General features: G+C 37.1%; 15 protein-coding genes, 1 long non-coding RNA gene and 1 pseudogene across 17 annotated transcripts; 7 read left to right on the top strand and 10 right to left on the bottom strand.

Annotated features, from left to right (window-relative positions):
• Window positions 1–11954: 11954 nt before the first annotated feature.
• Window positions 11955–14502, bottom strand: LOC149384533 (PHD finger-containing protein 6-like). The gene is made up of 9 exons (XM_089628053.1): window positions 14494–14502; window positions 14131–14222; window positions 13688–14043; window positions 13441–13554; window positions 13093–13363; window positions 12780–13001; window positions 12584–12702; window positions 12435–12500; window positions 11955–12364 (listed from the first exon to the last, which is right to left on the bottom strand). Exons 1-9 carry the CDS (start codon window positions 14500–14502, stop codon window positions 12342–12344), a joined length of 1272 nt encoding a protein of 423 aa, XP_089484179.1. The 3' UTR covers window positions 11955–12341.
• A 1935-nt stretch (window positions 14503–16437) lies between these two features.
• Window positions 16438–20904, top strand: LOC149384532 (cellulose synthase-like protein H1). Its single transcript, XM_089628052.1, has 6 exons — window positions 16438–17049; window positions 17450–17548; window positions 18079–18192; window positions 18290–18499; window positions 19094–19729; window positions 20368–20904. The coding sequence occupies exons 1-6, from the start codon at window positions 16438–16440 to the stop codon at window positions 20902–20904; spliced, it is 2208 nt and encodes a 735-aa protein (XP_089484178.1).
• A 769-nt stretch (window positions 20905–21673) lies between these two features.
• LOC149384531 (cellulose synthase-like protein H1) lies at window positions 21674–25720 on the top strand. Its single transcript, XM_089628084.1, has 8 exons — window positions 21674–22292; window positions 22423–22512; window positions 22626–22739; window positions 23047–23256; window positions 23488–23602; window positions 23702–23880; window positions 24299–24640; window positions 25107–25720. Exons 1-8 carry the CDS (start codon window positions 21714–21716, stop codon window positions 25650–25652), a joined length of 2175 nt encoding a protein of 724 aa, XP_089484210.1. The 5' UTR covers window positions 21674–21713; the 3' UTR covers window positions 25653–25720.
• Window positions 25721–28395: 2675 nt separating this feature from the next.
• Window positions 28396–31177, bottom strand: LOC149384530 (uncharacterized). Of its 2 annotated transcripts, none has more exons than XM_089629349.1 (3): window positions 30700–31177; window positions 30464–30554; window positions 28396–29097 (listed from the first exon to the last, which is right to left on the bottom strand). In XM_089629349.1, the coding sequence occupies exons 1-3, from the start codon at window positions 31013–31015 to the stop codon at window positions 28851–28853; spliced, it is 654 nt and encodes a 217-aa protein (XP_089485475.1). In that variant the 5' UTR covers window positions 31016–31177; the 3' UTR covers window positions 28396–28850. The 2 variants fall into 2 exon arrangements, with proteins under 2 accessions (XP_089485475.1, XP_089485474.1); XM_089629348.1 differs by having other exon boundaries at window positions 28396–29094; window positions 30458–30554; window positions 30700–31173.
• A 2920-nt stretch (window positions 31178–34097) lies between these two features.
• LOC149384529 (U5 small nuclear ribonucleoprotein helicase) lies at window positions 34098–49532 on the top strand. The gene is made up of 49 exons (XM_089628060.1): window positions 34098–34279; window positions 34365–34408; window positions 34492–34639; window positions 34703–35111; window positions 35202–35267; window positions 35351–35455; window positions 35521–35808; window positions 35927–36043; window positions 36136–36195; window positions 36458–36529; window positions 36750–36866; window positions 36954–37115; window positions 37375–37440; window positions 37547–37699; window positions 37807–37890; window positions 38529–38603; window positions 38692–38823; window positions 38901–38966; window positions 39373–39438; window positions 39556–39678; window positions 40279–40428; window positions 40832–41044; window positions 41215–41370; window positions 41484–41708; window positions 41794–41895; window positions 41994–42074; window positions 42195–42275; window positions 42494–42697; window positions 42761–42877; window positions 43004–43126; window positions 43322–43411; window positions 43489–43614; window positions 43727–43789; window positions 44478–44566; window positions 44908–44998; window positions 45480–45629; window positions 45705–45896; window positions 45983–46048; window positions 46132–46287; window positions 46409–46552; window positions 46736–46803; window positions 46877–47042; window positions 47120–47182; window positions 47297–47392; window positions 47510–47677; window positions 47905–48075; window positions 48386–48535; window positions 48620–48751; window positions 49287–49532. The coding sequence occupies exons 1-49, from the start codon at window positions 34167–34169 to the stop codon at window positions 49365–49367; spliced, it is 6180 nt and encodes a 2059-aa protein (XP_089484186.1). The 5' UTR covers window positions 34098–34166; the 3' UTR covers window positions 49368–49532.
• Window positions 49533–50851: 1319 nt separating this feature from the next.
• TT7 (Cytochrome P450 superfamily protein) lies at window positions 50852–53024 on the bottom strand. The gene is made up of 2 exons (XM_089628632.1): window positions 52136–53024; window positions 50852–51590 (listed from the first exon to the last, which is right to left on the bottom strand). The coding sequence occupies exons 1-2, from the start codon at window positions 52929–52931 to the stop codon at window positions 50863–50865; spliced, it is 1524 nt and encodes a 507-aa protein (XP_089484758.1). The 5' UTR covers window positions 52932–53024; the 3' UTR covers window positions 50852–50862.
• A 2737-nt stretch (window positions 53025–55761) lies between these two features.
• Window positions 55762–60475, bottom strand: HSP101 (heat shock protein 101). The gene is made up of 4 exons (XM_089628631.1): window positions 60208–60475; window positions 58873–60069; window positions 57412–58219; window positions 55762–56859 (listed from the first exon to the last, which is right to left on the bottom strand). The coding sequence occupies exons 2-4, from the start codon at window positions 60029–60031 to the stop codon at window positions 56070–56072; spliced, it is 2757 nt and encodes a 918-aa protein (XP_089484757.1). The 5' UTR covers window positions 60032–60069; window positions 60208–60475; the 3' UTR covers window positions 55762–56069.
• A 976-nt stretch (window positions 60476–61451) lies between these two features.
• On the bottom strand, window positions 61452–65839 carry ACX4 (acyl-CoA oxidase 4). The gene is made up of 12 exons (XM_089628634.1): window positions 65663–65839; window positions 65013–65090; window positions 64796–64902; window positions 64525–64726; window positions 64347–64420; window positions 64205–64264; window positions 64035–64144; window positions 63515–63674; window positions 62689–62765; window positions 62436–62607; window positions 62242–62334; window positions 61452–61874 (listed from the first exon to the last, which is right to left on the bottom strand). Exons 1-12 carry the CDS (start codon window positions 65688–65690, stop codon window positions 61743–61745), a joined length of 1293 nt encoding a protein of 430 aa, XP_089484760.1. The 5' UTR covers window positions 65691–65839; the 3' UTR covers window positions 61452–61742.
• Window positions 65840–69973: 4134 nt separating this feature from the next.
• LOC149384525 (disease resistance protein RPM1-like) lies at window positions 69974–73472 on the bottom strand. The gene is made up of 3 exons (XM_089628299.1): window positions 70530–73472; window positions 70411–70447; window positions 69974–70115 (listed from the first exon to the last, which is right to left on the bottom strand). The coding sequence occupies exon 1, from the start codon at window positions 73312–73314 to the stop codon at window positions 70531–70533; it is 2784 nt and encodes a 927-aa protein (XP_089484425.1). The 5' UTR covers window positions 73315–73472; the 3' UTR covers window positions 69974–70115; window positions 70411–70447; window position 70530.
• A 1728-nt stretch (window positions 73473–75200) lies between these two features.
• Window positions 75201–75723, bottom strand: LOC149384524 (uncharacterized). Its single transcript, XM_089628051.1, has 3 exons — window positions 75670–75723; window positions 75363–75605; window positions 75201–75288 (listed from the first exon to the last, which is right to left on the bottom strand). Exons 1-3 carry the CDS (start codon window positions 75672–75674, stop codon window positions 75201–75203), a joined length of 336 nt encoding a protein of 111 aa, XP_089484177.1. The 5' UTR covers window positions 75675–75723.
• Window positions 75724–80910: 5187 nt separating this feature from the next.
• On the top strand, window positions 80911–81529 carry LOC149384523 (uncharacterized; annotated as a pseudogene).
• A 5241-nt stretch (window positions 81530–86770) lies between these two features.
• On the bottom strand, window positions 86771–87354 carry LOC149384522 (uncharacterized). Its single transcript, XR_016301598.1, has 3 exons — window positions 87242–87354; window positions 87070–87168; window positions 86771–86917 (listed from the first exon to the last, which is right to left on the bottom strand). It is a non-coding gene; the product is annotated as an uncharacterized LOC149384522 (long non-coding RNA).
• A 12685-nt stretch (window positions 87355–100039) lies between these two features.
• On the top strand, window positions 100040–102071 carry LOC149384521 (uncharacterized). The gene is made up of 2 exons (XM_089629413.1): window positions 100040–100482; window positions 101194–102071. The coding sequence occupies exons 1-2, from the start codon at window positions 100054–100056 to the stop codon at window positions 101983–101985; spliced, it is 1221 nt and encodes a 406-aa protein (XP_089485539.1). The 5' UTR covers window positions 100040–100053; the 3' UTR covers window positions 101986–102071.
• A 2333-nt stretch (window positions 102072–104404) lies between these two features.
• VIP4 (leo1-like family protein) lies at window positions 104405–107847 on the bottom strand. Its single transcript, XM_089628834.1, has 9 exons — window positions 107415–107847; window positions 106783–107097; window positions 106522–106698; window positions 106290–106421; window positions 105714–105893; window positions 105488–105619; window positions 105182–105286; window positions 104822–105094; window positions 104405–104735 (listed from the first exon to the last, which is right to left on the bottom strand). The coding sequence occupies exons 1-9, from the start codon at window positions 107697–107699 to the stop codon at window positions 104601–104603; spliced, it is 1734 nt and encodes a 577-aa protein (XP_089484960.1). The 5' UTR covers window positions 107700–107847; the 3' UTR covers window positions 104405–104600.
• A 2457-nt stretch (window positions 107848–110304) lies between these two features.
• On the top strand, window positions 110305–119550 carry LOC149384519 (dentin sialophosphoprotein-like protein). Its single transcript, XM_089629497.1, has 10 exons — window positions 110305–110452; window positions 111823–111917; window positions 112021–112270; window positions 112409–115041; window positions 115169–115314; window positions 115631–117574; window positions 117719–117767; window positions 117874–118100; window positions 118248–118349; window positions 118443–119550. The coding sequence occupies exons 3-10, from the start codon at window positions 112078–112080 to the stop codon at window positions 118675–118677; spliced, it is 5529 nt and encodes a 1842-aa protein (XP_089485623.1). The 5' UTR covers window positions 110305–110452; window positions 111823–111917; window positions 112021–112077; the 3' UTR covers window positions 118678–119550.
• Window positions 119551–121572: 2022 nt separating this feature from the next.
• On the bottom strand, window positions 121573–123683 carry LOC149384518 (uncharacterized). Its single transcript, XM_089629223.1, has 8 exons — window positions 123489–123683; window positions 123343–123427; window positions 123231–123272; window positions 122984–123152; window positions 122806–122858; window positions 122517–122738; window positions 122086–122132; window positions 121573–121926 (listed from the first exon to the last, which is right to left on the bottom strand). Exons 1-8 carry the CDS (start codon window positions 123656–123658, stop codon window positions 121872–121874), a joined length of 843 nt encoding a protein of 280 aa, XP_089485349.1. The 5' UTR covers window positions 123659–123683; the 3' UTR covers window positions 121573–121871.
• Window positions 123684–125774: 2091 nt separating this feature from the next.
• Window positions 125775–126492, top strand: LOC149384517 (asterix-like protein). Its single transcript, XM_089629224.1, has 3 exons — window positions 125775–125992; window positions 126073–126173; window positions 126255–126492. The coding sequence occupies exons 1-3, from the start codon at window positions 125852–125854 to the stop codon at window positions 126322–126324; spliced, it is 312 nt and encodes a 103-aa protein (XP_089485350.1). The 5' UTR covers window positions 125775–125851; the 3' UTR covers window positions 126325–126492.
• Window positions 126493–127364: the final 872 nt, after the last annotated feature.

Raw genomic sequence — 127364 nt, 5'->3', positions numbered from 1 at the left:
GTATACGATAGTTCACTTATTATTAAGATTGTGCATTGATGTATTGTTATCGTACATATACTTATTGTTCAGCTATTAATTATGTTACATCATATTACTATCTCACCCCTCAAATATGAACTACAAAGGCTTGATCCCTTTCTCTCTCCTAAAAAGAAGAGAAAAGGGTATGTAGGCAGCTCAATTATGAGTGCAGCCATACTTTTTACTTTCAGATTCATGGAAGCACTAAAAAGATTTTTTCTTGGAGATAGAGATGATGATTGTGCTCCTCTTCATTTCAGGTAAAAAGATTGAGAAATTCCATTTATTTCATTTTTCTTGCTCTGGTTATTCTGTGTAACTAAAATGTGTCTGGATTCTACAAACAGGGCGTGCAGTGTAGGATGGAGCTTTTCATGCAATCGGCGACTTTAGATGTTTTTTCATCCTCTCTCTTATGGTGAGTAATAAGCCATCTCAAAATGTTCAAATTTCTCATTTTTTTTAATAAAAAATTATCTTAATGCATCATCTTTTGCCTCTCCAGATTTAAAGAGAGAAAGTGAGAGATCTCTGGTTTTAGCCTGTGAGAGTCAGCCTATGTCCTATAGTGCGTGATTATCAATCCTAATCCTATAAGAGTCTTTAAATCCTTCTTAGTTCTGATTTACTGTCTTCTTTTTTAAAGGTATGGAGGATAAGGCATATGGATCTCAGCTGTCAGCTATTGATGAAGTCATTTTCATCACTAACACGGTAAGAACTACTCAGTTGATTACTTCCCTTTCAAACTTATTGATAAATAGATCAAATCCAAGTGATGGCAGATTATTGACGGTTGTCTTTTTAATAGATATTTTTTTTTATGGGTTATTCTCCTATTCTCATTGTTGTACTCGTGTTATGCCCCAATTCTTTATTCAGTAAGGACAATTTGCCAGCACGAGACGCTCGATCCTCAACTCCTTCGTCGAGCTCTTTGCTTTTACAGTGAGTTCAATCGTACTCTTTTTAGTCTTCATGATAGCAATAGTGCATGAGTTTTAGCCATAAAAGCTCTGATTTCCTTTTCTCAGGTACTTACGGTGCTGGCCGTGGCTGGAGTTTATCTGACCGAGGTGATGTTCAAGAAAGCTCTAATGTGGCGATGAGCCAACCGAGGACCATTGAAGAAGGTACTCTAATTTCTCTGTCCCTAACGCCGCTTCACAAGTAGTCTAGGATTCTCAACTTTGACCTCCTTAGTTAAATTCCTAGATTAATTACAAAAGGGAAAACAACTTTCATATTAATTCTGGTTTTTTTTTTATATATATATATAAATGATTGGTTATTCTCCCCTTAGCTCTTTTGACTGGCTCCAAATTATTTTTTTTAAAAGTGCCGGCCGGCCCCAAATATTTGGTTGTCAGTCAAAAGTTGGGGGAGCATAAGCATCTATAATTTCAAATAAAACTATATATGTATTATTTTTTTTTTTTGCTAAAAATTTATGTATTGTTATATTGCCTAACATAATTTCTACCGAAGAATTTAATTTGTGAGATTGCAGTTGAGGGTATTTATTAAGATCGTATACTGTTTATTGTTTCGGTAATAGAATTCTAACAGATTTTACTTGTTTCTTCTTGTCGATATATGAACTACAAGGGCTTGATCCCTCTCTCTCTCCTAAAAAGAGAGAGAAAGGGTATGTAGGCAGCTCAGTCTTGACTTGAGTGCAGCCACCCAATTTCATTCTTTACTTGCAGACACAAAAGACGGACTACATGGCATAGAAGCGCCACGCGTACCTGTTGTGGTAAAGATTAAGGTAATATTCAGAGCTTAGGTTATACGGCAATGACACACAATAAGTAGTTTTCTTACATACATTTTGCATTCAGATCTGTGACATGGTGATTGTTGCTCGGCCTTTGAATCTTACCCAAGTCATTCCAGATTTCTCTTTGAAGATCGTTTTGACTTCTCAACTTCTAACTCCGGTAAGGCAGACCTAATCGCTACTCTTTTTATTCAGTTTTTTTGTTTTAAATTCCGATTTTTTTTCAGTTTCGTTTTCAAAACAATTTCCCCAAATTTTGGTTACTCGTTCAAATGGTTTTTCTTAGGTATACAGTTTTTTTTTTTTTTTGTGGAATCTGATTCCCATTTCACTATGTATTTTAAGGCTGCCAGGACAACGTGGAACCAGTATTTGGAAAAAAAATAAAAAAAATATGGCTTAAAATTGATTTCTTAATTCAAGTGCTTGTTATTTTTCTTATTTTTACTATTTTCTCACCGCTGATACCAATTCTCCTGGTTTGACGAGGTGCATGGAGTGAAAACTTGACTATGCCAACCACCTAAAAGAAACAGCAGATCCAGAAGGTATGCTTATTTCCACCTAAACTGTTTGTTTATCTTTCCATAATACATCTTCATAAACAATCGTTTTTTTTTTCTGACCACTAATATAAAAACGAACCCGTCACTGCCCTGTTTTGCATGTCTCTGATCGACACACTAAGAAGACAAAGACGAAGAATTGTTTGCTTCTTCAACATGATCTTTTTCGGGTACATATTTTCCAGCCAAGCTTTTTATTTTCCATGAACAATCGTCTATGCATAATCTTAATACGAACTATCATATTTTCACCTTCGATCTCCTAGTTAGATACTTTCATGGATTACTAAAGGGATTAAACTTTCATTTATTTTCAAGATCTATTATTTTTTACATATACAAAAAAAATTATTGATTAACCTCTCCCATACTGTTGTTGCTGGTTCTGAAAAATTTGTTCATAGGATATATTTTTTTTTTTTGGGTAGAGGGGTTTAGGTTGTTGGGCCGGCCGAGTGTTTAGGCGTCTATTTTTCAGAATCTATCAAAGCTTTTGGGGGATGTTAATCAATATCTATTTCTTAAAAAAAAAAAAAAAAAAACTTCTAAAACTATATGTATTATAATTTTTTGGCTTAGAATTACATATATGCATTCCTTTATGTACTTTCTGTGAAAAAAGCTGATTAGGAACCTAGGTGCAGGTATACGGTTGTTCACTTATTATTAAGATTGTGCATTGATGTATTGTTACCGTACCAAAACTTATTGTTCAGCTATTATTTATTTGTCATCATATTACTATCTCACCCCTCAAATATGAACTACAATGGCTTGATCCCTTTCTCTCTCCTAAAAAGAAGAGAAAAGGGTATGTAGGCAGCTCAATTATGAGTGCAGCCATACTTTTTTACTTTCAGATTTATGGAAGCACTAAAAAGATTGTTTCTTGGAGATAGAGATGATGATTGTTCTCCTCTTCATTTCAGGTAAAAAGATTGAGAAGTTCCTTTTATTTCGTTTTTCTTGCTCTCTGCTTATTATGTGTAGCTAAAATGTGTCTGGATTCTACAAACAGGGTGTGTATCGTAGGATGAACAAGAGGTCGTCAAGTTTTGAGTCCAAAAGCAACGCATCCAACACTAGCTCCTTGATAATATTTTCATGCCCGCACTAATACTTGTTAATTTATTTTCTCAGTCTCAGGTCCGTTATGGTGTCGGGATGGAATTGCTTCATATAATATCAAGGTGATATCAAGGTAAATTATTAGATTCTTTGTTGCTTTCTATCATGATCACATGTAGCAAATTATTTTCTACATGTATTGCTTTATTTGTGCTCTGATTACGTGCATATTTACCTCTAGCAAATAAGCTCTTCTCTCTTCCCGGGGGAGAGATTGAGCTTGGTATTATTAGTCTACTAACAATAACAATAGAATGTCTGAGGGATTAGTTGGGATAAATATTAGTATAGAATTAGAATACAAGCCAGATAACGGTTGTATAATCTGCAGTTCCTGACGAAGCCGATCCCACATCCAGCTAAAGTAGAAGCAAGAGGACTCCTCGGAGAAACGTAGTCATAGTTCATGATGATTTGATGTTTTTTTTTTCTATTTGCTTTTGTGAGTCGATTTTTGGGGGAACCGAGGTTTTAGTTGGTTGGGTGTTTCGCAGGAGATTGCTGAGGTGGAAGAACAGCTGAAGCGCCGATTGCAAATCTACGGCATTGCGTACCTCGTACGAAGGCCCACTTGCCCGAAGCGCCACGCATACCTGGTGTGGTAGAGATTAAGGTAATATTCAGAGCTTAGGTTATACAGTGATGACACACAATAAGTGGTTTTCTTACATACATTTTGCATTTAGATCTGTGACATGGTGATTGTTGCTTGGTCTTTGAATCTTACCCAAGTCGTTCCAGATCTCTCTTTAAAGATTGTTTTGACTGCTGAACTTTTAAATCCGGTAAGGCAAACCTAATCACCACTCTTTTTATCTAGTTTTTTGTTTTAAATTCCTATTTTTTTCAGTTTCGTTTTCAAAACAATCTCCCCAAATTTTGGTTACTTGTTGAAATGGTTGTTCTTAGGTATAAAGTTTTTTCGTCACTGCCCTGTTTTGCATTTGTCCCCCTCCGTTTTTCTGATCGACCCACTAAGAAGATGAAGACGAAGAAGATTGTTGGCTTCTTCAACATAATTTTTTTCGGGTACTTTTCCAGCCAAGCTTTTTATTTTCCATGAACAATCGTCTATGCATAATCTTAATACGAACTATAATATTTTCACCTTCGATCTCCTAGTTAGACACTTTCATGGATTACTAAAGGGATTAAACTTTCTTTTATTTTCAAGATCTATTATTTTTTACATATACAAAAAAATTATTGATTAACCACTCCCATACTGTTTTTGCTGGTTCTGAAAAATTTGTCCGTAGGATTTTTTTTTTTTTGGGTAGAGGGGTTTAGGTTGTTGGGCCGGCCGAGTGTTTAGGCGTCTATTTTTCAGAATCTATCAAAGCTTTTGGGGGATGTTAATCAATATCTATTTCTTAAAAAAAAAAACTTTTAAAACTATATGTATTATATTTTTTTGGCTTAGAATTCCATATATGCATTCCTTTATGTACTTTCTGTGAAAAATGCTGATTAGGAGCTTAGGTGCAGGTATACGGTAGTTCACTTATTATTAAGATTGTGCATTGACGTATTGTTACCGTACATATGCTTAGTGTTCAGCTATTAATTATGTTACATCATATTACTATCTCACCCCTCAAATATGAACTACAAAGGCTTGATCCCTTTCTCTCTCCTAAAAAGAAGAGAAAAGGGTATGTAGGCAGCTCAATTATGAGTGCAGCCATACTTTTTTACTTTCAGATTCATGGAATTACTAAAAGGATTTTTTCTTGGAGATAGAGATGATGATTGTGCTTTTCATTTCAGGTAAACAGATTGAGAAATTCCATTTATTTCATTTTTCTTGCTCTCTGGTTATTCTGTGTAACTAAAATGTGTCCGGATTCTACAAACATGGCGTGCAGTGTAGGATGGAGCTTTTCATGCAATCGGCAACTTTAAATGTTTTTTCATCTTCTCTCTTATGGTGAGTAATAAGCCATCTCAATCTACAAAATGTTCAAATTTCTCATTTTTTTTAATAAAAAATTAACGTAATGCATCATTTTTTTTATGGGTTATTCTCCTATTCTGATTGTTGTACTCGTGTTATGCCCCAATTCTTTATTCAGGAAGGACAATTTGCCAGCATGAGACGCTTGATCCTCAACTCCTTCGTCGAGCTCTTTGCTTTTACAGTGAGTTCAATCGTACTCTTTTTAGTCTTCATGATAGCAATAGTGCATGGGTTTTAGCCATAAAAACTATTTATTCTGATTTCCTTGTCTCAGGTACTTATGGTGCTGGCCGTGGCTGGAGTTTATCTGACCGAGGTGACGTTCAAGAAAGTTCTGATGTGGCGATGAGCCAACCGAGGACCATTGAAGAAGGTACTCTAATTTCTCTGTCTCTAACGCCGCTTCACAAGTAGTCTAGGATTCTCAACTTTGACCTCCTTAGTTAAATTCCTTCATTAATTACAAAAGGGAAAACACATTTCATATTGTTTCTGGTTTCTTTTTTTTTTTTTGTATATGTATATATAACAAAATGATTGGTTATTCTCCCCTTAGCTCTTTTGACTGGCTCCAATTTTTTATTTTTTAAAAAAAGTGCCGGCCGGCCCCAAATATTTGGTCTCAGTCAAAAGTTGGGGGAGCATAAGCATCTATAATTTTCAAAATAAAACTATATATGTATTTTTTTTTTTTTTTGCTAGAAATTTATGTGTTGTTATATTGCCTAACATAATTTCTACCGAAGAATTTAATTTTTGAGATTGCGGTTGACGGTATTGATTAAAATCGTATACTGTTTATTGTTTCGGTAGTAGCATTCTAACAGATTTTACTTGTTTTTTCTTGTCGATATATGAACTACAAGGGCTTGATCCCTCTTTCTCTCCTAAAAAGAGAGAGAAAGGGTATGTAGGCAGCTCAGTCTTGACTTGAGTGCAGCCACCCAATTTCATTCTTTACTTGCAGACACAAAAGACGGACTACATGGCATAGAAGCTCCGTCTGCCATTGCAGAGACAAGCTTCTACGATTGCAAACACTTAACTCACAATGCTTGAAAAACAAGGTACCAAAAAAAGCTCCCATCTAGGTTTTGTTTGTTGATTATTTTGTCGAAATGAAATATTGTTTGCTTAGGTGATTCGGAACCCGGCCTTTGATGTTCAGGGATACGGTTTGAAGCCGACAAGGAATGGGCTTAATCAGACGAAGAAGATTGTTTGCTTCGTCAACATGATCTCTTTCAGGTACATCTTTTTCATCCATTTATGATTTTTTGTTTCCATGAACAATCGTCTATGCATAATCTTAATACGAACTATCATATTTTCACCTTCGATCTCCTAGTTAGACACTTTCATGGATTACTAAAGGGATTAAACTTTCTTTTATTTTCAAGATCTATTATTTTTTACATATACAAAAAAATTATTGATTAACCTCTCCCATACTGTTTTGGCTGGTTCTGAAAAATTTGTCTAGGATTTTTTTTTTTATTTTGGGTAGAGGGGTTTAGGTTGTTGGGCCGGCCGAGTGTTTAGGCGTCTATTTTTCAGAGTCCGTCAAAGCTTTTGGGGGATGTTAATCAATATCTATTTCTTAAAAAAAAAAAAAAATTCTAAAACTATATGTATTATATTTTTTTGGCTTAGAATTACATATATGCATTCCTTTATGTACTTTCTGTGAAAAAAGCTGATTAGGAACCTAGGTGCAGGTATACGATAGTTCACTTATTATTAAGATTGTGCATTGACGTATTGTTACCGTACATATACTTATTGTTCAGCTATTAATTATGTTACATCATATTACTATCTCACCCCTCAAATATGAACTACAAAGGCTTGATCCCTTTCTCTCTCCTAAAAGGAAGAGAAAAGGGTATGTAGGCAGCTCAATTATGAGTGCAGCCATACTTTTTTACTTTCATATTTATGGAAGCACTAAAAAGATTGTTTCTTGGAGATAGAGATGATGATTGTGCTCCTCTTTATTTCAGGTAAAAAGATTGAGAAATTCCTTTTATTTCGTTTTTCTTGCTCTCTGCTTATTATATGTAACCAAAATGTGCAACCTTTTTTTTTTTTTTTTTGCAGGCACCATCTCATGATCTTGTAGGTACTTAGGAATAGGATACAAGTAGCAGTAGAAATAGGAAAGAAATTAGAATAACCAAACGGTTTGTGCAAAGTATGTCTAATTTGTTTTTCTTTCTTTCTTTTCTCTTTTCTTGTAGGTCACCCAAATGTTTTTACTCTGAACTACTTAATGGCTTGATCCCGGAAAGGGTAAGTAGGCAGCTGAGTAAAATGTTGATTCTGAGTGCAGCCATAATCCAAGCTTTTCCTTAACTTGCAGCTTACACATTGTCTATGGTGATTTGGTGAAACATATGTCCCGACTACTTATATTTTATATTATATCTCCAATTAACTTGTTTTGTATGAACAAGCACTAATGGACATTCAGTTTCGGTACAGATTGGAGGCTGGTTTGCTGAGAAAGAAATCTTGCTTTGAGGGTGATTACAACTTTTTTTTTTAGATTGTGCATTTTTTTTGTATTTAAATTTAGGTTGCGTCTGATTTCTAACAATTACTTTTTCTGTGTCTCTTCATGTCTAAGAAAAAAAGATCTAAACTTCTACATGATCTTTTTCAGGTACATCAGACGTAACCGGGTCATCAGACGAAGAAGACTTTGCTTCTTCAACATGATCGTTTTCGGGTACATCTTTTTCAGCCAAGCTGCTTTTTTTTTTTTTTTTTTTTTTTTTTTTCATTAACAATCTTCTATGCATAATCTTAATACGAACTATCATATTTTCACCTTCGATTTCCTAGTTAGATACTTTCATGGATTACTAAAGGGATTAAACTTTCTTTTATTTTCAAGGTCTATTATTTTTTAAATATACAAAAAATTATTGATTAACCTCTCCCATACTGTTTTGGCTGGTTCTGAAAAATTTGTCTAGGATTTTTTTTTTTTTTTTTTGGGTAGAGGGGTTTAGGTTGTTGGGCCGGCCGAGTGTTTAGGCGTCTATTTTTCAGAATCTGTCAAAGCTTTTGGGGGATGTTAATCAATATCTATTTTTTTTTTTTTTAAACCTTCTAAAACTATATGTATTATATTTTTATGGCTTAAAATTACATATATGCATTCCTTTATGTACTTTCTGTGAAAAATGCTGATTAGGAGCCTAGGTGCAGGTATACGATAGTTCACTTATTATTAAGATTGTGCATTGATGTATTGTTACCGTACCAAAACTTATTGTTCAGCTATTATTTATTTGTCATCATATTACTATCTCACCCCTCAAATATGAACTACAAAGGCTTGATCCCTTTCTCTCTCCTAAAAAGAAGAGAAAAGGGTATGTAGGCAGCTCAATTATGAGTGCAGCCATATTTTTTTACTTTCAGATTCATGGAAGCACTAAAAAGATTTTTTCTTGGAGATAGAGATGATGATTGTTCTCCTCTTCATTTCAGGTAAAAAGATTGAGAAATTCCATTTATTTCATTTTTCTTGCTCTCTGGTTATTCCATTTTATAAACTGTGTCGCATTTATTTTATTTTTATTTTTTTGCAGGTCACCCAAATGTTTTTACTCTGAACTACTTAGTGGCTTGATCAATTGGTGTATCAATTGTTTATTTGTCTGTTTTCATAATTTTGTTAGAATAGAAAATTATAAGTAAATGCGTTATTCATGTAAATTATTCGTTTTTTTTTCTTTTTTTGCTCTGAATGTAAATTAGTCATTTGTTTCCGAATATTATGGGATCTATATATTTTGGATTCCTTTCAGCGAGACAACGTTCTGAGCAACAAAACTTGAGCGAGGCGAAATCAGACCTTTTTTTAATTTACTATTCATTATTTAATTAAAAGAAAAGTAGGGAGACGATAAATAATCAGAAATGCTACAGTTTTCATTCTTCGTTTTTTTTTTCCCTTAGAAATGTTACAATTTTAGTGTAATGTATATTTGAGTTTTGACTGAGCTGCCTACTTACCCTTTCCGGGATTTTAAACAAAAGTCTGGTCACTTTATTTTAATATAAAAGCCACCACAACTTTGGTTAACACACAAAACCAGTTGTAGTAAAAATGACCATAGGGTTCTTTCTAACCAATAAATTGTTTATTTAGGTAGGTAGATAATTTTTCTTAGATTTTTGTAGCTATTGTGATTTTACTTTGTGTATCTAAATATAGAGTCTTAAGTCTTGTATTCTCTGCTTAGCCCGAGGGGTTTGAAGCTTTTTAGTCCATTTTTGAGCTTGTGTATCAAGGCCTTGGTGTCTCGGTTTTGCTTTGCTGGTGGGCTCGCGTGGTAGATAGGCCTACGATCCTGGGCTTTGCATTTTCGTTTCATCTTTTTGTTTTTTTTTTTTTTTTTTTTTTTTACTTTTTAGAGAGATTTAGAAGAATGAGAGAGTTTGAGAGTGATTTGTGAAAAAAGATGTGAGAAATAATGGTGTATTTATAGATAAAAAAAATGAGGGGGTTAAAACACAATTTTTTTTTAATTTTTGGGGGTCCAACGTTCAAAAAAGGGTAATTTTTGGGCTCCAACGATCAAAAAATTTGAGTCATTAGATCTCCAACGGTCAACAATCTAATAGCTCGATTAAAAAAAAAAATTCAACCGTTGGAATAAAGAGAAGAGGGAGAAGAAAACACTTTTTTGACTTCTCTTCTCTTTATTGCAAGGAGAATATAATTTTATTTCCTCATTTAAGGAGACAAGAAATTTCTCTTCCCTAAAAGTAAAGAGATGGAAAGAGAATTCCCCATTAATTCTATTCTCCTTGTCCACGTTTACCTTGGTCCGAGACTTCGTCCACGGAAAAAAGTCCAACGTATTGGATACAATTGAGCCAAACCCATCACAAAAAGAGAAATTACCGCAATTTGTTGACATGTATAAATTAACAAATGACAACACTGAAAAAATTTATTGATTGGTAGAGATAAATGTCAACAATCGACATGAATGGTTGACATAGATGACATGAATTGTTGACATATTTATCATCAAATAATATAATTTGTTGATATTATTTTCATCAAATCCACACCGTTTTCAGTTGTTTGTCAAGTCAACAAATCTTTAACGCCAAACTCGAAGATGAAAACCATTTCAAAGAGTAAAACAAAAACGCAACCCAACTAGGAATGACAACGGGTACGGGTTTTAGCGGGTACACCAATACCGGTACCCGTACCCGCCTATTAAAATACCCGTTAACCCGTACCCGTTAACCTGGTCTTCCCAACAGGGCGGGTAACGGGTGCCAAAATTGAGCACCCGTTAACCCGTTTAAAAAAAATAAAAAAAATAATTATTAATAAGAATCAAAACAACAACCTACTCATTATGATGTAATCTAATGTTTTCTTAAAAAAAATATCTAGTTTTTTTCCTTAAAAATAATTAACGGGCGGGTTAACGGGGCGGGCGGGTTTAACATTTTCGTTACCCGACCCGTACCCGCTAAAATACTAACGGGAATAAGTCAATTTTTAACACCAAATACTTTTTATAAAAAAAAACCACATAACAGATTTTGTTGAATTTGGTGTAACATTATTAGTCAGACACATTATTTATTATGTTGAGAGGTCACAAAGTTCTAAATAGAGAATTAAGAAATTTAAAAAAAAAAAACATGAAGAAAAAAAAAACCCACTCATAAAATCAATAACGGTTGTAATTCATCTCGCACATATACGAAACTGGTGAGCACTCCAACCCATATCAAAAAAGGTTTCAATACTTTAAAATTACTGCTAAAAAATTAGGAGCACACGGCTTCTTTCCGAAAAGTTGAGAGCTGATTCCAGCGGAAATCGTCGGAGAGATTCTATTTGCTCAGATCGAGGGTGATTAGCTTCAGGAGACTCCAGAGAGAGAGAGAGAGGGAGGAATATCGATCGAGATCGCGATGAGCTCTGAGATGACGACTGAGAGCTATTTATAAAAAAAAAAAAAAAAAAAAAAAAAATAAAAGTTTGACCGAGGCTATTTTCGATAAATTAAAAGTTACTTGGGAAAACTATTAGAGAATGAAGAGTTGAATTATATTTTTAATATTTTATATAGTTAGATTATAATTTTAATTGAGGATAGTCGTGCTATTTCAGATTGTTTATTCTTATTTTAATGTGAACAAGTTATTTAAGTTGTAATTTCGTTATAAGCTATTTAGGCGCATTGGATTTCACAAAGAAAAGTTTAATATGAAAGGATCAAGAGACTACAAAATCAAAAATTTATCATTATTTTGTTCAGAAAAAAAATAGTAAAATGACATAAGTGTCGCTTGTATAATAATTCACTATATATTTTTTTATAAAGAAAAATAATGTGGTACTACGTGAGAATTAAAAAAAAAATTATATAAATATTGTCGAAACTCGAAATTATCACACAACAGTTGTAGGCAAAAACGATGGTACTATTTGTCATGCATCATCATCAGTATTTGTGATTAATACACTTAAGTCCATAATTTAGTGCCTTAAAAAAATCCATAATTTGTAGGCAACATATTAATTAATATATAATGTGCTAATGACGATGATTGTAAATAAAATCCGGCTTAAATTGATACTAGAAGTCTCGAACACGTGTGGAACACGAGGCTTAGCATGGTATAATAGTAATGAGAAATAGCCTATACTGATCTAATTTTGCTAATACTTAATAACTAAACATATTGTTATAATAACATAACTATATATCCAACGTCTCGATACTTTCAAGTTTCAACCCACATCTCTTCTTCTATATCCTTTCCTTAGCGACTATAATATATATAGTTAGTAGTTCTGATCAGATGTTACCAAACTCATTGTGGCTCAGTTCTCAATCTCTCCAGTTCCTGCTAAAACACCAACATGTAGTTATAATAATGGAGGACATGAGAGGAGTGACAATGTGATGAATATTACCTGGACTGGACACAATCTGTTTGCCTTTACTTGCCTTCTTTACAAGTCCCCACAAGAAGTTGTTCACTGAAATCAAAACCACAACAATCACACAGTGACTGTGAAGATAGTGACAGAGAAAAAAAAAAAAAAAAAAAAAAAAAACTCACTCTCTCTGTCCGCTTTGAGCTGCTTGGACGTGAAGATAGTCAGCTCGTATTCGTCCACGCCACACGCCACGACCGACTCTTCGATCTCCATCCGCTCGAACAGCTTGTCGTATCTCGATCTACAACCCGATCGATCAAACACATATCTCACTCACGAAACGATTGCGAAATTCACAAGTGGGAAAACGAGACGTACGTGTCGGAGGCGTTATCGGACGGGAAGAAGTACAGCCCGACGTGGTCGAGGCACAGGTCACCCAAACACTTGGCCCGAGGAATCATCTTCACTTGCAGAATCGGAGGAAGTTTTTGCAAGACTCGATACACTTGGCGATGGACTTGGGTCGGAGTCTGAGCCTGGAAGCTCTCGATGATGATCTCCGATCGAGAACTAGAGTCGACAACGCTTATACCACCCCTGAAAGAGAAAGAAGCTATGATAACATTGAGTATCCGAAAAAAGAGCCAAAAAAGAAACGAGCACGCGAGCGAAGAGACAAGTTACAGACTTCCAAGTTCCGTCCGAAGAAGGAAGATATGCGCCGTAAAAACTGTGCAAATCTTCTAACCGTGCACCCAAACGATCATCTGATGAAATTTCATTTGGGAGAGCTGTATTATCACCCGGAGTGACATTAAGTGGTATCTGTGGGCTCGAAGCTTTGACCTTCTGACTCGACGTGTCAACTGTTTTATCACTCGGAGTCGGAATGACGTGGAATGGCAAGTCACTCGATGCTTTGTTGACATTCTGACTCGATGTGCCAAGCGTTTCGTTCCCTGAGAATGAGATGATCACAAACACAGAAGCAATGCTAAGTGCAGAGAAGTCTGTGTCACCTAATCAATTGGACCACCTGAACGAATAGGAACGGGCGAGACATTAGCCTCGGAAAATCTTGGAGCATTGTAGATCTCCGTTATAGCCTTCTCGCGAACAGGCGATCTTGCAGAGCGCAATGACGTTGGCGCTGAAGTAGAGATCAATTCAGAGACTCGTATAGCATGTAATCAATTACATTGCACATCTAAATACAAATCAGAATTCCGGTTTTATTGGTTTGCAAATCGTTTTTCGTTTTCGTTTTCCAACGCAGTTTTTACCTTTAGCGAAACTCGGGGTTGGGAAAGCGTGTCTAGACAGAGAAGCAGTTGGTTTTCGCAGCCGGTCGGGGAAGAAGATCTTATTGCTGAAACTCGAGTGCCTGTATCTCTTGGGAGACGCTGACGTGGCGCTCCCCGAGGCGAGCCTTATGACCTCATCGTGGCCGATGAACTTCACTTTTCGGGTCGGCTTGAGATGTTTCCGAGGAGTGAAGTGGCGCTGGAACGACGGCACAGCCTTGTCTTCCTTCGCACCAGACTCCGCCGAAGCAATCATCGCTTCGTTTTCAGACACGCACGATTCGCAAATCCAATGATCCGCCGGCAATTCTGGCCGGAGAACCTTCATACAGTAACTGCATTTTAAAAAACATTCATTAACAGCTATATGTTTGTAGTGAAAAAAAAAAGCGAGAAGGCCGAGAGTTTGCGAGATTCCGTACACGTGCTCGTTTGATTCCAAGCACCGAGAGCAAGTTGCGATCAGATATTCGGATTCTGCACCCCCATAGCCACATACTTGACATACCTTTTTCTGAAATTTAAAAAAAAAAAAAGAATAAAGAAAAAAAAAAAAGAGAGAGTGAAAAAGCCAGTATGGCCCAGAAGTTGTGATACACATGCCAAATGAACCACCTTTTGAGTCTCTCAGTGTCCCAAAATCACTCTCACTGCTTCTATCACAAGTGATTTCAATATATTTGTGCTATGCTTGGTATTTATGACAATGGGTCACATATAATTAATTTATTACATTGCTGACAATATACAGCCATCCCAATGTTGATACCTTGGGACATACATACCATAGCCATATTTTATAATAATCAGTTATTTCGTTCTCTTTCTCAGGTCCCAACACAAGAAAACGAATCGAGATTACAGAACAACAGTTAATATATTACAATACAGACAAAAAGGCGAGTATTATACTCGGACAAAAACCCATTTTTGCAAGACGACTAAGAGATAGCACATTTCATCTACACAAACGAATAATGACGATACGCGAAGCTCAAGAAAAGAAAAGAAAAAAACTGAATGAGAAAGAAAAGGACAAAATGGGAGGCTCACCGCGTTAGTGTTGTTGGTCTCCATTGAAAGAGAAGAGTGTGGAGTTGTGTGTGACTGTATCGAATCGAGAGAACTGTCCTCTCTGAGCTGTGGTAGTTTTTTTTTTTTTTTTTTGAGCTAGTGGTTTCTTCTTTCTGCTATGCACATCATTTGTTTTACACGCAATGAAAAAGTATGGATAGCCGTGGTATTCATTCGGCAACAACTAGGAAGTCGGAAAATGTATTTTTTTTTTTTTTTGGGAGTGGCTGAAGAGTGGAATAGCTTTTCCGTTAGGGAATTTTATTTTGTAGTTTGTACACCTCGTAATGCGAGTAGCAAAAATTTTGTTTTTTTTTTTTTTTTTTTAGATAATAGTAATAATTGATATGAATGAACTCTTTTTTTTCATCAATGAATGAAATTGTTATTTACCCACTTTTTTATGAATTTTTATCATATTTTGTTCACAAAAATATCCCTCCAAATTAATATATATCATTGTAAACATTTTTTTTTATCATTCTCATATCTCTCTCGATTATCAGTCCTCATTCCTCCAACGAACTCCGACAACCGCAGAAGAATACCCATGGAATCAGTTATTTTATTTTTATTCTAAATTCTATCATTGAAGAACATATATAATTTAATCAATATTCAAAGGACAATATCAACTCTCTTTGGAGTAGGCAGCAAATAATCGTGGGCATTAGAAGCTATTGGAGTTCTTCGTTAAAGTATCTTCCTGTTGCTTACTGGAACGGAAATTTCTGTTAGCTTATTGGTAGAATTCTTAATTTAAAGGAAGCAAAATTTCTGTTAAGCTTATTAGAATTCCGTGCTTTTGATAGCTTCCGATTATATGATTAAAAAAAATTAAAAAAAAAATTTATTAAGTGGCAAATAATAACAGTCCTTAGATGTTTGATTATCAACCGTTCAGAATTTTTTTAATTAAATTTGAGGCCCAGATCTCCGAATTTGATATCATATTTGGACTCCTTGAAGACCCTCGTGAAGTTGTGATGCATTAATATTGATCGTACGTGTTAGATCAAAGTCGACCGATCGAATTTAGGTGTTCATGAACATTTAAGGATTGGCAAATTGTGAGAAAAAAAAGGTCCAAGATCGCTTATGTTAAATTTGAGTTTGGTACAACATTTTTTCGTCGAGTAATCAATATTAATTGAGATATTAAGTTAAAAAGTATAAATTTTGGTATAAAAAAACGTATAAATAATTATAATTTTGATATTAAGTATAACAATATGAGTAATTTAAATGAAGTATTGCTCAATTTTCACTTAGGAGCGAAGTTTTACCACCGGCTTAAACCACTAGGGCCTAGGCCATCCATTTAAGTGGTTGTAAATTTCTGATTTAAGGAAAAGAACTCTCCGAGACCCATTTTTACCCATTTTGGTAACAACTCGGTCTTCACGACTCCTCTACCTACTCCCATATACCAAATTAATGCACAAAGCTTAAATTTTATCCTGAGTCAAGTCAAACATTTCAGTATAAATGCGCAACAATAAAGTATTTTTAAAATGGTAAAAGTCATGTTACGTGGACCAGTAAAATTTTCAATTTTCCAGTTCAGTATAGCTAGCCAGGGCTATAAAAAGACAAAGACCAAGAAGCTTTTTTTTTTCAAGCATTATCGTAGAGCATATCATATGTCAAGCCAAATGGGAGAGGCATCAAAAATAATAGTAGAGTCTTCGAGTGTGTTGTGTGAGAAAGTCCCCATAAAAAACAAATGGAAGAAAGCGATATTGCTGACAGAGTTAGGGCTGTTCGTGTGCGTGCTGGTCCACCGCGTGGCTAGCCTGGACGAGCAAGGGTTGGTCGGGCTAGTCGCGTTGGCGTGCGAGTCAGTGTTCGCCGTGGAAGTCATGTTCTCGGTCTCAACCTGGTGGACCCCAGTGGACTCCAAAACCGACCCGGGAAAGCTGTTGGAGATGCACGGCAAGAAGGGCTTGTTGGAGCTGCCACGTGTCGACATGTTCGTGACCACGGCGGACGCGGCGGCCGAGCCGGCGATCATGACGGTGAACACCGTGCTGTCTCTGATGGCGGTGGAATATCCGGAGGCTCACAAGCTCGCGTGCTACGTCTCCGACGACGGTCACTCTCCGCTGCTTCTTCACGCGCTCGCCGACGCGTCCTCTTTCGCTCGCCTTTGGGTTCCCTTTTGCAAGAAATACGGGGTTCAGCTCCGAGCGCCTTTCAGGTACTTTGCCTCCGATCACACCGACGTCTCGTCGCCGGAGTTCCGTCGCCACTGGGCGGAAATGAAGGTACGTATGTAATGCATATCATAAATTCATAATATATATAACAGCACCAATATGTATGTATGTATATATATTAATAAAAAAATTGGTTACGTAAGCCACCTAAACTATATGAATTGTAAATTAGTCAACCTTTGGTAAATAATTTGTAAATAGCCAACTTGCATACGTGGCAAGCAATTAACTACCTAAAATATATGTTTGGTTGCTATAAATAAGGCTTTTATTAATTTGTTAATAAGTTTTCTTGACTATTTATAAGAAATTAACCAAAGTTGGGCTATATCTCAATCCACTATATCCGTGTGGCTATATAACTTAATAACCCTATATTAATATATATATATATATATATATATATATATATATAGATATATACACTAAAGTTTTAAATTGGACGTAGGGTGAATATGAAGCGTTGGCACAGCGTATTAAAGATGCGTCGAAAGGAGACTTATTTGTCGCCAATACAGAAAAAGGAAATCACCCCGCCATTGTTAAGGTTTTTATTGTTATTTTTTCTTACGTACCCACAACTCATATTCCCATTTTTTTTTTATTACAACTGGGTCTACACGACTTTATTATAGCCTATTATTATTTGATCAATACACACAGGTTACGTTCATTTATGTGTTGTCGTAATTTTCTCTCTCTTTCAAGTCATATGTATAGTAAATAAATACGAGCAATAGAATAACTAAGAACGGTGAAATCAATTTGTTGTGACGTTAACTAGTAAAGTCGATCTCTGTGACCCTTTAATATTCCGCTTAAATTTAAGAAAGATAAAAATAAAAATAAAGGGAGTAAAATCTTCACCCAATCTAAAGTTTGTTCTATAATGCTCAATATTATGAAGTTTAGATTTCATTTTATAGATAAAATTATGCATATTTGATTTAATGCTAGATCCACTTACAAGCTAGGTCTCCAACGTCATAAAAAATTATTCAAAGCTAGCCCTTTTTGCATATACTGTATATGGCATATAACATATGTATATTGACGTATGGCATTATTTGGATTAAGGTGATATCGGAGAACAAAGGAGATCCAGAAGGGTTGCCTCAACTAATTTACGTGTGCAGAGAAAAGCGTCCGAATCATCCGCATCACTATAAAGCCGGAGCTATGAATGTTTTGGTGATTAATTATTACTATATCATTACTAAGAATAATTTTGGATAATTAATTAGCAAGCTTATTAACTGCTTATACAATTAATGATGATGCGATGCAGACTCGAGTATCGGGGTTGATTACAAACGCGCCGTATATGCTTAACGTGGATTGCGACATGTATGTCAACAATCCGACGATCGTTCTTCAAGCCATGTGTGCCTTCATTGGCCTCAAGCCTCAAGACTCCGCTTTCGTCCAATTCCCTCAGACTTTTTATGATGCTCTTCAAGACGACCCTTTTGCAAACCAAATGAGTACCGCTTTTGACGTGAGTACTATTATTATTATACCACATCATCAATCAATTAATTATTTTTTTGTTAAAAAAAAGTGAAGAATTATGACATAGAATATTTTGATTGGAATGTGTAGAATAGATGGAGATATGGATTTATTATAGACCGTATAAATATATTGAATAATGAAAACGACATAGATTTATGTGATCACGTTATTTCAAACCAAATCAGAGCATAAGAAGGAAGGAAAAGAAAAGCTTTACAAAAAATCAAAAAAAGCGAACACCATTTCACAAATTATTTTTACTAGAGAAACTTCAAATTTCCAAAGCTCAAGTCATCCTTATTTTCAGGAGTTAACAAAATCCCCTCTAAAAAATATTTATTAAAAAACAACAAGATATTGATATTCAATAATCAGTATATTAAAAAGAAACAAGAAAAAAGAATTAAAACAAATCAACCATAAGGTCAATACATATTATAATCCAATCATTATCTCTCTCATATCCTATGCATGTAATATACTGTAAGTACTGTATCAATGTACAGTGAATAATACTGAAAGCATGCATGGGCTTACGTAATTGATTTACGTGCATGCAAAAATTAATAACAAACAGATGGCTGGTCATGGCATGGCCGGGATTCAAGGGCCACCGTACGGCGGCACAGGCTGTTTCCACCGGCGAAAGCGAATCTACGGCTTCTCGATAGATCGCAACAACAACAACAAGGACACAACTCGGGGCATGAATCTCAGGAAATCTTTGGGAGATTGCGACGAGCTCGTGGACTCGGCGGTGAACATCGATCTCGGGACTCCTCGGCCGAGCGGTGATGACTCGGCGGTGTTGGAACGCGTGGCGAGCTGCGACTACGAGCGCGGGACCGCTTGGGGGAAGCAAGTGGGCTGGGGTTACGAGTCTCTCGTCGAGGACTTGCTCACGGGCATCAGGATCCAGTCGAAGGGATGGAGCTCCGTCGGTCTCATGCCCGACCCGCCCGGGTTCATGGGGATGGTGCCGGGTAGCGGGCCCGCGACCCTGGTCCAGCGCAAGAGGTGGACCACCGGGCTGCTCCAGATTCTTTTGAGCCCGAACAGCCCGATTCTCGCCTCGCTCCGCGGGAACCTCCGCTTCAGGCAGTCCCTCGCCTACACGTCGCTCATGATTTGGGGGATCCGACCCATTTTTTACATATCCTACGCTGTTTTGCCTGCCTACTCTATCATCGCCAACACATCTTTCTTACCCAAGGTAACACAATATGAATCCAAATCCTGTGTCCTATTTTTTTTTTTTTTTTTTTGTCTCTCTTTATACTCTTCCAATAAAAATACAAAAAATTAAAAAAATAACCAACTTAAACGTTTGATATTGCTAAATAACCAATGTTTGATAAATATTAGGTGACGTGACTTAATATATGGCAGTGACTATTTACTTAATATTTACGTTTGTAAATATATAAAATTGGTTATTTTCCTAATATTTAGTAAACCTTGACTATTTAGCGATTCTCAATGTTTAAGTTAGTTATTTTGCTAAATTACCCATAAAAATAAGGGTACATTAAATATATAAATTTTTTGGAGTTTTGATTTGCCACATTTAGCCGATTTTTCTACATCCGTAAATTGACTAAAATACCCTATCAAAATGTTGACTATATACAATACGTTAGCTATTTATCTAAAAATTACAAAACATTGACTAATTAGAAATTACTCTAGTTTTAATTGAATAGTTTGCTAATTATTTGTACAAATAAAATAGACTAGTCATCAATTTTATTCAAGGAAAATAAAAAAAATGATTGAATATTCTCATCATGAACGTACAATTTCTTGTATTATCGTTAGTAATTAATTATTGGCATGTACATATAATGGCAGGTTAACCAAGCGGCTATGCTACTATTTGGGGGTATATTCATGACCCATCACTTGCATGCCATCCACTCTTATCTCTCCATAAACCAATCCATCCACACCTGGTGGAACAATCATAAAATGACTCTCATATTCTCCACCACGTCCGATTTGTACGGAGGTTTGAGCTTCGTGCTCGAGCGTCTCGGGATCTCCGACATCTCTTTTGACCTCACGAGCAAGAACCAATCGGATTCCACCGACGACGTCAACGCCGCAGCCGACGCGGGGCGGTTCACGTTCGACGAATCGCCCATGTTCGTGCCCGCCACGACGGTTTTGCTGCTCAACATGTTCGCCTTGGCATTGGCGTTGTTTAAGCATCGAAGCCCCGAGATCGGAGAGCTTTTTTCGAGCGTTTGGGTGGTGCTATGCTTTTGGCCGTTCGTCAGAGGGCTGTTTGGGAAGGGAAAGTACGGAATTCCATCGTCCACCTTATTCAAATCTGCTGCCTTTGCGTATGTTTTTGTGACTTCATGTGCACGACCTTTGTTCGTTTAATATCTTGATGTCAACAAAAAACATTAGAGAGAATCATGTTTTGGAATAATAAGAATTCGAATAATGCATAAGAATATAATTGATACCAACTTTTGTTGAGTCTCTATATTAGTCCAGAGGTTGAATATGTTATCAAGATTAATGAAGGGTGTTTTGGGTATTTGATCATCGTTAATTTATGATAATGATTATTTTACAAAATTAACAAAATCTTGATTATTCAACAAAATTTAAATTTGATATTGGCTAGTTAGCCATGGCTTACAAACTTATACATTTAACTGAATTCGGTTGAAAGTCAAATTCATCTTTTTTAGTCAGTTTAATAATGACTAACGGCTAATTTACAGTAAGAAACCAAATGTTAGCTAGTACGCAATATTTACTTAGCTTAGTACCAAATAAAAATAAAATTCAAATAAATTAAAACTATATATCCTTTATAGACTAGAATACATAAGTCCTGGATAAGTTAAAAGGCCACACTGCCCAAATTATTAATAACCATTGCAAAAACTTTTATTTTGTTAATGCTTTCAAAAGTAGTGATAATTTTGCAACCACGCGGCTTCTAGAGCTTTGAAAGTCGGTTTATGGCAACTCTCTCTAGAGAGACACTAGTCACAAAGAAGACCATCCATCCACGACACGGATAAGATATACAAATGTGTCAAAATTGTGTCCAGTAATAATCCATATATACATATATATATATACACATATATATATATATACATATATATATATGTATATATAGGTAACGTCCAAGTTTATAATCGAGTACAAGGCTCTTGGCGAGCCCTAGAGCAATGAAGCCTGATTGTTCTATTTTGTGTGAAAAAATAAGAATAAACAACAGATTTGAAAACCTGATACAACTCATAAACTTGCTCTTGATTTTGTACGTGGTGGCTTATCGGGTGCGTACTCTCTCCGACCCCGAGCACGGCTTGCCATGGCTTCTCGCCTTGCTCTGCGAGTCCTGGTTCGCGTTCGAGCAAGCCCTCTGGATTTCCACCACGTGGAAGCCGGTGGAATTCGAAACACATCCGGAGAGGCTTTCGGAGAGCCGCGGGGACGAGTTTCCGGCGGTGGATATGATGGTGACGACGGCGGATCCGGATTTGGAGCCGGCGATTATGACGGTGAACACGGTTCTGTCTCTCATGGCCGTGGAATATCCGGCGGATAAGATCGCTTGTTACGTCTCCGACGACGCCGGTTCTTCTTTCCTTCTCCGCGCTCTCGTCGAGGCCTCCGAGTTCGCTCGCCTTTGGATTCCGTTCTGTAAGAAGTACGGCGTTCGAGTCCGAGCGCCTTTCAAGTATTTTGGATCCGATCGCTGCTCTGACGACAACGTGCCGTCTCGGCACTGGAAAGACATGAAGGTGATAAGAATTATTTTTGTTGTTAAGTAAGTACATGTGATGATCTTCATTAATTAGTTCCTAACAGTTTTGTTTTACAAGTAATTATTAAGAAGTGAAATCGGTGGTTTTTGGAATTTTTTGCGTACAGGATGAATATGAGAGGCTTTGTGTGAGAGTTGAAGAAGCAGCCAAGGGAGTCGTGGATACGGATAAAATACAACACCCAAGCATGGTCAAGGTTTGTATGTATATGATTCGTACATATTTATTTATTTGCATTATATACGTGGGGCTCTTCTGATCAAAGTTGATATTTATTTTTTTTGTAATGTGATGAATTAATGAATGAAGGTGATATTGGAGAACAAAGGAGACCCAAAAGGGTTGCCCCATCTAATTTACGTGTGCAGAGAGAAGCGTCCAAATTATCCGCACCACAACAAAGCCGGAGCTATGAATGTTTTGGTAATTATTATCGGGTCCATTAGAAAATTTATCAGTTTAAACGTTTGACATTGTTAAATAACCAATATGTGGTAAATCTTAGGTAAATAGTCAATTTCATACGCAAATTTTAAGTAAATAAGCATTTTTATATATCAAACGTTGACTATTTATGTAAGATTTACGTCTGAAAGTAGCTAATTACCTAAAATTTACTAAACGTTGGTTATTTAGCAATATCAAATATTAAAATTGACTATTTTCTGTTATTATTAATTAATCACCTAGTAGTAATTATTTTGGCTAATTAACAGTAATATGGATGCAGGCTCGAGTATCGGGGTTGATGACGAACGCGCCGTATATGCTTAACGTGGATTGCGACATGTTTGCCAACAATCCGACGATCGTTCTTCAGGCCATGTGTGCCTTCGTTGGCCTCAAACCTCAAGACTGCGCTTTCGTCCAGTTCCCTCAAGTCTTCTACAACATTCTCAAAGACGATCCTTTCGGCACCCAAATGACCGTTGGTAACGAAGTGAGTGTTGTTATTATCGTTTCGTAAATTTTATATAAATAGTCATAAAAATGACGTGACATTCCTGGTTTGCCCATTTCATTGAAATAAAAAAAAAAAGTGGGGTATTTAAGTCAATTTACACGCGTAAATACATGGACGTAACTATTTACTTAAGATTTACGAAACGTTGGCTATATAACAATGTTAAACTGTAAATATGGATATATAACTTATGAACCCAAAAAACAGATTGTTGGACGTGGGATGGCTGGGATCCAAGGACCACTGTACGCAGGGACAGGCTGTTTTCATAGACGCAAACTCATTTACGGTTTCTCTCTTGACGATGATATTCACCCCCAACGTATGCCATTAATTACTTTAATACTCATCATCATTTTATTTCATTTCATTATTAGCTGAATACTATTAATTAGTTCCTACATAAATTAAAATTAAGCAGTGGAAGAGTTGAAAGAATTGTTTGGAACTTCGGTGGAATTCGTGGGATCAGTTGGTGAAGTTGTACGTGATGGACTGGTCCACCGTATTCAGCCACGTCCTCTTTCAATCCCCGCCGTCGAAGCCGCCACCGAGATTGCCCGTTGCGATTACGAGCTTGGAACCGCTTGGGGTAAAAAGGTAATTCTGTTCTTCAACTTAATTTTTTTTTTATTAAACCCTTAGCTAGTAAAGTAAACATGCATTATGAGATGAGTAAAGAGTTCGACGACTCCACAAAATGTGGTTAGACAGAATCCCATTCTATCGTCCAACCTTTGCTCAATTAATGATCAGCCTAAAATCACTTTCACACATTTGTTCATTAATTAGCACTTCAATTCAAATGTGGTTCAAATAGAATCCCATTCTATCCCAAACTCTGCTCAATTGATGATCATATATCCGAAATATCATCATTAATTAACTAAATTATTAGCTCTCCATTTCCATGTTACGTATTAAAAAAAAATCTCATTCTATCCCAAACTCTGCTCAATTGATGATCATATACCCGAAATATCACACTTTCATTGATTAATTTTTTTTTTTTTTTCAGGTTGGGTGGGGATACGGGTCGTTGACCGAAGACGTGTTGACTGGGATAAGGATTCATTCCAAAGGCTGGAGATCCGTTTCGCTGATGCCCGACCCGCCCGGGTTCCTCGGGTTAGCGGCCACTAGCGGGCCCACCAACTTTGTCCAAAGGAAGAGATGGGCCGCCGGAATGCTCCAGATCTTGGTGGGACCCGCCAACCCGATGCTGCTCGGTGGAATCCAGCTCAGGCAATCCCTGGCTTACACGTGGATCCTCTTGTGGGGCCCACGCTCCATCCCAGAACTCTGTTACACTCTTCTACCTCCCTTCGCTCTCATCACCGCCTCACCATTCCTACCCAAGGTTCTATGCTATTTTTTTTTTTTTTACCATTTCAAAGTAAATTCATCATAAACATTTTTACAAGTTTTTTTAAACCTCTATTAGAAACTAATTTAATAGGAAAATAACAAAGAGAGCTAAATTTCAACGGTTATATATAGAATGTTGACATCGTTGATAAGAATATTAGTACTTATGCATAAGGTACATTAGGTAGATAAAATATCACCACCGTATATAAGTTTACATAGAGGGGTCAAACAAATTATTTACACTTGACTATTTAGTATCTAACTAATTTTAAACAATTTTTTCCATATTTTATATGAGTTTCAATTGACTATATTTAGTTACAAGCGGGTTGAAATACACTTAAAAATCTTTTAGAGTTAAAAATACGATTAAAGTCGTGTGACTTTCTAAAAAGAGTTGCCAATCTAAACATGTGTCTTAGAGAAATGACACATAATAAATAACATTTGTGCAGGCTCATGAACCAGCTATGGCGATATATGCTGCCCAATTTTTGATTCACCACCTATACTCTCTCTACTTATATCTCAAGTGTGGCCTATCAGTCCGATCCTGGTGGAACAATCTCAGAATGGGCAAGATAGCCACTTCATCATGTAACTTGTTCGGATCACTAAGCTTCGTGTTTCAACTCGTGGGTATTTCCGACATTTCCTTCGACGTCACGCAAAAGGACCAATCGGAGTGCTCTGTAGAAGACAGTGCAAGCGCTGGAAGGTTTACTTTCAACGAATCTCCCATGTTCGTTCCCGGAACCACGCTCTTGTTGCTTCACTTGACGGCCTTGGCGATGACCGTATTATCGTTTGGGCGTAGGAACATGATCGTCATGGAAGGAGAGGTGTTATCGAGCGTTTTTGTGGTTTTATGTTTTTGGCCGTTTCTGAAAGGGTTGTTTGGAAAAGGGAAATATGGAATTCCCACCTCAACAATAGCCAAGTCTCTTGCGTTTACGTTTCTCATTCTGCCATTATGCAAACACGCCCAGCTAGCCCTTTAATTTACTCATATACTGATGTTGTGTTGAGTCACTTCATGTGGCCATTCTTGTGTTCCAACATATTGGGAATAAAATAATATTCGGGAAGAACGTACTACCATCAAAATAGAATGATAACCCAATAAACCTTATATGGTGAATATCATATGTAGCCAATGTCATAAACATCAAGACTCAAGAGATAAGAATATTGATGTATATGCATGCAAGGTTAGATCACCATATGTATTATGTAGAAGGGTTTTACGGACTTTCTAACCCTGCATGATATTTTTATTTTCAGACTTTAAGACAATGCATGAGCCATAAGCCATGTTGTACTCGACTATACAGATTTTATCATGACAAATGAAAATTGGGAGAAAATGTGAGAGAATGAATAAGAATTCTCCATAGTGTTTTAAAGCCAAAACATTTTTTTTTTATAATAATATCCAAAACAAAATTTGACGTGAGCATAATCAAATTTTTGGATTTTTTTTTCTCTTACGCCCGTGTTAATCATTTTGTAGGATTATTATTGTCAGTACATTGTCACTTTTAATTAGTTTTAGATTTCGTCATACAATTTTCCTTCTTTATCTCAAAATTGTCACTATTAATTGAGTTCGTGAACATGACATATAAGAGTGACTTATAAGTTAACTAAATGAACTATATCCAAAAAAACATGCGTAATATTTTTTTTTTTAAGAACTAGCATATCATGCTTTACCATCAAATAATGTAATCAATAATTAATGAAATGGATCCATAGACATAAAACATGTTGCAGTCTAAAATTATATAATTCAACTAGATCGATATCATCATATGATATAAAACTACTAAAATGTGTTCCTTTTCTTAATAGATTAGAAAATACAGTTTGATGTCTTTTCAAAACTACGCTTACAAATATTACAAAATTTTCTATAGTATGTCGTATGATTAAGTATAAGTGTTGTTTTTATGTGATCTTAACTCTAAATATATAATCTTGATTATCAATCATTGATATGTGGTACCCACACTCTCTAACTAATATTGGTCATATTATATACATAATTGTATTGTCTCACTCATAAACTAAACAAAATGAAATTTTTAACGTCCTCATCTCATTTAAGATCGTATGAGATTTAGATGCAGACTCGCAAACCCATTATGTAATTTGATCGATGGGTTCTACTATGTTTTCAAATTTTAAAGCCCAAAACAGATAAAAAAAAAAAAAAACAGGGAATTAGGAATACTAGTAAAATTGAAGACTTTTTCCAACATCAACCAAAACATAATTAGGACGGATATATTAGTGGGCCCCGTAGATGTAATTTAACAAATCTATAATTTATTGAGATAGATGTCAAATTATTGATTTATTGACATACATATTAACAAATTATGGGTATGTTGACATACATGGATCCATTAATATATACAATTATCTTGAATATGCTTTTTGTTGATTTTGAGAAAACTCTTCAATTTTACTAATATCCCTATCCAAATCCCAAAATAATATCCAAAAATTCATATTCTTATTTGTCAAAACAATGAAATTCAAAATATTTTAAAAAAGCTACCATTTTTCGATCAACAAAGGCAAAGGTAATAAGGCCATCATATACCAAATGTGCATTTACCAAATGTGCACCTCCAGCTGATATTATCAGGCAACATCTCTCCTTCCTTGCTCCATCTTAAACATCTTACTCACTTGAACTTGAGCTACCATAACAACTTTGACGAGGGAATCCGGATTCCGAGCTTCCTTGGTTCTCTTGTGAGTTTAACACACCTTGGTCTAGATGGACCATTTGTGGGAATGATTCCGCCCCAACTAGGAAATCTTTCCAATTTGCATCATCTTCTCATTGGATGTGATGATGATGGCTCCTTATATGCCAACAATCTTGACTGGCTTTCTGGCCTTTCATCTCTAGAGAATTTAGTGATGAGCCAAGTTAACCTCAGTCAAGCCTCCAATAGTTTGCTGCAATAAACAAGATGTCTTCACTCTCAGTCTTAGTGTGTTCGAATGTGCATTTACATATCTTGAATGTGCATTTTTAATCACGAAGAGAAATTATATGTAGAAGGTCTTCCACGAATCATTCTGACGAAACATGAAACTTGTCAAATATATAGTTCTGTACGCACAGCAGTTAAAATGTCTCAATATATCCTGGAGAATATTGCAAGACATCTTGCCGAACAAACTTGCATTAAAAAAGAAACCAACAACACACGTAACGACAAGGCCTACATTTTCACTTCTTCTAAAAAAGTGTAATGAATTTTAATTTTATTTTCTAAGTCCTAAGTATTTTAATTTTTTTTAAGGCCTATTTTTTCCCCCCTAAGACCTAGATATATATTGACCCGCCCATGTAAATGAGACAATAATCTCCACAATTATTGCTAAGGTGTATGCTATATGGCCTTTAATTCCGATCAGATCCGTGGGTCAATTTGAATCCATTACATAGGCCAGAGATGATAGATTATCACGTTTATTGTTATGACATGTCCGTTAAAAGTCTTGTATCAGGTGAAAAGCACAAATAAAATACAATAGAATAGATTCTCATTTGTTATCTCAGATTTTCCTTAATTTCCTGTTTCCAACATATTTCCTCTCAAGTGATAATAGTGACATAAGACTACTAAAACACAATTTACCGTTCATGTTAACATGCTTCACTGGCATTCATCCATACTCATACAAAAGAAATAGATAATCCATAAATAAATTAATAGATAAAAAGAAAGATAAATAATTGAATATTTAATAGAGAAAGCAACGTTTCGAATAAGGGAGATACTCTGAGGAGAACATAACATGAAAGGCCAACTACGACCGTGGTCCCTAGCTCGCTGATCATTAGTGTCTCAATATATTACCTTTCGGCCTTAACACACATCCACACACAATATATTACTAATAATTATATTTATGCTCCTCCAAAACAGACATAAATCTCTCCAACTTAATAGATGACGTAGAAACTAGCTAAGTACTAGATCGATGTACAAAAAAGAAAAGGCTGAGATTGGAGTTGGAGTAAGATGCATAACTACTAGTACACGGCTACCATGAAAAACATCCATAAGGAAAAAAAAAAGAAAAAAAAAAAGAGAGGTCCCAACTCCCAAGTCCAAAAATAAAAAAGGATAAAAAAAGAAGAGATGATTAACTAATTAATAAATAAAGCTTTAAGCCCCCCCAAGAGAATAAGATGAGAGTAGGAGGACCATAATGAAAATAGGGAAAAGGAGGGTTGGGGTGGCGACGGTGGCGGCGCTATCGTCCATGTTGGGGCCGGTGGGACCCATGCCGCCGAGGATGCCGGAGTTGGGGGTGGTGGTGCTGTACGGGTTAGTCGAAGTCGTCGACGTGGACCCCGGCATTGTTCCGGTGCTGCTCGACACAGGCACTGTTCCCGTGGTGCTCCCACCGCTGTTGCACGAAACAACATTTGCATGATTAATAATATGTAATAATAATGTAAAGAAGAAAGCTGTATATCCAGCTAGATCCCAACTTCTTAGTACTCTACTAGATCAATCTTTAGATTCTTACACCCCCACCACCACGTGAGTCCCTAGTACATGTCTTCTTTCTTGTATCATACATAACATTATTACTCTTCGTTCATACTCATACAGGGAAAAGAAAACGGGAAAAAAAAAAAAAAAAAAAAAAACGAATAGTGTCATCTATTTTCTCATTTCATCACCACCACAAGGTTGGTCATGAGTCATAAATTAATAATGTATGTACGGGACTGGTAGTGGAACACTGGAACAATGCTCGAGCTAGATTGGTCGATAATAAATCTCAAAAATCGCATATTTCGAGGGAGGAAAATATATGGTCTGGTCGAGTCAGTCTGTCACGCGCCACAATGCGGACAATTATCGATGGCCACACCACCACTACTTTTTTTTTTCTTTTTGACTATTTTCACTCTCACAGTCATTCACAAAATTACAACACTTCACACATTTTCCCACTCTTTATGTCTTTGATTCAAAAATCACGCTCAAAAGTATCTTCTATGATTCTATCTAATAAGCTGCTAAAAACAAAAAGAAAAGGGCACAGGTTTTTTGAAAAACCTTATTTATCCTTTTCAGCTGCTACATGTTCACCTCAATCTCTCAACTTGAAAGTCTCGCAGTTTCTCGAGTTTTAACTTTTAACTGTTTATTTATATTATATGAGTTTCTTCTCTATTAAAAAGAATTGGATCCCAAGGAGAGTATTTAATAGAATCTTTCAAGCTAGCCTATAAGCAAGGGAGGGACATCATTATGCAAATACAAAATTGGTCAAAAAGACCACATTCATTCCACATTGGACAAAAAGCAACCGCATATTCATATTAAATTTTAAAACAAAAAGCTCAAATCTTTTACTTTGTTATCATTTTATTAAAAGTATACATATAAAAAAAAAACGAACTTTATATCAAATATCAACTATCTAGACTAATCTAGTTTCTGTGGAACTCAAAACAAAACAAACACACACACACAGTCACAGACTCACAGCCAGCTAGCTATAGAGCCTTACTTGCAGCAGTTAATACGTAACTTAATACAGGACCCTTTAACGACAGTGTACTATTCAAAACAATAATCACACAAAATTCAAAAAAAAAAAAAAAAAAAACACCGAGAGAGACAGACACACACACACACAAAAAAAAAAAAAAACAGGCGACAGTAGCGCATTAAAGACAGCTTTACAAGTTGCAAGTCGGAAGAGACCAAAAAGACCAAAAAGCCCTTATGGTGATAGACAGTAGTAGAGTTACCTGGTGGTGGAGGAGCTTGAGCTAGAGCCGGAGCCGGAGCCGGAGGTGGAGGTGGAGGTGGAGCCAGATGAAGGATAAGGACAAGTTGAAGAAGAGCCTATAAACAAAACAAAACAAAACAAAACAAAAAGAAAAGAAAAAAGAGTGTGAATATCATATATATATATATATATATATATATATATATATATATATATATTGTCAATGATAAAAAAAAGAAAGAAGTTGGGGTGGCGTAGTACTGGGGTTAGATCCGGTGAGGGTGGCGGCGCCGGCGAAGTCGCAGGAGCCAGTGGCCTGGGACTTGCGCTGGAAGTAGGAGTTGACGGCGTAGGAGCAGTGGGCGAGGACGGTGTTGGGGGCGAAGCACGACCCGGACGTGTGGAGAGGGTTGCAGTCCGCCCCGGCGCCGCACGCGTAGTCCAGCGTCTTCTGCAGCACGTCCTGCCCCAGGTTGCTCTTGCACACGCACCACGCCCCCTCCACGCCTGATCTGCTCACCATCGCCCACGTCAGCACGCTTGCCAAACCTATTATTACAACATTACCACCACCCATTCTTTGAATTTGAACTTGAAGAGACCACTGAGAGAAAGAGAGAGAGAGAAAAATGAGTGTGTGTGTGTGTTTCTTCTTTCTTGTGTCTATGCCTTCTATGCTTTTTCTGCTTTTACAGGATACGTAATTTTTTTTAAATGATAAATGAAATACCACTCCTGTCGTGTCTACCGTCCGATTGAAATCCCTTTTGTTTCTTCTGTCGCTGTCTCTGTTTTTTTCTTTCCTTTTTTATATAATAAAAAAAAAATAGTCAATTAAATCGTTTAAAAATAACATGATATTTTCTGATTTGTTCTTTCGTTAAAAAAAAAAAAAAAAAAAAGAGGAGTATTTACGTAATGTGAATGTGGTTATTCGACTAGGATTTATGAAAAAGTGTGAATGGATATTTTCTATTTTGTACCGTTTATGTTCCACTATTCATTTCCCTTTTCAAGGAAAAAAGAAACATGACTCTGTTACTTTCTTGGGAATCACTAACCAACCGAGCCAAGCGCGTGCTTTCGCTAACACTATAACCTAAACTATATATTTCACAATGACAAAACAACTAAAATGTTTTAATCCTAAAAATAAAGTTTAATCAGATTACGACAAAAAAAAAAAAAAAAAAAACCGAAATACTAAGAAGCTTATTGGTACTCTCATAAATTGTAACAATTTTTTATATTTTTTTATAAACATATTGAAAAATATTATCAAATTATACATATATAAAATGGATAAAGGGATGATGTAGACTTGGATTATAGGAAGAATGAAAAACAGTGTCTTAGTTTATTACAAAATTATTACAAAGATCGATTTTTACTTTCATTTTAAACTGATTATTACAAAATTATGCATGCATATACAAAGGGTTTTAGCTTCCCGAAACAAAACGAGAAACAAGTCATATATTAGAAGAATGAGAAGAAGGCTAAATAAAAACGGAAACAAATAACATACAAATTGGTAAAGCAAATAATGAAAATAAAGAAGCAAATAATTGGAAATAGATGGCTGAAATTCGCAAAGATCGGATGCAATCGTCGATATCGAAAATTTGTCAAATAGCCGAAAATTGTCGATTTCAGGCCCTAAACGATGGAATTTCGCTAAAATTCCGAGAGCTTAAGGCACAACCATCGATCCTTTTTGTTTGGCCGTTTCCCTTCGAAAAATGATAAGATTTGTCGTTTTCTGTTATGTTGGTCCTGCTGGTGCATAAATGGAAAGATGTCTTTGCATCGCATCAGTGCCACTTACTAAATAAAGTTCAACCAATATAAAATACATACGTCAAAGAAAAAAACGAAATTAATATCAAGTTTATTATAGTTTTTTTTTATAAACCTATTGCAAATATTAAAAAATACATATTTAAAATTAATAAACAACGTGTTAGATTTAATTAATTACAAATATTATAAGAAATCTAGTGATAAGATTCAATAAAAATATTAAAATAAAAAGATATCCCTAAGCTTTGCTCATCAAATTTTTAAACGTATCAGTGTCTGCCAATAATTTTTAAATTCTTGCATTAGTCCTCCTTCCCTTCAAATTTTAAAAATAAGATCGTCATTCAAGTTTCAATTTGAGGGTAAAATATAGTAAACAAATTATAAAATCCAAAAAAAATTCAAAGATATCTTTAATTTTAGAAGATAAATTACGATAACTTCTGATTATTTCCAATGATTTTCAATAACCTTTCAATATATATCATTGTAATTAATCGAAATGAATTTGAATTGCAAAAATCAATGACTCCTTTTGTAGTTGTTGCATAAAATAGTCGTTGTTTACTTAATTCGAATTATTTATGATTAATTCCAATTTTTTTATAACTTTTGATAAATTCCGATAAAAGTAAATATTTTTTTCAATGGAGTTTAAAACGAAAAAAATATGACTTTGATGTGCATAAACGGAACAAAGAACGACAATGAAGAAAACTCATGGCAACCAAGGTACAACTATGCTTTCTACTCGGCGAAGAGATCCTCAATTTTCTCTTCATCCCGCACTTCATTCAGGGTCGGGTCGACGAAATCATCATAATCATCGTGAGTCATGATATTATGAATGACATCGTGTAATCCGCCAATGTCTCGCTCGATTTCTACTGCTGCATTTTCAACGACGATGTCATGTCATGGTTCGCCATATTGATACCACTTAGTGTAGTACGGAGTAAATCCCTTGGATAAAGAGATGCACTCGAACAACTCCAATCGGTTGGGTAATTGTGTTGTTGCATTGATAATGACACTTGGCTTCGCCATCACTATTGAGTTGGAAACATGTCCCACGGATAAACTCATTCACGCCACTATGATACTGAAGACTCATTCGATCATTCGCAATAATTCAATCTTTACTTGAATTTGACATAGCGGTGAATGTTAGAAAATAAAATATTAGGAAGTGTTCTCATGAATAAAGAACTTTGGAAAAGATATATGTGAACGAGACAGAGAATTAATATTGAGAGATATATAGGACCTTATTTTTGAATTTTGATGTTGGAGACATGATGATATAAGAGAAAACTAGAGTTGCGATTGGAAAATATGAAAATTAACTTGAAATTCTACCGAAATTTTTATCGGGATACATTGTCGATATTTTGAACCTATAGAGAGAGATTATAATATTCTATATTGACCTTATGATTTCATTTCAATTGATTGATTTTTTTTAAAATAAATTTTTTTAGAGGGGATTTTGTTAACTCCTGAAAAGAAGGATGACTTGAGAGATCAAAATTCAAACACCAGTCTTGGAAATTCAAAGTTTCTTTAGTAAAAATAAATTGTTGAATGGTGTTCACTTTTTTTCTTTTTTTGAGAAGTTTTTCTTTTTTCCTTCCTTCTTATGCTCTTTTTTTGTAAAATAATGTTTTTTTTTTTAATATCGTTTCGTAAATTTTTAATAAGATTGAGAGAGTTTATTGGAACTGTGAGATATTTCTTTAATTTCCTCATGTTAATATGGAGATAAAAAGTGAAAAACGACAAGGGCCTAAATTTCGGACTTATCAACTTAACTGGGCCTATTAAGCCCAGTAGTTGTGAATAAGGAGAAGGGAAAGCGAGAGAGAAGATGTTAATGCTGTTTTATTGGAAACGAAGAGTCATTTCTTGCTTACAGCGATTGAGGAATGTCGGTTCAGGTGGTTCCGCGGCTGAGCAGCTCTCTCCGACGGCCTTTGGACGCCGACGAAGCCTATCTGCGCCGCAAGATCTTCCTTCAAAGTGTCAAACAACCTCGCGAGTACTGTTTCTCTGATTCTTGAATTTTCTTTCCGAACCTTCAATTCGATCCTCTAATTGCTCAATTTTGATACCTGCATACATAGCTCGTCGGAACTCGCGACGCTGATAGTTCATGGCTGGGAACAAGGTCCGTAATACGATTGCGCATGTAAATACGAACACAGTATATCTGTTATGCGAGCATATTCATTTGATCAAAACATCTCGCAGCCTCATCGCAAGTGCGACAGGCTTACAAGCAGTTCATCGGAGCAGTCACGGAGTTGATCGAGACCGAAGTGCCTCCGGAGGAGTTCCGCCACGTGGCGGTCTCTGTCTATCGCTTCTTGAGCGAACCTTCTCAACCTCCAAATGAAAAGTAGGTAAAAATGCGTTGTGTGATCGTTTCAAAATCGGCGTTTGATGATTGAATGCAATGCAGTCAGAAGAAGAGGGAGGAACTGCAGAGAGTTCTGGGGCGTGCGGTCTCGGATTCCAATCTCCGGAAAGTTGTGTCTGCCGTTCAGGCACTTTCGGCGCTTCAGACCGGTCAGGTGTGTATCGAGGCCTCCGAAGATGTTGCCGAGTTCGGGGCCGACCTCGATTTTCGAGCGCCCCGGCGGTTCGTGGTGGACTCTTCTTTGGAAGACGTGTTGGGCGGCGAGGAGATCGTAGCATCGTCGTCATCGTCGACGTGGACCCCACAAACCGACGGAGGTCGGAAATTCGATTTGAGTTGGCTGAGGGGAGAGTGTGACCAAGTTGTTCGAGGAAATGCTTCACAGCTTTCCCGCGATGAATTGGCGCTCGCCATTTGTCAGGTTCTTGCCTCCGATAAGCCCGGAGAGGAGGTATGTGATTGTACCTTTTCTTGTTGCAGAATTACTCTGACCACTCTCAGCTCAAACTTTTTTTTTGTTTTGTTTCCTTTTCTTCCGAAGATTGCCGGTGATTTGTTGGATCTTGTCGGCGACGGTGCGTTTGAGACTGTGCAGGATCTTATATCGGTAAGAGATTTCATTTGTAATTTTGCTTCTCTGAGATTAAGGGAGATTGGTTACTAACGTTCAAAGTTCCATTATATCTACAGCACAGGAAGGAACTGGTGGAGTGTGTTAATCATGGTTTGTCAATCATGAAGTCCGACAAAACCTCATCGACCGTTCAATCACGTATGCCCAGTTACGGCACTCAAGTAAGATTGCCCGTTTCTTTCTTATTGACTTGGACCAGCAAAGCTAACACCTGCTTCTGATTCAGGTGACTGTACAGACAGAATCTGAGAAAAAAATCGATAAACTCCGCCGGAAGGAAGAAAAGCGAGTCAGGCGAGGAGAATATGGAGCCGAGGGTGTCTTGTCTTCTGTCAATTTTGCTTCTTTGCTTCAGGCAAGCGAGAAGAAGGCTATTTTTGACGATATCATTGGGTCGGGTGATAGTATAATCACCGGTCTTCCGAAAGGAACTATCAGGACGACGAACAAAGGATACGAGGAGGTCAAAATTCCTCCAACACCGACAGCAGAAATGAAGCCTGGTGAAAAGCTCGTACGTGGATACGTGTTTGTGACTTGCGTTCAAATATTGTCAGGCCATCGTATGCCTTGTGTTAATGTATTTGATAAACATTTATTACACTACTCCTTTTGTTGAATTTTCCTGTTAGATCGAGATAACAGAGCTGGATGATATTGCTCAAGCTGCTTTTCGTGGCTACAAATCTCTGAATCGCATTCAGAGTCGAATATTTCAAACTGTCTACTACACAAATGAGAATATTCTGGTGAGTAACCTTGTTCATAAGCACATTCAACGGTGAAAAGTTTTCTTCGTCTTCAACATGCAACCGTTTTCTCTCCTTTTGTTTATCAACAGGTTTGTGCACCCACGGGAGCTGGAAAAACAAATATAGCTATGATATCTATTCTTCATGAGGTGTGCCACGAGTATGCTGGTTTTTTTTTAATTTTTTTTTAAATTTTATTTTAATAAGCAATTGTTGACATGGAACATAATAGAGATGTTTTTGAAATGTGAAAACTGTTTTTAGAAAAGAGAAAATTATTATTATTTTAAAGAACGGGAAACAATGACAAGCAGTATTTTTTGTGCGCAAATTTTTGTTGATATTCATTGTTGAAAACCTCAACATTATATGTTACTTTTAAATCCGATGGTGAGTTAATGAGTCTTGCAGATTGGGCAGCATTTCAGAGATGGTTACTTGCACAAAGACGAGTTTAAGATAGTTTACGTTGCTCCGATGAAGGTAAAGCCCATTCACAAGCTGTATATTTCTTCTATTTGTTTGAAGTACAAGAACGAAATCAATGAAATATATATATATAGAAAAGAAAACAAAGTTCTTATTTTGTCTTTTATCTCTGCAATATATCATGATTTGTTTTTTAAGAACTGTGTGAAATATTAATGGAGTAATAAGTCATAAACCTCTTATTTTATTTTATTTATTTTATTTGTATTTTCAGGCTTTAGCAGCAGAGGTTACCTCAACATTTAGCCATCGGTTATCTCCACTGAACATGATTGTGAAGGAACTTACTGGGGACATGCAACTCTCTAGGAGTGAACTTGAAGAAACCCAGGTTGTTGTCATCCAAAATGCACATGCTTAGTTACTTGTACAGCGAGATACATTCATGAGCTAATGACTTTATGATAATGTTATATAGATGATAGTTACAACACCAGAGAAATGGGATGTCATAACTCGCAAAAGCAGTGACATGGCATTGTCAATGCTGGTGAAACTATTAATTATTGATGAAGTGCACCTATTGAATGATGATAGAGGTCCCGTCATAGAAGCGCTTGTTGCTCGGACTTTACGCCAGGTTACCAATCACTAGAATTATAACGTGTTTGTGAATTTGTTTGCTATTTTATTTTTATTTTTTAGGGCAAAGGTCGGTATCTTCTTTAGCTACCCTAGCTTTTGGCATCAATAGGGTTCTCAAATACCTTTATTTATTTTTTGTTGTTGCTGAAATTTCTCAAGTGTTTCGTTCTACTGCGTTTTGCTCTATTTTCAACTCACGTTTAATTGAACTTGGCCGGTTACTCATATGTCAAGCTTGTTTTTGCAATTAACAGGTGGAATCGACACAGTCGATGATAAGAATTGTGGGACTTTCGGCTACTCTTCCCAATTATTTGGAGGTTTACCATTTGCACAATTAATCTATAATCTCTTATTCCCGAGCCTCCGTATGCTAAATATCATAAAGGAAGTACGTTTTAATTGTTACATTATCTATTCACCTAGGTCGCACAATTTCTGAGAGTGAATCCAGACGCTGGCTTATTCTATTTCGATTCTAGCTACCGTCCCGTGCCTCTTGCTCAACAGTATATCGGAGTCACGGAGCAGAACTTTGCACTCCGGAATGATTTAATGAATGATATCTGTTATAGGAAGGTGCTTTATACTTTAGCAGCTGTTTGTGCATTTATACGCTAAAACACATTTTGTGCATTTATACATTAAAGCAGATTTTTGTATATTATATTGGTATCCCTTGCCAGGTTGTTGATTCGCTGAAGCGTGGCCATCAAGCAATGGTATTTGTAAATTCCCGGAAGGACACTGTTAAAACGGCAGAAAAGCTGGTATTCCCTGCTGTATATCTTATAACTTTACAGTCATGCTTTGAATTTTGAGTATGTTGTCCATATACTTGTTAAGACTTAAGATAAGTAACATTCTTTTTCAGCAGTAAGCTACTAGTCCCCTCTTCTTCGATTGTGTGCTGTATCATTTTTTAATTACTAAATAATCTGAAAGAAGAGACAAATTTATTAATAACTGAAGTAAATTATACAAGAAGCAAAGGATATTGATCTGTTCATTACACTTAGACTTAGTGTCTGTAATAGAATCACATGCTGATGCAGCCAGCTTGAACATTTCTAAAACTATTGTAGAAATTCTGCAACGAATGTTTATCAAAACATAAAAAAAAGCTCCAATACAAATCACTCACAGAATCTGTTTAGTGTTAAAGCTATGTAAATCGGAAACTACAGTAACTGAAAACACCTGCGAAGATCAGAACTTCAACAGGAATTAGATTTAATTCGTGCTCATCGTATTTATTCTCAAAATATATGGAAGCTCTTTGACGAGTAACTGAGTTATTAGCGTTTTTTGCCTGCAAATAGCCATATATGCTCTTTGACGAGTGATAAATACTATAATTTATGAAGGATTGTTCTCACCTATATATTTCTTGTACCTATGTTGACAGGTTGAACTTGCTCAGAGGTCAGAGGATCTGGAGCTTTTTAACAATGATACACATCCACAGTGTCCTCTAGCAAAGGCAAGGAAGTGAAATTGTGTAGGCAGTCATTGAATTCCTTTTGCTATTCTCCTCATATGTTGTTCATTTATTGTTCAATGCATTTCAGAGGGAGGTTATCAAGTCCAGAAACAAGGATGTTGTTGAGCTTTTTTCACACGCAGTTGGTGTTCATCATGCTGGTATGTTACGAGCTGATAGAGGTTTAACTGAGCGTCTTTTTTCTGATGGACTCTTGAAGGTAGAGCTATTTCATTTTTCCTTTTGACCATTTTACTCTTTATTTTCTGATAGAAGTATTATAACACAATGTTATAGGTACTTGTTTGTACAGCAACTTTAGCATGGGGTGTAAATCTTCCTGCTCACACTGTTGTGATTAAGGTTGGTGCTATAATTTGGGAATCTCATATGTATATATTGATTACTTTCTATTTTTTCAGTTTAGCATTTTTAAGTTCGTTGTATTATAGAAAGTTATTGACGCATATAGTCTTTGAAGAAACGAAATACTATATCAATAATAAAAAGTTTTGGAAAAGTTCCCAAAGCAAAGAAATAAGAATACTGTTGATTGGTGATGGGCCTGTTCACTTCCCTGTATTTTAGCCGTATCAATAAAAGGTCGCTGTTTTTATTTTTATTTTTTTTATTAAATTGGACACTGGACCAGTCCATGACAAGGTCTAAAAAGAGAAAGCGTGTATTTGATCCAGTTAGGAAGGTTGAACTCTTGGAGGTATTGCATTCAAAGTTATTTAGTTTAACATAACATCGTTTTCTGCTTCAGGGGACCCAATTATATGATCCAAAGGCTGGTGGATGGAAAGATCTTGGTATGCTTGATGTTATGCAGGTGAGGCAAACAAATATGAAAGGCTTAAAGATACACATCATAGTTATATTTTGGTTCGCTTAAAGATACACATCATAGTTATATTTTGGTTCTATGTTCACATTGGCTTTTTGTTAGATTTTTGGACGGGCAGGGAGACCTCAATTCGATACAAGTGGAGAAGGTATCATCATCACATCTCACAACAAACTTGCACATTATTTGCGATTACTGACATCTCAGCTTCCAATTGAAAGTCAGGTAGTTTTTCTGAATAAATATTTATCATTTCTTAATACCGAGAATCAGATAAATGAAAAGATATGCATTTAAGATAGTTTCCCTAAAAAGTAATATGCATTTAAGATGTAGAACATAAATTTTTTTAATTTAGAATTAGAACATCAAATATATTGTTTCTGCTCTCATGGGAGTTAGTTGAAACTTCCTACTATGAGTAAAACCAAAGGGTTTGTTGTATGCTGAAGTTTTAAAAGGAAATATATGAATGCTTGTACATTGTTCGCTTGCATTGTATTTATGTACATAGAATTCTTTAGTGTGGGCCAAGAATGTGTGTGCACTTATGCTGCTGCATAATTTTTTCTTCGAGTTTAACTTGATATACTTTTTTTTTTTTTTTTTTTTTTTTTTTTCTGGCTGCGCCGTGATTTTTAATAATTTAAGTCCCGCTGTTTCTTTAAAAACAAAAAAAAAACTTGATATACTTTGGGTTTTTCTTAATGCAGTAGAAAGTGATAATTTTCCTGTCACATTTAATTAAATTTGTTTATTTTCAGGTTTGAAGGATCCTGCCCCTTATTACTTCTTACATTAAAAGTTTCTAATTTTTATCTGCAGTTTATTAGCTCCTTAAAAGACAATTTAAACGCGGAGGTTGCTTTGGGTACTGTGACTAATGTCAAAGAAGCTTGTGCATGGCTTGGATACACATACCTTTTCATAAGGATGAGGATAAATCCTTTATCCTACGGTATTGCATGGGATGAGGTATTGTATACTGGCTTGTATAGCACAATCTTGAATGTGGTCTAGCTTCTGAAATATCCTCGATTTTTTTGGGATAGAAGTTTATGTTAAAAGGGAGACAATTCGCGTGTTGAGAAGTTCTGGGAGGCAGTAAGGCATGCAATATCTACACGGGAGTGGTTTTTTGAAAAAAATCTCTTTTATTTCTGAATGAGTACAAGTCAATTGGTATAAACAAAATAAGCTAGATCAAGTTAGGAAATAAGCTAGATTAAGTTAGGGTTTAAACTAACCAGATAAATTGAGAACTAGCTAATCAAATAATAATTATAGACAATTGAACATTGATGATAACTATTTATATGCTGCTGCTGCTTGTTAAGGCAACCTTGAAAATATTTTTTTTGCGTATTCCTCTTGGCAGGTCATGGCGGATCCTGCCCTAAGTTTGAAGCAAAGAGCTCTTGTCACTGACGCTGCACGTGCATTGGATAAAGCAAAGATGATGCGGTTTGATGAGAAAAGTGGCAACTTTTATTGCACAGAGCTAGGTCGCATCGCAAGTCACTTTTATATCCAGTACACTAGTGTTGAAACTTACAATGAAATGCTGAAACGACATATGAGTGACAGCGAGGTTGGTTTGATCATTGTTGGCATTATTACCACAATGCTTTCTAAACCTATTAATTGTCCTTACTTCTATTATTTTCTGAACTTAATTACTGCCGTGCTTTGGTGCTGTATATCGTTTCTTCTCGAGTCCCTCGTTTTACAACTTTGTAACAAGTTATCTTGATTCTTTAGGTAATTAACATGGTCGCACACTCGTCTGAATTCGAGAATATTGTGCTTCGCGACGAGGAACAAAATGAACTGGAGAATTTGGCTCGTACATCGTGTCCCTTAGAGATCAAGGGTGGTCCTTCACACAAATATGGAAAAATTTCCATTCTCATTCAGGTTACTCATACTCGGCAATTAAAACTTTGCTCCAAGGCTTTTGGAATCTAGATGATTATGTAACCAAGTCTATGTACTCTTTTTCATTGAGATTATGGTTATGGGACTTGCAGCTCTATATATCTCGTGGAACAATTGATACATTTTCATTGGTGTCTGATGCTGCGTACATCAGTGCCAGCTTGGCTCGTATCATGCGGGCCCTGTTTGAAATTTGTTTGCGAAAAGGCTGGTGTGAGATGACAATGTTCATGCTGGAATACTGCAAAGCTGTGGATCGCCAAATTTGGCCACATCAGCATCCCCTCAGACAGTTCGACAGAGATATTTCTGCTGATGTTTGTTCTGCATATTTCTCTACAATTTTATTGGCCATAGACTTGAGTTAAGCGGTTTCTGAGTGCTTCTTCTTCATTTGTCCAGTTGCTGAGGAAGCTTGAAGAACGAGGAGTTGACTTAAATCATTTGCAGGACATGGAGGAAAAAGATATTGGAGCATTGGTTCGCTATGCTGCCGGAGGAAGGGTAATTTTCCAAAATCAAGGTTCTTAAAGTTTAGTAGTCTGATGGACTTGCGATTTTGATGATTATTAACAACGAGTTCTACTTTGGCATAATGAAAGGTGATTAAGCAACATTTGGGTTATTTTCCTTGGATCCAGTTGGAAGCAACTGTAAGTCCAATCACGAGAACTGTTTTGAAGGTAAGGATTCGCGCTTTCTGCCATTATAGTCATTTAACACATGTAAATGTATGCACTACTGGTACTAAGTTCTTCTTGTTATTTATTATTTACTGTATGATAACAGCTCTTAGCTTACAGGTGGATTTGCATATAACACCAGAGTTCACATGGAAAGATCGCTTTCATGGTACTTCACAGCGTTGGTGGATTCTAGTTGAGGTTGATTATTGAATGTCATTCTCATTCAGAGATAGATCTATATTTAATTTAAATTGAATTGATCAATTTTCTCCATTTCTTTTAAATGTAAATATATATGTATATATTTTGTTCTTTTGCTATCTGCTACTTTCCCTCAATATAGTGTTCTCTTCTTATGAAGTAAATTGTGAATAATTTGATCGATAATAAGGCGAATTTGTATTTTACATGAGCAGGATTCGGAGAATGACCACATCTACCACTCTGAACTTTTTACCTTGACAAAGAGGATGTCCAAAGCAGAACCACAGAAGCTCTCTTTTACTGTACCAATTTTTGAACCACATCCACCACAATATTATATTCGTGCTGTTTCCGATTCTTGGTTGCAGTCTGAAGCTTTCTACACCGTGTCCTTCCATAATCTTGAACTTCCAGAGGTAGTAATGCATGTCTTTTGTCTTCCTATGGAAATTATTCTCCTAAAAAAAATGTTTTTGCAGGTTTCTACTTCCCATACAGAGCTTCTAGATTTAAAGCCTCTTCCGGTGACTGCTCTAGGCAACAGTACCTATGAAGCCTTGTACAGATTTTCTCATTTTAATCCAATTCAAACGCAGGTTGAGATCTGTAAAATTCTTTATAAATTTGTTTTTTTAGATCACAGCAAAGCCGGAAAAGAGAATTCTTTATAGTTTTACAGTTGTAGTAAATTGCGTACTAACAAATTCAGATCCCCCCTGCAGGCGTTTCATGTTCTGTACCACACTGACAATAGCGTTCTTCTAGGAGCTCCTACCGGAAGTGGTAAAACTATATCTGCTGAGCTTGCTATGCTTCGCCTATTCAACACTCAACCTGATATGAAGGTATATACAATAGCTTTTATAGCGAGGTATGCATCAAAGGGCTGGCCGTTGATTGTTATGATTTGCTAATCCCAGTCCCGTGTACGCGGACTGTTCCACTGAAAATAACTTATTAATTGACTCAACCATATGTAATAAATTTTACTATCACAAGGTTCAGATGCTTCATCTAATTATGCGGTACACTTAATACAGGTCATTTACATTGCACCGCTTAAGGCTATTGTACGTGAAAGAATGAATGATTGGAGAAAAGGACTAGTCCCTAAACTTGGAAAACAGATGGTCAGTATCCTATCTATTAGCCAGAATTAGATGTTTGCGCATTTAGTAGTGACAAAAGAATGAAATAATTTTCCCAGGTTGAAATGACGGGAGACTTTACCCCCGATATGATGGCTCTCATGTCAGCAGATATTATTATATCAACTCCTGAGAAGTGGGATGGTATAAGTCGAAATTGGCACACCCGAAATTATGTTAAAAAGGTACGGTCCATTTCAGGGTTTTCTCCTTCTTTCCTCTGAGATCGTGATTATTCTTCCCACCTACACTTGGTTTTGATGCACTTGTGTTAACATATACTTATTTGCGTAATAGGTTGGCTTAATGATTTTGGATGAGATTCACTTGCTGGGGGCTGACCGTGGACCAATCCTCGAGGTATATGGTTACTAGATTGGCTTGAGCGCTATTGCTGATGTCACCGAATTATATTTTGTATCATATTTATTTTTTAATAACATTACATTTAAATGAATTCCATATTATTGATGAGAACAAAAAGTACCAAGTAAAAAATAGAAAGGAGCCTAGTAAATTTCTGGCAAAAATTTTCCAGATTATCTTTCCAGTTCGGTAGAGTAAAAGAAAATGACATCTCTATGTTATGCATAGAGTTCCTGGAAGAAGCCAAATTAAAAATCTTTCTTCTGAGATCCTTCCAGTTCTCTCGCCAAACATCTACCATGTTTGGTAGATAGGATCTCAGAATTTATTTATGATCTTTCTTCTAAGAATTTATGATCTTTCAGGATTTTTAGTATGACGGAAGGAAAGCTTTGAATCGTCTCCTTGGCAATTGCTAGTCACCTTTTCTAATCAATAAAAAGTTCTGTTTCTAATAATGATAAATATGATGGAAGGAAAAAAAAATGTATATGTATAGATACTAGTTTATTTAGAAGCAGTGAATTACTAATCAATTCAATTATTTTAGTATTTTTTTTTAGTCAATCATAAAGTAGTCGTACGGTTGAAAGAGGTGACTCTTACTTGGTATAAGTATTGCAAACATATATATAGCATAAATGTCCAAATAGAGAGTGCTTATACATGGACATGTTTCCAGGTTATTGTGTCAAGGATGAGATACATATCATCACAAACAGAGCGTGCAGTACGGTTTGTAGGTCTCTCAACCGCTTTAGCAAATGCAAGGTATATTTGTTCAATATTAATTTGTTTGTATTACTTAAGATTTTGAATCTGTTTCGGACTCTTGACTTGTACATCGATCCATCGGATACTTTATCATAATCATTGTTGTGCCATATGTTCTGTCGATTGGAAGGAAACTGCTTCAGCTTCTATTTTTTTAAACGTAAATTTCTCTTTGGGTAAAAAAAAAAATGCTGGCCAGAGGATGTTACTAAAGAACTGATGCTATTGTTGTCATGGACGTACAGAAGACGGCAATGATTGGATCATAATTAATCATGTTTGAAGCAGATTCATATGATGTCTTCCCCTAAAATGTTTTCTCTATGTTCTCTATTCAGAGATTTAGCTGATTGGTTGGGTGTGGGCGAAGTCGGACTCTACAATTTCAAACCAAGTGTGAGGCCCGTGCCTCTTGAAGTTCATATTCAGGCAAGTGGATCAATGGCTGATCTTGTTTCCCGCTACATAATGGCAGTAAAATAATTATCATCGTGTGTTATTGTAGTTATTGGAATTTGTAAACAGTTTCCTCAGTGCATATGTACCTTACCGATTATTAAATGGTTGATGGTTCATTATAATAACATAATTTGTTTACATTTGCTAGAACTAAGCAAACCCCTGGTTACAGTATATACATATTCTTGGATTTTATTACGGTGTTTTGTTTCCCATCGGAGCAGCGGGCGGGTTTGTAGTTTTTGCAGTTTCTAGGAAGTTTTTGTCTCGGATAGGCTCGTAGGTGTTTCGGTGTTTGTGTTGGGGGATGTCCCTTTTTTACTTTGGTTTCTTTTTGGGGTTTGCTTCGGGGTTTTCCTGAAGTACCACTCATGTAATTGGCTATTGCATGTTTCAATATAACGTTGTTCTTGTTTAAAAAAAAAAAGTATATACATATTCTTTTGTGCAGGGATATCCTGGAAAGTTCTACTGTCCACGGATGAATAGTATGAACAAACCCACATATGCGGCAATATGCACTCATTCTCCTACAAAACCAGTTCTCGTATTTGTTTCATCTCGGCGTCAGACAAGACTAACCGCACTGGACCTCATTCAGGTGGGACTCAAATTTTTATGAAGTTGTACGAACTGTTCAATACTATTACTAATCCCTATGTGTTTGCAACTATAGTATGCAGCTTCAGATGAGCAACCGAGGCAGTTTCTTAGCATGCCTGAAGATGATCTGCAGATGGTTCTTTCTCAGGTCACTGATCAGAATCTACGACATACCTTGCAATTCGGCATCGGATTGCACCATGCTGGTCTAAATGAAAAGGATAGATCTTTAGTTGAGGAGTTATTTGCAAACAACAGAATTCAGGCATTTCTCTGCCTTCTGCAAGTATTTTTTTTCTTATTTTTTGTGGAAGTAATAAACCCCACGCTAATCTGTCATTAGCATTACAGGTTTTAATATGTACTAGTACATTGGCTTGGGGTGTAAACCTTCCAGCGCATCTGGTCATTATCAAGGTCAGGCGTCACTACAATGTTTTGGGAGGGATGATGATGTTTAAAAATACATTATATTGAAAAACCCCACGTTTGTTGTTCAGGGGACAGAATTCTTTGATGGGAAGACGAAAAGATATGTAGATTTCCCAATCACGGATATCTTGCAAATGATGGGTCGTGCCGGACGTCCCCAATACGATCAGCACGGGAAAGCAGTAATTCTTGTTCATGAGCCGAAAAAGAGCTTTTATAAAAAGGTTAGATAGATCACCATAGTGTATCGATGCTGTTCTCTTGTTTTTTTTTTTTTTTTTTTTTTTCAAGGCTAAAGATTCCACTGGATGTTAATTCAGAACTAATATGAAATCTTGTTTTCAGTTTTTGTACGAACCGTTTCCTGTTGAGAGTAGTCTGATGGAGCAGTTGCATAACCACATGAATGCGGAGATAGTTTCTGGCACAATTTGTCATAAAGAGGATGCAGTTCACTATCTTACTTGGACTTACTTTTTCCGAAGACTGGTATGATTTTTTATGACATGATTATCGATTTGAAGGTCATAAAAACCATGACCTTTGGAAGAATTGTTCAACTGGTCAACTTGTAATCTTAATTTTTATTTTTCACTTCCAAATATAAATGATTATATCAATCAGGAAGTCAACTGGTGCTTTAATAACAATCATTTTGTGGTGTTGTTGTAGATGATCAATCCAGCTTACTATGGGTTGGAAACCAAGGAGCCTGAAATCATAAGCTCTTATTTGTCTAGGTATTTTAAATTTCCGGTCACAATGATTTTTTGTCTATCCATTAGTTCATTGATTGACTGTCTCCTTTGGCAGGCTAGTGCAGACAACGTTTGAGGATCTGGAAGATAGTGGATGCATAAAGATAAATGAAGATAGTGTTGAGCCCATGATGTTGGGTTCAATAGCATCACAATATTACCTGAGCTACACAACAGTCTCGATGTTTGGTTCAAACATCGGTCCAGATACATCTCTTGAAGTAATTAAAAACTCCTTAAGATATTTACAATAAACATTGTATGTTGGGTAACATGCTTAGACCTTTCAATCATGTAGGTGTTTCTACATATTCTGTCAGGAGCTTCTGAGTATAATGAACTTCCTGTTAGGCATAATGAGGTATAATCCTTTGTGCTTTTTCTGTGGTGTTTGTTTTGGGTACCCATCCATATATTCCGACCTTCTCAGTCATTCGGTTGAAGAAAATGTTTACCTTGTATCTATTGATATTAGGAAAATTACAATGAAGCATTGTCCAAGAGAGTTCGATATATGGTGGACAAGGATCGGCTTGATGATCCTCACGTAAAGACCAATTTGCTGTTACAGGTTCGAATAATGTTTAGTGGCCATTCCGAGTTTGGTCGGAATCCTTTTTCTACCTTTTGGATTCCTTGTTTTCCTGTAATTTTCTTCTTCACCACTTTGTTTTTTGTTGTTGCCCAGGCACATTTCTCTCAGTTAGAATTACCAATCAGTGACTATGTCACGGATTTGAAGTCGGTCTTGGATCAAAGTATAAGAGTCATGCAAGCCATGATAGATATATGTGCCAACAGCGGATGGCTTTTTAGCGCAATTACTTGTATGAATCTTTTGCAAATGGTCATGCAGGTACCGTTTAAAAGTTTCATCTCACTTTTATTTATTTATTTTCTTTAGCAGAAAATAAGTCTCAGACATCACTATTGGATTACTAAGTTTAGCTCAAAACTTGAGTTCATCTTGTGATAATAGGGCTCGTGGTTTGATAAAAATTCATCTCGACTGCACTCCAAATTTTCTTTACCCATGAAGTAGCATTAATCTTGTTGACAATTCCTTTTGGTTCCTTATAACAGGGCTCGTGGTTCGATAAAGACTCATCTTTATGGATGTTGCCATGCATGACTGATGAACTTGCAGATGCTCTTAGCCAAAGAGGACTTTTGAGTTTGCAGCAACTATTCGACTTGCCAAAGACAACGTTGCAGAATGTGATCGGAAATTTCCCTATTTCAAGATTATATCAGGTTTGTCGTCGATAGATTGCAACCGTTTAAACTATTGCTCGCAGGATATCTTGGTTTACTTGTAGGAGAGTGAAAACAATTTCTATTTAGAATAAGGACGAATGAGGAAATAAAAAAGTAAACCAAAAAGTCATTTATATGTTTTGGGATAAGGTTGCATCAGGCATGGTTTTTTTTTTTTTTCTTCTCTCAAATTTCGTGATTAGCATTTTGTTTCCTTTCAGAAAGCTATTATATTTTATAGGACTATGCTTGTGACATTGTTAGTTGGGCGTTTCAAACTGATCGACCTGTTTATTTTAATACTCAGGATCTGCAGCATTTCCCAAATGTTATAGTGAAACTAAGAGTTAATCGGAAAGAAACTAATGACGGAAAGCCTCCCTCTTTAAACATCAAGCTGGAGAAAAGAAATTCGAGACGTAAGGCATCAAGAGCATTTGTTCCTCGGTTCCCTAAGGTGAAATAAGATTCGTCTTTATTTTGAATGAGAAAAGTGGCTTACTTTTATTACTCGATTGACACTTTGATGTGTTGCTCACAGGTAAAAGATGAAGCATGGTGGTTGGTTCTTGGTAACACCTCTACATCGGAACTATATGCTCTGAAGAGAGTCTCTTTCTCTAATAACTTGGTGACCAACATGGAGTTGCCATCAGATCCAACCACTTTCCAGGTTAGAATGTCTTGTTTTTTTAATACCTCCATTGCTTGTTTGTTTTCTCTCAAAATGGTTACCACGATCAATCAAACATTATAACATGCTACCAGTTTATGAACATCGTACTTAGCATAAAAATTTGTTTTAAGAGTAACATTTGTTCTAAAAGATTACATAATATCGTAATATAGCATACATACCGACACATAATTAAATTGCATTGAAACCTCCAAATGCACGCAAAATATAGATATTTATGGATGGATTAACTTATAGTTATACCGGTAGCTGTTTCAGATTTATAGATACTCGTAAAAAAAAAACCCTTAGAATTCAGTATTAGAGCTCATTAGATAATGTGTCAACATGAATAGAGCTCATAGGTTATTTTGTTAGGCTTTTGTGCTTTGCTGGTGTCATCATTAAGCTTGAGCAATCTTAATTGAGCGCTTACAGGGAAGAAAAATGGATTAGGTTTTTTCATCGTAGAGATGGCAATTTGCTGCGATTTATGAGCGCTCGCTCCCTAACAAGAATTAAGTTTTTACAGGGAATGAAGCTGATTTTAGTTTCGGATTGTTACATTGGGTTTGAGCAAGAGCATCCTATTGGCGAACTAATTACCAGCTAGGCACTTGACCGCGGAGATGCTCATTTTCGGATTCGATCGCACATTTTGTATAGGAGAGAGAGGTATAGATTTACAAGATGTTTTTTTTCCCTGCCCTGATTTAAAGTTTAATTAGTTCGAATGTCGGAAAAGGCTCTCATAGCAAGTCTACTACTTGCCTTTTTGCATATTTTCCTGCAACACCTTGTACTGGAAATAAGTTTAGTACAATGGACTTTTGAGTTGCCAAAATGTGTAGACAAGGCAGTAATTTCAGCTGTTACCAGTGATTGGGATTGATGATACTAAGCTATACCGAAAAGAGAGAAATATATAATTTTATTTTTCTTATGAAAAACGAAATGAATTGTGAAGTAGCGTTTTTCAGGGCTGGAAAAATGTTATGCCATAGAACAAAGCAATTCACAAAACGCTATAATAATTATAAGAGAATTTTCTCTCCCTTCATCCTCCTATCTTGGAATTGTTAGGATGTCGATTGTTGGTTACAAAGCAAGTACCTGTTTATTTTTATTGTAAAGTTTGATAACATAGTAAGTAAGATTCATCAAAGTATATTTTGTAACTGAGTAGGATCATATATCTATCAGTATGATATCAGTTTGATAAAGCGCTTAACCATAGTTGAAGGTTAATCAAAGCTTGAATAATTTGATCTGAAAATCGCATATGTTGGTTCTCAGTGAGAACATTTTGTATAGGTAGTTTACAAGAACTGGACATACTTTTTAGGACGTGAGAGTAACCGTTATAGTTGTAGTGATGAGTATACGAAAAGGTAATCTAAATCTTGAAGTTGTCACGTACCTCTTGATAACATTTTGGAGGATGTTATCAAGAGGAAAAGATTTACGAAACTAGTACTAAAGGAAAGTTGATATTTGCTGACCTAAAGTATACATCTAGTTTCTCTTGTGTAGGGTCACCATTTTTTGCTAGCTCGCTAGTATAGCATTACTCAACTATGAAATCGCTATATTTTACATCTAATTTACTATAAAGACTACAAAAATAAAAAAAATAAAGGACTACTTGTTAAAAAAAAAATCAAAATAAAACTCTAGCTTTTTCTTCTAAAAACAATGTATTTTTTTTATTTTTTTTTATTTTTTAAATACAGTAAGTAGGCTTGAAACTTTTGCATCGGTACTAAATTTATTAAAAGGGGTGGTCTAGATCACGAACTATGCACCTTTTTATATTCAATGAAGAGAAAATTTATTTAATTTATAAAAATTATGGACACCAACTCAACATTGGTAATTAGACTTGGTATCCAAATTTCTCTGCAAATAAAAGTGGACAAGCTCATTGAACCGAACAGAAGAGTGTTCTGAAGTAGGCACATCACTATAAATAAAAGGTACAACAAAGTCCTGCAAGTGAAGTGGTGTTTGGCCAAGTAAGAAGATGATAAGACATAGTAGCAAAACATGATCATATTTTTTTATCTTCTTGATATCTAATTGACACACTCATTGAGAATAGGTAAGAATTATTGATAGAGGTGTTTAGGCAGCCTCGGGGTGGGGTGGAGAAGCAAAGGAACGGCGCGCTGGAGCGTGAGTCCGTACGCCTCGTCCATGTTGAGCTTCTCGGGGACGAGCCCTTCCGGAAGGTCCCACCGGAAGGCGTGCGCCAGCGTGGCGGTGAGAAGCTGCACCATCCTGATCCCGAGGCTCATTCCGGCGCAGATCCTGCGGCCCGCCCCGAACGGGATCAGCTCGAAGTCGTTCCCCCTCACGTCCACCCCGGCCTTCTCCCCTCCCTCGAGGAACCTCTCGGGCCGAAACTCGAGCGGGTCGGCCCACTGGTCCGGGTCCCGCGCGATGGCCCACACGTTCACGAGCAGCGTCGACCCCTTCGGGACGTCGTAGCCGTCCACGCGGCAGCCCTCGGCCGCCACGCGCGGCAGCGACAGCGGCGTCGACGGGTGCAGCCGGAACGTCTCCTTGACCACCGCGTTGAGGTAGGTCAGGCGCGGCAGGTCCGCCTCCGAGACGAGCCTCTCGCGCCCCACCACGCCGTCCATCTCCGCCTGCAGCCGCTCCAGCGCCGCCGGGTGCCGAACCAGCTCCGCCATGGCCCACTCCACGGTGCTCGACGTCGTGTCCGTCCCCGCCGTGAACATGTTCAGCAGCAGCGCCTTGATCTCCGTCTCGCTCAGCGCTCCCTCCTCCGTCGACAACAACGTGCTCAGAAAGTCTTCTTCCTCGCCGTGCCCTAATGAAAGTGGATTCGAATACTTAAAACAACTAACCAAACGTTTCGTTTATTTCGGTAAATTAGTCATTCACCACGATTAACGAATATTTACCAGAGTTAACGTATTAAAATGTCAAGTACAATCGTGTCAAAAACTATCTGATTAACGAGATCGCCTGATTTTAAACATGCTTAAAATAATGACTGGATTGCAAATCCAACATTTCAAGTGGTCTAATCTGAGATTTTTCACTAAAATTAACGTCTGAAAATGTCAAATACTATCTGATTAACGAGATCGCCCGATTTTAAACATGCTTAAAATAATGACTGGATTGCAAATCCAACGTTTCAAGTGGTCTAGTCTATGAGATTTTTCACCAAAATTAACGTCTGAAATTGTCAAATACTATCTGATCAATAAGGTCGCCTGATTTAAAACATGCTTAAAATAATGACTAGATTGCAAATCCAACGTTTAAATTGTGTTTTCTTAGACAGCCGACTAAATTTAACCGCTAGATAAGTTAATTAGTTAAAACCGAAAGGAAATTAATGCCCACCTTTAGCGTGGGCGTTGCGCTTGTGGTCGTGGAGGATGGCGGTGAAGAAGGCGTCGAAGCGGTTGTGGAGTGCCTTCATGCGCTTGGCGACGCCCTGGAGGTCGAGGCAGTCGAGGCAAGGGATGAAGTCGCCGAGGTTGAAGACTCCGGCGAGGACCATGACCTCCACCACCATGGACTTGAACTCCTCGGCGCGCGGGTCGCTCTTCCCCGTGCCGTCCCCGAACACTCGGTACCCCAAAAGGACCCGCCCCAGCGCGTTCACCGCGCACAGGTACGTGAGCTGCCCGAGGTTGGCCGCCGCCGCCCCGCTCTCCCTCGACACGGCCGCCAGCATGGCGCCGACCTCGTCGCGGCGGACGTGGCGGTAGTCGTCCAGGGCCTTGGCCGAGAAGAGATGGACGGCCGAGATCTTGCGCAGCGCGCGCCAGCGCGGGCCGTAGGGCGCGAAGACGAGGTCCTGGTAGTTGTAGGCGATGTGCTTCGCGCCCGAGTTCGGGGGCCGGTTCGAGAAGTTGGCGTCGTTGACTTTGAGGAACTGGGCCGCCACGTGGGCGGAGGAGGCCACCACGACGTTCTGGTGGCCGAGGCGGAGGTGCATGAGCGGGCCGTGGGTGCGGGCCAGCCCCGCCATGGCCTGGTGCGGGACGGGCCCCAGCTGCGGGAGGTTCCCGATGATGGGCCACGGCCGCGGCCCCGGCGGGAGCTTCCCGCCGCCCCTGCGCCCGCCCAAGAAATACAGGACGGGCAGAGATAGCACCATCACCACCACCACCACCAATACTATTGTTATCATTTTCACACACACCAACTAGTATGTGTATGTATGTATATATATATGTGTGTGAGGTAATTAAAGTCACAGTTTAGGAAGTGATCAGACTCACTTGGCGTGTTTGAGGTTATATAATAAGTAAAAAGGAGAGAGTTTGTTGGCAAAAAAGTGGGGTGAGGGAGTGAGTGAGGGAGTGAGTGAGTTTTGGTTTGGTAGGTTTGGGGAGTTGGGTTGGAGTTTGAACGGAAGCTTTGTTGAAAGTTGGATGGTCATGTATATTCCTTATTATTATTGTTATAGTTATTACACAAAATGACGTATACGTTTAATATTTTTATTGTTATTGCCATTATTATATTACCAATTCAAGAAAGTAACCCCTACATTTATGGATGGTTACTGTATTTATCAAATTATATAAATTTTGCCTATTGATGGGGACAAAAACCTTTTAATGTTTTCCTGCGACTGGGGCCCTATATAATATACTAAACACACGACTCTAAACGCTGATCTAATTTGTTTTTTTTTTTTTTTATCCCAGCTGGTGTAACATATTTTATAGCATGTGGATCTTGTTTGCTTTACTTAACTTATATTTAAATAATTGGCGTTCAAAGAATATTTTATTGGATATCTTGAAAATAAAAATTATTGGATGGTTAGCATTTCTTTTAGTAATTGAAAATGAAATAGAAAATTATTACACGAAAATAAAATTGAAACAAAAATCAAACTATACATTAATCAGTATTAAAAAGGATTTGACGATTTCCTTTTTGAGTTTTTATCATCCTCCCATGCGTGTTTGAAAAGAACCTCATTTTAGTCCATGAGTAAACCTTGGAAAAAAGAATTTATGCAAACAAGGTTAAAATCACAAGTCTTAACCATCTCTGCTTTAAGACGACTATAAATTGCGTACCTTTCTTTTTGTGGGACAAACTATTTAACACAAAAGGATTCCTTCCCATGTACCTCATAAAAAAAGTAGTATTAGTAACTGTAAAATGTAATTGCAATGAGAGAGTATGATTGTTTCAAACCAATCAAAAAATCATGTACCAGTCTATCCCAATTAAGTTGCAGTAAAAATATATATATGGCAACAATTTTCCTCCCAACAATGAGAGGTGTCTACTACCAGGATTTCACTTTAGGGGGGTTAATTTGTAAAAAAAAATCAGGGAGGACTAATTTATAAATTTTAAGGGTAAAAAGTGCAAAAAAAAAAAAAAAATTGAGGGGGGCTATAACCCCCCAGACTTCAACCTGGCTTCGTGCCTGTCTACTACCATGGTATCAGAAGTAACAACAATCACACAAAGCCAGATTAAGTGGGTTCACAGTAAAACAATAACTCAAACCTTCTTTATTTATTTATTTTTGAAGTGACTTACACGCATGTGACTTTTTTTTGTTTAATTCACACGGTAGCCTTCTCTCATTATTATTTTATTTTAGAAGTGACTTACACACTTGTGACTTTTCTTGTTTAATTCACATGGTAACTTTCCCTCTTTATTATTTTATTTTAGAGGTGACTGACACGCATGAGACTTTTCTTGTTTAATTCACATAGTAGCCTTGACTTTTCTTGTTTAATTCACATGGTAGTAGTCTTCCCTCTTTATTATTTTATTTTAGAAGTGACTTACACGCATGTGACTTTTCTTGTTTAATTCATATGGTAGCTTTCCCTAAAGTAAGAACTAGAAAACCTCAAGTATTTGTTGCAACTAGCCAATCCTCCATCTTTTTTTAAAGATCTAGCCAAAGTTTTATTTTATTAGGAAAATAATCCACCAGATCAAAGTTAATTAAAATAACTGTTTATGTTAATAAATTTACTTCAACCTGATGGGTTATTTTCAAAGTAAATTAAATTAATCTAATCAGTTAATTAATTTACTTAGACCTAGTGGGCTATGTTTTTAGTAAAATGAAATTTTGGCTATTTTTTAAAAGCAAAGTGGATCATTAGGCTACTGGCCTAATTACCCCCTTAATATATTGCAGTAGTTCACCTCTCCAAATCAAAGAACAACAAATTTATGCACTTACTATTTTCTGCAGTTTTCTTTAATTTCGAATATTTAGCTTTAATGATGTTTAATTCTCAATTTTATTATGGCTTTATTTCCCTTTATTTGCTTCCATTTTTGAAGTTGTAAATTAATTTCAAAATACTATATTTGTAACCCCTTATCTTCTAAAAAAAGATTTTGATTAATGGAAAAAAAAGAGAGTTTTCTCCAAATTTATTGTTTTCGGCATTCATTGTGATTAATCATCGAGTTCAAGATGCCCTTAATATGATATTCGTGTGCGAATCAACAAGTTTTAAGAAGAATCATTGATCGGTGCTCGAATCAACGGCCTTGATTATTTATCTTTTCCACCGGCTCCCACTACATCAATAATATAAAGAAATTCCAAAATGTCATATCATTGTTGTTTTGATTTGGCAAAACAAATTCCACAGAAATTTGATGTAAACAAAAATCTAAAAAAAAAAGAATCAATAAAGAACTACAAGCAAATCAATTTTTTTTATGCATATTAAAGAGATCTTCCAAAATGTCAAAGAGAATTTTATGGACATTATCAATTTCCATGCTGATAAAATACATCAAACCTCAAAATTAACCTTTCTCTAAATTAAAACTGGCGAAAATTTGAAAAAAAAAAAACCCAAGTTTAACATTAAATTTCATAAGTCACCGGTATTAGAGAGGCACATAAATTTGTTCTACTTTGCTGCGTAAGCTTCTATTCCAAAAGAAAGTCGGAGATACAGAGTGTTTGGAAACCAGTGTGGCTACTAAGAACTTCTCAGGTCTGGAAGATATAAAACTTAAAAGAGGGTTGGTAGTACATAGAAACCTCAATATATACAGACCATTCCATTAAACTTTTTTCAAAGTCGAAGTACCAAACATGTCTTCAGTAGTAGCTATAAGAGAAGACACTTACAAAAAAAAAACACAAAGAAACAAGGAATGGCATAGAGAGAGAGAGAGAGATAAGAGGGTTAAGTCATAGCAGATTAGGACCTCCTCTCCTTAACATTTAAAAAAAAAAAAAAAAAAAAGAGGTTATTCTATATACAATCCAAACCAAGGGAAGGAAAAAAACATAAGCTCTTCTGCAACCAAACTACTCAAACATCTGATCATCATCATCATCCTCAGCGACCTCTTGGATCTTCATTTTCTTGACGGCCTGAGCAGCGTCGCTCTTGGCGGCGACCCCGTTGCGAAGCTGGATGAGCACGTCGGACCTCTGCCCCGTGGCGGCGTTGACCATCCCTCCGTTGTTCTCGACCCGGTACGCCAGCTCAGCCGACCCGTCATTCGCGTCGATATACACAGTGGAGTTCTCGTCGATCTCCTCGCGGACGAGCATCCGCGAGAGCTGGGTCACGACTTTCCTCTCGAGCCAGCGGCGGATAGGCCTGGCACCATAGACGGGATCGTAGCTCTCGGCGAGGACACAGTCGAGCGCGGAGTCGGTGACGGCCAAGGCGATCCCGCGGTCGGCGAGGCGCGCGGCGACGTCCTTCATCTGGAGCCTGGCGACCTTCCTGAGCTGGTCGTGGGAGAGCGGGTCGAACACGACGATCTCGTCGAGGCGGTTCAGGAGCTCGGGCCGGAAGTGGGCCCGCACGGCCTTCATGACGCGCTCGCGGGCCGCCTCCATGGTGCACTTCCCGGAGAGGCCCGAGAGGAGGTGGTCCGCGCCGAGGTTCGAGGTCATGATGATCACCGTGTTTCGAAAGTCCACCGTCCGGCCTTGCCCGTCGGTCAGCCGCCCGTCGTCCAGCACTTGCAGCAGCGTGTTGAACACCGCCACGTGCGCCTTCTCCACCTCGTCCAGCAGCACCACGCTGTACGGCCGCCGCCGGACCGCCTCCGTCAGCTGCCCGCCTTCCTCGTGCCCCACGTAACTGCCCAAACAAAAACAAACAAACCATTCATTCAGTACAGGGACGGAGCCAGAAAAGCTCAATATATAGGAGGAACTTATTTAAAAGAAAAAAAAATTAGGGAGGGCTAATTAAAAAAAATTCACGGTAAAAATGCAAAAATTTTGAAAAAAATGGATCTAAACTGTAAATTTATGAATTTCAGTCCAGGGACGGAGTCAGAAAAGCTAAATAGGGAGAGTTTATTTAAAAAAAAAAAAAAATTAGGGGAGGGGAGGTAATTAAAAAAAATTTCATGATAAAAATGCAAAATTTTTAAAAAAATGAGTCAAAAGTGTAAATTTATGAATTTCAGTTCAGGGACGGAGCCAGAAAAGCTCAATAAGGGGAGCTTATTTGAAAAAACAAAAATTAGGGAGGAGCTAATAAAAAAAATTTCATGGTAAAAATGCAAAATTTCAAAAAAAATGGGTGTAAAGTGTAAATTTTAAGGTAAAAAAACGTAAAATATTTTAAAAATGGGCAAAAAATGTAAAAACAAAAATTTTGAGGGGAGAAAAAAGCGAGACTTACCCAGGAGGAGCGCCGATGAGGCGCGAGACGGAGTGCTGCTCCATGTACTCGGACATGTCGAGCCTGACGAGAAGGTTCTCGTCGTCGAAGAGCTGCTCGGCGAGGGCCTTGGCGAGCTCCGTCTTGCCGACGCCGGTGGGGCCCAAGAACAGGAAGGAGCCGGTGGGCTGCTGGGGGCGGGCGAGGCCGGCTCGGGACCGGAGCACGGCCTCGGCGACGGCCTCCACGGCCCGGTCCTGCCCGACCACCCTCTGGTGCAGCCTCTGGGCGAGGCCGATGAGCCGCTCCTTGTCGTTCTGGCCGAGCCGCGTGACGGGGATCCCCGTCCAGCGGCTCACCACCTCGGCGATCTGATCGGGCCCCACGGTCTCCGTCAGCATGAGGTTCTCGTCCGTGCTCTTTCCCTCGAGCTGGGCTATGGCGGCGTCCACGTCCTGGATGGCACCGTAGCGGAGGTCCGCGGCCCGAGCGAGGTCGTATCTCCGCTCGGCCTCTTGGAGGGCGAAGAGAAGCTCCTCGCGCTTCTGCTTGAGGCGCCTCAGCTCGTCGACACGCTCTTTCTCCTTCCTGTACTTCATCATCAGGGGCTGGAGCTTGTCCCTGAGGTCGTCGAGCTCCTTGCGGACCTCCAAGAGCCGGGCTTTGCTGGCTTTGTCCTTCTCCTTCTCAAGAGCGTGGTGCTCCACCTCGAGCTGCATTCGCCTCCTCTCGAGATTGTCGATCTCCTCCGGCTGGCTGTCCAGCTGGACTCTGACGTTGGCGCACGCCTCGTCCACCAGGTCGATCGCCTTGTCCGGAAGATGCCGCCCTATAAAACACCAATCAGTAACCAATTTCAAACTTGGTTTTAAGGAACTAACCAATATTTCGTTAATTATTTTGGTAAATTAGCCATGTATGAAAATGCTAATTTAACGTCTGGTTAGATTTTAAACATGCTTTAAAAATTGAAACACCAATCAGTAACCAATTTCAAACTTGGTTTTAAGGAACTGGTCAATATTTCGTTAGTTAATTTGGTAAATTAGCCATTATATCAAAATTAACGTATGAAAATGCTAATCTGACGTCTGGCTAGATTTTAAACATGCTTTTAAAAATTGAAACACGATCGAAACACCAATCGGTAACCAATTTCAAACTTGGTTTTAAGAAACTTGACAGTATTTCGTTAATTAATTTGGTAAATTAGCCATTATATCAAAATTAACGTATGAAAATGCTAATCTAACGTCTGGCTAGATTTTAAACATGCTTTTAAAAATTGAAACACCAATCGGTAACCAATTTCAAACTTGATTTTAAGAAATTGACCAATATTTCGCTAATCATTTCGGGAAATTAGCCATTTATCAAAATTAGCGTATGAAAATGCGAAACTGTCGTGTCAAGTACCATAAGATTAACGAGAACACGTATGGCTAGATTTTAAACATGCTTTCAAAAAATCGACTAAGATACCTGTGATGTAGCGGCTGGAGAGCTGGGCGGCGACGACGAGGGCGCGGTCCTGAATCCTAACGCCGTGGTGACCCTCGTAGCGCTCCTTCAACCCCCTGAGAATGCTGACTGTGTCGGGCACGGAGGGCTCGGCCACGTACACCTGTTGGAACCGGCGCTCGAAAGCCGCGTCCTTCTCGACATACTTCCGGTACTCCTCCAAAGTGGTGGCTCCGATGCACCGCAGCTGCCCTCTGGCGAGCATGGGCTTGAGCAAGTTAGCCGCGTCCATGGACCCCTCGGTCCGCCCCGCCCCGAGAACCAAGTGGATCTCGTCGATAAACAGAATCACCTTCCCTTCCGCTTCCTCGACTTCTTTAAGAACCGCTTTGAGCCTCTCCTCGAACTCGCCTCTGTACTTGGCTCCCGCCACGAGGGCTCCCATGTCCAGAGCCACGAGCCTGACGTCCGAGAGGTTGCTCGGCACGTCGCCTCTCACGATCCGCTGCGCGAGGCCTTCCACCACGGCGGTTTTTCCGACGCCGGGCTCGCCGATCAGGACCGGGTTGTTCTTGGTCCGCCTCGAGAGGATCCGGACCACGCGGCGGATCTCCTCGTCGCGGCCGATGACGGGGTCGAGCTTCCCGGCCTGCTCGACGAGGTCTCGGCCGTAGGTCTTCAGGGCCTGGAACGAGGTGTCGCCGGAGGCGCTCTCGATCTTCTTATTCCCTTCCTTTCCGCGGAGCTTCTCGACCTCGGATTTCACGCGGGCCGACGGGATTCCGGTCTCCTTGAGGAGGTCGGAGACTTGGGAGTCCTCGAGGAGGCCGAGGATGAGCTGGTCCACGGCGAGGTGGGTGTCGCCGCGGGATTTCTGGGCGGCCTGGGCGCGGCGGATGGTCTTGACCAGGGAAGTGCTGGCCGGGATTTCGTCCGGCGGAGGGGACTGGGACGGGAGCTTCTTCAGGGCCTGGGAGAAGACTCGCTCGACGGACTTGGCGGGGTCTTCCGACCCCGGGGCGGCGGCGACCAGGGCTTGGCTGAAGATTCCGGCGGGGTCCGAGACCAGGGCCGCCGCCAGGTGGAGCGGCGTGAATTGGGCGTGCCCGGCGCTGATCGCCAGCTCGTGCGCCGCCGCGATCGCCTCGTTTGTCTTGTGGGTGAACTTTTCTGGGTTCATTTTTTCTTCTTCTTCTTCTTTACCGGGTTTCTTGGTTTCTAAGCAAGAAAGAAACGAGTGTGAGAATTTTTCTATAAAGATTACGCAATGCAGGCAAAAGAAGAACCAGTTACGCAAACAGTTCGGAAGTGATGAACAAATATTACGAAGAGAGAGAGAGAGAGAGAAGAGAGTACCTTTGAATGTGGATAATCGGTGATATTGCGGTGGTTGTTAGCGTTTGATCTGTAATATGAGTTCGGCGGAAATAAATTTGGTTGATTGCTTCTTCTTCTTGTTGTTGAAACTTGAAACTTGGAATGAATGAATTGAATTTTGGAGTGAAGAGAGGAGAGAGAGTGAGTGGTGTTTTTGAAACGCAGAAGAGAGACATCTGGAAGCGCCTACAACTATCCACCTTTCCCATACTAGAAACTACTAGAATCCACCTCTCGCACTGCTCATTTTTTTTTTTTTTTTTTTTTGTCGTTTTTCCAATATTACAAATAGTTGTATGGATACACTTCTAAATGAAATTTTATAAATAAAAAAAAAAAAATTAAAACATACAATTTTAAGAGGACGGACGGCTATTCCAAGCTAATTATCTAGTAAAATAGATTACTTTTAATTATTTTTAAATAGATAGCCAATTCAATTTATTTTCGTAACTAATTATTTCAATTTTTTGGAAATTGTAAGGGATAGACGGCTATTCCAAGCTAATTATTTAGTAAAATACATTGCGTTAAATATTTTATAAATTGATAGTCAATTACATTTATTTCTGTAATTAATTATTTTAGTTTAAACAAACATTTTTACCTTATTTATTGGTCCTATTTCTTTTCCATTCATGAATCTAAATATATTTATGTGGCTATTTAACAAATGTCTTATTTTATGTGACTTAATCAATTATACATATTTTTTTTATATATATTAAATAATATGAATTCGAATCTTTTCTCACATTATAATAATCAGTTTTTTTTAATTTTATAATTCTTCGTTTTCTCTTCCATCATACTTAATCTATTCACCCATTTTTTTCATCTTTCCCTACCAAACAAAGTCTTAATTTAATTAGAACATTTCTTGAGCGGGAATTCTCTCAATCATATTATATATATATATATATATATATATATATATATAAAGTAGATGAATCCCTTTTATTCACAAAAACATTGTTCAATTGAATATTGTTTTTTTATTTAAGAAAACTTTTTTTTTTTCAAATAAGAGATTGGATCCTAAAAATAAGTAGAGACACAAATAGTATCCATTCGTATCGATTTTTTTATTACCAGAAAAATAAAAATATCTCCAAAAAACTTTAAATTCATTTTTTTTAAAACTTAAATATTTATGTACATTTTTCTATATATTTTTTACTTCAGACTAAAATCTATTAACTATTCCGCAACAACGCACGTAACATGTAACATATTGCTTGAAGCTTTATAATTTGAAGTACTTTCACAAAGATTGCAATTTGACTACAAAGGACTATAACTCTAGGCTATGTAGCAACGCCAATCCAAAATAAAAAAAGCTCCAACGTTTGTGTTTTGCGTATTATGATAATAAGAGACCCATCACGTAACATTTTATTTTTAGCACATAGCTTTGGCGGTGACTCAAACCATTCACCTAACATAATTATTCCAATCGTGCGTGCCTTAGTGTGACACGTAGCCACTTATTCAGTAATCAGATATAGATATGATCACATTCGGCTTCGTTGGCTTGAAGCTGAGGGTTTGAAGGTGGCAAACCCGCTGACTTCCCTCCCAGCAACCAAGCTGTTGATTTCATATGTCCCTTCGTATGTGTATACCGGTTCCAAATCACAGAAGGCCTGCAAATAAGATCCCAAGAAATTAATTGTAATTTTTAAGAGTATCATAACGTTAAAAACTAAAATAGTTGAATTTTTTAATTCAGTTTTTCCAAGGTTAAATTATGATTTTATTAGTTTCTTTCATAAAATTAACAAGCTTTTTTTTTTTTTAGAAAAATTCACGTGTTAAAAATTCTTAGGAGATCATATAAAATTAAACAAAAAGAATAAAATGCTACAAAATGTAATAAATCATGAGTATCATATTGTTAACATTAGTTTAGGACAAAAAAAAAAATCTACGGGTTCATTGTTCAGGACTATATGCACTAAAAATCCAATCCAATATTTTGTGATTAAGAGACCAATAAATGTAGAAAATAACCTTTCCAACTAGAAAATCACCCAAGATTCCATTTCCACCGAGTAACTCCCGAGCCAGCGCCACGGTTTCCCTCGCCTTCAAGGTTATCCAAGCCTGTCGGGTTTTTTTAGGGAGGATATATTTAGTGTCAACGATTTATTTTTTACAACAAAAAAAAATATATCGAAAAAAAAAAAAAAAAAATCCGAAATCACCTTTCCGAGACTAGCTTGACCAGCGGTCATTTTTCCGTTCTCGTAAAGTTTACAAAGACGCCAACCCATTAGCACCATTGCCTGAACATTTCCCAAAATTCGAGAGAGCTTTTCTTGGTTGATTTGGAAGGCTGCGAGTGGGGCTCCAAATTGCTTTCTCTCCTTTAGATACCTTGTAATCAAGTCTCGGGTCGGTGAATTTTCTGATCTAAATGATTAATTCTTCACTTTGATTTTTTTTTTTTTTAAATACCTGTGGCACATGTCATAGACACCCATCGATATTCCGATAGGTTGCCAAGAAACCATAACACGCGAAACCGCAAGAACCTGTTTTTCAATGCAATACAGATAAACAAAATTAAAGGGCTTGGAAATGAATGGCTGAAAGGTGGAACGAGATACTTGTTTTGTTCTCGCTGTAATTTTGGGACAAACAAGAACAGATTTTTCCGTTCCGAAAGTGGCTGGAATTCTGGCCATACCTACTGTTCACGAATACATAAATAAAAACTAAAATATACTACGAGTTTCGGGAAAAAAAAAAGGCAATAAAATAATTCGAATCAGTACCAGAACATAACTGGAAAATTATTTTTCGTGAACAAGACCTAAACAAATTTTCGGTACCTTTTTAGATGGAACGGAACAAAATTCCAGTTGGTTTTGATTCCGTTTAAGTAGGTTTAATTAGGAGCCTTAAAAACTCTTCACAGGGAAAACATTAGTCTTTTTAATATCGACATGCACTAAATTTTTGTCTACTAAATGTTAAGTTTTTAATGCCATTTGTGAGGAGAAAAAAATAAAAGAATTCGAAGTTTCTATAAATTATATAAATCAATTCTCTCTCTATTCACGAAATCTTAAAAAGTGTGAATAACTCGTGGTTTATACCTCTACTTTTAATAAACTTCAAATCAATATGAAGGTCTCGACTAGACGAGACGATTCTTTAGACTAATAAAGACCTACTTCTGAAAAACGAAATCGAAAATTTTAATTTTTTTTAACAAGTATCTGAAATGAGCGAAAAACAAAACATAAAAACCATAGACGAAACAATTCGTTTTATATACCTTGCTTGTATCTTGGAAAGAATTAACACCGGGTAACCTATCCTCGTCAGGAACAAATACATCTTTCAAAATTATATCGCCATTCTGAACCATCCTCAAACCAATTTTATTTTCAATTTTTGTTGCTCTTAGCCCGGGAGCGTCTTTTTTTACTATATACCTGAAGCAGAAAAAAAAAAAACGCATTCAGCATGTAGCCAAAGTGCATTGGTTACAAAGAATAGCCCCTAAATTCAGGCAAAAAAAAAACCCTACAATGTACTATCTGCTTCGGATACGACGAATAAATCATGTTTTATAGTCTAAACAGAAAGTGACGTGGTATCTATTTATTTCTCTAAAAGATGAAGAAAAATGACCAAGTAACTGGAACAAATAAATATTTATGGTCGGCATAGCATACCCTACCAGCATCTATGGCCTGGAATCTTTTCCAATCTTGGAAGAGTATAAAACACACGTACTGATTCAGTTTGAAGGTATTATAGAAGAAGATACAATAGTAGTGTAGTTCACATACCCATTGATCTGATTCGTTGATGTGTTGCGCGCAAAAATAATCAGCAAATCTGCAAAAGTACTATTTCCTATCCACCGCTTTTGGCCATCCAGGACCCAACCGCCCTTAACCTGTATTCAATTCCTTTTAATGACAAAGCTCTATATTAGGCAGCCAATAAATAATCTTACCTTCCTCGCAGTTGTTTTCAGAGAGCTCGCATCGCTTCCATAATCAGGCTCAGTCAAAGCCTACATTCCAAAAACACAAGCTCAGCCGAATCCTTATCATCCAGCGACGATGACCAGAAGAGAGAGAGTATCTTATTCTTACCCAACAAGCTACCGTGTCGAATTTCGCCAATGAAGGTAAATAATTCTCTTTTTGCATCTCAGACCCGCACAGAGCTTCTCTTGACGAGTCATTCAATTCAAATTTGAAAAAACATAATAGTAATTAGTTATCACTAAGCGATAACGGTGTCGGAAAGCAATTTGAAGCTATAACCAACCGATGGTGAGCATAGCCAGCGAAGAATGGACAAGAACGAAAGTTGAAACGCTGGCATCGACTCTAGCTAGCTCTGCCATGGCAATGGCACTTCCCGTAAGAGAAAGACCGGGACACCCATAACCCTTGATCGTCCCACCAGCAACGCCCAACGAACCAAGCGACGGAATAACATGAAATGGAAACTCTGCCTTCTCCCAGTACTGAAATAACGCACCGTTGTTCAAAAAACAGAAACTTTTTATAGCCACGGAGCTGTGAAAGAACGTTACCTCTGCCATTATCGGAGCTATGTTCTTTTCCACATACTCGCGTACTTTCAGTCTCAGAGATTTCTCCTCGTGGGTTAAGAGTTCGTCAAAGTTATAGTAGTCTGAATCTGTAGTTATGGGGAAGACAAAAAAAAAAAAAAAAAAGTATGAAATTCAATATCAAGAAAAAGTTTGTAATACTGCAACAAGAATTGAAGAATAATGTGGAGGCACTTACTAGCAGGAGGAAAAACCGATGCCGGGGTTGCTTGGGGAAAAGCAAGTGAAACATCAAGTGCAGGTTTACCAACACCATCTGATTAACAATAAACCAATGACCAAGTATAAACATTTCTTATTTCAAAAGGTCACATTCAGAGACACCAAGACCAAGTAATGGTTTTTGTTTTGTTGTAATGGGTAATGGTTTTGCACTATATTGCATTCAAAATGGGTGCCCAGAAACACCATGATAGATGAGTGAATTGTTGTTACAAAACTTAAATGAAAAACCCCTTTTAAAAAATTCATTTTTCCTAAAAGCTCAATTGGACCAAAACTAGCCCTTAGTTGATAACCATTCACAAACAGAGCCATGTCAAGAAAACCAAATTGGATGCTTGGGTATAAATTATATTTATGACATTCAGGTCCACTTCACGTGCGATGATGCATAAACAGGCTTTTGCTCTTAAGAAAGACAGCGAATTGTGTATCCAATTCAGTCCACGACAATTCCATTAACGTATCATAAGAAAACTATAAACACGAAAAGAGGACTCGATACAATTCCCATTTCCGAGCGCTTAACATCGCGTATATTGTGAAAAGAAAATCAGACTCTCGGCCGGGACAAAAGAAATAACCGAAGAGAAACGTAAGCTATACCTCGATTGAGAGCCGACGGAACAGGCATGGCGAGAGAGAATCAAGAGAAAAGAGAGAAGCGAGAAGAGATGAAGAAGAATGTCAATTTGATTGAGAGAGAGGTAGAAAAGTCTATGGGATTGGATTTGGATTGGCACGCAAAACTATAAATATATACGTGTCCGTTTTTTCCCTTTCCTTTTAAATAGCTGAAACATAATTTTCAACCGAATTAATATAATATTCATAGCATACAACAAATTAGTAAAGAGAAATTTCATTTTCTAGACTCAAAAGTTAAGGAAATATCTCAATTAGACTCGCTAGTTAAAAAATATTCAAAATTGGACTTTTGTACCAATTTTGGAAGAAAATACCCTTAATTCAAAATAACTCATATTCTTCTCTCATTTTCAAATCATCTTCATCACAATTCTTGTCACCTTCGAATTGATTGCGCTAGGATTAGAACTTTCGGTGGTCGAGCTCATTTTCAAACACTGTTATTAATTTATTTATTTTTATTGTTTTTACTAAATGTTTTGAAGTCGTTCTTAAAAATAGACTTTGAATAAAATTAAGCATGTATTTTGCGTACGTGGAAATTATAGAAAATCATTAGAAATTGTTTAAATATCTACGTGGACATCTTAAACTATTAAAACGTCTTAGAAACATATAGGATTTTCAAGTCATTTTTTTAGTAACTCAAAATATTTATTTAGACATATTTTAAGTCATTATTCTAATGACTCAATAAGTTTACCGAAGTCATCTTTTAAACGATTTTTAAAATCAATGTGACTATTTAAACTATTAAAGTCTTGCGATTCAGAGAACGTCTTAAATTTCATGTCTTCAAATCTAACATATGTAGTAGTGGTTGCTCTGAGTAAAATCACCAAATGTATATTAATTCACGATTCCATCAATACATACCCAAATCATATAAAAACATTGTTTATAAAGAAGTCTTACATAATGTCACAAACAAGAAAAATAAATAATACTACATGTGCAAGAAAATATGTGATCGTATCATTAGAATAGTATACATTTTTACACAATAATATCATTATTTTACGTGTAAATAGAAAATGACAGTAATAATCCAATCAACGACATGACATCAATAATACAAATAATTATTGCAATGAATTTCAAGAGTTTAATTCATCATGACTTGAGCCACGACAATATCGTGATTAAATGTTAATAGATAAATAACTAACGAATAATTGTGCTACTAAATATTAAGTCTAAATAATTTTGTGCTATTATTATTAAATATGAAAATAATATATAATTTTAATTCCTAATTAACAACATGAGACGATTCATGCAAAAGTAAAATCACAAGAGGTATAGAAGTTGTGACACCTAAATTTGGATTAAAAAAAATATACAAAATACATAAATTATTCGTTGACAAAAACATGGTTTCTTCCCCCCCAATGCCATCTTGAAGCTAACAAAAGAAACGACATTCGCACAGAGCATAAAAGAATCTCCATAATAAAACAAAAATAGTCTTGACCGGTAAGTCTATATATTAATATGCAATCTATATTTTTATTAATTATATTTCTTATTTGGATTAATACTTTGATTTTTTTTCTTTGGATTGATTACTTATGTCTTACGTCTACCAGAAATTCTCGGTGCGTTGACATGAGTACAACGACTAGAGAAATAATACATCAATAGTAAAACGACATCAAGTAAGGCTATAGTACTTCAAACCACCAGGTAAATATTCATTTTCCTTTTTCATTTACCAGATAACTATTACGACTGCAAAAAATATTCTATGACATATTCATTTAAAAATAAATTCTTGACTATACAGAAAGTTTATGAGTAATATTATGTGAAACGGTGGCGGAAGAGAGAGTCTAATACAAGGACAACTTTTATAATCTTTGCAGCAACCCGTGGCCTAATATTTAGGTAAATTTTCTTCAGATCTTCAATACTTTTTCAATTTAGATCATAGCAAATTCTTATATTAATATAAAAATATAAATTTAAATTGTAATGTAGGAAGTCCATATGTAACGCACTTACTCCGTAGTTGATATTTTTTAGACTTAAATTGACCTTAGACACAAACGTTAAAATAAGGTAATTTCTGCTTAATAAAAATATATTTATTTCAATATTTAGAATTGTGTTCTAACAATCTTCTCAAATTATAAGCTTGCAGATCAAGTAAAATAGATTGACCGCATTCTCTAACTACACCAAAAGCAAGTTGAATCTCTGAAGGTGTGCAGCTTCAAACATTTTAAAGATCTAGATCGAGTAAGTACAAACCAGTATGAATGGTAGTTCATATACATATTGTTAGTTCTTCTTTTGCTTTATCTTCTCTTTCTAATCCTTAATCAAATGAAGTGGATCATTCTTTGTTAAAAAAAAGGGAGCCCGAGCTAAATAACAAAGTCAAACGTTGTAATTGTCAAAATAGCTAAGTTTTGGTTTATTTTTAATGTGTAGCCAATATACCACATTAACAGTTAAAAAATACAAATTTGCCCTTCATTTAAGTAATATCAAATCAAATTCCCGCGTCAAAAAAAAGAAACAAATAAAATTGGAAGCAATGAATGTCAACTAAAAAAATCCGCCGTGATAAATGCTGCGTATCTAAGAAATCTACCGCGATAAATGCCAACCAACACGCAACCACACCTACAACGCACGAGAAAAAATTCAAAAACAAAGTCAAACAAAAAAATTTGAAGCGAGACCGGCGATTGAAATTAACAGATATTAACATAAATTAACAGCAATTAACAGAAATTAACAGGATTGAAATCGTTCCATACATGAATCAATGAGTGAAAAATCTTCAATCAAAGCTCTAAATAACAGCAATTAACAGAAATTAACAGGATTGAAATCGTTCCATACATGAATCAATGAGTGAAAAATCTTCAATCAAAGCTCTAAATAACAGCAATTAACATAAATTAACAGGATTGAAATCGTTAACACCAGATCGTCAACAACAATTAACAAGAATTAACAGAAATTAACAGGATTGAAATCGTTCCATACATGAATCAATGAGTGAAAAATCTTCAATCAAAGCTCTAAATAACAGCAATTAACAGAAATTAACAGGATTGAAATCGTTAACACCAGATCGTCAACAACAATTAACAAGATTAACAGAAATTAACATGATTGAAAACAAGATCTTTAATTCATGTACAAATATCAAACATAAAAACAGATAACAAAAACCTATAAATCTCGGTTAAACATGTAGTAGTTAAACATGAGTGTCTGAGTGTCTCGGTTAGCTTGCTTAACCGATAACCAAGGTACACGATTAATGGTCAACTATTAACCGTGTGTCTTATTTGCTGTTAAATTGGTTAACAGAGACGCATTTAGTAAGAACTTATCAAGAGAAATTTCATAAGGAATATGAAATGTTGCATGAAATTATTTTTTGAGTCGATAGCGTTGGATTTCGATTTCAATGTGTATCTTTATTGACTAGGACATATATGCTCTCAATACACATCGATTTCAATGCTAGAAAACGATGGGCTGTTGGGGACAAATGCGAACTTCAAAACCCAAATTTTTACAACGAAAAGATCCAAAAAATATAAAACACAAAAACTTCATGCAATAAAAAATAAATAACGTAAAACTAACTTACATGATGCCTATTTTTCGGGGTATGAAGACTCGATCAATATTTAAACTCATTCAAACATATATGTTATGATCTATAAACATTTGAAGAGTTATCAACTATTCTCATCTCATCTCTCATTTCTTCACAAACATCAAATCTATTTTTTAACGTCTCATCTCATCTCTCAGAATATATGTACTCAAGTTCTGTTTATTGTTAATGAGAAATTTGAATGAAAAAGCACACAGGAAGTACAAATTATTATGAACTTCATATAACAATTTTTTTTTTTACCAAGTATATATATTCTGGTGCACTATTGACATAGTTAAAAAAAAAAAAAAGAACAATTCTGTGAGCTTTAGAGGAACATAAAATATCTAATGTTTTCCTTTCAAGCAAAATGGTATACGACTGAAGTTTTAATCTACATATCAATATGAGAGAAACCAATTTGCAGGTGATATCCATTTTTTTTTATGTTGGTTTATATCGGTATATTTTTCAGGTCTTAAAACCAATATAGAATGAGGTGGGAAAAAAACATTTGTTTTTAAAAGTGGTCTCGTTAAAACCTCTCAAGCGCAAACCGCAATGGGAAAATCTCGAGAGAGGAAAGAGTGCCTTGAAATATCATTACTGAAAAATTACTTGATCTTCAAGTTCATCTTGGCATAACAAAAAACATAGACAAATACCATCCCAAGCTACAACACTAATAGAATAAATAATCAAACACACATTGTTTGAATTTGAGAATAATTAATCATACACGCATTGATCAGAAATGCCCTAACGTTCAGCATTCCATGCTCCCTGGTGAAAAAAGTTTGAGGAAAATTAAAAACAAGTTCCAAAAAGAAGTAGTGTCAAGTGAAAGAATATATTAAAACGAAAAATTGAGTATGAAATTAACTTAAATCACGCAGCTGTCTAAATATTTACAAGAAAAGAAACAAATACAAATGAGAGCAGTGTCAAATGTTAATTCTTTTCATTGGGGTGTTGAAACTGGCTTTTATTCGATCTGTTATTATGCAAGTGCTTGAATCGTGAAATGTAAAGAATTAAGGCATATATACATGAAGTTGAGGAAAAATAATTTGGATACCTCATAACGCTGTGATCTGCGACGACGTCCAATTTCCCTGAAAAAATTAAATAAATTGAATATAACATCAAGTTCATTTCAAGCAAATTGAAATTTCAATATATTGAAACGTTGCTTACGTCATTGTTGTTCCTCTAGAAGTTGCAAAAGCTTTGTGCTACCAAGTTTGTAAGAATCATAATTGAACCCTTTGCCTTTGTAACAAAACTCGATCGAAGATATGTGCTGAATCTTGCAGTACTCAGAGCCTCTGTGGGGTTGAAGAGCCTTCACAAATTCCTTTGGCATATCAAAAACTCTAAGGGATTTAAGTTTTGTTAGGTGTTGGAGACTGCCTGGAATTTCCTTCATCTGTGGGTGAGGTCCGATGTCTAAGTTCTCGAGGAGAGGAAGTGCTCCTCTTTCAAACTTAATCGCCTTTATCCCTTTTAAACTCCTTAACTTAAGTGTCTTCAGCTTTTGAAAACCACCTTCCTCAAACAGCAATTCCTCTCCATCGTATGTCTTATACATATAAAAGTATTCCAAATTTGGCAAACCTTTGAGACATTTCAGCGGCTCGTCGACTAACCTCGAGAAACGTAACTGAAGACCGTGCAAATTCTGAAGCTCGGGAATCCAAGTCGGCAGTTGCTGTAGTCGACAATTCAGTTCGAGAAATCGCAAACGAAGAGGAGGCGACGAAATGCAGTTTAAATTTAACACCTCTTTACTGTTGATTGAGGTTACACCTAATTCTTCGAGATCTTTCATTTTTTCAATAGACTCCCAAAGGACTTTACACATCTCTGCACCCACTTTTGAAATGCCAAAATGTTTCAGTTTACTCAGCCTTTGTAGCTCTTTCATGAAACCAACACCACCTTCCACTCTAGCTAGTGTTTGTAACTCTTCCAAATTTCCAATCCCTTCATGCGTCCTCACACCAACATACGATTTGACACTACATTTTGTTTCTCTGTCCACAAAGCCACAATAAAGATGACGCAATTTATGCAATTTGTTAATCTCACGTGGCAGCTCCAGCACTAAAGAATTGTTGACAACCAGTGTTTGCAGATTATGTAGCTTTCCGATGGACTTCGGGAGAGTCTTGACTTTTGAGCCATGCAGATTTAGGGATTTAAGGTGTAACAAATACCCTATACCTGACACATTATCAACTGGAGTACCTTCAAAATCAACAACCTTCAACAATTTACTTTTCTTGAATAGACCAACTACGAAAGAATCTGAGACGTCATTAGTGTTAACAAGAACAGCCGAGCGAATCTTCATATCACAAACACTTTCCAAAACATTCTCTGTAGTGTTGTGAATTATCAAGCGCCGACCCTTCTTTTCAAAACTCGGCTTATTTTTGTCAAAAAATTGATAAAAACCTAAATCACTAGCTCTCTTTTGGATTACGTCTCGTATCAAATCATGCACTTTGCAAAATCTAACAGATCCAAATTGTAACTCAAATGAAACCAAGTTTCTACTAATAAGCTCTGTCAGGTATTCGCCAGCGATTTGTTCCAATGATTTGTCTTTTCTCAACTCAATGAAGCCTTCGGCAATCCAAATTCTGTATAATCTTTCTTCCATAATGAAAAACTCTTCCGGGAAAACACCAAAGTATAAGAAGCACAATTTCAGATGGTACGGCAAATCATGATAGCTGAGAGAGAGAACTTTCGAAACACTTGAGAGCGCACGTTGTTCTTCAAATTCACAATTGAGATTGTCGAGTACTCTTTTCCATTCTACTTTGCAAAGATTCTTTTTCGACAACAAACCAGCGACGGCAACAACAGCAAGTGGCAATCCTTGGCATTTACTTAATATTTCAAGAGACAAATTTTCCAACTCGAGTGGACATCTTGAGAGAGGAAATGCTTTTCTACAAAACAATTCCCATGCTTGCTCTGTAGACCAAGTCTTTATCTCTTTGACCTTTATTTTTAATGACTGCGACTTAAAGGATTCTACAACTTCAAAACTACGAGTCGTGACGAGAATCCTACTACCATTGCTATTACAAGGAAAAGCATGTTGTATGACACTCCAGAAATCAGTTTGCCAAACATCGTCAAATACGATCACGTACCTCTTTGCCTCTAGAGAGCTTCTCAAGAGATCGAACGCTTGTTCAACGCTGACCATTTCTACCCCAGATGAGCAGATCTCAGCCATTAGCTTCTTGAGAATCTTGTCGATGTCGTAGGATTGGGACACAGTGACCCAAACATGAATGCCAAAACATCCTTTTTCTTTAACATCGTTGTACACTTTCCTGGCGAGAGTAGTTTTTCCAATCCCACCTTCTCCCACAACTGTAACCGCCCTACGCTCAGACGAATCTTCCACCAAAGTAGTGACCAGCTCCGCCGACACAGATCCAATGCCAACAAGCTCATTGTCTTCAAGAAAGAGCGAACCGATGCGAGGGTCGACGCGTGAATTCCCTTCCCCGCCACTCGATCCGCCTTGCTCGAAGGGTCTCAGCCCGTACTTCTGACCACTGTCTTTGATTTTTTGCAATGAATCTTCAATTTCTTGAATCTCAGAGGCTAAGTGATGCCGTGATTTCAGGGTCTTAAAGATGTGAGCTGGCTTGCGCAGAGAGCCGATGAAACCGACTTCACTTTGACGGCGGTGCTCGGCGTAATAAGTGTATTCGTCGATGACGTCTTCGATGCGCTCGGCTTCGTCTCTGAGCTGTCTAAGCCACTCATTCGTGGCGTCGCTGAGCTCTCCTTTGGCAGACTTGGCTTCGGCGTCACGGAGAAGAGGCTGGAGGATCTTCAACTCCTTTTGAAGACTGTTGACTTGCTTGCGAACTCCTTTCGACGACTTGACTTCATCGATCAGAAGCTCAATCAGTTTCTCAATCACAGGACTTAGGAACGTCTCTGCCATTGTTTCTTACAAAAGTTTTTTCAGAGTGGTTTGTGATCTGAATCGTTAAATTTTCAGTGGTGGTGGGTTATCATAGCATAAGGAATCGTGTTCTACTAACATGCTTCATTGTTATTACTTTTTTCAACGTTCTTTTTCTTTATATGTTATCTATTCATATTGTCATTTTTCCGCGTTACTTTTTGAACACTGATATAAAAATTTCACCCCAAAAATTTTCAGTGGTGGTGGGTTATCGTAGCATAAGGAATCGTGTTCTACTAACAAGCTTCATTGTTATTACTTTTTTCAACGTTCTTTTTCTTTATAATATGTTATCTATTCATATTGTCATTTTTCCGCGTTACTTTTTGAACACTGATATAAAAATTTCACCCCAAAATAATTGAGAGTCCTGTAAATCATAAATCTAATATTGCTAATGATTTACATGATTAATATTTCAGGAAAGACTTTTACAGTATGAACTGAAAACATATTGAAAAAATGAATAACTTTTTAGTTTAGAATTAATGACATTTTTGGCCCCTCGTCTTTGACCTCTTTAACACCTTGATCCCTGATGAAAAAAGTCTGCAGTCTTGGCCCATTATGACCAGACAATTTTCATATTTGGTACTTCTGTTAATTTTTCTGTCCAAATTGCCGGATAATGGTCACGTGCAAGTCACGCCTGCGATACAAGGAGGGTAATTATCGTTTTGCCCTTGTTTGTATATGAAAAAGAATAGAGTAAAATGGTATACTAAATGAATATATAAATTAATGAATTCTAAATTAATAGAACAAGAAAATAACCCCAAATCAAATAACCCCAAATCGAAAGTCCCGACCTAGAAAACCATTCGAGAGAGAAGCGCGATTCGTGACTCAGCGGATCGGAGGAATTGGCAAGCGTGGAAGATCGATGGAGTCGAGTCAAAGTTCATCGTCGCAGAGGAATTTGCACAAGCAAGGCAACAACGCCGGCAAGGTGACAAGTGAGCGTCGTGGACGAGTTCCGGCATGTAAATGCGGTCATATCGGAGTCGAGTATACTTCATGGACATCGGAAAATCCTGGGCGAAAGTTTTATGGGTGTCCTTATTATAAGGTATGGATTTATTCTGGATTTTGTTTCGAGTTTGAGATTTTTCAATGTTTGAATTGGTGAACTTTATACCAGGAGAAAAATGGATGTGGATTTATTGAGTGGGTCGACCCTCCTATTTGTGCTAGATCAAAAATGATTATTCCCGGGCTTTTGAAGAGGATAAATTCGCAAGAAAATAGCTTCCCGGAGGTTGCCGATGTACTACAAGAAGATCAAGTAGGAGCAGTGGAAGAACAATTAAGAGCAATAGAAGCACAATTAGGAGCAATTCAAGAACATTTACTATCAATCGAAGAAAAGAATGAACTGAAACTCCTGAAGCGAATGATTCTGTTGATTTTATTGATTGTGTTTGTGTTGTTGATGAAGTGACTGTGGTAACTTAGCTTGGTTATGCAACTTATCAATGGTAAATCTTTGGTTATGTAACTTATCTTTGAGCAGGTCTTATGTTGTAACTTATTTTGGTTATGTAACTTATCTATGAGAAAGTCTTATTTTGTACGTTGAGCAGTTGATGAACAATGTAAATTCTTCCAATGTATTGATTCAACTATGTGTGACAAAATTGTAACATTCAATATATAGTAAGTTATGTCATATAATATGAGACAAATCATGATAGTCATACATCTGTTTTAAAGTTCCAAAATGAGATAAGTTATGTCATGTACTTCTAGGTTGCCACAAGTTTTTAGCCTTTTTTACAACATATACATGCTTGATTATAATCAAAGCATTAAACCAAAAAAATTGTTCAAAATAAGGACTTCAGACAGGCTTAATCTAAGTCCTAAAAACAGCATCTACTCGTCTCTGAATAAACCCCGCGGTTGCATGACGTTGGTCTTTGTGTTCTGACTCCTGAACCGCGGACTTCTCTGTTTACATTCAAAATGAGCCATGTCAGTCCTTATCTCAAACATCACAACTACGTTTCAAATTATAAACATACCCTTGTTGGCTGGATTGGTTGTGATCCTCGAGTTGCTTGGGATGGTTGAGAAGCCATAGGTGGCTGGTTGGATTGACTGGATGGTTGGGATGGTTGAGATGGTTGAGAAGCCATAGGTGGCTGGTTTGATTGACTGGGCGGTTGGGATGGTTGAGAAGCCATAGGTGGCCGGTTGGATTGACTGGGTGGTTGTGACCTTCGTCCTTGACGTGATGGGCGTCCTCGCTGTCCATTTCGATGTCGCTGAAAAAACCAAAAATGTCGGATTATAACAAGAGATATAACAAGAAACCTTCAATTACGTTACCTCATTTTCTTTCTGTCTTCTATAACAGGTTTTCACATTGTGTCCCGGTTGACCACATTCAGTGCACTTTGGCTGAACATATTTCCTCGTCATCTTTGTTCCATGCCTAGGGACTACTTCGTCATGTAAGTCGACGAAGCTTCTTTGGCCTTCCTGGTTTGACTCTGTTTGGAGGCATTGCCAGTGGTGGTTGTCCAGTACGTGGCCACTGCTCTAGAGGGTTGATTGGCTTAATATGATGAACATATGTGCTCTCGTAACAAGGTTTCTTGTACCAATGGGAGACATATGTCAAAGGATCTTCCTGTCGGTGCCAGATGCAACTGATTGCATGCGAACAAGGAATGCCTGCATAGAATTAGAGACAAACTTAATTAACATTGCAAAGAGTAAGAGTGTTTACACTGAACATTGCAAAGAGCAGAGGAATACCTGACAAATTCCATCTATTGCATGAGCACGAGTGTGTAGACAGATTCACGGCGTACATGGTTCCATACATGTTTGAGACTTGGTAATCAGAATCACCAGCCCAGTATGGAATATTCTCATATGATAGAATTTTGTTTGCTTCGAGGATCTTGAAAATTCTAGGTCCAAGCTCACCATGCCACTTCTCAACGGCTGTTCTCTGTTTGGAGAACTTTTGCAGTAGGTACATCCGAATGCGCTCCAACAGTGACAATATTGGTTTTTGCCTTGCCATAAGCATGGCCCTAGTTCCGTTGAAACTTTCGCATAGGTTATTTAACACTATTTCACACTTAGGAGCTGACCTGAAATTGCATCTTGCCCAGTATTGAGGACCCTTTGCAATTAGCCAATCGTACGCGTCTTGATCTTCAGCTTTGATTAGGTCCATCTCTGCCTCAAACCGAGCATGAGAATAAGCCATTGCCGCGGCCATCATTTTCGCTTTCAAAAATGCTCCCTTATGAACCTGGTCAATTATCATTCAAGTCAGTAAAGTGCCAAATGAAGTACATGAGAACAGAATATATTGAAAATAATAGATGTCATTTACTTGACCTTCGTAAAATTGCCTTGGAGATGACGTGCACAGTGCCTGTGTTCACCTTGCACTGAGCCCTCGCCCCACAAATCATTCAACGCCTCTTGAAGGACTTTCTGTTTATCAGAAATGAACGTCCAATGGTGGCCGTTGTTGAGACTCAAATCGTCCCTGAGTAGGTCAAAAAACCAAGTCCAAGAGGACTTGCATTCAGCTTCCACAACAGCATACGCGATAGGAAACATCGAGTTGTTGGCATCGATTCCTATCGCTGAAAGTAACTGACCGGTATGTTGGCCTTTGATATGGCATCCGTCAACACCAATCAAAGGGCGGCATTGTTTAAATCCAAGTTTACATGCTTCAAAACATATATAAATCCTTTGAAACACTGTCTGTCCTTCACTGTCGAGTTCGGATTCAATCTTCACAGTTGACCCTGGGTTTGACCGCTTGATTTCGGCGGCGTAGCTCCATAATGCAGCGTACTGCTCATTATATGACCCTTCAATAGCCTTCGTTGTATGCCTTTTTGCCCTATATGCCTTCATCACGTTACACTTAAGGATATGGTCCTTCTGGACACGGTTCATGAACTCTGGTGCGGACCACGAGTCGTTAGTTTTGAAGCTCTGCATATACTCTTTCGCGAGCCAACTAGTTGTAGCAAATCTGTTAACGTTCACTCTAGGACATGTATGCTTTGGTTCATACGTCTTGATAAGGAATGCACCACCTGTTCCCAGACTTGATGCATAACACACCCATTTGCAATGTGAGTTCTTACACGCTGCCCTAACCCTTTGGGCCTCGTTTTTCTTGAAATAGACGTCTTTGCCCTCTTTGATAGCTTGTTGCCTGATTGCCTGGTTGAAGACATGAGAACTAGGAAATGACATTCCCAGTTTTAGTATCACGTGACGCATATCAATTTCTTCTCTGAACTCCTGAAATTGTGGCAGCTTCTTCTTGATGTGTGCCTTCTGCTTGCCCTTCACACCACCACGAACCTCTTCTGCCTGGTTGTTAATATAGAATGTTAATATTTTGAATACCAACTATGAGAAAATTGCAATAATATTTTGAATTCTAATATTTTATCACAAACCTCTTCTGCCGGGTTGTCTTCTGAGTCCGATCCATTGCCTCCAATGTCAGCGTCTATGTTGTAGTCGCTATCATCTTCAAAATCATCAATTAGAACGCCCTTCCCTTTCTTAACTACGCCTGCTAGGCCCAAGTCAACAGCTGTCCCATCCACTTCAATTTCTTCGTCACTCAACTCGAAACCAAACTCATTTTGTGCTTCCTCATCAACTTCTTCACGGTCTTCCTCCTCAATGTCACCCTGTGCGTCGCTATCACTGGCCACGAGATCAGATAAATGGTCATTAATGACTGGTTCAGGACCCGGGTCCTCATGCTCTTCTTGCTCTTCTTGCTCAGCCACAACGTCGTCATGGTGGTCTTCGTCGTCCTCACCAACGCTGTTTTGTATAAGTAGTGATGCAACTGGATGATTACAATAAATATTGACCTCCCAGCTTGTCTTCAGATTTTCAGCTACATGTTCCAGCAACTGACCGTCCAACTCAATCCAAATCACCTTACCTTCAGGCGCGTCCATGTAGTAATCACAACCAGTTGAGTAACCAAGTTCCTTTGTCATCATATTATTCAACACTTGAATAGACATTCTGTCTATATCTACAAACATAAACTGACTGACAGTGCCGCCTTCGTATTTGTCCAACCATATCCACAGTCAAACCTCACCGCACCTCCATGGTAGACATTGATAGAGAACTTGTTTAGAAGTTCCTCTGAAACAAAAACATGGCAACAAAAGCTTTCTTTCATGTACAAAGTAAACTAATAAATACCCATTTAAAACATGACACCCATTACATAAATACCCTCAAAACCCCACACCCACCCTTACCTGTACCAAACTCTACCGACAAAACCGGGACCACAACAAACACAAAAGGACCGGAAACAAAAAAAAATCAAACAAAAATGAAGCCACAACACTAGTGGTCCCATTACCCTCACTACCCATCTGCAAAAACATATCCCACTCGCGATTTATCCCCTTCGATAACAACAAAACAATAAAGAACAAATAAAACCATAAGCTTACCATAAGCCCCTTCTTGAATCGGGGTTCGAGATTTATCCCACTCGCGTTTCTCCCTCGAAGTGGCTTGCTTCGCCGGCGGTGTCATACGTCCTTTCTTCGACGGCGATGTCATACTTCCTTTCTTCGCCGGGGATTTCATACGTCCTTTCTTCACCGGCGATGTCGTACTTCCTTTCTTCGCCGGCGATTTACCTTTCCTCCGCCCCATAGTCCGTCGTGTCTTCGGCGATTTGCACTGTGAATTTTTTGGGGGTTTCGCGCGATTTTTGATTTCTGCACTGTCAATTTTTTGGGGGTAATTATCGAATCAGTTTTTACATTTAATTTTATTTTTTTGAATTTCAAAAACACAATATTACACGAAAGAATTACCTTTCTTAGCGGGATTACATAATTACCCTCCTTGTATCGCAGGCGTGACTTGCATGTGACCATTATCCGGCAATTTGGACAGAAAAATTAACAGAAGTACCAAATATGAAAATTGTATGGTCATAATGGGCCAAGATTGCAGACTTTTTTCATCAGGGACCAAGGTGTTAAAGAGGTCAAAGACGAGGGGCCAAAAATGTCATTAATTCTTTAGTTTATTCCAGAATAACTTTTTAGTTTATTCCAGAATAACTTTACAAATTATTGTGACTCAACTACTTTATTTGGGCCCATATTTGGTACCCTTTCCTTAGTGGTGTCAGTAGGGAATTTTTACAATTTATAATGGAACATTTTTTTTTTAATAAAAACAATGGGGCATATTTTTTTTAATAAATACAATGGGGTATTTTTCTAAGAATTACTGGGTAAGTACTTAAGTAGGACGATCAATAATAGTAATGTTGACAGAATTAGTCTATTTCATGATACTTTTAGACTAATTGGATAAACAAACGAAAATTAAATAGTCAACGTTTGGTATATGAAAGTGACTATTTATTTAAAATTTACGGTTGAAAATGGCTATTTACCTAAGATTTATCAAACTATTTATTTAAAATTTACGGTTGAAAATGGCTATTTACCTAAGATTTATCAAACGTTAGCTATTTAACAATGTATTCGGTATTTGATGTGCTTGAAGTATTCTTCCCTTTTTTGTTTAAATGAGCCGAGTTATATTGCCGCTCATTTGTTCTTCTTTTCCCCATCTGATGATTAAAGATATACATAATTACAATAAATAACTAAAGGATATATTTAGAAAAAATGCAGCAAGATATTACAACAAATTAAGCGTCTAATAATCAAAGGATACATATTTAAAAGAAATATTTGAAGAATATAAAAAAAAAAATTGCAGTAACAGAGACTACAACGTGGTTGTATGCAATCATATACTGTTGTAAGGATTAAATTAAGCTAGTTACAATACTGGGGAAAAAAATTAGTATATTCCACTATTGAAAATGAAATTGTTTTAGCCGTTGCATCATCTGGAATAGCATCATTATTATTACCTAAAGGGAGAACGGCTCATTCAAGATTTCATATACCATTATCAATAGATAAATTTTCTACATGTCATATTAAAAAAAAACACAACTTGCAAAATTAATTGAAAAAACATCATTAATACTATGGGATGAAGCTCCAATGAATAATAAATTTTGTTTTGAAGCCCTGGATAAATCACTACAAGATTTAAGAGACAATTACGATCAACCATTTGGAGGAATGACTATTGTTTTAGGTGGAGATTTTCGACAGATCTTACCAGTAATAACATCTGGAACCAAAGAACAAATCATAGATGCTACAATTACGAATTCTTATTTTTGGCCACACTTTCAAATATTAACTCTAACAACAAATATGCGAGTAAAACGTCAAAATATCTCACAACAACAGGAAAAAAGAAGTTAAGTTATTTTCAAATTGGATATTAGACATTGGAAATGGAAACATAGAAGGAATAAAGGACCCAGAGAATGAAGACGCAACATGGATAAAAATACCCGAAATGTTTTTATTACACTACCATAACAATTCTATACAGACAATTACAGATTCAATATACATTGACTTTATACATAATTTCAATAATGTTGATTATTTAAAAGAACGTGCAATTGTAGCACCTAAAAATAAAATGGTTAATGAGATTAATGATTATATTCTATCTTTGGTACCCTCAGATTCAAAAACTTATTACAGTCATGATACAATACTTCCTTCTTCGGGTAATATTGATGAATTAAATCTTCTGTATCCAGAAGAATTTTTACATATATTGAAATTTAATGGATTACCTCCACATGAATTAAATCTTAAAATTGGAATTCCAATAATGTTATTAAGAAATTTAAATCAATCAATAGGATTATGTAATGGAACTAGATTAATAATAACTCAATTAACAAATAAAATTATAGAGGGTCGGATTATAAATTCAAATCATATAGATGAAAAAGTTTATATTCCAAGAATAGAAATGACTGTACATGAATCTAAATGGCCATTCACATTAAAAAGAAGACAATTTCCTGTGAAAACTTCATATGCGATGACAGTCAACAAGAAAAAATTGGTCTATGCATGGAAAATGAGATTTTTACTCATGGTCAATTATATGTTGCTCTATCAAGAGTAAAATCACCAAATGGATTACATATATTAATTCACGATTCCATCAATACATACCCAAATCATATAAAAACATTGTTTATAAAGAAGTCTTACATAATGTCACAAACAAGAAAAATAAATAATACTACATGTGCAAGAAAATATGTGATCGTATCATTAGAATAGTATACATTTTTACACAATAATATCATTATTTTACGTGTAAATAGAAAATGACAGTAATAATCCAATCAACGACATGACAGCAATAATACAAATAATTATTGCAATGAATTTCAAGAGTTTAATTAATCATGACTTGAGCCACGACAATATCGTGATTAAATGTTAATAGATAAATAACTAACGAATAATTGTGCTACTAAATATTAAGTCTAAATAATTTTGTGCTATTATTATTAAATATGAAAATAATATATAATTTTAATTCCTAATTAACAACATGAGACGATTCATGCAAAAGTAAAATCACAAGAGGTATAGAAGTTGTGACACCTAATGCCATCTTGAAGCTAACAAAAGAAACGACATTCGCACAGAGCATAAAAGAATCTCCATAATAAAACAAAAATAGTCTTGACCGGTAAGTCTATATATTAATATGCAATCTATATTTTTATTAATTATATTTCTTATTTGGATTAATACTTTGATTTTTTTCTTTGGATTGATTACTTATGTCTTACGTCTACCAGAAATTCTCGGTGTGTTGACATGCGTACAACGACTAGAGAAATAATACATCAATAGTAAAACGACATCAAGTAAGGCTATAGTACTTCAAACCAAGGAACTAAATGTCGGAGAATTTCCCGGAATTTCGGCTGGAAATTCCATTTCCATGGGTCAACGGCAAGCGAAAGAGAAATATGTCGTTTCCATGTGAGATGTCGCTGGAATTTCCAAGAAACGGAATTTCGTTTCTGTCGTTTAATGCCGGTTGATGTCGTTCCATTTTGTGTATAAAACCATCTGCATTTCCAGGAAATTCGAGGAAATTCGAAGGAAAAGAAAAAAAAAAAAAAGACTCGCGGCTGTGGAGGAGAGAACGTGGGTGTCGGAGGAATTCGACGGCGATCGGCGAGTTTCCACCATTTTCGTCACGCTCAAGGTATAAATCAACAATATGTCGACGAATTTCCTCCGATTTGAAGGAATTTCCAAGTCGTTTTGGAAACCCTAGATTCTGAAACTTGCACCTTCAATTTCTTGAGTAATTTAATTTTTTTTTTCATATAATCCTCTTCATGAAAGTTGTTTGTAATGTGACGATCTATCATATATTTTTTTTCCAAATTTTTTGGTGAAATTCCGGCGAACCTTGAAATTTTCCGGCGAACCTTGAAATTTTCCGGCGAAACACCATTTTTTCCGGCGAACCTTGAATTTTCCGGCGACTGAAAAAACCGAAGTTCAAGTTTTATTTCTGTTTTTAAGTAAGTTTATGTGTTTAATTTATATCTTGTATATGCTAGAAATGAAATTATTTAAGACTTAAGTGTATGAATTTATTGATATATTGAAATTGTTACGTTTTGAATTGAAATGAAATTAGTTTGAACTTTGAATAGAAATGTTTGACATGTTGAAATAAATTTGTTGCATGTTTGAATTAGATTATGAATTGAAATTGTTACGTTTTGAATTGAAATTAAATTAGTTTGAACTTTGAATAGAATTTATTGATATCTTGAAATAAATTTGTTGACATGGTTGTGAAACATATTTATTTCATGAACAAATGGAACATTTATGCTAGATATGTATGATTTGAAGTGTTTTAAATTTGAACTACATTTAAAAATATATATATTTATGTGTTTGTTTCGCCACATTATTTCCGTTCGGTTTTCCGTCGGCACGTCGGTTTTCCATGGAAATCGGCATTTGAAAACGGCATTTTACTTGCCCATTTCCACAATTTTTCCGTTGGAAATTCCATCGGCATGACGACTTTCCGTAAATCAGGAGGCTCGAAACGGAAACGAAAACGGCATTTTTTTCCTTGCTTCAAACCACCAGGTAAATATTCATTTTCCTTTTTCATGTTTACCAGAAGCATAACTATTACGACTGCAAAAAAATATTCTATGACATATTCATTTAAAAATAAATTCTTGACTATACAGAAAGTTTATGTGACGACCCGACATTTCGGACCATCTTACTTATCTTACTTTTTAAAAACTTTAGAAAATTTGAGGTAATTTTTTTTTTCAAACATAACTTAAAATATAAAGTTTGAAAACTCATAACCTAAAAATAAATTTTCATTTAAAACTTGATGAACGAAAAGAACCAAAAGTCTTATATCCAGAGGAATTTTTAAATACATTGAACTTCAATGGACTACCACCACATGAACTAACTCTAAAGATAGGAACACCCATCATGTTATTACGAAATTTAAATCAATCCTTAAGATTATGTAACGGAACCAGACTACTAATTACACAATTAACAAATAGAATAATAGAAGGACAAATCATTAATTCTGACAATACAAATGACAAAGTATATATTCCTAGAATAGAAATGACTCTACATGAATCAAAATGACCTTTTGTTTTAAAAAGAAGACAATTTCCTATTAAAATTGCATACGCCATGACAATAAATAAAAGCCAAGGACAATCCCTTGATAAAATTGGTTTGTACATAGAAAATGAAATATTTACTCATGGTCAATTATATGTAGCTTTGTCAAGAGTCAAATCACCAAATGGATTATTCATATTAATTTATGAATCCATGAATAAATATCCAAATCATGTAAAAAATATTGTTTACAAAGATATCCTGTATAGTACCAAATAGTAAAAAAAATCCCACATGCTTTCTATGAAATTCTGTATTCACACTTGCATATATTATATTTGTAAATATACAAATAATGTCAATACCAATAAAATTGATAAGTCCAAAATTAGCTGTTTTGGTATCGGGTCCTACTCCATCTCCCAATGATATATATTCCGTGAGATTGCATGTACGGCTGATCACACACACACACACACACACACACACACATATATATATATATATATATATATATATATATATATATATATGTATGTATCCACGTAGCTACTATAAATGTTACCATATGTATTGTGATTTTGTAGGTCTGCGGTTTCTATATGCTTGATGTTGGTGTAAAAAAATTGTGACGACGGTTCATGGTGGTGTGGCGGCCATATATTGGTATCGGGTCTTTAGATAGCATAATATCTTTTGTTGTAAATTAATATGCTTATTATTATCAATTAAAAATAATTATAATGATTATGTAGTAATTAATATCCGTAATACATGCCGATATATAAAGTTTTACTCATCTATTCTGGATGTCTCAATATATTATATATACATATATTAACGTCTATATCAAACTTATGAAATAATATGTGACTTAAATACTTCTAAACAACGTTAAATATAATCATGTTATTTATAAAATAAATATCAAATTTAAACCAAAACACATTAAAATTACTAATTTCAACCGTCCGCGGCAACGCACGGGAAACTATCTCGTTATATGCTAAACATAAAGTCATCGGCGGTGGTTGTGGATAAGCACTAGTCCGCTGACGTCAAAATTCTTTTATAGTCACATTTATATATATATATATATATATATATATATATATATATATATATATATATATATATCAGTCTAAATTATCCAATTTTAATTGAATTTTTTTTATTAATTTTCTACACAAATTATTTTATTAACTTTTACCCGAAATGAACCATAACTACTTTTCACCACATTTGCGATTAACCGTAATTACTTTGAATCGATTATTTTTTTAAAAGAAATTAATTTTTTGTTAATTGAACAAAACTTTTGCTAAAGAAATTTCTTATTATATTAATAGTTCGTGAGACTTGTTTGAAAGAATAATTGATTAAAGGACGTGTGTTACAATAATCACAAATTACCATTATTGATTTGCATTGAATGCTACTTTTAACGGATTTTTCGATTAATTTCAATCGTTTTATCCCAATATAGTTGAGTGGGGAAAAGTTTTTTTTTTTTTTTAAAAAAAGGGGGGGGGGGGGGGGGGGGGGGGGGGGGGGGGGGCAATCTTTTGGGACAATATCGAAGGCAGCAACTAACTCAACTAACTAAAGTGCAATCACAATAGCTACACAAAATCTAAGAAAATTTATCTACCTACCTAAATAAACAATTTATTGGTTAGAAAGAACCCTATGGCCATTTTTACTACATTTTTTATAAGGCCAATAACTATTTTTGTGTGTTAATCAAAGTTGTGGTGGCTTATATTAAAATAAAGTGACCAAACCTAGTTTAGTATTTATTTATGTGTAAACATAAGAGTTGTATACTACTTCTACATATATGATCTATCATGTACATATAAGTAGCCGGGACATGTGTTTCACACCAGCTCACCATTGTGTAACCTAACAGTTAAGAAAAAGCTTGGATTGTAGCTGCACTAAGTAGTTCGGAGTAAAAACATTTGGGCGACCTGCAAAAAAATAAAAATAAAATAAATGCGACACAGTTTATAAACGGAATAAGCAGAGAGCAAGAAAAATGAAATAAATGGAATTTCTCAATCTTTTTACCTGAAATGAAGAGGAGCACAATCATCATCTCTATCTCCAAGAAAAAATCTTTTTAGTGCTTCCATGAATCTGAAAGTAAAAAAAGAATGACTGCACTCATAATTGAGCTGCCTACATACCCTTTTCTCTTCTTTTTAGAAATGAGAAAGGGATCAAGCCTTTGTAGTTCATATTTGAGGGGTGAGATGGTAATATGATGTAACATAATTAATAGCTGAACAATAAGTATATGTACGGTAACAATACGTCAATGCACAATCTTAATAATAAGTGAACTACCGTATACCTGCACCTAGGCTCCTAATCAGCATTTTTCACAGAAAGTACATAAAGGAATGCATATATGTAATTTTAAGCCATAAAAATATAATACATATAGTTTTAGAAGGTTTTTAAAAAAAAAAAAAAAATAGATATTGATTAACATCCCCCAAAAGCTTTGACAGACTCTGAAAAATAGACGCCTAAACACTCGGCCGGCCCAACAACCTAAACCCCTCTACCCAAAAAAAAAAAAAAAAAAAAATCCTACGGACAAATTTTTCAGAACCAGCCAAAACTGTATGGGAGAGGTTAATCAATAATTTTTTGTATATGTAAAAAATAATAGACCTTGAAAATAAATGAAAGTTTAATCCCTTTAGTAATCCATGAAAGTATCTAACTAGGAGATCGAAGGTGAAAATATGATAGTTCGTATTAAGATTATGCATAGACGATTGTTAATGGAAAAAAAAAAAGCTTGGCTGGAAAAGATGTACCCGAAAAAGATCATGTTGAAGAAGCAAACAATCTTCTTCGTCTTCGTCTTCTTAGAGTGTCGATCAGAAAAACGGAGGAGGACATATGCAAAACAGGGCAGTGACGGGTTCGATGTCCCAGAGCAACATGTAAAGCAACTGGAAGGGAAATTAATTATATTAGCGGAATTTGAACAACCATTTGAACAAGTAACCAAAATTTGGGGAGATTGTTTTGAAAATGAAACTGAAATAAATCGGAATTTAAAACAAAAAACTAGATAAAAGAGTGACGATTAGGTCTGCCTTACCGGATTTAAAAGTTCAGCAGTCAAAACTATCTTTAAAGAGAGATCAGGAACGACTTGGGTAAGATTCAAAGACCAAGCAACAATCACCATGTCACAGATCTAAATGCAAAATGTATGTAAGAAAACCACTTATTGTGTGTCATTACTGTATAACCTAAGCTCTGAATATTACCTTAATCTCTACCACACCAGGTATGCGTGGCGCTTCGGGCAAGTGGGTCTTCGTCCGAGGTACGCAATGCCGTAGATTTGCAAACGGCGCTTCAGCTGTTCTTCCATCACAGCAATCTCCTGCGAAACAACCAACCAACTAAAACATCGGTTCCCCCAAAAATCGACTCACAAAAGCAAAAAAAAAAAAAAAAAAAATCAAATCATCAAGAACTACGACTACGTTTCTCCGAGGAGTCCTCTTGCTTCTACTTTAGCTGGATGTGGGATCGGCTTCGTCAGGAACCGCGACTCGGCGGTCTGAAACATCCGCGGCGCTGTCATATCAAGAAGAGTGACAGCTGTATATTCTATTGTACACCTATGTAACTAGAAGTAAAGTAATCGATCAACAAGTATTTGAACTTTGTCCAAAGGTTCAAACTTTATTGTATAAAAAAGTTAAAAGATGGGAGCTTTTTTTTTGGTACCTTGTTTTTCAAGCGTTGTGAGTAATGTGTTTGCAATCCTAGAAGCTTGTCTCTGCAATGGCTGACGGAGCTTCTATGCCATGTAGTCCGTCTTTTGTGTCTGCAAGCAAAGAATGAAATTGGGTGGCTGCACTCAAGTCAAGACTGAGCTGCCTACATACCCTTTCTCTCTCTTTTTAGGAGAGAGAGAGGGATCAAGCCCTTGTAGTTCATATATCGACAAGAAAAAACAAGTAAAATCTGTTAGAATTCTATTACCGAAACAAAATACAGTATACGTTCTTAATCAATACCCTCAACCGCAATCTCAAAAATTAAATTCTTCGGTAGAAATTATGTTAGGCAATATAACAATACATAAATTTCTAGCAAAAATTAAAATAAACTACATATATAGTTTTATTTGAAATTATAGATGCTTATGCTCCCCCAACTTTTGACTGAGACCAAATATTTGGGGCCGGCCGGCACGTTTTTTTTTTTTAAAAAAAAAATTGGAGCCAGTCAAAAGAGCTAAGGGGAGAATAACTTTTTTTTAAAAAAACCAGAATTAAATGAAAGTTGTTTTCCCTTTTGTAATTAATGTAGGAATTTAATTAAGGAGGTCAAAGTTGAGAATCCTAGACTACTTGTGAAGCGGCGTTAGGGACAGAGAAATTAGAGTACCTTCTTCAATGGTCCTCGGTTGGCTCATCGCCACATTAGAGCTTTCTTGAACGTCGCCTCGGTCAGATAAACTCCAGCCACGGCCAGCACCATAAGTACCTGAGAAAAGGAAATCAGAGCTTTTATGGCTAAAATTCATCCACTATTGCTATCATGAAGACTAAAAAGAGTACGATTGAACTCACTGTAAAAGCAAAGAGCTCGACGAAGGAGTTGAGGATCGAGCGTCTCATGCTGGCAAATTGTCCTTACTGAATAAAGAATTGGGGCATAACACGAGTACAACAATGAGAATAGGAGAATAACCCATAAAAAAAAATGATGCATTAAGTTAATTTTTTATTAAAAAAAAATGAGAAATTTGAACATTTTGTAGAATGAGATGGCTTATTACTCACCATAAGAGAGAAGATGAAAAAACATTTAAAGTCGCCGATTGCATGAAAAGCTCCATCCTACACTGCACGCCCTGTTTGTAGAATCCAGACACATTTTAGTTACACAGAATAAGTACAGAGCAAGAAAAATGAAATAAATGGAATTTCTCAATCTTTTTACCTGAAATGAAGAGCACAATCATCATCTCATTCTCCAAGAAAAAATCTTTTTTAGTGCTTCCATGAATCTGAAAGTAAAAAGGTATGGCTGCACTCATAATTGAGCTGCCTGCATACCCTTTTCTCTTCTTTTTAGGAGAGAGAAAGGGATCAAGCCTTTGTAGTTCATATTTGAGGGGTCAGATAGTAATATGATGTAACATAATTAATAGCTGAACAATAAGTATATGTACGGTAACAATACGTCAATGCACAATCTTAATAATAAGTGAACTACCGTATACCTGCACCTAGGCTCCTAATCAGCATTTTTCACAGAAAGTACATAAAGGAATGCATATATGTAATTTTAAGCCATAAAAATATAATACATATAGTTTTAGAAGGTTTTTTTTTTTTTTTTTTAAAGAAATAGATATTGATTAACATCCCCCAAAAGCTTTGACAGACTCTGAAAAATAGACGCCTAAACACTCGGCCGGCCCAACAACCTAAACCCCTCTACCCAAAAAAAAAAAAAAAAAAAAAAAAACCTACGGACAAATTTTTCAGAACCAGCCAAAACTGTATGGGAGAGGTTAATCAAAATTTTTTTTGTATATGTAAAAAATAATAGATCTTGAAAATAAATGAAAGTTTAATCCCTTTAGTAATCCATGAAAGTATCTAACTAGGAGATCGAAGGTGAAAATATGATAGTTCATATTAAGATTATGCATAGACGATTGTTAATGGAAGATACAAAGCTTGGCTGGAAAATATGTACCCGCAAAAGATCATGTTGAAGAAGCAAACAATCTTCTTTGTCTTCGTCTTCTTAGAGTGTCGATCAGAAAAACGGAGGGGGACATATGCAAAACAGGGCAGTGACGGATTCGATGTCCCAGAGCAACATGTAAAGCAACTGGAAGGGAAATTAATTATATTAGCGGTCAGAAAAAAAAACGATTGTTATGAAGATGTATTATGGAAATATAAAAACAAACAGTTTAGGTGGAAATAAGCATACCTTCTGGATCTGCTAATTCTTTTAGGTTCAAGTTTTCAAACCATACACCTCGTCAAAACAAGAGAATTAGTATCAGCGGTGAGAAAATAATAAAATAAGAAAAACAATAAGCACTTTGAGTAAGAATTCAATTAAAAGCCATCATTATTGTTTTTATTTCTCCAAATACTGATTCCATGTTGTCCTGGCAGCCTTAAAATACACAGTGAAATGGGAATCAGATTCCGCACGAAAAAACTGTATACCTAAGAACAACCATTTCAACAAGTAACCAAAATTTGGGAAGATTGTTTTGAAAATGAAACTGAAATAAATCGGAATTTAAAACAAAAATCTAGATAAAAAGAATGGCGATTAGGTCTACCTTACCGGAATTAAAAGTTCAGCAGTCAAAACGATCTTTAAAGAGATATCTGGAACGACTTGGGTAAGATTCAAAGACCAAGCAACAATCACCATGTCACAGATCTAAATACAAAATGTATGTAAGAAAACTACTTATTGTGTGTCATTACCGTATAACCTAAGCTCTGAATATTACCTTAATCTTTACCACAACAGGTACGCGTGGCGCTTCGGCCAAGTGGATCTTCGTCCGAGGTACGCAATGCCGTAGATTTGCGATCGGCGCTTCAGCTGTTCTTCCATCGCAGCAATCTCCTGCGAAACAACCAACCAACTAAAACCTCGGTTCCCCCAAAAATCGAATCACAAAAGCAAATAGAAAAAAAAAAACATCAAATCATCAAGAACTACGACTACGTTTCTCCGAGGAGTTCTCTTGCTTCTACTTTAGCTGGATGTGGGATCGGCTTCGTCAGGAACTGCGACTCGGTGGTCTGAAACAACCACGGCGCTGTCATATCAAGAAGAGTGACAGCTGTATATTCTATTGTCCAAAGGTTCAAACTTTATTGTATAAAAAAGTTAAAAGATGGGAGCTTTTTTTTGGTACCTTGTTTTTCAAGCGTTGTGAGTAATGTGTTTGCAATCGTAGAAGCTTGTCTCTGCAACGGCTGACGATAAATGCCATGTAGTCCGTCTTTTGTGTCTGCAAGTAAAGAATGAAATTGGGTGGCTGCACTCAAGTCAAGACTGAGCTGCCTACATACCCTTTCTCTCTCTATTTAGGAGAGAGAGAGGGATCAAGCCCTTGTAGTTCATATATCGACAAGAAAAAACAAGTAAAATCTGTTAGAATTCTATAACCGAAAAAAATACAGTATACGTTCTTAATCAATACCCTCAACCGCAATCTCAAAAATTAAATTCTTCGGTAGAAATTATGTTAGGCAATATAACAATACATAAATTTCTAGCAAAAAAAAAAAATACATATATAGTTTTATTTGAAATTATAGATGCTTATGCTCCCCCAACTTTAGACTGAGACCAAGTATTTGGGGCCGGCCGGCACTTTTTTTTTAAAAAAAAAAATTGGAGCCAGTCAAAAGAGCTAAGGGGAGAATAACCAATCATTTTTTATATACATATATAAAAAAAAGCCAGAATTAATATTAAAGTTGTATTCCCTTTTGTAATTAATGTAGGAATTTAACTAACGAGGTCAAAGTTGAGAATCCTAGACTACTTGTGAAGCGGCGTTAGGGACAGAGAAATTAGAGTACCTTCTTCAATGGTCCTCGGTTGGCTCATCGCCACATTAGAGCTTTCTTGAACCTCGCCTCGGTCAGATAAACTCTAGCCACGGCCAGCACCATAAGTACCTGAGAAAAGGAAATCAGAGCTTTTATGGCTAAAATTCATGCACTATTGCTATCATGAAGACTAAAAAGAGTACGATTGAACTCACTGTAAAAGCTAAGAGCTCGACAAAGTAGTTGAGGATCGAGCGTCTCATGCTGGCAAATTGTCCTTACTGAATAAAGAATTGGGGCATAACACGAGTACAACAATGAGAATAGGAGAATAACCCATAAAAAAAATGATGCATTAAGTTAATTTTTTATTAAAAAAAATGAGAAATTTGAACATTTTGTAGATTGAGATGGCTTATTACTCACCATAAGAGAGAAGATGAAAAAACATTTAAAGTCGCCGATTGCATGAAAAGCTCCATCCTACACTGCACGCCCTATTTGTAGAATCCAGACACATTTTAGTTACACAGAATAAGCACAGAGCAAGAAAAATGACATAAATGGAATTTCTCAATCTTTTTACCTGAAATGAAGAGCACAATCATCATCTCATTCTCCAAGAAAAAATCTTTTTTAGTGCTTCCATGAATCTGAAAGTAAAAAGGTATGGCTGCACTCATAATTGAGCTGCCTACATACCCTTTTCTCTTCTTTTTAGGAGAGAGAAAGGGATCAAGCCTTTGTAGTTCATATTTGAGGGGTCAGATAGTAATATGATGTAACATAATTAATAGCTGAACAATAAGTATATGTACGGTAACAATACGTCAATGCACAATCTTAATAAATAGTGAACTACCGTATACCTGCACCTAGGTTCCTAATCAGCATTTTTCACAGAAAGTACATAAAGGAATGCATATATGTAATTTTAAGCCATAAAAATATAATACATATAGTTTTAGAAGGTTTTTTTTTTTTAAAAAAAGAAATAGATATTGATTAACATCCCCCAAAAGCTTTGACAGACTCTGAAAAATAGACGCCTAAACACTCGGCCGGCCCAACAACCTAAACCCCTCTACCCAAAAAAAAAAAAAAAAAAAACCTACGGACAAATTTTTCAGAACCAGCCAAAACTGTATGGGAGAGGTTAATCAAAATTTTTTTGTATATGTAAAAAATAATAGATCTTGAAAATAAATGAAAGTTTAATCCCTTTAGTAATCCATGAAAGTATCTAACTAGGAGATCGAAGGTGAAAATATGATAGTTCGTATTAAGATTATGCATAGACGATTGTTAATGGAAAATAAAAAGCTTGGCTGGAAAATATGTACCCGAAAAAGATCATGTTGAAGAAGCAAGCAATCATCTTCGTTTTTGTCTTCTTAGTGTGTCGATCAGAAAAACGGAGGGGGACATATGCAAAACAGGGCAGTGACGGGTTCGTTTTTATATTAGCGGTCAGAAAAAAAAAATGATTGTTTATATTATGGAAAGATAAACAAACAGTTTAGGTGGAAATAAGCATACCTTCTGGATCTGCTGTTTCTTTTAGGTGGTTGGCATAGTCAAGTTTTCACTCCATACACCTCGTCAAACCAAGAGAATTGGTATCAGCGGTGAGAAAATAATAAAATAAGAAAAACAACAAGCACTTTAATTAAGAAATCAATTTTAAGCCATCATTATTTTTATTTTTTTCCAAATACTGGTTCCACGTTGTCCTGGCAGCCTTAAAATACATAGTGAAATGGGAATCAGATTCCACACAAAAAAAAAAACTATATACCTAAGAAAAACCATTTGAACGAGTAACCAAAATTTGGGGAAATTGTTTTGAAAACGAAACTCAAAAAAATCGGAATTTAAAACAAAAAACTGGATAAAAAGAGTGGCGATTAGGTCTGCCTTACCGGAGTTAGACGTTGAAAAGTCAAAACGATCTTCAAAGAGAAATCTGGAATAACTTGGGTAAGATTCAAAGACCGATCAACAATCACCATGTCACAGATCTGAATGCAAAATGTATGTAAGAAAACTACTTATTGTGTGTCATTACCGTATAACCTAAGCTCTGAATATTACCTTAATCTTTACCACAACAGGTACGCGTGGCGCTTCGGCCAAGTGGGTCTTCGTCCGAGGTACGCAATGCCGTAGATTTGCGATCGGCGCTTCAGCTGTTCTTCCATCGCAGCAATCTCCTGCGAAACAACCAACCAACTAAAACCTCGGTTCCCCCAAAAATCGAATCACAAAAGCAAATAGAAAAAAAAACATCAAATCATCAAGAACTACGACTACGTTTCTCCGAGGAGTTCTCTTGCTTCTACTTTAGCTGGATGTGGGATCGGCTTCGTCAGGAACTGCGACTCGGTGGTCTGAAACAACCACGGCGCTGTCATATCAAGAAGAGTGACAGCTGTATATTCTATTGTCCAAAGGTTCAAACTTTATTGTATAAAAAAGTTAAAAGATGGGAGCTTTTGTTTGGTACCTTGTTTTTCAAGCGTTGTGAGCAATGTGTTTGCAATCCTAGAAGCTTGTCTCTGCAATGGCTGACGATAAATGTGGGAGCTTCTATGCCATGTAGTCCGTCTTTTGTGTCTGCAAGTAAAGAATGAAATTGGGTGGCTGCACTCAAGTCAAGACTGAGCTGCCTACATACCCTTTCTCTCTCTATTTAGGAGAGAGAGAGGGATCAAGCCCTTGTAGTTCATATATCGACAAGAAAAAACAAGTAAAATCTGTTAGAATTCTATTACCGAAACAAAATACAGTATACGTTCTTAATCAATACCCTCAACCGCAATCTCAAAAATTAAATTCTTCGGTAGAAATTATGTTAGGCAATATAACAATACATAAATTTCTAGCAAAAAAAAAATACATATATAGTTTTATTTGAAATTATAGATGCTTATGCTCCCCCAACTTTTGACTGAGACCGAGTATTTGGGGCCGGCCGGCACTTTTTAAAAAAAAAAAAAAATTGGAGCCAGTCAAAAGAGCTAAGGGGAGAATAACCAATCATTTTTTATATACATATATATAAAAAAAAAACCAGAATTAATATTAAAGCTGTATTCCCTTTTGTAATTAATGTAGGAATTTAACTAACGAGGTCAAAGTTGAGAATCCTAGACTACTTGTGAAGCGGCGTTAGGGACAGAGAAATTAGAGTACCTTCTTCAATGGTCCTCGATTGGCTCATCGCCACATTAGAGCTTTCTTGAACGTCGCCTCGGTCAGATAAACTCCAGCCACGGCCAGCACCATAAGTACCTGAGACAAGGAAATCGGAATAAATAGCTTTTATGGCTAAAACTCATGCACTATTGCTATCATGAAGACTAAAAAGAGTACGATTGAACTCACTGTAAAAGCAAAGAGCTCGACGAACGAGTTGAGGATCGAGCGTCTCATGCTGGCAAATTGTCCTTACTGAATAAAGAATTGGGGCATAACACGAGTATAACAATGAGAATAACCCATAAAAAAAATGATGCATTAAGATAATTTTTTATTAAAAGAAAAATGTGAAATTTGAACATTTTGTAGATTGAGATGGCTTATTACTCACCATAAGAGAGAAGATGAAAAAACATTTAAAGTCGCCGATTGCATGAAAAGCTCCATCCTACACTGCACGCCCTGTTTGTAGAATCCAGACACATTTTAGTTACACAGAATAAGCACAGAGCAAGAAAAATGAAATAAATGGAATTTCTCAATCTTTTTACCTGAAATGAAGAGCACAATCATCATCTCATTCTCCAAGAAAAAATCTTTTTTAGTGCTTCCATGAATCTGAAAGTAAAAAAGTATGGCTGCACTCATAATTGAGCTGCCTACATACCCTTTTCTCTTCTTTTTAGGAGAGAGAAAGGGATCAAGCCTTTGTAGTTCATTTTTGAGGGGTGAGATAGTAATATGATGACAAATAATTAATAGCTGAACAATAAGTATATGTACGGTAACAATACGTCAATGCACAATCTTAATAATAAGTGAACTATCGTATACCTGCACCTAGGCTCCTAATCAGCATTTTTCACAGAAAGTACATAAAGGAATGCATATATGTAATTCTAAGCCATAAAAATATAATACATATAGTTTTAGAAGGATTTTTTATTTTTTTTAAGAAATAGATATTGATTAACATCCCCCAAAAGCTTTGACAGACTCTGAAAAATAGACGCCTAAACACTCGGCCGGCCCAACAACCTAAACCCCTCTACCCAAAAAAAAAAAAAAAAAAAAACCTACGGACAAATTTTTCAGAACCAGCCAAAACAGTATGGGAGAGGTTAATCAATAATTTTTTTGTATATGTAAAAAATAATAGATCTTGAAAATAAATGAAAGTTTAATCCCTTTAGTAATCCATGAAAGTATCTAACTAGGAGATCGAAGGTGAAAATATGATAGTTCGTATTAAGATTATGCATAGACGATTGTTCATGGAAAATAAAAAGCTTGGCTGGAAAAGATGTACCCGAAAAAGATCATGTTGAAGAAGCAAACAATCTTCTTCGTCTTCGTCTTCTTAGTGTGTCGATCAGAAAAACGGAGGGGGACATATGCAAAACAGGGCAGTGACGGGTTCGATGTCCCAAAGCAACTGGACGAAGGAGCGTGGGATTCGTGCCATTGCTGAAGAGAAGAAAATAAAATCATAGATAAGAAGAAGTGTAATTATAGCAGTATAGACTACACCACTCGATTGCGGTTCATTCTTGATTTTAAATTGTCATAAATTATAATCAATCATATACAAGATTAACATTCTTGATCATTAAAGCCTGCTAGTTTCAAAGAGCACGATACGCAGTTTCTGATCTGATTAAAGTTTTTTGTCGAATAATTAAATGAACGAGTGAATCGAGATTATTAAACATGGATTAAGGAGTAATTATCCAAACCCACGAAACTACCAGATATTTCACATTAAAACATGTACCTCTTCCGAGAGAAAAACTTGTCGACCGCGGCCTCGGCAAGTCCTCGACGTTCATGGATTTTCACTCCATACTCCTCGTCAAAACAAGAAATTAAAAACAACTATGAGAAAGTAATAAAATAAGAAGAAACCATCGGCAATTTGATCAAGAATTCAATTTAAAGCCATAAGTATTTTTTTTCTTTTCCCAAATACCGGTTCCATGTTGTCCTGGCAGCCATAAAATACACAGTGGAATGGGAATCAGATTCCTCAAAAAAAAACTGTATACCTAAGAACAACCATTTAAACGAGCAACCAAAATTTGGGAAAATTCTTTTGAAAACGAAACTGAAAATCTGAATTTGAAACAAACAAAAAAAACTGGATAAAAGATTGCCGATTAGGTCAGCCTCATCCGAATTAAAAGTTAAACAATTAACCCTAACCAACGCTGTTTGTTGGCGCTTTAACCGAAACGATCTTGAAAGAGAGAGAAAGAGAGCTGACCTTCGATTAGCCCGTCGGCGCTTTTACTCGAACGATCGGTAGAGAGAGAGAAGCCTTCAAACCCTAACCAAGTTCAGGATTTTTTTTTCAATAAACAAGTTGAACATTCAAATTAACCCTAACCATTTAGAGAGAGAGAGATAACCTTCGATTAGTCCGTCTGGCGCTTTTATCAGAACGATCGGAAGAGAGAGAGCCGTGAAACCCTAACTCGAGGGAAATGAGTTATGTTTCGCTCTCACACACACTTATATACAGATCAAACTCTTTCCCAACGGTACAAAAACATTTGGTTTCCATTTTCCGATTTCTGACAAGTCACTCACGCAAATCCTCTCTTTCTCTCTCTATTCCTACTTTCCTTTTTCTGATTTCCCTTTATTTGGCGCTTAGCAAATAATTTTGGCGCTTAAACTCCCCCAGTAGTCTTCTTTGGGCCCCGTCTTTGGGCCCATTAACAAAACAACGCAAACAGGCTACATATCACTAGTCCTCTTCATCACACCATAAACTATCTAAATTTCTTTTTATATGAAAAATTGATTTAGCGTCTTTAAATAACCTCAACTATCTAAATGTATTTAAAAGGATCCATTGAGTATATAGCCAAATTTGTAGTTTCACATTGCTATGTAATTAACGTTTCGTAAATCCAACACGATGAATGATAAACAAAGCTTTTCAAGAAAAGACAAAGCCAACATTGTGGATCATGATGTCCATTTGGCAGAGCTCACTTTGTCTACGACACAGACACAACAACCTTATGTGTTGAGCCTTCTTTTCATCGGTGATCTTGTCTTTCGAATTGATCAAATGGATAGTTGATCGGAGCCTTGGTCCTGATGGCTATGATACATAACAAAAAATATTCAAACAATGGTTACTTTGCAATTCTAATTTTAAGAATGGTCTTGCTACACCCTTGTTTATCTGTATTGTTTGAAACTTTTTAGGAAGATATTTTTTGCTTTATCAAAAAACAAGAATCACACACTTTGGAAAAACCAAATGAGCTAAAGACAAATAATATTGAAAGATGGATACAATATTTTACTTCATGAAATTTCCAGATTTTATCCTTCTAATTCATTAGATTATAAAAATTATGTCTCTTGTCGGAAATATGTTTTGGGTTATGATAAATTATAAAAGAAATAAAAGAGATGAATTCGTAAACTTAAAAAAAAAAATGCTCTTCATGATTAAAAACAAAATGAAGAAGCCCACACGTGTGATTGAAAATAGACAAGTTGAAGACAGGTGCTAAACCACAAACATATCGATAGACATTATTTCATTTTTTTATTTATTTTTTTTATTTTAAGAAGACAATGTTAGAAATAACTTTTATAAATTATATTATTTTTTAAAATTTGATATTTAAGACCTCATTTTTAAATTTCGCTTAAGGACTCGACAACGATTGTGCGACCCTGGATAAATATATATACATAAGAATATATACGTAAGTGCATGCATGAACTTATATATATATATATATATATATATATATATATATATATATATAAATACACGTACATGTACACACGGATAAGACTATCGGCGAAGCCAAAGAACTTCGGTGAGATGAGCAACCATCGGCGAAGACAAGACCTTCGGCGAGATGAGACCTTTAGCAAGGCTCACAAGAACCTTTGGCGTACAAACCATAGTCACACAAGACCTTGGGTGTGGCTCCATGTACGACCAGAACATAAGATACACGTGCATGCAAACCAAAGATATACAATAAATATACACAGATACCAAGTATGTATCCTGATGCCGAATATATATATACATAAAGATATATAAATAAACATTTAAGCATGTGTGTATCAGTTCAAGAGCATATACCAGATGTACTAAATACATATATATATATATATATATATATGAATATATATTATATATGTATATGTATATGAAAGGCACAATAAACTATGGCCATCCCTCTCTGCCAAACCATCGGCCAAATCAAATCTCAAAGCCAAAATTGCCTCTAAGGCCTCCAAGGTCCATGTGCCACAACCACATCACACATTTATAAATACCATTTTTTTTTCTACAACTCAAATTAAGTAAGTTTTTCTCGACTTTAGAAATTTCTTATTCACTATCGACTCACTGTAATTTTTCTCTCTCGACATTTGAGACGAGATATTAGCCCCTCACCTCGACTAGCTAATGTTCAGCGTCGGAGCGCGCGACAGGGAAAACCTATCCGCGTCCCTCTAGTTCACGTTTTTTTTCTTTTCAGGTGAAAACACGATGAACATGAAAAACGCAAAGAATCTGAAGAGCACGACGAACTCGAAGGACTTGACTAACACAAAGAACGCAAAGAACCCGAAGATCATGAAGATCGCGAAGAACTCGAAGATCACGAAGAACTCAAAGAACCCAAAGATCATGAAGAACGTAAAAAACTCCACAGACGTGACAAACACAAAGAATATAAAGGCAAACTATTGACGAGAAATCATAAACCTCTTTTCGGCGAAGCAAAGACGACGAGAAGAAAATATTTCATCACACACCCAACTTACGTGCGGGCATAGGGTCCGGCCCTAATCCGAACCACGGACGATTCTAAGTGTTGATCCAAAAACGGTGTTAACATTCGGTTTAAATAATTATTTTGAATGTTTTCTTCAAATTTTTTTACTAAATTATTCACTTCAAGTTTTTTTTTTTTCTTTCTTTTAATGGGAAGTGATTTTACTCTCTGGAAGTAAAGGTAAGCGTGCGACCAAACTTTACGCCACATTTCTTCCAATAAAATCGAAGAAAATGACGAATCCGAATTTTCTGTCCTCTTTTGGTGTCTCCATGGTGTCCCTCTAATCAAAATAAACTAAGTTAATCATTTTATTTTATTTTTTTGAATCCTGATCTGGATTGAAAATGATAGAGCTAGATTTATTAATTATTGAATTTTTAACTACCAAGTGAGTAACACGATGACTATCATGACCATTTTTAATAGTTCAAATACATAGCCCGGAACAAAGTTTGGTTTCGTCATTGTATAACCAAGAGAAAGATGATAAAGTCAACGTTCTCTTCTTTCAATTGGCGTTCTCTTCTGCTAATAACAATCCCAACACTCTCTCTCGTAATCTTCTTCTCCGTCTCCGCTTTTTCCACCATCCCTTTCCTCCGGTCATTCGGTCTCGCCGGACTTCGCTCTCCGCCGCCGGAGCTCCTGAAGGCGAGGGTGGCGGTGTGCTTGGTGGGCGGAGCAAGGAGGTTCGAGCTCACGGGGCCTTCCATAATCAAGAACGTACTGGAACACTACCCGAACTCCGATCTCTTCCTTCACAGCCCGTTGGACAACGACGCTTTCAAGTTCTCGCTGCTGAGAGCGGCGCCGAGAATCGCGTCCGTCAGAATCTTCGAGCAAAAGCCGATCAACGTCACTGAGTCCGCCGCCCGAGTCTTGGACGCCACAAGCGCGCCCAAGGGCCATCAGGTTCGTTTCTAACATATATATGTACGTTCTAAATCACCCAAAAATAAAAACTAGTTGTTTCGCATGTCAACATAGATAAATAAGAACCTTCGCGGTATATTAAATCACTGTTACATATGTTATAATTTTGGAGAACTTGCTGTTATGCTATCAAGTAAACATATCCATTTTTATTTAGATGGATTAAAGTTGTGCTAAGATTTTTTTTTTTTTAAGAAGAGACTGTTTATAATTGAGTCCTATAACTCTTTCAAAACATTTTTAATTGAGTTTATTAGGTAAATAGTCACATTTACAGTTTGACATTACTAAATAGTCAACGTTTCGTAAATCTTAGATAAATAGTCTCTTTCATGTATTTACAGAAATAAATCTTAAGTAAATAGTCATTTTCGTTTATTAGGTCACGCAGAGCCGACCCTGACTATAGGCGAGTAAGACCGGTGCCTTAAACCTCCAATTGGCCCAAAATTTTAAATATATTTTATATATATGTCCAAAATATTTAAATTTTTTCTTTTATATTTAAATTTTTACTATTATCGAAAGGCTCCAAAATATTAATTCGCCTAGGACCTTTAATGAATTCGGGTGAGTTTGAATCGGTCCTGAGGTCACGTCATATTTATGGCTATTTACCTATTTACTTAAAATTTACGAAACGTTGGTTATATAATAATTTCAAACGTTTTTAATTTAAAATCCTCTCAGGGGCTATTGCAATACTTAAACCTAGTAGAAGGGTGTTTGACGCTAATCCAAGACTACCAAAAGGCCAAAAACTTCACGTACGATTGGATAGTCCGGACCCGGGTGGACGGGTACTGGAGCGCCCCGCTGGACCCGGACGCGTTCGTCCCGGGCCGGTACTCGGTCCCGATCGGCTCGAGCTACTTCGGAGCCAACGACCGGCTCGGGCTCGGCGACCCCAACACCTCGACGGTGGCGCTCTCGCGGCTCTCCATGATCCCGGAGATGGACTCGGCCGGGCTGCGCGGTCTCAACTCGGAGTCGTCGTACCGAGCCCAGTTCGCGATCCGCAACGTCTCGATCGCGGCCGAGCGGTTCGCGTTCTGCGTGGTCACGGACCGCTGGTTCGGGTTCCCGCTCGGGTGGATGTCCCTGCCGATGGCCGCCATGTCGAGCCGGGGCCCGCTCAACGGGGCCTACTGCCGGCCCTGCAAGGCGGCGATCGCCGGCCGGCGGGCCGAGGAGATGGTGGCCAAGCTCCGGCGGGACTACAGCTGGATCGAGGCCGCCAACGGGAGCGTCGAGCTCTGCGACAGCCACGGCCCCTGGGCCGACGGCTGGGAGGAGGAGTTCGACGCCGTCGCCGGAGAAAAGCTCGCGGCGGAGCGGAAGAGAGTCGCGGGGCTGAGTTTGGAGGACTGCGTCGCCGATTTCCGGGACATGGAGAGGCGCTCCGGCGGCGCTTGGGAGGCTCCGCCGCCGGAGAAGGTCTGTGGGATGGGCATACGCGACAAGACTACTGCTAGACGGTGAGGGTTAAAATGTAATTTATTTGATTCTGACTGTTTCTCCACTGTGTTTTTTGAGTGGTCAAAGTCGTTCACCGACGTGATGATGAATGATAAGTAGATTAGTATGCTAAACAAGACAAGGCTTCTTCATGGGAAAAAGTCATCAATGCCGAATCTTAATAATTTGATCAATATGAATAATTAATTAGGTATAATAAAAAAAATCACAAGTTGCATGGCCATAATCAGGAATTTTTAGTATATAATTTCATGAACCCTAGTCAACATATAGTATATTAATGAAGACAGTATAGATGGGATATATTAGTTAATGAACCGAACATGTATTTGCATTATCGAGCTGCCATAAAATAATTACCAGCTAATTATACATTAAAAGCTGTCGGATTCTCTGTTTTGGATCTGTGAATAAAATTTGTATACTACAACTATTTACTGAATCCATGTCGTCTATCTACTCTTTGGTGTCCTTATTCCTATCTCCCAATCATTTTTTGACAAGTCATTAATAGTAATTTAATTAAAAATGGCCGTTTATATACAGCTTTTATACTCCGTTACAGCTTTCTTAAAAAAATAAATAATAATTATAAATAACTCTAATCTTCCATTAATGAAATTTGATACAACCAGGGGCAAGGGCGGATCTAGGTAGGGGTCAGTGCCCCACTGAAAAAACGGAATAAAAATTAATATACAATTTTTTAAATTAGTATATGTTCATTTAAATGTATTTATCAACTATATATTAAATTCTTTAACACTTGCGTCGAAACGGCTGCTGGTCTGAGGGCTAGTCTGGTTGTAATTGGGAGAGGGTCGCTGGTTGGACATTTGTTTTTCTATTCTATTTGTTTTAACTTTCATTTTTTTTTTAGAGTTATTGCCGACAAAAATAATTAATGTTTTCGATTTGTCACAAATTAATACTTAATCTTTAAAAATTATGGAAAAAATACCCATTGTCACAAAGTTGTATCACCGTTACTACCTAAAACGTTAAAAGTGAACGGAATGACACGTGTAAACATCTTATCATTTTGATAAAAGAAAAAATAAATATTTATTATTATTATTATTATATATATATATATATATATATATATATATATATATATATATTAATAATAAAACTTTTCTCTCTCACTATGACGTAACATCGTCGATCTGCAAAACTAGAAAAAAAAAGAGAAAAAAAAAAAAATCAAGTTCATCGAGCGATAAGGTTTGGGGGGGATGGAACGCCACAGGTATCGCCAGAGAGGAATTCCGGGGTGACGCTGAAGAGGATGCGGTCGTTCCACGTGAGATTGTAACTCTTAGCAAATACAAACATGCTTATATATATATATAAGAATAATACACCCATGAATGTAATACTCATATTTTCAAAATATTCGAAACTCTTAACATCTTAAAATTAATTTAATAATTTAATTATGATAAACAGCATAAAATAACCACATTATTAGTATATTGTATACAATATCACATAATCAGTATATTGTATACAATAACCACTATGTGCGTAAACAAAATATATATGATAGAGATTTGTATATATATGTTGCTCATTAAATTTATATCTATATATGTTAACTGTTACTGTAAACGTTTCTTCATTCGATTAAAAAAATCTCAGTTTGATATTCTCAATAATTTTTTACTAAAATCCAATAAGTCTATTTTAATCTAAAAGTAAGATTTTTTTTTTGTTTTTAACCTTTTTTGACTACCAGTAAGTCTATTTTAATCTAAAAGTATGACTAAGATTTTAGTAAATGACCACCAAATGTTATTTAAGCCCAAATAGACATACATTTTTTAGTTTGGGTTGTTTAGTTATAAATTTGTTAAAGTTATTGGACAACGATAATTAGCGCAACAAAATAAACATGATCGAAGCAAAACCTAAGAGCAACTGGGAAATAAACGAAGTAAAGCAAAAACAACCATTTACATTTAAAATCCGTTGTTTTCATAATGTAAAATGTTCGCCAATCACCTATGAAAAAAAAAATGAGCGGTAACATATATCTAGAGAGATCAATATGATGGCTCACAATTTGCCTATTTTTGCTCTCTTCATACAATAGACTTGTTTAATTGGAGAAAACTACGTTAATTGATTTGCTCCATCACAATTTGCCTAATTTTGCTCTTTTCATACAATAGACTTGTATAATTGGAGAAAACCTTTGTTCCGTCTTATGTCTTTAGCTTGAAATTTTGGGTCTTGATTTTTTTTTTTTTTTATTATTATTATTTGGGAGAGTCGGTACATTTGCTACAAAGAAAATAATTTATGTCGCCATTCGTCATAGCCATTACCAAACGTAAGCAAATGCAACAGCTACGACCAGTAAATTTTGCAGAATCCAAATGCCCCGTGCCCACGGTTTTTCAAAAGAAAGAAAAAAAAAATAATAATGAGCCCTTAATCAGCTGATCATCACCATAAATAAAAACGGGTTCAAAATGTACATAAAATTGCAACTAGAAAAAGTCGAAGTTACATTGCTCTTCGTATTTACAGTAACAGAAATCCAAAGTCGATTCCCTCAAATTGATCATTGTCGTTTTCGCTCGAGCACTCATTTCATATAATAAGAGAGATCAATCCTCATCGCTATCATACACGACAGCCATTCGGCGATGAGTCGTAGCCTTTCTGGGTGGAGAGTCCTCGTCCGATTCGATTCCCTTGCGCTTCAAACTGTGTCCAGATTCCTTAACCCTATGCTTTGGCTCCTTTACAAAACAAGCAAACAAACAAACACCATGTTATAGATATCGAAAAGACAACGAGCACATATTATACGTATTTATTTTATCACCTCAGCCTCATCCTCAGACAAATCATTTCTTCGAGCTTCTTCGTGGTCTTCTTCTTCTTCTTCGTCTTCCTCCTCTTCGTACTCTTGCTCTGCACCCTCGTTTCTTCTCCGCGGTGGAGGAGATCTCTCTTCTTCATCTTCTTCTTCTTCTTCTTCACCATCGGTTTCGTACTCCGATTCGCCTCTGTCACTCTCCGAGTAATCATCCTCGCGATGGGATGACTTGCCACCGGACATTGATGATTTGCGAGGGATGTCTCTACCTCCCTGTGACTGAAGTCGAACACATTTAAGAATGAATGATGGTATAGGTGTGTGTGTGTGTGTGTGAAATGGAAAAAAAAAATAATAAATAAACACCTTTTTAGCATTCAAGATGCGTTTCTCTGCTCGAGTTTCTACTTCTAGATCTTCGTCAAAACGGTTGCGAGAACGGCGAGAATCGTAATATTCGGCTTCATCTTCCTGTACGCATCAAGCGTTACGTATGTAATCAAATTTGAGTGACCATAGATGTTTTGTTTTCAAGCTAATTTAGGATATTATAAACGAAGAAGCCATCCGGATTTTTTTTTTTTTACCATGACATGAAGATCAAAAGGAACACAGTCTAAGTCACACCCACCAAATTAAAATTAATTAAAAAAAAAAAATGATCATGTCTACCTCGTCGAGAGCGTCTTCCAAGAATCCTGGAGAAAGTTGACGCCTCCGGTCCACTGTAGGTGTATATTTCCTGCTAACTTTCTCCCTCTTTCGGCTAAGAAGTAGATTAGCTCTGATACTTTGACTCTCAGCCTACCGCAAAAAATAACAGCAAAAACAGTGATTAAATTTGAAACTGTATGATCTTGCAATATCGAAACAAAACTTGATCATCACTACGAGGTACCCTTTCTTTCTCCTCCTTTTCTCTTTCAGGATCAATGTCGGTAACGCAGTTCTTAACCCTGTGCACTTTCTTATGCCTCGAGTCAACAAGAGCTGTTAGTAGCCTGTGAGAATTGGACGACAATGACGATGGAATGAACCTCATCTTTCTCATAATTCTTCCTTGTGATTGGAGAATTCCCTGCGAGAGTAACAGATAATGCTTGAATATCAGCTATATTATGACACAACCCTCACAAACAAAGGACCGTTTATCATCCGCACAAGAGTTAAATATACTATCTAGTTTTATTTTCTATGGATTTCATATATCATCTCCACGCATAGAAAAAGGACGATAGATGTTTCTGATACACCACTTCCTATACAAAAAAAATTATAGGCAGTGTTTCAATTTTGTACTGATAATACGACAGAAAGAAAGATCGCAATAAAATTTCGAGCGAGAATGTATGAACTACCACCTCCTGTTATGCTAAAAAAGACTGGTCTGGTTTTATTAAAAAAAAAAAAAACCCAATCCATACAAAGAATATTTATGTGGGAACTTAAAAGGAATATATTTGCGGAGAGTCACCTTTTGATGTCTAAGAAAAAGGTGAGCTTGGTCATGTTGTGCCTCTTGTACTGTTATATCGAGAACTTCATTCCCAATTAATAATTGCAGACTTCCATCTGACCATCTCACAAAACGGGCATTGCTTTGGCGCTGCAAATCACGTTAGAATGCAAACACGTTGAGCAAAACCATACACACGTGCCAAAAGTACGCAAATAAAGCTTGTCGTCAGCCTCAACGAAGCACTCACAGAGATCGAGCCATCGGGTTTTTTGACAGTCCTCCAGCGGACAATGTTGTTCTCCAAACGTATGCGTTTCTTGGACCCGGACTCATCGGTCATAAAAGTATCTTCCTCGACGTATGTCTTGGGATCAAAGGGCTTAGGGTCAATCCCCATGATGTTGGAGACTTTGATCATATTCATCTACAAAAAAAAAAAAAAAAAAAAAAAAAAAAAAAAAAATCAGAAACCCACCACGAGGACTGACTTGTGAGAGAAGGACGAAACCATTTCCGGGTGCGCAGGAGGGGGACGCATGGGAATCTCGAGCTCCATGGGAGGTCCCACGGGCTTTTCCTTGATGATCTTAGCTTCCACGTTTTCCTCTTCTTCAGACTCGTAACGAGCTTGCTGATCTTCATCGGGAACAAGGTTGTCATTGTCGTTATCGTGATCGAGGATTCTAGGGATCTTTCCAAAGCTTCCTTCTTCTTCCTCCTCCTCCTCTTCAACCTCTTCCACTTCAACATCCACGTCTTCTTCTTCTTCCTCTTCCCCTCCGTATCCTTCTTCTCCTTGATGTTCTACATCCACAGGAGATATCTGAAATATCCGATCAGTGTCATTGATTGTACCATGGAAAATGAAAATTCGAAAAAAAATTTGAAGGTAAGATATGATTGAGATTCTCTATTGCATTTGTATAGAAAGGAAATCATGAACAACAACAGAGAAAGGAAAGCGTGAGAGCAGAAACACACTTTTAATTTTTCTTCTTTTCAGCTAGTTTTTTCGAACAAAAAAGTACAATTAACCTCAAATTCTATTCCCCTCGAATTTTTCCCATCGAAACAGAAATAGGATGGATTGTCGTAACAGATATTTAAAATCATGTAAGAGAGACGGAAGATTGAACTCACAGGGTGAGGGGGGAGGGTATATCCGTCTTCTTGCTCCTCGTCGGAGTCTCCGAAGACGTTGCGGACGGCGGCGGAGGCGGGGTGGTGGTGTTCGTCGGGAGGCTGGTCGACCTCTTCGTCGGAGGCGCTCAGAGCGGGGAGCTCATCGGGTTGATTTGGGGCCGGGTCGGGATTGGACTCGTGCTCCGAATCCACTTCGTCGTCTTCTTCTTCTTCTTCTTCTTCTTCCTCCGACTGATCTCCGAACAGGTTTTGCATCATCTGGTGCCTCTTCTCTTCTCCCATCGTTCCCCGATCTGATCTCAGCCCCGATTCTTCTTCTTCCGAGACGCCCAAGGGAATTTCCTTTCTTTTTTTTATATTGACTATAACACCCCTCTGGCTTCCACTCGGATACTGCACTGCAGTGTGCACATTATAGATATAAAAAGTTTTTTCTTTTCTTACTTTTTTATATAGAAGTTCTTCTTTTAATAGACACGTAAATTAGATTAATATATTTTTGGATTGTGCACCAACATATCTCATATTTATTTAATATACACGCTAATTTTTTTTTTAATTGTCCGGATTTTTCATTGAAAATTGGGTAAAATATCAATCAATACAGGAGAATAATATCTTAATACATTGTACACCTCTGACGTAAATCGAAGCGAATCTAACGTTAAGCTCTGGTGATCACATGTTTTGTGTATACTTCCGTCAAAGGAAATAACAACGAGCATAATAGAATTCGAGCACACATCAAAAAATCTATGATGGTTCGATCCAATCAACCTCGGTCCGATGACCACGAAAAAGATGACTTTTCAGCCTGTGTAGATTAAAACCTAACAATAAATTCATACCGGGATAGTGGACGACGATAAATTCGTCTCCATAGTAAACCGAACCAAGCAAAAACGCAACACCAAAATAAAAGATCCAAAAATACTCTTCAAACTCCGATGAGATTTTAATTAAGGATTGCAGTCGTCGGATGAGAGAGAGAGAGAGGGAGAGAAAAAAATTGTTAGTATCAAATTAAATTAATTTTTCAATTAATAAGGGTGTGTTAGGTATAAAATTGTTGATCTCAATTGTCATACTAGCCTAACGACTATTTTGAAAAATAAAATATAACGTTGGCTCAAATTTAATTATGATGTTTCGAGTGACTTACATTTCTCATAGAAAGATAAAATTTTGAGAATATACACTACGAAATTTTCGAAAACTGAAATCTGATAAAAAAAATTCCAGAATTTTAAAGAACAATAAAAGAAAGGAGGTGAAAATAAAGAGCAATATTTTTTAATGATTTATTTGATCTGTAATGGCTTCAAATCAAAGACATTTGAAATTTTTTTTTTTAAGATTTTTTGTACAAAGTAGCAAATTCAAACTTAGCGTTTAACAAAATAGCAAAAGTTTTATAAGTTAGTGCATTCTAACCACTTATAATGTAAAAATACTAATATACCCTTAATTATTTTCAAAATAATTAATTCAAGTGTCCGAAATTTCAATCCACACACTTTATGTATTAATCTACTATTCGATAAATCAGAAGAAGAAAAATAAGAAGAAGATGTCAAAAAATGTAATCATGCTTTCAAAAAATTTAATCTACTGTTCGATAAACCATAAAAAGAAAAAAAAAATTGTACAAAGGAGATCGCTCTTGGACAACAATCTTGGATTGCCTAAAAACCTTGATCAGACTCGAAAAGTACCAACTCCGTCCCCTCGCCGACTTTGATTCCACCGCATTTGATCTCGACCTCGTCATCCTCATCACATCCTCTTTCTCCTCAAATCTTAACTTTTTTCCCTCGCCGTCAATTCTCTTGCTCTTCGACCTGAACACCGACCAAAACGTTGCCGTTTTGCCTCCCGAAGCATGCTCGCTCCTATCTCCGCCGATGAATTTGGAGCTCGATCGGAGAAACGGAATCGCGATCGATCGCGAGAGACGAAACGAAGGCTCGCTCTCGATCAAGCTCCAAATTTTTCGCCGGAGGAAGACGAAGAAGACGACGTCGCGCAATAGAAATATGGGCACGAGGTGCGGCGAGAAATCTGAGAACTCACGCTAAGGTTTGAGCTTTTGGCGGCAGCGAATTAGATTTGGTGGACAACTGAAAGTTTGGGAGCTTGGAGAGCCACAGACGCATGATTGTCGCGTGTCTGGAGTATAACGTACATGGTGAATGATATTTTTGGGATTTCTCAAATTTTTGGTTATTTTATCTCAATTTTGCAAAATTGAGCGATTTTACCAAACCTAAAATTAAAAATGGTTAGATAGCCGCATGTTTTTTGTTAGGAACTATTTTTGTAGTTATTGTTTGAATTGAAGATCAACGATACACAAACCTATACAAATGAATCTTAAACATAAGGATTTATTACGGAAAATTAAATATCCGGATTCCTGAAAAATCTGGACAGAGGATATTCTAATATTAAAAAATCTCACAATATAAATATTCGTCGTTCAAATTTACCTTCACTACTGACGAGTTTGCAAAGGGAACTCAAAGATAATTTAATATTGAATGAAGAGCACCTGTCTGTAATTGTTAATTTTATTTTAAACTTTCACATATTTTTTAAACGCCAAAACTTTTATATTAACTACCTACTAAATCCAGTGATCTATATAATCAGTTGAAAATTAGAGAGCGTAAATTAATTATTGTTACGGGCTCCACCGTTCATAAAGCCACGTGTACGAATATGATTGGAGGAGCATCTAAATCGCCGTCTACCCTCACCAACTCTTCACATGCTTTCTTCTCTTCTCTACTCTCATAAGCAGCTTCAGATCCGAGCCTAGAGCTTCGTCATTCGAACCTGAGGTTCGGTCCGAAGCTGTGTTTTGTTACTCAGTTCGTTGAAAATTTCTCACTATTTCCATCGACACTTTATCTCTCTCTTCTCTTCTCTTTTTCTCTGCTCATTCCGATTCAAACCCTAACCTGCTCTCTCGCGATCGGTGCTTCGCCGGAGGATCAAGCTACGACCTTCAATGGTGGTCCATCCGCGTCACTGTAAGTCTCTTAACCTGATTTTTGACTTCTTAGTTTCGCGTCTCTACAAAACCCTAATTTTCCGCTTGCCGTCGCCGAGCCGCGAATCTCTTGCGGAGCTTCGCTAGGGCTTCTTCTCAGCTCCCGAAGCTCGAATTTCAGAACTTCTTTCTCGATCCTAACCGCTCTCGAAGTGAATGCTAGTTTTTATATGAAAAATCGATTTTTCCTGTTTGGTTGTTCGTATACCAACGAACGAAGTTAAAAGAATTGAGGATTGTTTTTAGTCTGCCTTTTTTAGTTTTCTGTTGCTATTTTCTCTGTTTATGACATGAGAAATATGCTTTGAGCGGAACAAGCTTGGTTCAGTGCTCCTTTGTTTGATTTGCTTTCTCTTTCTTTGACGAAATTGGGCAATGTTCTAGCATTCAAAGCGTGTCCTGTTTCCCTGAAAAACAAAATGTTCATTTGTTTTTTTTCTGGGCAGAATGTTATTTTTTTATATTTATTATTTGGTTATATAAACTCCATACGTTTCAATGGGGTTCAGTAGTGCTTTTCCTTTAGCTTTAGTTTGGTGGCCTTGTTAATATCCCCAATCCTTGTCTAGGATTTCGGAGCTCAGGTTATCTTTTTTATTATACATTAACTTTGTTGTGCTGCACGGTTTGATATTAGCTCACAGTGCACTGACAGGGCATATAACCTATAAGTTTCACCTTCTTTTCTGTTATGGTACTTGTAGGACTTGTTATCTTTTATGATGGCTATTGATATTTTCTGATCATTTCGCCTCTTTTTATTATTATTTTTTCTTTCTGCAACCTGATAAAACGTTGTCTCTGTATCTGGAACTAAGCTTGTGAATATATTATCATAATCCTATTTAAGTGTTACCTCCCTCCAGTCAATTTACTGTCCACAATAATGTCTATTATTGTTTGCGTGTGTATATGATATTAATCCTATTTTAATAGAAGCTTGGCTGTGATTTATTTGCTGAAATTCTCAACTTGTGCTGGTTATTCCATGCTAAAAATGCTTTGTACATGTGAATTAATCGAGTCTGACCTTTCGGGAGAATCATGGAGTTTAATTGTTTGATTATTTAAATAAATATGTAAGTCAAGTGGAAAACTAACATGTATATAAAATGAATCAATCCATTTAATGTAGGCCCACCATTCATAAGCTTACGCTTTTCGGAGAGGTGGCAAATTAATTTGTTTGTTTTAACTTTGGTTTATAAACTGTGGAACTGTATTGAATTTAATAGTATTTACCTTTTCTGTGAACTTTTAATATCAATTTAATTATATGAGTGGTTTCTTTTTTTTTTATATAACATACTATTTACCTTGTATTCTTTGTTTTCTTTTTTCCCTTTTCAGGTTCAACTTATGCTAGCTTGGATTAATGCAGGTCAAGTTCTACAGTGTAGGAACATGGTAACTAGCGGGTGTTTGCACACTTGATTGAACTTGAGGTTGGTGTCTGAGTGGTTGCTTTTGAGATTTTTTTTACTAACTATATGCCTCCGATTGAGCAATGTGGTGGAAATATTTAACAGTTATTATTCTTTTCATTAGTTATTTCTCCCAAAATAAAAACCCCTGGCTGGTGCAAATTTGTGGGCTCGATTATCTATGCCTGGCAACGAAGTTGGCGACAGGGTCCATAATTTCTTTGGCCAAGAGAACTTGTCACCAGGCCAGCACCATTCACAATCCATTGAAGCGAACTGGCAGGGGCTAAATGACAATTTGTGGGTTGGTGGTCAGAGACAGATTGGTGGTCCTTTTATCTCTAGTTTGAAGAATTATAACTTACAGCAACCAGGTACCCTCTATAGTTTTTCACTGGTATTTAATGTATTCGTTATTTTTCTTCGGACCAGTATAGATAGTTTATTAGCCAAGATATAACTCATAATTATCTTATTTATTTATAAATATATTCATTTATTTTGAGTGGCAGATGCAGAGAGAGGGCATGGGAGCCAGCCTTCACACATGCCTCATGGTCTAAATTTTGCGCAGTCAAACCTCAAACACGAGTTTGGCAGAGTTCAGACTCAGAACCAGCAGCCAGCTCTCAATGGCTATGTACATGGAAATCAGGTTTTCCAGGGTAGGCAGAATGAGACTAATTTTCTTGGAGTGGATGCTGATGCAAACCGACATAATTTAGGAGCAAGCGGTTTATCTATGTCACACCAAGGGAATGCTCCTGAACATAGCAAAAAAATTTCGATGAGGTTGGATGCTTCTGAATCTCCGGTCAGTTTTGATTTTTTTGGAGGTCAGCAACAAATGAGTGGTCAGCATCTCAATGTTCTGCAATCGATGCCGAGGCAGCAGTCTGGGAACAGTGACGTACAGCTGCTACAACGGCAAATGATGCTTCAACAACTTCAGGAATTCCAGAGACAACAACAGTTTCAACAATTCGATCCAAAACAACAGGGTTTCATGAATCAGGTGTCCTCAGTTGTAAAACACCCAGCTGGCAACCACTCACCATCCCTGATCAACGGCGTTCCCATCAGTGAAGCATCCAACAATATGTGGCAGCCCGAGCTCATGGCAGGTGGAACCAACTGGATGCACCGCGGGGCATCCCCGGTTATACATGGATTGTCTAGTGGGCATATGTTTCCTCCCGAGCAAGGACAGGCGCTGCGTTTGATGGAAATGGTTCCTCAACAGGGTGACCAATCTTTATATGGGGTTCCGATTTCTAGCTCAAACGGTCCACCGGGTCCGTATTCTCATGTTCAGATGGAAAAAACTGGAATGCAGCAGATAACACCCAACAATAATGCACTTTCAGCCAACGCCTATGCTTCGTTTACAGACCAGGTAAGCATGCAAGAAGAAACTATACAAGACTTTCAAGGAAAAAGTATGTTTGGGCCTGCCTCGGGTCAAGGATTAGGTAGTGGGTTCAATATGGAGAGTTTGCAACAAGTTAATCACCAGCAAAGAAGTTCACCCGCGCAGGAGTTCCAGGGGCGGCAAGAAGTGGCCGAACCCTCAGAACCACCACAGGAGAAATTTTTTAACCAGGCTTCCTCTTCGCAGAATGCAGCTACCTTAGATCCAACCGAGGAAAAGATTCTGTTTGGTTCCGACGATAACATATGGGAGGCGTTTGGGAAGAGTACGAATTTGGGAATGGGTGGTTATGATGTGATGGATGGTGCAGACTACTCTAGTGGATGTCCTTTACAGAGTGGTAGTTGGAGCGCCCTTATGCAGTCTGCTGTAGCAGAAGCTTCTAGTGGTGATACAGGGATACAAGAAGAATGGTGTGGCCCGAGTATTCACAACTCAGAAGGCTCAACTGCGAATCAGCAACAGTCAAGCGTCAGTCATGGTGGTAAACCGCCAGGAGTTTGGGCCAACAACAACTTCCAGCCTTCTATCACAACAAGTTCTTGGCCATCTTCTGTTCCAGTGGATCCTAGTAGGCCAAATCCAAGCAACAGCTCTTTTGGTGTTCCACAATTTCAGCAATCCGAGTTCAAAGCTTCACAGGTACAGGGTGATTTGTTGCACTCTGATTCTTCTCAAAGATCCATTCCAAAGTTCTCGGAACCAGGAAGTAAATGGTCTGATCGTGGTCCTCCGCCAAAGCAATCTGTTGATGGCCGCCATGGGTACACAAATTCTGCCCACCCATCGGGTGCAGAATCCAATACAAATAGCAATTCAGGATCTTGGAATCGTCAAGAGGGCACCCCCACCAACAATAGTGATGGTCAACCATACAATAGGCCAAATGGTTGGAACTTTATTGATTCTGGTCAAGCAGATGGAGGTGACAGCTTTAGAACCCCGGAGAATAAAAACTCAGTACAACCTACACAAAGTGGTGATAGCAAGAGAGGGATACACGATGAGTTGGGCAATGTTGGTATGTGGAGGGATGATTCTGCTTCGAACTCGAATGCAGAGCTGGAACCTGCAAAATCTTCTATTGGAGGCTCAAGAGCAGCCAGAAATGCTTCTAGTTTGAATAATATTGCTGGAGCAAATTCCAGCAGCATGAGACTAAACCAAGAAGGAAAGAAGCTACTTCCCAACAGTCATAAACACGATTTCTGGAAGGTTGTCGATCCATCTATGAGTTCTAAAGGAGCTGAAGTTCTGGGGAGAAACAAGCATAGTTTGGATAAGAGCTCTCAAATTTTGGAAACTGGAAATCCTGGTTTGGAGAGGGGAATTGAAACAACTGGGATTGACAGCATTAATAAGGATTACCCCGCTGAAGGTTTTCAGTCTAATGTACTCCATCAGAGTTCAGGAGGAGGTTCAAAGGAGAATAGTTGGTCGGATGCTGGCGACTCGCGTATGTTTCCGGGAGGAGGCAAACAAAAATCCGCTGGTAATGTTGGTCGGAAGCCGCCCGGAACTCGCAAATTTCAGTATCATCCAATGGGGGATGTTGATGCTGACAACGACCCGTCGTATGGAGCAAAACCTGCGACAAATTCACAGACCTTACCTCATCAGATCTCAAGAGGATTAAAAGGGTATGATCAAGGCTCTTCTGGGCAGCCAATGTTTGGTGGTCATGTGGATAAAACTTCAATGGACTCAGAAAAGGTGATCGTTTGTCCCCTTACATTTAAATAATAGCCTCTACTATTATGCGCGCACACATAATTTTTATTTAGCTTAAATTTGTGATGATGAGTGTTTCACGTTATTGTTGTTTTGTTTTATTTTTCAGGAGAATTACTCTGCTGGTCAGGCTGATGGAAAGGGTTTAGATGCAACATCCTCGAAAAATATGTTTCCTCGTTTCGCCCCAAATTCATCCTCTCCATTTGACAGAGGCATCAGTAACTATGCATCTAACAAAGTTCCACCATCGAGGTAAATATGTAATTAAATTATATATTCTTGTACTGCAGTCTCCAGTAGTTGCAACATTTGTGGTCTGTATCTTCTCTTCTAAGGACAACTTGAAAATTATGGGCGCACGGTATATAAAAAAATTGTTCAGTACCTGCCTATAAAAGACCTGCTTTGATATCTTGATTACTCTTGTTGCAGCTCTGATATGTCCTTAGTTTAGAGTCTTTCTTGTCGATGGTAGATATTAGTCGCCTCTAGTTCTAAAATTCGAGCATTTTCTCATATTTTTTTCACGTGAGTTCATCTGGGGTTGGATTGTTTTATTTTCATGCAGTCAACATATGCTTGAGCTCCTACACAAGGTGGATCATCAAAGGGAACACAGTATTACACCTCACGTGAGCTCCTCTGAGCGAAATCTGTCTGCTGAGATGCATGAAACAGAAACTTCAGATGGATCTGTTGGTCATGTCCAGCGGAATCAGTCATCTAGCTCACAAAGTTTTGGCTTGCAATTGGCACCTCCATCTCAATGTCTTCCCAGTGGAGACCATGCTGTATCTTCTCAGAGCTCTCAAAAAGTGGGTTTTGGTTCATCCCATGCCACACAAGAAGCAGGAGAAAAGGGTCATGTTTATCAAGCTTCAAAAGCCCCTGCGGTGAGCTTTGCCCCGTCCTATGAGCCCTCTCAACGGCAGGGACATAATAACGCCACTGGTTCTTCAGCACAGATTGGCAACAAAGTTACATACCCCAACACTCAGGGTGGTACGACTTTGCCTTCTGGTTTTGCTTATGCAAGAAATCTCGAGAACCAGCATATGTATGGTGCTACTGGACAGATAATGGCAAACCAATCCATTCACATACCCTTCAATAGGATATCCTCTGGTTCCAAGCAGTTTGATGGCAGTTCTGAAAGAGCTCATGCTAATCATTTTGCTCAGCCACCCGTGGCAGCAAATGCTCCACAGGACAATCTTGTTCCATCTGGAGAAACATCACAGCTGATTAGGACTGACCAAGCCCATAAGCAGGAGATAGCCCAGCAGATCGCAGAGTCAGAAAAGACACCAGTCACTCAGCTTTCAAGTCATCAAGCCGCTCTTTCGAAGATGTTGCCGAACGCATGGAGCGGTGTTCCACGAGAGCAACCTTCGTTGGGTGGCCAGCCGTTGAAGGTTGGTTTGTTAGAGCCCCAGCGTCAACCTAACAACAGTTTGATAACAACGTTCCCTGGGCAACCAAAGCTCAATGAGCAGCATATTCTGGAAGGAATAAATGAGCTGCCTGGCACTGGTGTTTTCCGAGCAAATTCACAGAACTTCACGGCGAAGGAACAACCCGACAGAGAAGTGTCTCGGCAACAAATGTTGCCTGACAATGTTGAAGCTGCACAGAAGCCACCTTATGTATCACAGGGAAATGAGTCTGCCGCAAATAATTTCCCCGAGGCATCTCTTGCAAGCCATGCTGCTACTCAAAGAGATATCGAAGCTTTTGGCCGTTCTCTGAGACCGAACAATAGTTTGCAACATAATTACTCCTTGTTGCATCAGGTGCAGTCTATGAAGAGCCCAGATACAGAGCCGGGTGATAGAAGCACAAAGAGGTTGAAAGGTCCAGACCATGTGATGGATCATCAGCAGGTGGATCAATTTTCGGGAGGCCATCAGTCAGCTTATGCATATGGCGGCGCAGGCAGAGATTTATCAGCTAATAATGCATCGGTTCCTTCTGGAGACATGAAAGTGTTGAGTTTTTCTTCCAAGCCCGTGGAAGCTCGGGATTCAATAGTATCTTCTCAGGACGCGATTGCATTTGCTCAGAACAGTTCTAATAACATCACGAGTGGCGGTGGAAACACGCCTTCTACAAGAAGCGAGCACCAGCAGATCAATCTCCGCATGGCACCATCGTGGTTTGATCAGTACGGGACTTTTAAAAAGGGGCAAATGTTGCAAGTCTACGACATTCAGAAAACACCTGCTATGAAGTCCATGGAACAAAACTACATGGTTGGAAATGTGGCTGATGGTTTTCATCCGTCGGAGTCTGGTAACGTTGCCGCTGAAGCTAGTGAACTTGGAAGCCTTCAGCAAGTTTCTGCTCCCAAATCTACTCTCAGTGAGGATTTGTCCTCGCCTCGGTTAGTTCCTCAGTCCAGTGATCAAAGTTTGGTGGTTGAGCGACCAAAGAAGCGTAAAAGTGCGACATCTGAGCTTGTGGCCTGGAACAAGGAACTGACGAGCACCGAAAAGAGGCTTCAGACTATCAGGTCGGTTGCATGATGCAATTTCGTAGGATAAATGCTTCGAGTTGTAGTTTCAGTAAATCGTTTTACATTTTACATCTTAATGATTTACGTATTTACATTCAATGACATTCTGCATCTTTTAACGGATGCTCACTTCCTTTCCAGCGTGGCAGAAGTAGAGTGGTCTAAAGTTACCAATCGAGTAGCTGAGAAGGTCTGTTGCTTACTTGAACCCCTTGACGTTTGTTTTGCGGTATAAATTGTTTTTTATTTTGTCATCTTCATAAAGTTGTCTAAATATCTCGCTCATTATCCAACAGGTGGAAGAATCCGAAACGATGGATGAAGCGATGCCAATATATAGACCAAGGAGAAGACTGGTGTTGACAACCCAACTCATGCAACAACTTCTTCAGCCTCCTCCGTTGGCTGTGCTCTCTTCAGATGCAACCTCGCAGCATGAGAACCTGACCTATTTTTCCGCGAGATTAGCTTTAGGCGATGCTTGCAGTGCCACCAGTTGCTCTGAGTGTGAAGATAAAAGCATGTAAGAGTCAACTGATTGGTGCTTTTAAGATTACGAGATGCACTTTGGCCATCCCAACATTGCTGTACATGGGCCGGTGCTTCTATATGGATATCAATATATCATATGCTGCATAGTATAAATTTTTTATATTTTTTTTTTGTGTAGGTCTTCGGAGAAACTTAAAACGCCCAAGGCGATTAATCAGTACTCGTCTAAAGTTGAAGACTTCATCAGTCGTGCAAGGAGGCTGGAAAGTGAACTGCTGAGGTATCATGCCATAAAAATTGCATTTGTCTCGAGTTCTTCTACGTTGCATGGTGTTGAATTTACGGTAATCTTGGGTTGCTAATTGTTGTATAGACTGGACAAGAGAGCCTCGATCTTAGACCTCAGAGTGGAATGCCAGGATCTAGAGAAGTTTTCTGTAATCAATCGTTTTGCAAAGTTCCATGGCCGTGGACAAGCTGACGGGGCTGAGGCCTCGTCGGCCGACGGAACGACACTAAATGCTCAGAAACCGGGCCCGCAGAAATATGTCACTGCGCTTCCCATGCCGAGAAATCCACCAGACAGGGTACAATGTCTTTCGCTTTGATAATTAATTAATTGATTTATCCTTCTTTTTTTGGTCGATGTGTCCACGTGGCTTCTCTCCCATTTCCATTCAACTTGTAAAATGGCCCGTGAGGTTCACAAAGTAGCGGAGAAAGTAAGAAAGAATGGATTGTAGATGTCTCCTTAAAAGCAACGGAGGCTGTTAGAAAAAAAAAAAAAAAAAAAAAAAGATCTTTGCGTCAAGGCCATTATTGCTGTTCTTGAAAATCATATTAGATTAAGATGGCCACTTTGTATACTTGGAAATATTCTAGAAAAGGAAGCTGCATTGCTCCAATGTTTTTAATTTAAGGGGAGGATAATTCTGCGGCGTCTGGTATTTCAAAGTTGTTGGCAAGTGCTATAATCGCAGGTATTAAATTATGTTTTTTTTTTTTAATTTTGTTCCCTTACCCCTATATGGTTCAACCTGCGTTCACTCTCTATAGACTGGAGATCCTCGATTCGATTGTCATCATCTTACTGCAGGAATTAGGCAATTGACCATAAATTTTTTGGATGTTATTTTGAATTTTCACACAAGTAGTATGTAAATTTGTGTCCGAATGAATGTCAGCTTACTTTTTGAGGTTGTCTGTTCTGCAAGTCATGTCTCTTGACTTCTACCATGGATTAGAAAGAAAAAAAAAAGAAAAAAAAAAGATATTGGAATCTCAACTCTGGCTGGTTCTCCAAGTGAACCATGTGTTGACTAGTGATGTTACATTAGGTTTTAATGTGTATGCTGTGACGAAGGTTGTACATTGATTATCCCCGTCTTTAGTTGAGTCCATTCTTTACTTTTTCGCAGTCCATTCAATAAAATAAAATAAAACCGAGGTTTCTATTATTATAGATGTATTTCATGTATGTATTGAATCTAGTTTCGTTTCGTCGCACTTTAGTTGTCCAATAGTGTTGTGGATTGCATAAATGATGTAATTCAAATATATCGTCATCAAGTGTCAAATCATTTAGCTGGCACTAATAAATAAACATGATCGGTAAACACTGGAGATTTGTTAAGAATGTTGACAACGTAGTTTATGCAGTGCTAGGTCTGCAATTATTTTCAACATCTCAATTTGGACCAAAGCGACTTTCATTTTCAACATTAAACATTATTGATTAGCAGCGCAACATTAAACATTATTGATTAGCAGCGTACTAAAAATATGTTATGTCACGTTCAAGTGGTTGACGTCAGCTAAATCACATGCATCACAATTTATCTGTACCACAAAGCTAGGATTTGAATTCAGTTGCATCTAAATTTCGATTACAAAAAAACGACGATGACACTTTCAACTGTCCATCTAAAATCATAACTAAAGAAGTGCACCGCATAGCTGTGTTTATGAGATCTAGAGAATATAAAAAAAAATTAATTTATCGCTCTTAGGCATAAATACCGTTTAAAAAAAGCCTACTTCCGTGAATATCATATTTCTCATCCGTATTATGCGAATATCCTATTTTATTACAGAATTAGAGCTAACTCGGCGAACCAGTCAACTGATAAGATGATCATCCTCTTCGACTTTGTACTTATTTTTTCTCTCCTAAAAATGATACAAATAAACAACAATGTTGATTTCTAATTTGCAAAATATGTATTTCTTTGAGAGCTCGAATTCCCTTTCCATGGATCAACAATACATCAAACATTTTCGCCTATATTGTGAGGTCGACGTCAAAATACTGCAGCAGAAACGAGAGCGACGAAGATATAAGAGATTCCGGTGAGAGTTCTGACCTCGATGGCTTGTTCAAAGAAGCGCAGAAGTTTCAAAATATTTATAATTCTGTAAAGATTTATGGGAACAATATGCGGGTTTCGACAATATTGACCGATTGAACTTTTGAATTTTCAAAAACCTTGGCTATTAACATCACGTTTTATATCTTTCTTTGTTCCAGATTTCATTGTAGTAGTTTAGTAATTGTGTTTCTCATTTATTAAAACTTTTTATCATACGAACCAGGGTTTGTTTTACGTAAACCTGAGTGGTAGTTTCATGGGAGAGCTCCGAGACTAACACGTGGACTGTATACGAAGAAACAATGAGGCATAATCCCACTTTAATGGGAAAAACGCAGCAGCAAGGTGTCATACAAAATTACAATTACGAACTAAAACGGTATATTTTGCATTCAGCTCAAAGTTGATACAAGTTTTTAGTCACATATACGCCTAAAAATGAATTGTTCTACAAAAAGCATTTGCTCTAGAAACATGTTAAGTTCAAATAGAGCTAGAGAACAAAACTTACATAGCTGAAGCATATTTGTATGTACTATATTGTATTTCGCTGTATATTGCATTGAACTCTTAAGTACATATATACGCACGTGTGTGTATATATATAGGAAATTGATTTTCGGCCCGATTCACGAGTCCCGAACGATCCACTCACGTGATGATACGTGGCAACAAACTGTCACGTGTCATCACGTGAGTGGATCGTTCGGGCTCGTGAATCGGGCCGAATAGCATCACTCATATATATAATTAAATACGTTCGAAAGTCCAAGAATGAATATTATCGCAAGTGAAGTATGGTTCCAGGTAACTTCCTGTTTATATATATATATGTATATATATATATATATGTATATATAATGAAATCAAAGTAGCTTATATATATGTGGTCTCAAGGATGAAGCTTAGCCGTGTATACCTTATGTGGCATGCTAGTTTCGCTCAAGAGAAATAGACATGTTATTGAACATGCTAAATGAGACCATGTAATGTTGTAAGGCTCCAACTGAAAACAAAGTTTCTTTAGTTGGAACATCTGGGTTACAACTTAGGACAATTTTCGTAATTTCCTTAATTAATACGTAATTCTTTGTAACACCTTTTATCACTTGATTTTTCAACGTATCTAAATAGTGGACAGATAACTCCAACCGTTAATGTTACGATCTAGTCTCGTTAATTGATTGTTAAAGTGTTTGATTGTATTTTTCTGTGAGTTAAAGCCACTCTATGACTATATTCAAACCTAACACCCTATTTCCTGGACATAACTCCAACAAATATGTGAGAGTCGTTCCAAGGAAAAAAAAAAAAAAAAAAAAAAAAACCCACGTCCATTTTTATGTAATTTGCAGAAGTGACGATCCATGATGTATTCTCAAGGAGTGTCTTGGAAACAGAACGCAAAAAATTTCAGAAATCTAACAAACAAGTCATGACAGCTTTACGTGCATTTCCTCCCCGGCTTCAGCAAATATTTCATCAACCCTTAAACAAAGAATGAAAAAGAACCATATGAGATTTTGACATGCCAAATGACTTGCCACGTCATTGGATTACTAACCAGACTTAGCTTCCCCTAATGCATTGATCAGTAAAAGATTTGAAGATGAAAAAACTGCTACGAGTTCGGTAGATTCATCTCACCTGTATCTATCTATGTTCACCTCAGCGATCCATGTTGTTAGGTAAACCTGCAAGTCAAAAATGATTTGTATGTGTCAAGTCCTTGAAGTTTGGCCTCATACTCAGATAACATGTTTATGTTCCATATACAGTTGTCCTTTGGCCTTGTTTCGAATGTTTTTTTTTTTTTTTTTCTGTCATTCAATCAAAGTGAGTGATCATATTTACTTTTCTCTTACTGAATTAAAGTCATGATCTTTAATTGATAACATAGGAAGAATATTTTGGTGACTCGCACATCTTATCCCAGTTATCATGTTTGCATGAAAATAATTATTTCAATTTGCATGGAGACAATAATGGCCAAGGTGAAAAAAAACTAATTAAGAAAACAGCCAGTTGTATTAACTAATTCCGAGTAATTTTATATTAAACTATCGGTCTTAAATTACCTGTAGTGTTTCCGGATTCGGCTCAAGATTACATTGCACCGCACCCTTGTCAGATTTCAAGACTCCGAATCTTGGAAAGATCGGCTCGGAAGTTTCCTCAGAAAACAGTTGACAAGTACGCAAATCCTCAAATTCCCCGGGATAAAGCTCATCCGACCAATTGGATTTGTCGACCTTTTCAGGTTCACAACTAATGGATATTAATTCCACAACAAGCAACCGCTGCAAAGATAAACACGGATAAGAATCTCGAGCAACAAAAAGCTACAAAATACCAAAATAGGCGTACCTTCAAATTTAGTTCCAACAAATGCATCTGAATAAGCTCCTCGGCAAATTTCTCTGACTCATTACAGGTAAATCACATTCAACACAACAGTCCGATAGGGATTTTAACGGCCACTACGAGATTTCGACCGACAACTAAACGAGCGACGGTATTTTAAAAATCACGGACGAGAACACACCAAAACAAGAAATGGACCAAGACGCAAAAACTGGTACACCACCACCATCTCCTAGATCATTCTCATCCGCTGCAAAACCCGAAAATTGGACAAGCGGAGAAGTACTCGAGCCCTTTAGAAAATACCTCATGGATCTACTAGCTCTCACCATCTGAGTCACAACCGAAACCTGAGAGACAAACCTTGGAAAGTCAGTTCAATTACACTATCTTTTTTCAGAAATTTTACTAGAAACTTATTCATGTACCATATCTTTGTAGGACAGCAAAAGATTGCTCCGATGAAGTCCCTGAAAGGAGAGCAAAGTTGCTGGTAAAGACTAATCACCGAGAGTGAAAGATAAATTACAAAATCCCCACCTGTTGGCTATACAACTTCGTAGAGGCCTTTTCACGAATACAAGGCATATCACCTAGAAGACCCAGCTCCATCGAGGGCATGTATCTGAGTCAATAAAGTCAGCACCTTTAAGATAATAGGAGAATTGTAGAAGCCTGAAAATTACTTGAGAGACAAGTAAGCGTTGACGAGTGACGTGGCGTGCGCTCGAGCTGAGGAGGAAGAAGAGGTCCAGTTTTGGGTCAAAGAAAAGAGTTTGGACCATTGGTTTCTAAGATTTCTCTGCGCAGCTGGTCTCCATAGCCTCGATACCGATGACGGAGTTCGGTTTTCCATTCTCCTCGATAACAATAAAAAATTAAATATAAAATTAACTGCTGAAAACAATTAAAAATAAGTTAATAAATATATAAGATGCAAAAAAAAGGATAATGAAATAAAAATTCTAATGGCTGTATACTCAATTGACGAACGAGATTAAAACAAATTCTAATTGCTTGATATGTACAACTCAAATCCAAGCAGCCAGGTCAAGCTCATATCCATTCAAATCCCTAATTTTCACATAAATCCAAAACAGAGAGAGAAGGATCAGCCACGGCTACAACTACATTCATTAATACCATTGCAGCAAAGGATATCATATACTCAGGTATATTCTCGCAGTTAATACCAGGGCTACAACAATTCTCTCTCTCTCTCTCTCTCTCTCTCATAGCCCCATTGGAGGGTAAAATGATCAAATTATGGGGACCACAGACCACTCAAATCAATTATCGAATTTTCTAATTCCTCACCTTGATTTAGCAGGGCTCGGTCGGACTTGACGCGCGCGCGGAGGAGATGGCACGGAGGAGAGGCTCTCGTTTGGGTCGCGCGGAGTGAGACTCGTTCCGTCGTTCTTCTTCTCTTTCCGCTCAAAAATAGACTTCGAAAGTGGAGAGAGAGAGAGGCGCTGTGTGTTTCTTCCAATAATTAGAAGGATTTTAACGGAGACCTTTTGACTGGCTGCTCTGTGCCCTGTGCCGCGAGGTTGTGTTCTCTACATATTTATTTTACTTTGCGCTGTTTGTTTTTTTTAACCTTAGGAAGAAAACGTGTGTGTGCTAATTCGGGGTCAGTGAGTGACTTTCTTTTGCTTGTTTATTTTTATCCTCTTTTATTTATTTATTTAGTAGTAAAGAAGTTGGCCTTTGTTTGCTACAATTCAATTGCTGCCTCAGATTAAATGCCTCTGTTTTTTCTCATGTTTAAACTAAGAGTAAAATAGAAATGATAACTTTGAGGTTTAATAGGTATGTATTTCTAATCTTATTTATGCTCAAGTTTTTCTTACAAACCTGGTTTGTGTAGAGAAACTTGAAAAAAAAAAATATAACCCAGAAATCACTAAACTAGATTATTAGGCAAAATTTGATATTTTTTTTCAAACTTTTTTTTCTTTTTTGTTTCAGGATTCTGCGGAGAGCATATGCGCGATCGGCTTATATACAGAATTTTTTCTTTTTCTTTCTTTCTTTGGAGTCGCGCGGAGGCAGAGAGAAATTAAATACGGAATTTATTTTTTTGGGCCCATCCCATATTGGGGCCTTAGGCCTGGGCCTAGCTCGCCTTAGCCCAAGGTCGGCACTGTCAATTAGGCTAGTCCAATAAATCTATCGTCTTTTAAAAAAAAAGCCAAAATTTCATTTTATTAATAAAAAAAATAGTTTAACCGGTCGAAGTAAATTAATTAACTGATTATATTAATTTAATTTACTTCGAAAAATAATCTTTCAGACCAAAATAAATTAATTAATCTGATTAAGTTAATTTAATTAATTTCGGTTAATGAATTATTACTCTAATAAAATGAAACTTAAGCTAAATCTTTAAGAAAAGATAGATGATTGGTTACTTGCAACAAATATTTTTATTTTATATTCTAACCGACCGCCGAGAATCAGAACGCCGTTTTATTTTATATTCTAACTGACCCCCGAGAATCAAAGCTCTCGACGGTCGATTAGGATAAGCTAGGTACCCGCCGCTGATCTTCTCTCTCTCCCCTCTACGAAAAGTTAAAAACTCTATGATACAGTTTTGGTTAATTGTTTGGAAGGGTTTATTTGTCAAAAAAATAACAAATGTCTAATTCAGATAATATGTACATAACAAAACTCACTTTTGATATTTTACTATTGTCTACCAAATATGAAATTTCTCAACCGTTTGTGTGTATCATCTCGCCTTATTAGTAATTAATACCTCTATGATACAGTTTTGGTTAATTGTTTGGAAGGGTTTATTTGTCAAAAAATATAACAAATGTCTATTTCAGATAGTATGTACATAACAAAGTTCACTTTTGATATTTTACTATTGTCTACCAAATATGAAATTTCTCAACCATTTGTGTGTATTATCTTGCCTAATTAGTAATTAATCAAATTTCTCTATTATATATATAATATATATAAGAGAGAGAGAGAGAGAGAGAGAGAGAGAGAGAGAGAGAGGAAAAGGCAAGGGAAATAAATAAAGAAGGAGATGGCATCGGCGGCGAACGATCCTCGACAGCCATCGGCAGCGAAGCCGTACGTGCAGGCAGCGGTGTCGGCGCAAGATCTCCCGGTCGATTATTCCGGCTTCATCGCCGTCATGTGCGGCGTCTTCGGCGTCATGTTCAGGGTGAGTGAACAAGCGCCTCGGATCGAATCCGAATCCGAATCTATATCCGAATCGATTGTTAATTTTTGTCGTGCTCGCAGTACAAGATCGGATCTTGGCTGGCCATAATCTTCTGCGCCCAATCCTTCGCGAACATGAAGAACTACGAGAACGATCTGAAGCAGGTGTCGATGGCGATGATGTAAGATATGATCCGTTTTGTTTGTTTCAATTTCGTTAGGGTTTTGTTCATGTGTCTTATGATTGTGATTATGCATTTTAGGTTTGCTGTGATGGGAGTTGTGACTAATTATTTCGGCCCTGCTCGACCAGTCGTCGCTCCCAAAACGTGATTCCGATGCGGTTTGTTTTCTCTTCCGCCGTTTTTTTTTTGTTACAAACTAGAGGATTGAAGTAGAACCTAATTCTGGATTTGCAATTCTATCTGTGTTTGCCATTATTAACATCAACACTGGATCTTGGAAATATGATCATCGTCACTTGAAGATAACTTTTTTTTTTATCTGCTCTGACTCTAAGTGATACTCAGCATTACTTCCCTAAAATGTGTGTGATAGATTGTATAAGAAAGCAGCCAAAGAACACCAAATTCCGGTTAATATTTAGAACAAGTCTGGTGACGAAATTAAGTATCTTTATTTCAAATACTTTTCTTCCTGTTGAGTGATTTATCCCACACATTCAAAACTAGAGTAAAAAACACTCCTTTATACTTGAATTTTTTTTTCTTAATGTATGTTGGAACAATTATTTTACCTGCCTTTTCCTCGCTCGTCATCAATTCTGCTTCAAGCACGCTCCGGAATCCATATCAAGGTTTTTTTTTTTTTTTTTTTTTTTTTAAACCGACGACCGAGTGTCCCACATATAGTGCAGATATTGATGCTAACAAAATTTCCTTCAAAACTCTAGCTGAAAACCACTAGAAATCGTTGTTGACGGAGTGGCTGGAAATGATTTGAACCACATTCGAGAATCGATACCAAGTAGTCGTAGTTGTTCATTGGATTCCAGAAGAATGTTAAGAGTCGTGTGATAGCATTGCATACACTTTTCAAGGAATGAGAAGTCTATACAGCCAAAGTGAGAATTCCTTGCAGACCCGTCTGGAGGATAGAGGTGGAATCAAACATGTGTTTGAGAGTAAGGACATTTTTGGGAACTGTGACTAACAAATCTCTTTTATTTTCATCTTTACTTTCGAAAAGCTACTATTTCAAGGTTCATTCCCTTCATCTTAGTATAGTTTTAGGATTTGTCTGGTGACAAAATTAAAAAAAAAAAATCTTCCATAGCTTTGCCATGTTAGAGAGAGAGGGGGAGGGAGAGGGAGAGGGAGAGGGAGGTTCAAAGAAACGTGCAATTTTTTCTC

Source organism: Urtica dioica, chromosome 10, assembly GCF_054948205.1.
Source record: "Urtica dioica subsp. dioica isolate 48M chromosome 10, U.dioica_male_clone48M_v1_H2, whole genome shotgun sequence".
Classification (NCBI taxonomy): Eukaryota; Viridiplantae; Streptophyta; class Magnoliopsida; order Rosales; family Urticaceae; genus Urtica; species Urtica dioica.
Note: the sequence above shows the minus strand (reverse complement) of the source record. Positions and strands in the feature narration are given on the sequence as shown.

What these genes read in the sequence shown, in the direction of transcription:
- LOC149384533 (XM_089628053.1), bottom strand. An exon ending in TTGGAATCAAACGAGCACGT is followed by an intron (nt 14,044 to 14,130) that starts GTACGGAATCTC and finishes TTTAAAATGCAG; the next exon opens with TTACTGTATGAAGGTTCTCC. An exon ending in GCTCAAAGCGGACAGAGAGA is followed by an intron (nt 12,501 to 12,583) that starts GTGAGTTTTTTT and finishes TTTTGATTTCAG; the next exon opens with TGAACAACTTCTTGTGGGGA.
- LOC149384532 (XM_089628052.1), top strand. Translation starts at nt 16,438, where the DNA reads ATGGGAGAGGCATCAAAAATAATAGTAGAGTCTTCGAGTGTGTTGTGT. An exon ending in GCCACTGGGCGGAAATGAAG is followed by an intron (nt 17,050 to 17,449) that starts GTACGTATGTAA and finishes AATTGGACGTAG; the next exon opens with GGTGAATATGAAGCGTTGGC. An exon ending in CCGGAGCTATGAATGTTTTG is followed by an intron (nt 18,193 to 18,289) that starts GTGATTAATTAT and finishes GATGCGATGCAG; the next exon opens with ACTCGAGTATCGGGGTTGAT.
- LOC149384531 (XM_089628084.1), top strand. Translation starts at nt 21,714, where the DNA reads ATGAAGCCTGATTGTTCTATTTTGTGTGAAAAAATAAGAATAAACAAC. An exon ending in GGCACTGGAAAGACATGAAG is followed by an intron (nt 22,293 to 22,422) that starts GTGATAAGAATT and finishes TTTTGCGTACAG; the next exon opens with GATGAATATGAGAGGCTTTG. An exon ending in GAACCGCTTGGGGTAAAAAG is followed by an intron (nt 23,881 to 24,298) that starts GTAATTCTGTTC and finishes TTTTTTTTTCAG; the next exon opens with GTTGGGTGGGGATACGGGTC.
- LOC149384530 (XM_089629348.1), bottom strand. Translation starts at nt 31,015, where the DNA reads ATGGGTGGTGGTAATGTTGTAATAATAGGTTTGGCAAGCGTGCTGACG. An exon ending in CCTCACCGGATCTAACCCCA is followed by an intron (nt 30,555 to 30,699) that starts GTACTACGCCAC and finishes TTTTGTTTATAG; the next exon opens with GCTCTTCTTCAACTTGTCCT. An exon ending in TCAAGCTCCTCCACCACCAG is followed by an intron (nt 29,095 to 30,457) that starts GTAACTCTACTA and finishes TTCGTGCAACAG; the next exon opens with CGGTGGGAGCACCACGGGAA.
- LOC149384529 (XM_089628060.1), top strand. Translation starts at nt 34,167, where the DNA reads ATGTCGGTTCAGGTGGTTCCGCGGCTGAGCAGCTCTCTCCGACGGCCT. An exon ending in GCTATGCTGCCGGAGGAAGG is followed by an intron (nt 41,896 to 41,993) that starts GTAATTTTCCAA and finishes GCATAATGAAAG; the next exon opens with GTGATTAAGCAACATTTGGG. An exon ending in ACCGTGGACCAATCCTCGAG is followed by an intron (nt 43,790 to 44,477) that starts GTATATGGTTAC and finishes ACATGTTTCCAG; the next exon opens with GTTATTGTGTCAAGGATGAG.
- TT7 (XM_089628632.1), bottom strand. Translation starts at nt 52,931, where the DNA reads ATGATAACAATAGTATTGGTGGTGGTGGTGGTGATGGTGCTATCTCTG. An exon ending in GCGCAACGCCCACGCTAAAG is followed by an intron (nt 51,591 to 52,135) that starts GTGGGCATTAAT and finishes CACTTTCATTAG; the next exon opens with GGCACGGCGAGGAAGAAGAC.
- HSP101 (XM_089628631.1), bottom strand. Translation starts at nt 60,031, where the DNA reads ATGAACCCAGAAAAGTTCACCCACAAGACAAACGAGGCGATCGCGGCG. An exon ending in CTCCAGCCGCTACATCACAG is followed by an intron (nt 58,220 to 58,872) that starts GTATCTTAGTCG and finishes GGTGTTTTATAG; the next exon opens with GGCGGCATCTTCCGGACAAG. An exon ending in CTCATCGGCGCTCCTCCTGG is followed by an intron (nt 56,860 to 57,411) that starts GTAAGTCTCGCT and finishes TTGTTTGGGCAG; the next exon opens with TTACGTGGGGCACGAGGAAG.
- ACX4 (XM_089628634.1), bottom strand. Translation starts at nt 65,690, where the DNA reads ATGCCTGTTCCGTCGGCTCTCAATCGAG. An exon ending in GCTGGCTATGCTCACCATCG is followed by an intron (nt 64,421 to 64,524) that starts GTTGGTTATAGC and finishes CGTCAAGAGAAG; the next exon opens with CTCTGTGCGGGTCTGAGATG. An exon ending in TCAACGAATCAGATCAATGG is followed by an intron (nt 63,675 to 64,034) that starts GTATGTGAACTA and finishes TTTCTGCTTCAG; the next exon opens with GTATATAGTAAAAAAAGACG.
- LOC149384525 (XM_089628299.1), bottom strand. Translation starts at nt 73,314, where the DNA reads ATGGCAGAGACGTTCCTAAGTCCTGTGATTGAGAAACTGATTGAGCTT.
- LOC149384524 (XM_089628051.1), bottom strand. An exon ending in AACCAATCCAGCCAACAAGG is followed by an intron (nt 75,289 to 75,362) that starts GTATGTTTATAA and finishes GAATGTAAACAG; the next exon opens with AGAAGTCCGCGGTTCAGGAG.
- LOC149384521 (XM_089629413.1), top strand. Translation starts at nt 100,054, where the DNA reads ATGATAAAGTCAACGTTCTCTTCTTTCAATTGGCGTTCTCTTCTGCTA. An exon ending in GCGCGCCCAAGGGCCATCAG is followed by an intron (nt 100,483 to 101,193) that starts GTTCGTTTCTAA and finishes AAATCCTCTCAG; the next exon opens with GGGCTATTGCAATACTTAAA.
- VIP4 (XM_089628834.1), bottom strand. Translation starts at nt 107,699, where the DNA reads ATGGGAGAAGAGAAGAGGCACCAGATGATGCAAAACCTGTTCGGAGAT. An exon ending in ATACCCTCCCCCCTCACCCT is followed by an intron (nt 107,098 to 107,414) that starts GTGAGTTCAATC and finishes CGGATATTTCAG; the next exon opens with ATATCTCCTGTGGATGTAGA. An exon ending in TGTCTGAGGATGAGGCTGAG is followed by an intron (nt 104,736 to 104,821) that starts GTGATAAAATAA and finishes TGTTTTGTAAAG; the next exon opens with GAGCCAAAGCATAGGGTTAA.
- LOC149384519 (XM_089629497.1), top strand. Translation starts at nt 112,078, where the DNA reads ATGCCTGGCAACGAAGTTGGCGACAGGGTCCATAATTTCTTTGGCCAA. An exon ending in AACAAAGTTCCACCATCGAG is followed by an intron (nt 115,315 to 115,630) that starts GTAAATATGTAA and finishes ATTTTCATGCAG; the next exon opens with TCAACATATGCTTGAGCTCC. An exon ending in CTGGAAAGTGAACTGCTGAG is followed by an intron (nt 118,350 to 118,442) that starts GTATCATGCCAT and finishes ATTGTTGTATAG; the next exon opens with ACTGGACAAGAGAGCCTCGA.
- LOC149384518 (XM_089629223.1), bottom strand. Translation starts at nt 123,658, where the DNA reads ATGGAAAACCGAACTCCGTCATCGGTATCGAGGCTATGGAGACCAGCT. An exon ending in CGAAGTTGTATAGCCAACAG is followed by an intron (nt 123,273 to 123,342) that starts GTGGGGATTTTG and finishes CTCTCCTTTCAG; the next exon opens with GGACTTCATCGGAGCAATCT. An exon ending in GTGAACATAGATAGATACAG is followed by an intron (nt 121,927 to 122,085) that starts GTGAGATGAATC and finishes TCTTTGTTTAAG; the next exon opens with GGTTGATGAAATATTTGCTG.
- LOC149384517 (XM_089629224.1), top strand. Translation starts at nt 125,852, where the DNA reads ATGGCATCGGCGGCGAACGATCCTCGACAGCCATCGGCAGCGAAGCCG. An exon ending in TCTTCGGCGTCATGTTCAGG is followed by an intron (nt 125,993 to 126,072) that starts GTGAGTGAACAA and finishes TCGTGCTCGCAG; the next exon opens with TACAAGATCGGATCTTGGCT. An exon ending in CAGGTGTCGATGGCGATGAT is followed by an intron (nt 126,174 to 126,254) that starts GTAAGATATGAT and finishes TATGCATTTTAG; the next exon opens with GTTTGCTGTGATGGGAGTTG.